Source organism: Ranitomeya variabilis, chromosome 2, assembly GCF_051348905.1.
Source record: "Ranitomeya variabilis isolate aRanVar5 chromosome 2, aRanVar5.hap1, whole genome shotgun sequence".
In the NCBI taxonomy this organism is placed as follows: Eukaryota; Metazoa; Chordata; class Amphibia; order Anura; family Dendrobatidae; genus Ranitomeya; species Ranitomeya variabilis.
Window position 1 is genome coordinate 470,753,524 of NC_135233.1, and position 144,179 is coordinate 470,897,702.

General features: G+C 45.3%; 2 protein-coding genes and 2 long non-coding RNA genes across 7 annotated transcripts; 2 read left to right on the forward strand and 2 right to left on the reverse strand.

The window, feature by feature from the left end:
- Positions 1-10,757: 10,757 nt before the first annotated feature.
- Positions 10,758-26,692, reverse strand: VPS51 (VPS51 subunit of GARP complex). Of its 3 annotated transcripts, none has more exons than XM_077287721.1 (10): positions 25,764-26,692; positions 24,559-24,688; positions 24,303-24,449; positions 22,836-23,055; positions 18,141-18,849; positions 17,071-17,286; positions 16,720-16,938; positions 12,375-12,496; positions 12,174-12,261; positions 10,758-11,293 (listed from the first exon to the last, which is right to left on the reverse strand). In XM_077287721.1, exons 1-10 carry the CDS (start codon positions 25,929-25,931, stop codon positions 11,033-11,035), a joined length of 2,280 nt encoding a protein of 759 aa, XP_077143836.1. In that variant the 5' UTR covers positions 25,932-26,692; the 3' UTR covers positions 10,758-11,032. The 3 variants fall into 3 exon arrangements, with proteins under 3 accessions (XP_077143836.1, XP_077143838.1, XP_077143837.1); XM_077287723.1 differs by having other exon boundaries at positions 25,717-25,964; XM_077287722.1 differs by having other exon boundaries at positions 25,729-25,957.
- Positions 26,693-26,753: 61 nt separating this feature from the next.
- Positions 26,754-78,802, forward strand: LOC143806803 (uncharacterized). 2 transcript variants are annotated; one of them, XR_013221561.1, is made up of 3 exons: positions 26,754-26,852; positions 45,682-45,770; positions 78,667-78,802. It is a non-coding gene; the product is annotated as an uncharacterized LOC143806803 (long non-coding RNA). The 2 variants fall into 2 exon arrangements; XR_013221560.1 differs by lacking the exon at positions 78,667-78,802 and adding an exon at positions 46,358-48,625.
- A 61-nt stretch (positions 78,803-78,863) lies between these two features.
- Positions 78,864-102,001, reverse strand: EHD1 (EH domain containing 1). Its single transcript, XM_077287729.1, has 5 exons — positions 101,504-102,001; positions 96,906-97,003; positions 82,724-83,136; positions 82,105-82,269; positions 78,864-80,756 (listed from the first exon to the last, which is right to left on the reverse strand). Exons 1-5 carry the CDS (start codon positions 101,905-101,907, stop codon positions 80,232-80,234), a joined length of 1,605 nt encoding a protein of 534 aa, XP_077143844.1. The 5' UTR covers positions 101,908-102,001; the 3' UTR covers positions 78,864-80,231.
- A 23-nt stretch (positions 102,002-102,024) lies between these two features.
- Positions 102,025-113,577, forward strand: LOC143806802 (uncharacterized). The gene is made up of 3 exons (XR_013221559.1): positions 102,025-102,213; positions 111,421-111,595; positions 112,050-113,577. It is a non-coding gene; the product is annotated as an uncharacterized LOC143806802 (long non-coding RNA).
- The last annotated feature ends 30,602 nt before the right edge of the window (positions 113,578-144,179 follow it).

The following is a 144,179-nucleotide window of genomic DNA, read 5'->3' on the forward strand; positions in this document are numbered from 1 at the left end:
GAGCCGGAACAACACAGGTCCGTACACGTAGTGGCCATTCTCGAATATTGTAGCTCAGCTCTTATTAAAGTGATTGGGAGCAGAGCTACAATAGCTGGTAAAGGTGAATACACAGTTACAAAGCATGTACATGAGTACTTCCGGTGGTAGTGGGGGCTGCTAACACCTGATCAGTGGGGTCCGCAGCCAGTCGGATATTGATCATCTATCCTTAAAGTGGATGAGCACTACTTGGATAACTCTTTCATAAATCATACACTGCTCAAAAAAATAAAGGGAACACTTAAACAACAGAATATAACTCCAAGTAACTTCCTAAGTAACTTCCAGTTAGGAAGCAACACTGTTTGACAATCAATTTCACATGCTGTTGTGCAAATGGAAAAGACAACAGATGGAAATTATTGGCAATTATCAAGACACACTCAATAAAGGAGTGGTTCTGCAGGTGGGGACCACAGACCACATCTCAGTACCAATGGTTTCTGGCTGATGTTTTGGTCACTTTTGAATGTTAGTTGTGCTTTCACACTCGTGGTAGCATGAGACGGACTCTACAACCCACACAAGTGGCTCAGGTAGTGCAGGTCATCCAGGATGGCTCATCAATGCGAGCTGTGGCAAGGTTTGCCGTGTCTGTCAGCGTAGTGTCCAGAGGCTGGAGGCAATACCAGGAGACAGGCCAGTACACCAGGAGACGTGGAGGGAGCCGTAGGAGGGCAAAAACCCAGTAGCAGGACCGCTACCTCCACCTTTGTGCAAGGAGGAACAGGAGCACTGCCAGAGGCCTGCAAAATGACCTCCAGCAGGCCACAAATGTGCATGTGCCTGCACCAACGGTTAGAAACCGACTCCATGAGGATGGTCTGAGTGCCTGACGTCCACAGATGGGGGTTGTGCTCACAGCCCAACACCGTGCAGGATGCTTGGCATTTGCCACAGAACACCAGGATTGGCAAATTTGCCAGTGGCGCCCTGTGCTCTTCACAAATGAAAGCAGGTTCATACTGAGCACATGTCACAGACGCGACAGAGTCTGGAGACGCCATGGAGAGCGATCTGCCTGCAACATCCTTCAGCACGACCGGTTTGGCAGTGGGTCAGTAATGGTGTGGGGTGGCATTTCTTTGGAGGGCCGCACAGCCCTCCATGTGCTTGCCAGAGGTAGCCTGACTGCCATTAGGTACCGAGATGAGATCCTCAGACCCCCTTGTGAGACCATATGCTGGTGAGGTTGGCCCTGGGTTCCTCCTAATGCAGGACAATGCCAGACCTCATGTGGCTGGAGTGTGTCAGCAGTTCCTGCAAGATGAAGGCATTGAAGCTATGGACTGGCCCATCCGTTCCCCAGACCTGAATCCGATTGAACACATCTGGGACATCATGTCTCGCTCCATCCACCGTCACGTTGCCCCACAGACTGTCCAGGAGTTGACTGATGCTTTAGTCCAGGTCTGGGAGGAGATCCCTCAGGAGACCATCTGCCGCCTCATCAGGAGCATGCCCAGGTGTTATAGGGAGATCATACAGGCACGTGGAGGCCACACACACTACCGAGCATCTTTTCCTTGTCTTGAGGCATTTCCACCAAAGTAAATCAGCCTGTAATTTGATTTTCCACTTTGATTTTGAGTATCATTCCAAATCCAGACCTCCATGGGATATTCATTTTGATTTACATTGATAATCGTTATGTTTTATTGTTCTGAACACATTCCTCTATGTAATGAATAAAGATTTGCAACTGGAATATTTCATTCAGAGATATCTAGGATGTGGTATTTTAGTGTTCCCTTTATTTTTTTGAGCAGTGCATATTGCCTAGTGTAAAATAAATATATATTCACCTTCCGCACTGGCAGCGTTCCAGTGATGTTGGGGCTGGATCTCGCAGTTCTTACGTGACATTGTTATGAGCAATGATGGGCGGCTTTGGTCATGGGCAATCCCATGGGCATTCCTCAACTGAGTGACACATAATTGTGATTATACAGCGTTTTACATGTTTGGAAAGGTTGTACTGTCAGAAGCTGTTTCCCTCAATGACTCCCCTTGTAATGTCACTCACCTGAAATATTACAGCATCTCCCCTGACCACAATGGGCTGTGATATCACAGCAGCTCCCATAACTGATGCCCTCATAAAACAACACATGTGATGAGAGTTATCTGCCGTGATGACCAGGTAGTGCCAGTCATAGATCCCTATGACATTTCTTGTATCCTTAACCATATAGGTATTTGGATCTAGCTGTAGAGTGGGCCCCTAGGGTCAATTCCTCCTGTAGGCCCCAGACACCCCAGGCCAACGCTGTCTGTAACCATACAGGTATACGGATGGTAGGAATGGGCCACCTTGCCTGCAGAAGAGCTGAGGACTGTGCAAATACAGGAAGGTATCGTAGAAGCTGCAGGGCAGAAGACACAGAAGTATTTTTGTTTGCTTTGTGATGGTTTTGAACAATAGAATTAATCTCAGATTCACAGTAGAACTTAATTTGTTTGCATAACTGAGCTGTGCTACAGGGAATCTGAGGACACGGCTTGGATCTCAGCTAGCTAGGTTCTCCAGGATTTTTAAAACATGGCAAAAAGTAGGGAATGTTGTAATATAAAGAAATGAGCATCAGCATCACTTACTCATTGAATCCCCCTCTGCTCCAGCACCATACCACTGGTGGTTTCCTTCAGTCCTGCAGTGATGATATGCGTTCTACGGTCATGTAACCACTGCAGCCAATCACTGTCCTCAGCGATCAGATGCTGTGCTCACTTCCAAGTCTGGACTTGCAGGGCAGATTCCCGGTGGGCTACCCATCTGGCCACTTTAAAATTCTCAAATTGATTTCAATTCTCTTACAATGTACTGGGTCTGGCAGCCGCAGCACATACAAAGTCCTCTTCTGGAGCCAAGACGAGGGCTGCACATGCAGAATTAATGCCCATATCTCATTTTTAGGCAATATGGACTTGACTGAACACACTCTAGGACTGTCTCCCACATACCCAAACTGGTCTCTCTCCAAGCAGCCAAAAACAATGCTCATGGGCAGACTTCAACCCTGGTGACTCAGTCCCACTGTGAAGTGACTGCAGTGTCAAGACCGAATTTGGACCCAGAGTAGGTGCTGCTGACATCCATCATTCACTAGGACTGAACCTAGGGTCCTGGAATGACCTGACCTGCTTTAGTCTATCCAGGATTGAGCCCGAGATCACCGATCCCTCCTGAAATGACCGATCCATTCCTTCATCCAGTCAGAAATGAGTGCTCTGTTCACACTTTGCTGAAAACATCCACTACAGATTTGGTTACAAATTACTTGTTTAATTCATTGCAGATTTCACCCTACTCCATTTACTAAGCATTGATTACGGTGAAAACTGCAATGAAAATCCATGTAATGATATACAGTTAGGTCCATATATATTTGGACAGACAACATTTTTCTAATTTTGGTTATAGACATTACCACAATTAATTTTTAACAAAACAATTCAGATGCAGTTGAAGTTCAGACTTTCAGCTTTCATTTGAGGGTATCCACATTAAAATTGGATGAAGGGTTTAGGAGTTTCAGCTCCTTAACATGTGCCACCCTGTTTTTAAAGGGACCAAAAGTAATTGGACAGATTCAATAATAAATATATTATATTAATAAATAATTATAAATTATAAATATAATAAAATGTTAATTTTCAAGCACTTGGTTGAAAACCCTTTGTTGGCAATGACTGCCTGAAGTCTTGAACTCATGGACATCACCAGACGCTGTTTCCTCCTTTTTGATGCTCTGCCAGGCCTTCACTGCGGTGGTTTTCAGTGGCTGTTTGTTTGTGGGCCTTTCTGTCTGACGTTTAGTCTTTAACAAGTGAAATGCATGCTCAATCGGGTTGAGATCAGGTGACTGACTTGGCCATTCAAGAATATTCCACTTCTTTGCTTTAATAAACTCCTGGGTTGCTTTGGCTTTATGTTTTGGCTCATTATCCATCTGTAGTATGAAACGACGACCAATCAGTTTGGCTGCATTTGGCTGGATCTGAGCACACAGTATGGCGGCTCTGAATACCTCAGAATTCATTCGGCTGCATCTGTCCTGTGTCACATCATCAATAAACACTAGTGACCCAGTGCCACTGGCAGCCATGCATGCCCAAGCCATCACACTGCCTCCGCCGTGTTTTACAGATGATGTGGGATGCTTTGGATCATGAGCTGTACCACGCCTTCACCATACTTTTCTCTTTCCATCATTCTGGTAGAGGTTGATCTTGGTTGATCATCTGTCCAAAGAATGTTCTTCCAGAACTGTGCTGGCTTTTTTAGATGTTTTATAGCAAATTCCAGTCTAGCCTTTTTCTTCTTGATGCTTATGAGTGGCTTGCACCGTGCAGTGAACCCTCTGTATTTACTTTCATGCAGTCTTCTCTTTATGGTAGATGTGGATATTGATACGCCGACCTCCTGGAGAGTGTTGTTCACTTGGTTGGCTGTTGTGAAGGGGTTTCTCTTCACCATGGAGATTATTCTGCGATCATCCACCACTGTTGTCTTCCGTGGGCGCCCAGGTCTTTTTGCATTGATGAGTTCACCAGTGCTTTCTTTCTTTCTCAGGATGTACCAAACTGTAGATGTTGCCACTCCTAATATTGTAGCAATTTCTCGGATGGGTTTTTTCTGTTTTTGCAGCTTAAGGATGGCTTGTTTCACCTGCATGGAGAGCTCCTTTGACCGCATGTTTACTTCACAGCAAAACCTTCCAAATGCAAGCACCACACCTCAATTCAACTCCAGGCCTTTTATCTGCTTAATTGAGAATGACATAATGAAGGGATTGCCCACACCTGTCCATGAAATAGCCTTGGAGTCAATTGTCCAATTACTTTTGGTCCCTTTAAAAACAGGGTGGCACATGTTAAGGAGCTGAAACTCCTAAACCCTTCATCCAATTTTAATGTGGATACCCTCAAATGAAAGCTGAAAGTCTGAACTTCAACTGCATCTGAATTGTTTTGCTTAAAATTCATTGTGGTAATGTCTATAACCAAAATTAGAAAAATGTTGCCTCTGTCCAAATATATATATGGACCTAACTGTATAAGTATGTTGTAGATTTGAAATCCGCACCACGGTTTAATTTTTTTTGCATATTTTTGTCCGCAATGTAGGACTGGGATCCATTTACTTGTATAGTGCCGTATATTGCTGCAAATGTGTGGCGTGGAGTGCACACAACCCGTGATGTGTGAACGTGGCCAGTACAAGTGCTTCCCTTCATTACTGAGCTAGTCCCATCAACAGGAGGTGTTGGTAAATGAGTAGTGTATGGCTGCAAATTCTGGAGATTAAAGAGATGGAAAAAGCCGCGTGACACCGTAAGGCTTTCATACATGCTCGTCATAATGCCCTACAAACTGTCAATCTACAGGAATGACCCATAAAGTTGTACTGTGAGCGGGGCGACTCATATCATAGCCTATATGCGACTGATGCGCTTTTTCCTTTTATCACTTTGCCTCTCTATATATCCCCATAGCACAGGCAGCCTGAAACATCTCATGTAGGAGGAAGAGGAGACAACTAGATTGGTAGTCTGGTCTCTGGGGACTGAATTTCATTGTGTTGCATTGGTCAGGAGAAGTCATCATGGCGGTCTGGGTCAGACAGAGAACATTATCATCTGAGCGGTCATCTGCGAGTCACTGGATAGATAGTGGAACTTTGATGACTTGTCTGTTACAATAAATATTCACATTACTTATAAAATATTAATTTTTAGAACTCAGTTTTGTTATTTTTTTTATAAAAAAAAAAAAAAAATGCCTGTCCTACATGGACATTTTTTCTAACTTTACGCTCTTGTTTTTACTATGGCCTTACAAATATAGTATGTGGGATTATGAGCCAGTCTTAATCGCAGCTGAGATCAGTGGTTGGTTGCAACATGGATGTCACTTAGAGGAGAGAAGGGTGTAAATTAAAGGGAATCTGTGAACAGGCTTTGGCTACCACACCTTAGAGCAGAGTGATGTAGGGGCAGAGACCCTGATTCCAGTGATGTTACTTTACTATTTGCTGCAGTTATTGTTAAAAACAGTTTTCTCTGCTAGAGATCTAGCAGTGCTCGGAATGCTGGGCGCTGTATAACCCGCCCACACCACTGATTGCCAGCTTTTGCTGTGTACACTGTGTGTAGGCAGAAAGTTGCAATCAGTAGTGGTGGTTGTGGACTGCTTGGCAGCAGGTTTTCTTGTTCACTGGTGATAATCTCCTGCTGATAAAACAATGTATTTATAAAATCTACAAGCAGCCCAGTAAGGGACACATGGACTCAAGATTCAGTGGCAAAAGCCTGATGACAGATTTTTTTTAAATGACAGCAGCTCGATTATTTAACAGAGACAACAAATTCGGAAATTAATAAGAAAAAGAAAAGTTGCTTGTCGCCATTTTCAGAAACCCGTAGAGTTTCCATTTTTAGGGATCAGGGGCTGAGCTGACATTTTTATTGATAACATTTTGGAGTAGATATGATGTTTTGATCGCCTCTTATTTGGCCACCTCAACATTGCAATAAGCATAATTCTGGTGTTTTGACTTTCTCATTAGGCCGTTTACCGATCCGATTAACTTATATTTTGATAGCTCGAACTTTCATGAACGAACTGATACCAAACGTGTATTTTTTTTGTTTTATTTTTTAATGGGGCAAAAGAGGGGCGATTCAAACGTTTGCGTTTTTCTTTCACATTTTTAAAAACTTTTATTTATTGTTTTACTTTTTACTTTATTTAATAGTCCCCATAGGGGAATTGAAGCTGTGATTGTCTGATCACTTGTGCTATACGACATAACAGAGCATCAGCACCGCTATGTATAGCAGGAATCACAATTCACAGGAGGATTGTGATGATAGGCAACGGGGGTCATCAGCAGACCCCCAAATGTCATAGCAATCCATCAGCACCCCACGATCACGTGACGGGCCACAATGGGAGCGATGATGCGCTTCAAGACGGCGCATTTTAAATCAGTGATTGACAGCAGGATTTCACTGGTTAACAGCTGTGGGTTGAGCACCGCTGTTGAAGGCACATAATGGCTGATTAAATCAGTCATCATGTGCTGGGAAAAATGTTCACTTAACGTGCAAGCTCACATTAAAAGGCAGGGACGTAAATATACGTCAAAGGTTGTGAAGGGATTAATTGAAGGAAAACAATAGGTTGCCTGGCCTTTTTACCAGGATGTATGATAGAGGGCGCTAATGAGACTGACAGGAACAAAGCTTATGTAAATAATAAATGAACATTGTGGATATTGCTACACAAAGCTTGGCGATGACTCTGCGCGTTTGTCAATCATGTACTATGGGGAGGTGTGGCAATACATTGCTGAAATGATGAAAATCCTGTTACAAATCAAAATGTTAAAATCCATCTAGGGGACAAACAAAAAAATAGCTAATAATGTCATATACATGCTGCATGAGAACGGATAATCCTACAGCCAGGAAGGTCCACAATACAGACAGTATTCTGCTACAACCACAATAACCAAAAAGTTGGGATACTGCGTTAAATGCAAAAGAAAAAAAACAAGAATGTAAGGATCTAGTAATCTTACAGCCATATACAACAAAACATAGGACACAGATCTGAAAGCTAATGTTGGACATTTTCCATTTTTTGATTTTTTTTATGAATTCATTTAGAAGTTAATGGCAGTTAACATCTCAAGAAAGGAAGCGCAGGGTTAACAAAATGCTAGAAAAATCAATGGTGCTAAAGAAAACAGGTGGAGGGTCAAATGACTGTATCCGAAGAACATGTTAGAGAGGCAGAGTCTCACAGAAGCAAACATGGTTGGAGGTCACCGATCTCTGAACCACTGCATATAAAAATTGTGCAACAATTTCAGAAAAATATTCCACAAAAAATTGCAAATCTTTCTATATCTTGAATAATTCAATATGCACAAGAGACTAGGTCGATGATCAGAGGTCGTGATCTATGGGCCAACAGGGGGCACTGCATTAAAGAAACACTTTCAGCCATGACTATGTTCTCAGACAGTGATTTCTGGAAGTGTTGGCGCCCTTGAAATTGTTCCAGAAAATGAGGTATTTCTCCTAGAAAGTTATTGCAATTACACGTTTTGTTATACACCTTTATTTCCTTTGTGTATTTAGTGCAGGTAACAGTGCGGCCTTCCTTCCTTTGAGCTGAACACTACATTTAAATAGCTTCCCATTTGCTGTGTGTCCATGTTTGGGCCCCTGTCCTGCTCGGCCCTTATTCACACAGGACATCACTATGATGCACGGTAACATTTTAACTCTAGAGGTTAGGACCATCATGAATTTGAGTACACCTTGACGCTGATGGAATGGCTTTTTTTTTTTTTTATAAAAAACAGTGTTTACTAAGTACCGTATGTTATTTATATGCACTATTGCTTTACTTGCTTACTGACAGCAGGGTATTTTTTCATTTTGTTTGTGTCATGGGTTTTTTGCTTTGTGTGTATTGGAACAACAGAAAAAAAAACAAAAGAAAAAAGCAAATTGGCCATAATTTCATACAAAAAAATATGGGCTGGACAAAATTGTTGTCTATAAACAAGTTTATATAAATGATCACTGCGTAACCTCACGTACCACGGTACGGTCAGCACACGTCCATACAACCTCACGTACCACGGTACGGTCAGCAGGGCTGTGGAATTGCTTCATCACCCATTTACAGTGACTAAAAAGTTACAAGAGGATTTAACTCCTGGCATTTTTATAAAGGAGTGGAAGAACTTGTTGTTTTGCCTGTCCCAAATAGGAGGTTTAATCACAGATGGCATTGCTGCTTCAATGAAACGGAGAGAGACACTGCTATTAGAAAATAAAATTCTTCTGGCAGCTGTTTATGTGGACCTGAGTCATTATATATTGCTGGATGATCAACATCTTACTAAAGAAAAAAGCTCTGATTGAGGTAGCAGTTAGGATGAGTGGCTACAGGACAGCCAAGAGCAAGAGGACCCGGGTCCTGCCAGTGCTGCTGCTGCCGTTCCTTCAACCTCATCAGATGAGGAGTTTGATTTCGACAAGTATTTGGATGACAAGAAGCAGACAAAGCGTTACTGCCGGGGAAAAGATTCCACTCCCATAGAAAACAGACTGACCATATTTCAGCAAAATTTTCACTTGCTCTCCAAGAAGTAGAAGAGTTCAATCGTTCATCAAAACTGACTGTGCACGAGGCAATTCCTTTACACCCTGAAATTGTTAGAGATGTTGCCCATGTGGTTACTGCTTTGCCACCAACCCAAGTTAGTGTAGAGAGGTTGTTCTCTAGCCTTAAAATAATTAGGTCAGAATTGAGATTATCTGTAAAAAGGAGAATCTGATGGAGGCGATATTATTTCTCAAAACAAATTCATAGACTGCACAAATGCTGTTCAGAACGTTTTTGTTGAAAACTGTTTTTTTCCCCACTTACTGCAGAGTGTATAATAAATTGTAAATATGCAGCTTTTTTGTTCTAAAGTTGTATTCCAATAAATATATTTTATGTTCTATCTAAATGGCTTGATTATTGTATCATAATGATTAAAAGCCTGATGTTACCATTTTACCACAGTAAATTTATCACTTAAACATGAGCCGCCATGTATGAGGGAGTCTTAGTCGGTGTCATGGGAATTGAGGAGTCGGAGGTTTGGCTTACCGACTCCACAGTCCTGACAGCCAGCATACGTCTATACAACCTCACGTACCACGGTACAGACAGCACGACCATATAGCCTCACCATATAGCCTCAAGTACCACGGTACGGCCAGCGCACGACCATATAGCCTCACGTACCACGGTACGGTCAGCGCACGACCATATAACCTCACGTACCATGGTAAGGCCAGCACACTTCCATACAACCTCACGTACCATTGTACGGCCAGCGCACATCCATATAACCTCACATACCACGGTGCTGACAGCGCGTCATATAACCTCACGTACCACGGTACGGCCAGCGCACGTCCATATAACCTCACGTACCACGGTGCTGACAGCGCGTCATATAACCTCACGTACCACGGTACGGCCAGCGCACGTCCATATAACCTCACGTACCATGGTACGGACAGCACATCCATATAACCTCACGTACTACGGTACAGACAGCGCGTCCATATAATCTCACATACCACGGTATGCTCAGCACACTTCTATATAACCTCACGTTCCACGGTACGGCCGCACACGTCCATATAACCTCACGTACCACGGCACGGACAACGCGTCCATATAACCTTACGTACCACGGTACGGATAGCGCGACCATATAACCTCACGTACCAAGGTACGGCCAGCACACTTCTATATAACCTCACGTACCACGGTACGGCCAGCACACGTCCATATAACCTCATGTACCATGGTACGGGCAGCGCCCCCATATGACCTCACGTACCACGGTATGGACAGCGCGACCATATAATCTAACGTACCAAGGGACGGACAGCGCGACCATATAACCTCACGTACCAAGGTACGGCCAGCACACTTCTATATAACCTTATGTACCACGGTACGGCCAGCACACATCTATATAACCTCACGTACCATGGTACAGGCAGCGCGTCCATATAACCTCACGTACCACAGTACGGACAGCGCGACCATATAACCTCACGTACCAAGGTACGGACAGCGCACGTACATACAACCTCACGTACTATGGTACGGCCAAGCACATTATGCATTTGTGACATTTCTTTAGTATTGTGCCTTTAATATCGCAGCAAGTTTTCATGCAACATTCTGCCTTCTAGTATTTGGCCATACAAACACTTTATTTGCAATGTACATATAGCTCCCACAAATGTGCGTTTCAGATATATACAGCCCCCCAGTGGTGCTCCTTGTTGGGTGCTCTTCCTGCTTTTACACCATGCCACAGGTCGAGTTATTATTAATTTATTGTTATATACGGTACGTTCTTGTTATATACAGATCTCGATGTGTCCGGTATTCAGCCCCTCTCGCAGATCACCTCTATCACACTCTGCTCCATGGGCGACGGATCCAAACACCGGTGAGCAGCGCTGCCGACAACCTCATCCAAAAGGCAATGGACTAGATTCTCGTCACTGACAAAGCGCCACAGGTAGAGCTGCAGGTAGTGACAATCTACCTGGATCTGTTGGAGACCGAAGCGGCCAAATGTCCTCAGGCGGACACACTCCAGGAACGTCTTAAGGCTGATCTTTATAATTCCTGTAAGAATAGACACCTGAAACGCGAGAAACAGATCCAGTGTTACGAAGACAATAATAAGAAAGAAAAAAGTGAAAAACGAAAAATTAAAAAAACTAGCAGTATACAATTAAATATGAACATCTTAAGAACAGATCATAATATCTGACATACTGTATATGATCTATATTCTCACATTTGCACATAAAGCAACAGCTGGACCTGTAAATAATCTATGGAGCATTCATCAGTAACTTATAATAATAGACTGGATCAATTAGTATTTGGGGGGGGGGGGTGTGTGTCTATAAAAAGGCCACTTGGCTTGCTAATTTTGCCGAGTCCTACAATTATTATCTATCATCAGGAGTGCACCGCTCCCAAGCCTTTTGCTTGCAGCTGGTGGTTGAAGCAGCTTTTGCTTGATTGACAGTTTATCGGTGGATACGCTGACCAGAGGTGTGTGCTTTCTGATTCTGCTATAAGAGGCGGCTTGCTTCTGCAGCATTAAAGGAGCGCAGGGGCCTTGAAGCTGGTCAGATTCAGAAATTTATGCCAACTTTAGATCAGCACTTACAAGCGCTATAGTAAAGAGCTTGTAAGCACTGGACTCCATGCTTACGAAGCCAGCCACCACTCAGTGGTTGCAGCGTTGGCTGGCAAAGTAAGCGATAACCACAAAAATAAAATAAAAAAATCCCTGCACTCTTGAGAACTGAGAGTATTTTTAATATCAAGTAAATTGTAACGTCTGTTGTGTTTTTACTATTTTAACCATTTAATGTGGGAATAGCCCTTAAGAATAAGTTCTGATGAGGTTGAATTCCCACCAATCGTATTCTGATGGTCTATCCTAAAAAGTCCTGGCAAACCCCTTTAATATGTAGGTATTGGTAAAAGCGATACAATAATTTTACCTTGTTAAACTGGACGGTGCTGAAGATATCGATTCTCTCTGAGAACAACTTCTGGATGTTGCTGAGAAGGTTTGTATCTAGAGGAGCACTTGTAGTAGAAACGGAAGAGCATTAATAGCCCACTAGTAGAAGTGCGGACCCAAATGTAAGCCTCATGTGTCTTAAGAATCTGTAAGAGACTTGTACTGACGATATACATACCTTGGAGTGTAGCTCTGAGCGTATCGCCCCTGCAGCCGAGAGCTGCTATACACAGAGAAGGTGCGTTTACTAGAATCGCTGCTGTGAGCTTTCCGGACCCCTTCCTCATATAAAAGCCCCACCTGAGAAAATAAACAGATAGATGGCTTGTACTTTGGGAGTACTATAAGACTGCGTTCACACGTAGCAATCATGATGCGACTGAAAAAGAGTGTTCAATGCCTTTCGGTCCCTGATATTACTAAATACTATTGGGCAGCTCACTTTCGTAGAATCCCTTCATGGGCTTCCTTTAGGGCATATAGTAAGTGGGCAGAAATAGAGAAATTGTGGTTGGCGCCAGTTCATCCAAACTCGCTGCTATGGCTAAAGAGGACCGGTGTGGTCCCGGAGCCCCTACTAAGCCCCGTTCGTTTCACAAGAGAAATTTGGCTCTCCTGTATGAGAAAGTTTGGTCTGGCCTCTCCCAACTCGCCTATGGTTTCATTTATATGTCAACCTCTGCTGCCAAGTAGTCTTAAATATGTGATGTCCTCTGCGGGCTTGTTTAGATTTGCAGATGTAGTAGACGGGGACACGTTGGAGCTGCTTTCATTTGATGACGTCAAATCCAAGTTCTCTATTACCAATAAAGATCAGGCATTTTGCCCTTTCCCTTTTCAGCTCGTCGGGAGTTTCCCTGCTGACTGACTTTGAAAGGATTTACAGAAGAGGGACATCGACCAAGGATTTGATCTCGGAGATTTATATAATTTTGAGCTCTCCCCAAGATGGTTGTCAACCAAAACACCCCTACATATGCAAATGGGAATCTATTCTCAACTGCCCAGCCCTCCACCTCCAAACCAACCTCTTCACCATTACAGAAGTTCGATTCTCCAGTCTACTCTAAAGATCGCATCTCACCACCTGTGCACTTGACCCGATCCCTTCCCACCTGATCCCAAACCTCGTCACAGTCTTCATCCCAACCCTATCCCATCTCTTCAACCTATCACTAACAACTGGTGTTTTCCCCTCAAGTTTTAAACATGCCTCAATCACACCTATCCTCAAAAAGCCCTCTCTTGACCCATCCTCTGTATCTAGCTATCGCCCTATATCACTTCTCCCCTGTGCCTCAAAACTACTAGAACAACACGTCTATCTTGAACTGTCTTCCCATCTCTCTTCCTGCTCCCTCTTCGACCGCTTACAATCTGGCTTCCGGTCACACCACTCCACTGAAACTGCCCTAACTAAGGTCACCAATGACCTATTAACCGCCAAGAGCAAGCGACACTACTCTGTCCTCCTCCTCCTGGACCTGTCCTCTGCCTTTGACACAGTGGACAAACCCTATTACCACAGACCCTCTCATCCCTTGGCATCACAGACTTGGCCCTATCCTGGATCTCGTCATACTTAACACACTGGACATTCAGCGTCTCCCACTCATGCACCACCTCCTCACCTCGCCCCCTATCTGTCGGAGTCCCACAAGGTTCAGTCCTAGGGCCTCTGCTCTTCTCCATTTACACCTTTGGCCTGGGACAGCTCATAGAGTCCCATGGCTTTCAGTATCATCTCTAAGCTGATGACCCACAGATCTACCTCCCTGGACCAGATATCACCACCCTACTAACCCGAATCCCCCAATATCTGTCTGCCATTTCATCCTTCTCCTCCGCTAGATTTCTAAAACTTAATATGGACAAAACAGAATTCATCATCTTTCCCCCATCTCACGTGACCACCCCAACGAACTTGTCCATTACAGTAAACGGCTGCCCACTCTCCCCAGTGCCACAAGCTCGCTGCCTCGGGGTAATCCTTGACACTGATCTCTCCTTCAAACCACATATCCAAGCCCTTTCCACTTCCTGCCGCCTTCAACTCAAAAATATTTCATGGATCTGTACATTTCTAAACCAAGAATCTGCAAAAACCCTAGTCCATGCCCTCACCATCTCCCGCCTCGACTACTGCAACCTCCTGCTCTGTGGCCTCCCCTCGAACACTCTCGAACCCCTCCAATCTATTCTAAACACTGCTGCCCAACTAATCCACCTGTCCCTCCGCTATTCCCAAGCCTCTCCCCTCTGTCAATCCCTTCACTGGCTCCCCATTGCCCAGAGACTTCAGTACAAAACCCTAACTATGACATACAAAGCCATCCACAACCTGTCTCATCCTAACATCTGTGATCTCGTCTCCCGGTACTTTCCTGCACGCAGCCTCCGATCCTCACAAGATCTCCTTCTCTACTCCCCCCCCCCCCCATCTCCTCTTCCCACAATCGTATATGAGATTTCTCTCGCGCATCCCCCCCTACTCTGGAACTCTCTACCACAACATATCAGACTCTCGCCTACCATCGAAACCTTCAAAAAGAACCTGAAGACCCACCTCTTCCGACAAGCCTACAACTTGCCGTAACCACCGATCGACCAAACCACTGCACAACCAGTTCTGCCCTCACCTATTGTATCCTCACCCATCCCTTGTAGATTGTGAGCCCTCGCGGGCAGGGTCCTCTCTCCTCCTGTACCAGTCATGACTTGTATTGTTTAAGATTATTGTACTTGTTTTTATTATGTATACCCCTCCTCACATGTAAAGCGCCATGGAATAAATGGCGCTATAATAATAAATAATAATAACAATAATTCTGGGAAGGGAACTCTCGCCCCAAAATTGGCATATCATCTGGGAAAGGGCGGCCAAGTCTTCCATCTGCACCCGTTACAAGGAAAATCAGTGTAAGGCTACATTCACATTTGCGTTGTGCGCCGCAGCGTCGGCGCCGCAACGCACAACGCTAACAAAAACGCAGCAAAACGCATGCACAACGCTGCGTTTTGCGCCGCATGCGTTTTTTGATTGATTTTGGACGCAGCAAAAATGCAACTTGCTGCGTCCTCTGCGCCCGGACGCGGGCGCCGCAGGGACGCATGCGGCGCAAAACGCAAGTGCGACGCAGGTCCATGCGCCCCCATGTTAAATATAGGGGCGCATGACGCATGCGGCGACGCTGCGGCGCAGACCGCAAATGTGAACGTAGACTAAGATACTTTTGTTCTGGTATCACACTCCTGACCTACTTCACAGACTGAACCCCTCAATTCCAGATGTGTGTTGGCGGCTTGGATGTGGGCTCACTGTATCATTTTCTGGTTGTGTCCGGGGATTGGAAATTTTTGGAGGGAGGTGGGTTCGCTGATCTTCAGGGTTCTCTTTACTGATGTGGATCTGGACCCATCTATATATCTAGTAGGTCTCACTCCTAAGGGGATGGGAAAAAAGTCAGCTAAACTGCCATTACATATTCTTACCGCGGCTACATGTTTGATCGCACTCAACTGGAGACAAGTTTCTCCGCTGTCACACCTTCATTTGCTTTATAGAATCAATGACATCCGAAGGATGGAACATATGACGGCGATTTTGAACGCGAGTGTGGAGAGTTTTGACTCGGTATGGGCCCCATGGGATTACTTTTGGGCACAAAGAAGTGACTAACTTGTTACGGGATTGCTGGATCCTCCTTTTCTCTGACACTTACTCTCTCCCCTTCCCCCTCTCTCCATACGTTGTATATCCTGCCTTATTGTCTGTTTAAAATTGGGTTAATTGTTTGATAATCTGTTTAGGTTGTACTTTGTAGTCTGATTGGGGAGTTATTGACATTATCCTTATTTTCTCTGCTTTTTTCTGTAAAGGCTTGACTCTCCTTTCTTCTTTGTGTCAAAATTGTTAAAACTTCAATAAAAATTTACAGTTAAAAAAAAAAAAGAAAAAAAAAAAGAATGTTCGACACAAAAATAAGCAATAACGAACTAAGATATGCCATCACATGGGGTCAATGGTGAGGGTGCAAACGCCATGTTCACACCAATCCTCAGAAGGGTGCAAACGTGACGTTCACACCAATCTTCAGAATAAAGGAGCAGTAATCCTAATGCTCCTTCACAGTATCTTCCTCCACAGCAACACTCCTGTCCACCCAGTGTGCAGGAACCTACACCACAGACCTGGGCCCTTAAATGGGGGGGGTGAGCAATCATCTGCACAGTGGAGTCTGGGAGTCCCGCTATGCTGGGAATGAGCTGAAGGGACCGTCCTCCTGTTCTTTGAGTGTATTATATCACATGGACTAGTACAATACCCAGGCGTGCCCAGCGCCCATCATCCAAAACCCCCCACCCTTCTTTCCATTAATCAATAACTTGCCATATTTTTTGATTTTGCAAAGTGAGTGAATTATATATGAAGAGACCTGGCAGCAGAGATTTGGCATTTTGGTAAGGAGAAAAATAAGAATGGTTCAGAAGTAGGCAAAAAAAAATAAAAAGCCGAAATGCACCTGCACATCTACGCCAGTGATGTCCTCCACTACTCGCTTCATGACAGCTCGGACATTTCGGGGTTCAATGGTGGTCACCCAGTCCCTGGTCTCGACACTCTTGCGTAACATCTGAGAAATGACCAGCCCTTGAGACTTTACATATTGATTGAGGAGGGTCTGGGCTGTGGATCGAGCTAAGGAACAGAGAGTGCTGACGGGTGTAACCGGAGAGCGGTCCTAAACAAATGAGAAATGAACAAAGTTGATTTCTACTAAAAGAAAAAAAAAAAAAAAGGAATACTGAAAAGCTGAGGCTTATTCACACGAGCATATACGCTGGAAATTCAGAGTCTATCCATATTTTTTTACCTGTCCCAGAAACTGTTCATCTGTTAGAGTCAGTATGTAGCTGATTGTTGAGGTCTCATAGTCCAGGCAGAGGCGAGAAAGAAGCAACAGGAGCAGTGGGGGAGTATTAGCTCCCTTCTCCCCTGGGGAATCACAAAACTGTCGAGCTGTCTGGCACAAGGACTTGATAAAAGCTACGATCAATCCTTCTCGGACACCCTGACTGCAGAACTCACCCTGGGAGGAAAATATAAATGAAAGGTCTATTAGAGTAAGGGTACCGTCACACTCAGCAACTTTCCAACGATCACGACCAGCGATACGACCTGGCCGTGATCGTTGGAAAGTCCTTGTGTGGTCGCTGGGCAGCTGTCACACAGCTCTCCCGCGACCAACGATGCCGAAGTCCCCGGGTAACCAGGGTAAACATCGGGTTACTAAGCGCAGGGCCGCGCTTAGTAACCCGATGTTTACCCTGGTTACCATCGTAAATGTAAAAAAAAAAAAACACATACTCACATTCCGGTGCCTGTCACGTCCCCGGGCGTCCGCTTCCCTGCACTCCTCCTGCATCCTGTGTAAGCGCCGGCCGTAAAGCAGAGCGGTGACGTCACTGCTGTGCTCTGATGTACGGCCGGCGCTGACACAGGATACAGGAGGAGTGCAGGGAAGCGGACGCCGGGGGACGTGACAGGCACTGGAATGTAAGTATGTAGTGTTTTTTTTTTTTTACATTTACAATGGTAACCAGGGTAAACATCGGGTTACTAAGAGCGGCCCTGCACTTAGTAACCCGATATTTACCCTGGTTACCAGTGAAGACATCGCTGCATCGGCGTCACACACGCCGATGCAGCGATGTCAGCGGGTGGTCCAGCGACGAAATAAAGTTTCAAACGATCTGCTATGACGTACGATTCTCAGCAGGGTCCCTGATCGCAGTAGCGTGTCAGACACAGCGATATCGTATGGATATCGCTGGAACGTCACGGATCGTGCCGTCGTAGCGACCAAAGTGCCACTGTGAGACGGTACCTTAAGAGTTGAGAAACAGGACAACCATCCACCCCTAGATTTCATCTTCTGCTCACCTTGAAGTATTGCTTGTCTGAGAAAGCCACATCTTTAGCTGTGAAGAGATGTACAGAAGCCAAAACCGATTTAATTTGGTTGAGAACGGATCCGGAAAGCACCGACAATAAATCACCCAGTGCTGGCGACTCTTTCCCAGGAATCCTTGGAGCAGCAAGGGCTTGTCTAACATCAGTAATGCAACCTTGGAAGAAGTCTTTCAAGGCTTGCAGGTATTGAGATAAGCGCTCCTGTGCTGCCCTTACTACAATCTCAGTGCCCCTTCTATTAAAGCTGCATCCTGGAACTAACTTAGACGGTGCCTGAAGACGTCGGTGGAATCGGTCCAAGGCTCTTACTAGGAGAGAGTTGTCCCCAGGATTCTTCTCTTCTCGCAGGCGTTTCTCCACCAATTCAAAGTAACCCTCGCTCAGTTCATCTAAGAACCGGGTCAGCTTTTCCTCAGCCATTTGAGCGGTGCCTCCTGGCTCCTTGCAGAAAAGGCTTTGGTAAGAAGCTGCCAGGAGACAGGCGTCGCTTATAAATCCACCGCAGCCCCGGTCAACAAACTCCAGAATATCACTAGCCTCTTGTAACTCGGAGAGGTGGGAGGCCAACCGTCCACGTCCGTGGGCAAGAAATTCGTCACATAGGAGATGAGCTGGTTCCTCCAAGCTCAAGAGGAGCTCCACACATTCAGAAAGGTCCTGGGAGGAAGATGAGGGATCCCTACAGAATACAAAACAAAAAGTTAGATCACCGATCACATACTACAGAATTAAACCAAAAAAGTAATGTACCATGCACAGGTATGAAGATGATCCAACCACACAAGTAGTCCTACACATCACAGGTGGCTCTGTCACAAGATTTCACAATCAAAGCTGCACACATTATTAAATAGATCTCTTAAACCCAAGGACACTGGTGTATTTACATTGCAAACCATAACAATGGCTGCATAATCTAGATATTAGAGTGATTTTAGGAGTGCAACTGAAAAAGTGAGAATTCAAGAGTCCAAGTGTATTCAGCCTGACTGTCCGCTGCAGCTTGTAGTGAGCAGTGAGAGATCTCAGCAGGGAGGAGGGTCAATCAGAATAAGTGGGCAACACAGAGGTAAACTTTTATAAAGGCTTATACAGCTATTCTGACAATCATTTTCCCAGTAAATGCAGCAACCTTAGCAGGTTTAGGAGACCATTTAGTAATACATGCAGTATGTATTGTGAAATATGGTGACAGATCTGCTTTAACAGACTAAAGCGTCGTCCAGACATCTGTGAAACAAGGTCCGATTAGCAAGTTGCTCATATGTTTGCAGAGCAGGCTGTCAATCAACGTGTCGGGGAGTAATTACAGCCACACTCAATGTGTAGTGATCAGTGACTGTAACCTCTCCCAGCACCGCCCCAACAATTGGAAGCGAGTGGCTGCAGGGAAAATATAAGTTCATTTTCTACCTGTAGCAGCTACCCCAGTAAGGTGGTCTAACAAGATTCTAATGCCATTTACCTGCAGATTAATCCCATATCTAAAGGTCAATAGGTTCAGTTTATATTCACATATTTCTATTATTTCACGTGAGGAAAGAAAACTTAATCAAGGCCTGGTGCAAACTGCGTTAGGGGCCACTGTCAGGCACATACGCCTAGGACCTATATGCTTCATAGTGGCCACACTCTGGATATTTAGGCCAATATAGAAAACCACTGGAAAAAAAAATAGGAGTATACTGTAAGGAAAACTTTTTTTTTTTTGTGCGATGGCACTCCATATAGGAGAATGCAGTCTGTTGTGCTCACTTATACAGTTAAGTAAAGGGTATGCAACAGGAGACTGACCAGGCAGAGGCCAAAAGAACTAAACTTTTGGTCTCTGTCTAGCAGATTGTTCAGGATTTTTCACGTTTTTTTTTCAGCCGTTTTCCGCTAAAAAAAAAAAATGCATACATAAGCATCCCATCATTTTTAATGGATTCCGCAATTTTTGTGCACATGCTGCGGTTTTTTTCGGCGAAAAAAACGCATTGCGGTAAAAAGCACCATGTTCATTAATTTTGCGGATTTTTCACATTTTTGCCGCTATTTATTGCATTGGGAAGCTCCTGAAAAAACACGAAAAATTCGCAAAAAAAAGTCCAAAAAATGCAATAAAAATGCGGAAAAAAAACGCATGTGGATTTTCTGCAGAAAAAGTCCGGTTTTGTTCAGGAAAATTCTGCACACTTTCCTGAACGTGTGCACATAGCCTAAAATATATTCTGGGAAAAGCCAGATATATACAGTACTTTCTGATAAGGGCATGTAAGTCAGGAATCACTGATTCAATGGTTTCCTCACATATTACATACGTCGGTTGTTCATTAGCAACAAACCCTTCGCTTCTTTATTAATTACATGGTCCATTTGCACCATTTTTTCACCCTTCTGCCTTGATGAGAGTGACGTTATTCTTAGTGCAGAACGATTGAATATAAATATAAGGATTGACAATAAGACCTACTATATAATAATATCTACTATATAATTGTCTAAGGGTTACTTCCGTCCGTCTGTCTGTCTGTCTGTCCTTCTGTCTGTCTGTCACGGATATTCATTGGTCGCGGCCTCTGTCATGGAATCCAAGTCGCTGATTGGTCTCGGCAGCTGCCTGTCATGGCTGCTGCGACCAATCAGCGAAGGCCACAGTCCGATTAGTCCCTCCCTACTCCCCTGCAGTCACTGCCCGGCGCCTGTTCCATACTCCCCGCAGTCAGCGCTCACACAGGGTTAATGCCGGCGGTAACGGACCGCGTTATGCCGCGGGTAACTCACACCGTTACCGCCGCTATTAACCCTGTGTGACCAAGTTTTTACTATTGATTCTGCCTATGCAGCGTCAATTGTAAAAACATCTAATGGTAAAAATAATAATAAAAAAAAAAATCATTACTCACCTTTCCCGCTCCTCGCGACGCTCCAGGCAGGTTCCGGTGGAAGGATGGTCTGTGAAAAGGACCTGCCATGATCATGTGACCGCGACGTCATGGCAGGTCTTGCGCTCCTGCGAGAGAAGCAGGCAACAGAACTACAAGGGTACCATCGGAAGGTGAGTATATGTTTATTTTTTAACCTGTCACATACGTGGCTGGGCAATATACTACATGACTGGGCAATATACTACGTCGTAGTATATAGCACAGGCCACTATATATGTGTGTGTGTGTGTGTGTGTGTGTGTGTGTGTGTGTGTGTGTGTGTGTGTGTGTGTGTGTGTGTGTGTGTGTGTGTGTGTAATATATATATATATATATATATATATTTATTTATTTATATTACACACACACACACACAGGGGTTGGACAAAATAATGGAAACACCTAACGTTTTGGCATCATAATCTTCGAACATGTGATAAACATGAAAACCGTGACATATGGTAATCTTTTGTAGTTGATTATTTGTGATATGTGTATGTAAATTAACTGTTTGTTTTGCATAATTGTAAGAACATTGATGAGAACCTCATACCAATGGCAGACCTCTCGGATTTTCAAAGAGGCCAAATTGTTGGTGCTCGTATGGCAGGCGATAGTGTAACAAAGTGCCCAAATGCTTGGCGTTGTCGAGAGGTACTGTCTCCAAAGTAATGACTGTGTTTGAAAGAGAAGGAAAAATGTCCGCAGCAAAGCACAGGTCTGGCCGAAAGTCAAAGTTGACTGAGAGAGACCGTCGGACTCTAAAGCGAATTGTGAGAGAGGATCGCAAGACCACGGCTCCGAAACTCACTGCTGAGCTCAATGAACACCTACAGAACCCAGTTTCCACGAAAACTGTTCCTCGGGAGCTGCACAAATCTGGATTCCACGGAAGAGCTGCAATTAGAAAACCGCTGCTCTCAATGACAAATGTTTCCAACCGTTTAGAGTGGTGTAGAATCCTCCAGAATTGGTCCCTCGAGCAGTGGAAACGTGATATTCTCAGACGAATAATTGTTTACCCTTTTTCCGACCTCCAGCCGAGTGTACGTTTGGAGACAGCCGAAAGAAGCATTCCATCCAGACTGACTTCTCCCAACCGTAAAACATGGCGGAGGTTCTGTGATGATCTGGGGTGCTATTTAATGGAGATCCGCTGGGCCAATGATATCCCTTCATGGAAGAATTAACAGCCGAGATTATTGAGGCATTTTGGGTGACCAAGTGCATCCAATGGTTCAAGCACTGTTCCCGGAGAGGGAACGCCATCTTTCAGGATGATAATGCACCAATTCATACAGCTAGAATCGTTAAAGCACGGCACGAGGAACATTCTAATGAAGTTGAACATCTCATCTGGCCCCCACAATCCCCAGACCTCAACATTATTGAGCATTTATGGTCCATTTTAGAGATTCAAGTTAGACGTCGAATTCCACCACCATCATCGCTCAAAGAACTGGAGGGTGTTCGCACCTTGTATGAATCCATACCTCGGAGAATTGAGGCTGTAATCGCCACAAAAGGTGGACCTACACCATATTAAACTAACTTTTGTTGATGTTTCCAGGTGTTTCCATTATTTTGTCCAATAAATATATATATATATATATATATATATATATATATCTATATATATATATCTATATATATATATATCTATCTATATCTATATATCTATCTATCTATATATATATATATATATTTATATATTTTGTGTCTGGCTTAGGCAAAATCCTCAACCTCATGCAAATACCTGAATCTTTGGCGAAGTGTTTCTGCTAAGCCTGCCATGATGGCTTGGCAGTCAGTCTGGATTCCATGGAAGGAGGGCATGTGCTGGTACTGATGGAGCACACTGCGGGCTTTAGCATGATAGGACACCGCCTGGACATAAGCCCCGAGCTCGATGCATTTTTTCAGACGAGCTGGAAGTTCGAACAAGAACTGCAACTTTCGAAGCAAAGTGTGCACACCTGGATGATACACAAAGTGGCGGCAGAGGAGACTCTTTATATTTAATGTTCCACTCAACAGTTACCCCATCCTTTATTATAACCACATCTGCATTATTATATGCATCCTCCATGAGGCTACGTGCACATGTTGCGGAATGGGTGCAGAATTTTCTGCACAAAATCCGCATCTCCTGGCAGAAACCGCAGATGCAGATTTGCCGCGGATTTTGTGAGGTTTTTATGCGGAATTGATGCGGATTTTATGCGTTTTTTTACCACTGCAGATTTCTATAATGGAAGGGTGCAGAAACGCTGCAGATCCGCACAAAAGAAGTAACACGCACTTCTTTTAAATCCGCAGCATTTCCGCGCTGATTTTTTCGCACCATCTGCACAGCTTTTTTTTTTCCCCAATGATTTACATTGTACTGTAAATCACAGTGCGGATCTGCAGCGTTTCAGCGCGGAAAAATCCGCATAGTGTGCACATAGCCTAAAACAGGGCAGGATTCTGCTATATGTTGCGGCTTTGCGTCTTAGCCATGTAAGATGTCCAGCAAATATTATAAAAGTTTTCTTCTGCTAGAGATCCATGATAGCGATTAGTGATGAGCAAATAAGCTCGAAAAAAGAGTCATCAGATCATGCTTGGGGGCTAACCGAGTGTCTCTGGAGTGCTCAAAAAATATGTTTGAGTTCCCTCGGCTGTTAGACAATCCCTGCAAGTATTGTGGCTGTCGAATATGCCGCGACACATGCAGCCGCGGGGACTTCAACATATTTCTTGAGCACGCCAAACATGCTACATTAGCACACGAGCATGCTCAGATGCAGGCTATTCAAGACGACACTTTCCAAATTTATGAAATGCATCTTCAGTAGAAATTAGCAAATGAATTAGCAGGACCCTGATGCAGTATTCTAGTCAGCAGTTTTGGATCACCAGGAAGGAGCCCTGCAAGCCACCCTGGAATCCCCAGTGCCACGTCGCTGTTGTGGCATGACACAAGCATGGTATCCACCTACTAATCAGAGGAGGCTCCGTGGATGGTGACAGGTAAAAGGAGGCTCGCAGGGCGCTCTCATTCCAGCCACGGACTACTGAGGAGGCCCCTTGAAGACCTGTCCGTCCTTTAGAGCATATTCTCAATAGTAGTTTTTGCAATATTACAATCTAGAATCCCTAACAAAATTACAAACAGATATAAATCATGTGTTAAAGCTGGATTGTAGGAAACATGTCCCATAAAAATGCCGCCACTCACCACTGAGCTTTGTGATGTGCTGATGTCTCTCCTGCAGGGTGCTACTGATAGAGGCACTAAAATCCGTGATCACTGTCATGTTGGTGGCCAGTGCATCCATTTCATCTTCCATCTTTTTGAAGTCATTTTTCATTTTCCGGATGGTGTCTGAGGATTTAGAAATTGACGGTTAGCGATTTATCACGTGGGTGCTGTTCCATCAGGTCTATACGCCTACAGCAGCGCAGGGGCCGCGTATCTGCTACGGGGGACCTACCTGTAGCCGAGATGAACTTGTTATAGTTCTCATACACCAGAGTCTGCATGTCACTGTCCAAAGCTCGGATCTGATGGACCATGTCAGCCTCGATGTCCATCAGCTCCGTCAGAGATTTTTCTTTCCTCAGCTGCAAAAAAAAAAAAAAAAAAATGATGAAAATACCATAAAAAATTGTATATATAGATATATATAATTAGTATAAAGGTACGAGAATTGGAATCAATACAGCCTAAATGATAGACTTAGTGAAAACTTAAAGGGAATCCGTCACCAGCTTTTTTGGCACCTAATAGGGGCAGAGACCCTGATTCCAGCAATGTGTCACTTACTGGCCTGCTTGCTGCAGTCTAGATAAAATCCAGTTTTCTCTGCTGCAGATCTAGCAATTCTTTGAAAGCTGAGCTCTGTATAACCCCGCCCACAGCCGATTGGCAGCTTTCTGTGTACACTGTGCATAGGCAGAAAGCTGCTAATCAGTGGTGGGAAGAGCGTTATACATAGCTCACGAATACAGAGGACTGCAAGCAGCAGGTTTACTAGTCCTCTAGTGATAATCTACTGCTGATAAAACAATATCATACCTACAGCAAGCAGCCCGGTAAGTGACAACACTGGAATCAGGGTCTCTGTCCCTACATCATGCTACTCTCAAACTATGGGGCACAAACCCGATGACAGATTCCCTTTAAGGAGGTTGTCCGACTTTTCAAGAGGCAGCTCTAGTGCGGCCCACTCTGGTGGTCTCCAGCAGGACATCAAGCAACAGCAACAACACAACAGCGGAGACAGCTGATATCTGCGCGTGCGCAGTGCAAGCGGAGCGCCCTGCTAGTGGGCGAGCTGCGCACGCGCGGCTGAGTTTCCTGCGTTTACAGGCTCTTTGTTTCCTGAGGACGTGGTGGTCTGTGGTGATACAGAAGCCAAAAAAACAGGAGTAAGAAAACTCTCCAAACAGATCAACAGAATGAACTCACTGATCACTTCTCAGTTAACTCTTTCTGCAGCAGACATTAGACAGAGGCTATAGAAGGGAATCGATGCAACAGTTTTTATGAAACCCAATTACAAATACATTTTGTAGCCCAAAATACATATATCTGAGTAAATAAGTGTCCCCGAAAGTGGACAACCCCTTTAAGTTGCATAAGAGGCCACCTGTATAACAACCTGACGTCACATCCGCAGAGCTCAGGTGACGTCACCTTGGTGAGGTACAGCTCCGGCTGGAAATGCACGCCATCGATATCAGTGGGGTCCAGGGACTTCTCGCTGCTTTTCCCTTCGTCGTTTATGCCATAGTACAGCTTCAGCATCCCGTGAGCCTTCCGTCTCTTCCCCTCCTCTTCCTCCATCGCAGCGGAAGTCGCCATATTCGCCGACTCTCTCACAGCAAAGCAAAACTGGAATTACGCAAGCGCGGAAACAGCTGATGTGTGCGCGTGCGCAGTACAAGCGGAGCGCCCTGCTAGTGGGTGAGGTGCGCACGCGCGACTGAGTTTCCTGAGAAGCGGCACACACAACGCCGTGCAGTGCTGCCGCTCATCCTGCTCTGCTGCACTGTGAGGGAATGTACTAATACAGATACCGACACATGTCACGAGTACAGGCACCTTTAGCACGAATAAGCTCACATAACACTTGTTGGCTGATGGCCCGAAATTATTACAGCCACTTTTGGAGATCGTGTTAATATGAGAATTTTTTTTTCCCCAAAACAGCGCCACTGTTGTCTATGGGCAGCATCAGGTATTGCAGCTAACCTGTAGCGTAACTGGAGTCGTATGGAGCCTCTCCCATGTTGGTCAGCTATATGGGCCCTTGCAGCGTTATAAATCCTATAAAGACATGCCCCCTTCATTATATAGTAATGTCCCCCTCCCCTTCATTATATAGTAATGTCCCCCTATCCTGGACCCTGTTCTGGTATACACGTGCCCCTTTCTGGAATACATTTTTCCAGTAGCGTAGCTACCGGGGGCAGAGGGGGCCATCGGCCCGGTGCTCGGAGGGGGCCCACCCGGAGCTACGCTACTGTAACTATCGGCTCGCACAGCGCACAGATACAGTTACCTTCTGCGGCAGAGCAGGGAGAATCGATCTCCCGAGTCCCTACTCTGCCACCCGCTATGGGGCCCCTGAGCAGGTGGGGGGGGGGGGGCCCGGTGCCAGTACTGGGCCCCCCGCCCGTCACCGCACTGATGAGGGACGGAGCGCTGCGCTGCTCTCTTCCCATCATCCCCCTGTCAGATGAGCAGGAGGTCGGAGCACCGCTGGAACAAGGAGGAGGTGAGGTGAGTATTGTTTTTTATGGGGTCTGCCTTTTACTTCAGGATCTGCCTATAGGGGGGGCTGCCTTTTACTTCAGGATCTGCCTATAGGGGGGCTGCCTTTTACTTCAGGATCTGCCTATAGGGGGGGCTGCCTTTTACTTCAGCATCTGCCTATAGGGGGGCTGCCTTTTACTTCAGGATCTGCCTAGGGGGGGGGGGGGGGGGCTGCCTTTTACTTCAGGATCTGCCTATCGGGGGGGCTGCCTTTTACTTCAGGATCTGCCTATAGGGGGGCTGCCTTTTACTTCAGGATCTGCCTATAGGGGGGCTGCCTTTTACTTCAGGATCTGCCTATAGGGGGGGCTGCTTTTTACTTCAGCATCTGCCTATAGGGGGGCTGCCTTTTACTTCAGGATCTGCCTATAGGGGGGGGGGGCTGCCTTTTACTTCAGGATCTGCCTATAGGGGGGGCTGCCTTTTACTACAGGGTCTGCCTATGGGGTGCTGCCTTTTACTAGAGTCTGCCTATGGGGGCTGCCTTTTACTAGAGTCTGCCTATGGGGGGCTGCCTTTTACTAGAGTCTGCCTATGGGGGGCTGCCTTTTACTAGAGTCTGCCTATGGGGGGGCTGCCTTTTACTAGAGTCTGCCTATGGGGGGGCTGCCTTTTACTAGAGTCTGCCTATGGGGGGGCTGCCTTTTACTAGAGTCTGCCTATGGGGGGGCTGCCTTTTACTAGAGTCTGCCTATGGGGGGGCTGCCTTTTACTAGAGTCTGCCTATGGGGGGGCTGCCTTTTACTAGAGTCTGCCTATGGGGGGGCTGCCTTTTACTAGAGTCTACCTATGGGGGGGCTGCCTTATACTACAGGGTATACCTATATGGGTGCTGCCTTATACTTCAGTATTTGCCTATGGGGTGCTGCCTTATACTACAGGATCTGCCTATAGGGTGCTGCCTTATACTACAGGATCTGCCTATAGGGTGCTGCCTTATACTACAGGATCTGCCTATAGGGTGCTGCCTTATACTACAGGATCTGCCTATAGGGGGGCTGCCTTTTACTACAGGGTCTGCCTATGGGGTGCTGCCTTTTACTAGAGTCTGCCTATGGGGGGGGCTGCCTTTTACTAGAGTCTGCCTATGGGGGGGCTGCCTTTTACTAGAGTCTGCCTATGGGTGGCTGCCTTTTACTAGAGTCTACCTATGGGGGGGCTGCCTTATACTACAGGGTATACCTATATGGGTGCTGCCTTATACTTCAGTATCTGCCTATGGGGTGCTGCCTTATACTACAGGATCTGCCTATAGGGTGCTGCCTTATACTACAGGATCTGCCTATAGGGTGCTGCCTTATACTACAGGATCTGCCTATAGGGTGCTGCCTTATACTACAGGATCTGCCTATAGGGGGGCTGCCTTTTACTACAGGGTCTGCCTATGGGGTGCTGCCTTTTACTAGAGTCTGCCTATGGGGGCTGCCTTTTACTAGAGTCTGCCTATGGGGGGCTGCCTTTTACTAGAGTCTGCCTATGGGGGGGCTGCCTTTTACTAGAGTCTGCCTATGGGGGGCTGCCTTTTACTAGAGTCTGCCTATGGGGGGGCTGCCTTTTACTAGAGTCTGCCTATGGGGGGGCTGCCTTTTACTAGAGTCTGCCTATGGGGGGGCTGCCTTTTACTAGAGTCTGCCTATGGGGGGGCTGCCTTTTACTAGAGTCTGCCTATGGGGGGGCTGCCTTTTACTAGAGTCTGCCTATGGGGGGGCTGCCTTTTACTAGAGTCTGCCTATGGGGGGCTGCCTTTTACTAGAGTCTACCTATGGGGGGGCTGCCTTATACTACAGGGTATACCTATATGGGTGCTGCCTTATACTTCAGTATCTGCCTATGGGGTGCTGCCTTATACTACAGGATCTGCCTATAGGGTGCTGCCTTATACTACAGGATCTGCCTATAGGGTGCTGCCTTATACTACAGGATCTGCCTATAGGGTGCTGCCTTATACTACAGGATCTGCCTATAGGGGGGCTGCCTTTTACTACAGGGTCTGCCTATGGGGTGCTGCCTTTTACTAGAGTCTGCCTATGGGGTGCTGCCTTTTACTACAGGGTCTGCCTATGGGGTGCTGTCTTTTACTAGAGTCTGCCTATGGGGGCTGCCTTTTACTAGAGTCTTCCTATGGGGTGCTGCCTTTTACTAGAGTCTGCCTATGGGGGGCTGCCTTTTACTAGAGTCTGCCTATGGGGGGCTGCCTTTTACTAGAGTCTGCCTATGGGGGGGCTGCCTTTTACTAGAGTCTGCCTATGGGTGGCTGCCTTTTACTAGAGTCTGCCTATGGGGGGCTGCCTTATACTACAGGATCTGCCTATAGGGTGCTGCCTTACACTACAGGATCTGCCTATAGGGTGCTGCCTTACGCTACAGGGTCTACCTATGGGGTGCGGTCTTATTCTGCAGGGTCTGCATATGGGGATGCTGTCTTGTGCTATAGAGCAGGCCTATGGGGAATGCATTATACTATATGGAGTCCTTTGGGGAGTGCATTATACTATATGGAGTCCCATGGGGAGCGCATTATACTATATGGAGGCTTATGGGGAGTGCATTATACTATATGGAGACCTATGGGGAGAGCATTATACTATATTTAGGATGATCTGGTGCATTATACTATATGGAGGCCATCATACAGTGTGGAGATTACAGTGAAGGGGCCATCATACAGTGTTGGAGCCATCAGTTTGGGGGCTACTAAGGGGTCAGTATACTGTGTGGATGGTACTATATAGTGAGTGGGCATTATACTGTATAGGGGAGCTGTACAGGGGGCAGACTCAGGACATTATTAAATGTAAAGTGGGCACTTCTTGTTACAGGGGATCTCAGGTTACTGTGACTATCAAAGGGGCACACAGAGGACAATATTACTTTCTAGGGTGCAAAATATGGACACTGTTTTCTAGGGCACTTGCACCCGTTATTACTATATTATAGAGGGTTGCTTTAGAATTTAGAAGGCACAGAGAATCACACAGCAGGTGCAGTAATAGGGACACATACGGCATTAGCTGCTCAGTATTGGGGTATCAGGGGCAGTAATAGGGTCACATACGCCAGTGGCGGCTCAGTATCGGGGTATCAGGTGCAGTAATAGGGACACACGGCAGCGGCGGCTCAGTATCGGGGTATCAGGTGCAGTAATAGGGACACATACGGCAGTGGCAGCTTAGTATCAGGGTATCAGGGGCAGTAATAGGGACACATACGGCAGTGGCGACTCAGTATCGGTATCGGGCAGTAATAGGGAAACAATTTGTCACAAAGAAAAAAGGAGAGGAAGGCACTCACCGAACTGGAACTTAACTTGTCTTTATTAAATGTCCATTAAAACATCATGGCCGGGAGAATGAACAAGGAGCTCTAGTGAGAAGTGTACGGACGACGGCCGTTTCGCGCTGTCTCTGCGCTTCCACGGGTCTATACAGACCCGTGGAAGCGCAGAGACAGCGCGAAACGGCCGTCGTCCATACACTGCTCACAAGAGCTCCTTGTTCATTCTCCCGGCCATGATGTTTTAATGGACATTTAATAAAGACAAGTCAAGTTCCAGTTCGGTGAGTGCCTTCCTCTCCTTTTTTCTTTGCAACAAATTGTACTGTCTGAAGTTTTCTGGAGGAGCACCCAGTAACTGGAGGTGGATTATAAGTTGTTTCCCTTAATGAATGCACCTGAATTTTGCATAGCTGAAGGTCTACATGTGGAAGGCAGTGGCGCCCGTGTTCTTTGCTTCTTGTTTAAGAGTAATAGGGACACATACGGCAGCGGCGGCTCAGTATTGGGCAGTAATAGGGACACACTGCAGCAGCGGCTCAGTATCGGGCAGTAAGAGACACATACGGCAGCAGCGGCTCAGTATCGGGCAGTAATAGGGACACATACGGCAGCGGCGGCTCAGTATCGGAGTATCAGGTGCAGTAGAAACATACGGCAGCGGCGGCTCAGTATCGGGGTATCAGGTGCAGTAATAGGAACACATACTGCAGCAGTGGCTCAGTATCGGGCAGTAATAGGGACACATACGGCAGCGGCGGCTCAGTATCAGGGTATCAGGTGCAGTAATAGGGACACATACGGCAGCGGCGGCTCAGTATCAGGTGCAGTAATAGGGACACATACGGCAGCGGTGGCTCAGTATCAGGGTATCAGGGGCAGTAATAGGGATGCATACGGCAGCAGCGGCTCAGTATTCGGGTATCAGGTGCAGTAATAGGGACACATACGACAGCGGCGGCTCGGTATCGGGGTATCAGGTGCAGTAATAGGGACATATATGGCAGCAGCAGCTCAGTATTGGGCAGTAATAGGGACACATACGGCAGTGGCGGCTCAGTATCGGGGTATCAGGTGCAGTAATAGGGACTCATGCGGCAGCTCAGTATCGGGGTATAAGGGGCAGTAATAGGGACACATATGGCAGCAGCAGCTCAGTATTGGGATATCGGGCAGTAATAGGGACACATACAGCAGCAGCGGCTCAGTATCGGGCAGGAAAAGGGACACATATGGCAGCGGTGGCTCAGTATCGGGGTATCAGGTGCAGTAATAGGGACATATACAGCAGCAGCGGCTCGGTATTGGGGTATCAGGGGCAGTAATAGGGACACATACAGCAGCAGCGGCTCAGTATCGGGTAGTAATGGACACATATGGCAGCAGCGGCTCGGTATCGGAGTATCAGGGGCATTTATAAGGACACATACGGCAGCAGCGGCTCACTATTGGGCAGTAATAGGGACACATATGGCAGCGGCGGCTCAGTATCGGGGTATCAGGTGCAGTAATAGGGACACATACAGCAGCAGCGGCTCAGTATTGGGGTATCAGGGGCATTAATAGGGACACATACGGCAGCAGCGGCTCAGTATCGGGCAGTAATAGGGACACATACGGCAGTGGCGGCTCGGTATCGGGGTATCAGTTGCAGTAATAGGGACAAATGCGGCAGCAGCTCAGTATTGGGGTATCAGGGGCAGTAATAGGGACACATATGGCAGCAGCGGCTCAGTATCGGGCAGTAATAAGGACACATACGGCAGCAGCGGCTCAGTATTGGGGTATCGGGGGCAGTTATAGGGACACATGGCAGCAGCGGCTCAGTATCGGGGTATCAGGGGCAGTAATAGGGACACATACGGCAGCAGCGGCTCAGTAGTAGGGTATCAGGTGCAGTAATAGGGACACATACGGCAGCAGCAGCTCAGTATTGGGGTATCAGGGGCAGTAATAGGGACACATACGGCAGCAGCGGCTCAGTATCAGGTGCAGTAATAGGGACACATACCCCAATACTGAGCCGCTGCTGCTGTATGTGTCCCTATTACTGCACCTGATACCCCGATACTGAGCCGCTGCTGCCGTATGTGTCCCTATTACTGCACCTGATACCCCAATACTGAGCCGCTGCTGCTGTATCAGGGGCATTAATAGGGACACATACGGCAGCAGCGGCTCAGTATCGGGCAGTAATAGGGACACATACGGCAGTGGTGGCTCGGTATCGGCGTATCAGGGGCAGTAATAGGTTCACATACGGCAGCAGCAGCTCAGTATTGGGCAGTAATAGGTTCACATACGGCAGCGGCGGCTCAGTATCGGGGTATCAGGTGCAGTAATAGGGACACATACGGCAGTGGCGGCTAGGTATCGGGGTATCAGTTGCAGTAATAGGGACAAATACGGCAGCAGCTCAGTATTGGGGTATCAGGGGCAGTAATAGGGACACATACGGCAGCAGCGGCTCAGTATCGGGCAGTAATAGGGACACATACGGCAGCAGCGGCTCAGTATTGGGGTATCGGGGGCAGTTAGAGGGACACATACGCCAGCAGCAGCTCAGTATTGGGGTATCAGGGGCAGTAATAGGGACACATACGGCAGCATCGGCTCAGTATTGGGGTATCAGGTGCAGTAATAGGGACACATACGGCAGCGGCGGCTCGGTATCGGGGTATCAGGTGCAGTAATAGGGACACAAGGCAGCGGCGGCTCAGTATCGGGGTATCAGGTGCAGTAATAGGGACACAAGGCAGCGGCGGCTCAATATCGGGGTATCAGGTGCAGTAATAGGGACACATACGGCAGCAGCAGCTCAGTATCGGGGTATCAGGTGCAGTAATAAAGACATACGGCAGCTCGGTATCGGGGTATCAGGTGCAGTAGACATACGGCAGCAGCGGCTCAGTATCGGGGTATCAGGGGCAGTAATAGGGAAACATACGGCAGCGGTGGCTCAGTATCGGGGTATCAGGGGCAGTAATAGGGACGCATACGGCAGCAGCGGCTCAGTATTGGGGTATCAGGTGCAGTAATAGGGACACATACGGCAGCAGCGGCTCGGTATCGGGGTATCAGGTGCAGTAGACATACGGCAGCAGCGGCTCAGTATCGGGGTATCAGGGGAAGTAATAGGGAAACATACGGCAGCGGTGGCTCAGTATCGGGGTATCAGGGGCAGTAATAGGGACGCATACGGCAGCAGCGGCTCAGTATTGGGGTATCAGGTGCAGTAATAGGGACACATACGGCAGCAGCGGCTCGGTATCGGGGTATCAGGTGCAGTAGACACATACGGCAGCAGCGGCTCAGTATCAGGGTATCAGGTGCAGTAATAGGGACATACGGCAGCAGCGGCTCAGTATTGGGCAGTAATAGGGATACATACGGCAGCGGCGGCTCAGTATTGGGTTATCAGGTGCAGTAATAGGGACACATGGCAGCGGCGGCTCAGTATCGGGGTATCAGGTGAAGTAATAGGGACACATACGTCAGCAGCGGCTCAGTATCGGGCAGTAATAGGGACACATACGGCAGCGGCGGCTCAGTATTGGGTTATCAGGTGCAGTAATAGGGACACATACGGCAGCGGCGGCTCGGTATCGGGGTATCAGGTGCAGTAATAGGGACACAAGGCAGCGGCGGCTCAGTATCGGGGTAACAGGTGCAGTAATAGGGACACATACGGCAGCAGCGGCTCAGTATTGGGGTATCAGGTGCAGTAATAGGGACACATACGGCAGCGGCGGCTCGGTATCGGGGTATCAGGTGCAGTAATAGGGACACAAGGCAGCGGCGGCTCAGTATCGGGGTATCAGGTGCAGTAATAGGGACACAAGGCAGCGGCGGCTCAATATCGGGGTATCAGGTGCAGTAATAGGGACACATACGGCAGCAGCAGCTCAGTATCGGGGTATCAGGTGCAGTAATAAAGACACATACGGCAGCGGCTGCTCGGTATCGGGGTATCAGGTGCAGTAGACATACGGCAGCAGCGGCTCAGTATCGGGGTATCAGGGGCAGTAATAGGGAAACATACGGCAGCGGTGGCTCAGTATCGGGGTATCAGGGGCAGTAATAGGGACGCATACGGCAGCAGCGGCTCAGTATTGGGGTATCAGGTGCAGTAATAGGGACACATACGGCAGCAGCGGCTCGGTATCGGGGTATCAGGTGCAGTAGACATACCCCGATACTGAGCCGCTGCTGCCGTATGTCTACTGCACCTGATACCCCGATACCGAGCCGCTGCTGCCGTATGTGTCCCTATTACTGCACCTGATACCCCAATACTGAGCCGCTGCTGCCGTATGCGTCCCTATTACTGCCCCTGATACCCCGATACTGAGCCACCGCTGCCGTATGTTTCCCTATTACTGCCCCTGATACCCCGATACTGAGCCGCTGCTGCCGTATCAGGGGCAGTAATAGGGAAACATACGGCAGCGGTGGCTCAGTATCGGGGTATCAGGGGCAGTAATAGGGACGCATACGGCAGCAGCGGCTCAGTATTGGGGTATCAGGTGCAGTAATAGGGACACATACGGCAGCAGCGGCTCGGTATCGGGGTATCAGGTGCAGTAGACACATACGGCAGCAGCGGCTCAGTATCAGGGTATCAGGTGCAGTAATAGGGACATACGGCAGCAGCGGCTCAGTATTGGGCAGTAATAGGGATACATACGGCAGCGGCGGCTCAGTATTGGGTTATCAGGTGCAGTAATAGGGACACATGGCAGCGGCGGCTCAGTATCGGGGTATCAGGTGAAGTAATAGGGACACATACGTCAGCAGCGGCTCAGTATCGGGCAGTAATAGGGACACATACGGCAGCGGCGGCTCAGTATTGGGTTATCAGGTGCAGTAATAGGGACACATACGTCAGCAGCGGCTCAGTATCGGGCAGTAATAGGGACACATACGGCAGCGGCGGCTCAGTATTGGGTTATCAGGTGCAGTAATAGGGACACATACGGCAGCGGCGGCTCGGTATCGGGGTATCAGGTGCAGTAATAGGGACACAAGGCAGCGGCGGCTCAGTATCGGGGTATCAGGTGCAGTAATAGGGACACATACGGCAGCAGCGGCTCAGTATTGGGGTATCAGGTGCAGTAATAGGGACACATACGGCAGCGGCGGCTCGGTATCGGGGTATCAGGTGCAGTAATAGGGACACAAGGCAGCGGCGGCTCAGTATCGGGGTATCAGGTGCAGTAATAGGGACACATACGGCAGCGGCGGCTCAGTATCGGGGTATCAGGTGCAGTAATAGGGACACAAGGCAGCGGCGGCTCAATATCGGGGTATCAGGTGCAGTAATAGGGACACATACGGCAGCAGCGGCTCAGTATCGGGGTATCAGGTGCAGTAATAAAGACACATACGGCAGCGGCTGCTCGGTATCGGGGTATCAGGTGCAGTAGACATACGGCAGCAGCGGCTCAGTATCGGGGCATCAGGGGCAGTAATAGGGAAACATACGGCAGCGGTGGCTCAGTATCGGGGTATCAGGGGCAGTAATAGGGACGCATACGGCAGCAGCGGCTCAGTATTGGGGTATCAGGTGCAGTAATAGGGACACATACGGCAGCAGCGGCTCGGTATCGGGGTATCAGGTGCAGTAGACACATACGGCAGCAGCGGCTCAGTATTGGGCAGTAATAGGGACACATACGGCAGCGGCGGCTCAGTATCGGGGTATCAGGTGCAGTAATAGGGACACATATGGCAGCGGCGGCTCAGTATCGGGGTATCAGGTGCAGTAATAGGGACACATACGGCAGCGGCAGCTCAGTATCGGGCAGTAATAGGGACACATACGGCAGTGGCGAATCAGTGTCGGGGTATCAGGGGCAGTAATAGGGACACATACGGCAGCAGCGGCTCAGTATTGGGGTATCAGGTGCAGTAATAGGGACACATACAGCAGCGGCGGCTCGGTATCGGGGTATCAGGCGCAGTAGACACATACGGCAGCGGCGGCTCAGTATCAGGTTATCAGGTGCAGTAATAGGGACACATATGGCAGCGGCGGCTCAGTATCGGGGTATCAGGTGAAGTAATAGGGACACATACGTCAGCAGCGGCTCAGTATCGGGCAGTAATAGGGACACATACGGCAGCGGCGGCTCAGTATTGGGCAGTAATAGGGACACAAACTGCAGCAGCGGCTCAGTATCGGGGTATCGGGCAGTAACAGAGACACATACGGCAGCAGCGGCTCAGTATCGGGCAGTAATAGGGACACATACGGCAGCGGCGGCTCAGTATCGGGGTATCAGGTGCAGTAATAGGAACACATACTGCAGCAGTGGCTCAGTATCGGGCAGTAATAGGGACACATATGGCAGCGGCGGCTCAGTATCGGGGTATCAGGTGCAGTAATAGGGACACATACGGCAGCAGCGGCTCAGTATCGGGGTATCAGGGGCAGTAATAGGGACACATACGGCAGCAGCGGCTCAGTAGTAGGGTATCAGGTGCAGTAATAGGGACACATACGGCAGCAGCAGCTCAGTATTGGGGTATCAGGGGCAGTAATAGGGACACATACGGCAGCAGCGGCTCAGTATTGGGGTATCAGGTGCAGTAATAGGGTCACATACGGCAGCAGCGGCTCAGTATCGGGGTATCAGGTGCAGTAATAGGGACACATACGGCAGCAGCGGCTCAGTATTGGAGTATCAGGTGCAGTAATAGGGACACACACGGCAGCAGTGGCTCAGCATTGGGGTATCAGGTGCAGTAATAGGGACACATACGGCAGCGGCGGCTCAGTATTGGGCAGTAATAGGGACACAAACTGCAGCAGCGGCTCAGTATCGGGGTATCGGGCAGTAATAGAGACACATACGGCAGCAGCGGCTCAGTATCGGGCAGTAATAGGGACACATACGGCAGCGGCGGCTCAGTATCGGGGTATCAGGTGCAGTAATAGGAACACATACTGCAGCAGTGGCTCAGTATCGGGCAGTAATAGGGACACATATGGCAGCGGCGGCTCAGTATCGGGGTATCAGGTGCAGTAATAGGGACACATACGGCAGCAGCGGCTCAGTATCGGGGTATCAGGGGCAGTAATAGGGACACATACGGCAGCAGCGGCTCAGTAGTAGGGTATCAGGTGCAGTAATAGGGACACATACGGCAGCAGCAGCTCAGTATTGGGGTATCAGGGGCAGTAATAGGGACACATACGGCAGCAGCGGCTCAGTATTGGGGTATCAGGTGCAGTAATAGGGTCACATACGGCAGCAGCGGCTCAGTATCGGGGTATCAGGTGCAGTAATAGGGACACATACGGCAGCAGCGGCTCAGTATTGGAGTATCAGGTGCAGTAATAGGGACACACACGGCAGCAGTGGCTCAGCATTGGGGTATCAGGTGCAGTAATAGGGACACATACGGCAGCAGCGGCTCAGTATTGGGGTATCAGGGGCAGTAATAGGGACACATACGTCAGCAGCGGCTCAGTATTGGGGTATCAGGTGCAGTAATAGGGACACATACGGCAGCGGCGGCTTAGTATCGGGGTATCAGGTGCAGTAATAGGGACACATACGGCAGCAGCGGCTCAGTATTGGGGTATCAGGTGCAGTAATAGGGACACATACGGCAGCAGCGGCTCAGTATTGGGGTATCAGGTGCAGTAATAGGGACACATACAGCAGCGGCGGCTTAGTATCGGGGTATCAGGTGCAGTAATAGGGACACATACGGCAGCGGCAGCTCAGTATTGGGCAGTAATAGGGACACAAACTGCAGCAGCGGCTCAGTATCGGGGTATCGGGCAGTAATAGAGACACATACGGCAGCAGCGGCTCAGTATCGGGCAGTAATAGGGACACATACGGCAGTGGCGGCTCAGTATCGGAGTATCAGGTGCAGTAGAAACATACGGCAGCGGCGGCTCAGTATCGGGGTATCAGGTGCAGTAATAGGAACACATACTGCAGCAGTGGCTCAGTATCGGGCAGTAATAGGGACACATATGGCAGCGGCGGCTCAGTATTGGGGTATCAGGTGCAGTAATAGGGACACATACGGCAGCAGCGGCTCAGTATCGGGGTATCAGGTGCAGTAATAGGGACACATACAGCAGCAGCGGCTCAGTATTGGGGTATCAGGGGCATTAATAGGGACACATACGGCAGCAGCGGCTCAGTATCGGGCAGTAATAGGTTCACATACGGCAGCAGCGGCTCAGTATTGGGCAGTAATAGGTTCACATACGGCAGCAGCGGCTCAGTATCGGGGTATCAGGTGCAGTAATAGGGACACATACGGCAGCGGCGGCTAGGTATCAGTTGCAGTAATAGGGACAAATATGGCAGCAGCTCAGTATTGGGGTATCAGGGGCAGTAATAGGGACACATACGGCAGCAGCGGCTCAGTATTGGGCAGTAATAGGGACACATACGGCAGCAGCGGCTCAGTATTGGGGTATCGGGGGCAGTTATAAGGACACATATGGCAGCAGCGGCTCAGTATCGGGGTATCAGGGGCAGTAATAGGGACACATACGGCAGCAGCGGCTCAGTAGTAGGGTATCAGGTGCAGTAATAGGGACACATACGGCAGCAGCAGCTCAGTATTGGGGTATCAGGGGCAGTAATAGGGACACATATGGAAGCAGCGGCTCAGTATTGGGGTATCAGGGCAGTAATAGGGACACATACAGCAGCAGCGGCTCAGTATTGCGGTATCAGGTGCAGTAATAGGGACACATACGGCAGCAGCGGCTCAGTTTTGGGGTATCAGGGGCAGTAATAGGGACACATTCGGCAGCAGCGGCTCAGTATTGGGGTATCAGGTGCAGTAGACACGGCAGCGGCGGCTCAGTATTGGGGTATCAGGTGCAGTAGACACAAACGGCAGCGGCGGCTCAGTATCGGGGTATCAGGTGCAGTAATAGGGACACATACGGCAGCAGCGGCTCAGTATTGGGGTATCAGGTGCAGTAGACACGGCAGCGGCGGCTCAGTATTGGGGTATCAGGTGCAGTAATAGGGACATACACGGTGTTCCAAATTATTATGCAAATTGGATTTAAGTGTCATAAAGATTTAATTGTTTTGTTTTTCAAATAAACTCGTGGATGGTATTGTGTCTCAGGGCTCAATGGATCACTGAAATCAATCTTAAACACATGTGATAATTGGTTTTCCAGGTGATTCTAATTAAAGGAAAACTACTTAAAAATGATGTTCCACATTATTAAGCAGGTCACAGTTTTCAAGTAACATGGGAAAGAAAAAGGATCTCTCTGCTGCTGAAAAGCATCAAATAGCGCAATGTCTTGGTGAAGGGATGAAAACATTAGAAATCATCGTACTGTTAAGAGATTTGTGGCTGTATCTGAGCACACATGTGTTTGTGCTGATAAAGGCATAATGAGGAAGATTTCAGTCAGGCAAGTTCATCGGCTTAAGAGAGCAGCTGCTAAAAAGCCATTACAAAGCAGCAAACAGATATTTGAAGCTGCTGGTGCCTCTGGAGTCCCTCGAACCTCAAGGTGTAGGCTCCTTCAAAGGCTTGCTGTGGTGCATAAACCTACTATTCGGCCACCCTTAAACAGTGTTCACAAGCAGAAATGGTTGTATTGGGCCCACACATACATGAAGACTAATTTCCAAACAGTCTTGTTTACTGATAAGTGTTGAGCAACCCTGGATGGTCCAGATGGATGGAGTAGTGGATGGTTGGTGGATGGTCACCATGTCCCAACAAGGCTGCAACGTCAGCGAGGAGGTGGAGGAGTCATGTTTCGGGCCAGAATCAAGGGAAACAGCTGGTAAGGCCCTTTAAGGTTCCTGAAGGTGTGAAAATGACCTCTGCAAAGTATATAGAGTTTCTGACTGACAACTTTCTTCTATGGTCTAAAAAGCAGAAAGGTGCCTTCAGGAGCAAAATCATCTTCATGCATGACAATGCCCCATCTCATGCTGCAAAGAATACCTCTGAGTCATTGGCTGCTATGGGCATAAAAGGAGATAAACTCATGGTGTGGCCACCATCTTCCCCTGACCTCAACCCTATAGAGAACCTTTAGAGGATCATCAAGCAAAAGATCTATGAGGGTGGGAGGCAGTTCACATCAAAACAGCAGCTCTGGGAGGCTATTCCAACTTCATGCAAAGAAATACAAGCAGAAACTCTCCAAAAACTCACAAGTTCAATGGATGCAAGAAATGTGAAGGTGACATCAAAGAAGGGTCCGATGTTAACATGTAACTTGGCCTGTTGGGATGTTTTGGCGTTAAATAGCTTTTTTGTTCAGTGAATGTGACCTCCTAAAGCTGCAAATTTCACAAATGAGCATTTTCAGTTCTTTAAAACATATCAAATGTTTAGAAATTCTACTGTACCTAATAATTTGGAACAGTGCATTTTGAGTTTTTATTCATTTTGGAGATTATACTGTTATCATTGGGAGGTTTCTTCAATAAAATTTGATGTATAAGCTAACGGGTGATGACTTAATAGACTGACTGTCATTTGCACTGACCATTTAGGAAAATCTGATAAAAATGTAATTTGCATAATAATTTGGAACATAGTGTATACGGCAGCAGCGGCTCAGTATTGGGCAGTAATAGGGAAACATACGGCAGCGGCGGCTCAGTATCGGGGTATCAGGTGCAGTAATAGGGACTCATGCGGCAGCTCAATATCGGGGTATCCGGGGCAGTAATAGGGACACATGGCAGCAACAGCTCAGTATTGGGATGTCAGGGGCAGTAATAGGGACACATACAGCAGCAGCGGCTCAGTATTGGGCAGTAATAGGGAAACATATGGCAGCAGCGGCTCAGTATTGGGATATCAGGGGCAGTAATAGGGACACATATGGCAGCAGCAGCTCAGTATTGGGATATCAGGGGCAGTAATAGGGACAGATACAGCAGCAGCAGCTCAGTATCGGGCAGTAATAGGGACACATATGGCAGCGGCGGCTCATTATCGGGGTATCAGGTGCAGTAATAGGGACACATACGGCAGCAGCGGCTCAGTATCGGGCAGTAATAGGGACATATACGGCAGCAGCGGCTCGGTATCGGAGTATCAGGGGCATTTTTAGGGACACATACGGGAGCAGCGGCTCAGTATTGGCAGTAATAGGGACACATGGCAGAAGCGGCTCAGTATCGGGGTATCAGAGGCAGTAATAGGGACACATACGGCAGCGGCGGCTCAGTATCGGGCAGTAATAGGGACACATATGGCAGCAGCGGCTCAGTAGTGGGGTATCAGCGGCAGTAATAGGGACACATACGGCAGCAGCGGCTCAGTATCGGGCAGTAATAGGGACACATATGGCAGCAGCGGCTCAGTATCGGGGTATCAGTTGCAGTAATAGGGACACATATGGCAGCAGCAGCTCAGTATTGGGGTATCAGCGGCAGTAATAGGGACACATACGGCAGCAGCGGCTCAGTATCGGGCAGTAATAGGGACACATACGGCAGCAGCGGCTCAGTAGTGGGGTATCAGGTGCAGTAATAGGGACACATACGGCAGCAGCGGCTCAGTATTGGGGTATCAGGGGGCAGTAATGGACACATACGGCAGCGGCGGCTCAGTATCAGGGTATCAGTTGCAGTAATAGGGACACATATGGCAGCAGCAGCTCAGTATTGGGGTATCAGCGGCAGTAATAGGGACACATACGGCAGCAGCGGCTCAGTATCGGGCAGTAATAGGGACACATACGGCAGCAGCGGCTCAGTATCGGGGTATCAGGGGCAGTAATAGGGACACATACGGCAGCAGTGGCTCAGTATCGGGGTATCAGGGGCAGTAATAGGGACACATACGGCAGCAGCGGCTCAGTATCGGGGTATCGGGCAGTAATAGGGACACATACGGCAGCAGCGGCTCAGTAGTGGGGTATCAGGTGCAGTAATAGGGACACATACGGCAGTAGCGGCTCAGTATTGGGGTATCAGGTGCAGTAATAGGGACACATACGGCAGCAGCGGCTCAGTATTGGGCAGTAATAGGGACACATACGGCAGCAGCGGCTCAGTATCGGGGTATCAGGGGCAGTAATAGGGACACATATGGCAGCAGCAGCTCAGTATTGGGATATCAGGGGCAGTAATAGGGACACATACAGCAGCAGCGGCTCAGTATCGGGCAGTAATAGGGACACATATGGCAGCAGCGGCTCGGTATCGGAGTATTAGGGTATGTGTCCACGTTCAGGATTGCATCAGGATTTGGTCAGGATTTTTCATCAGTATTTGTAAGCCAAAACCAGGAGTGGAACAATTAGAGGAAAAGTATAATAGAAACATATGCACCACTTCTGCATTTATCACCCACTCCTGGTTTTGGCTTACAAATACTGATGAAAAATCCTGACCAAATCCTGATGCAATCCTGAACGTGGACACATACCCTAAGGGGCAGTAATAGGGACACATATGGCAGCGGCGGCTCAGTATCGGGGTATCAGTTGCAGTAATAGGGACACATACGGCAGCAGCAGCTCAGTATTGGGGTATCAGGGGCAGTAATAGGGACACATACGACAGCAGCGGCTCAGTATCGGGCAGTAATAGGGATACATAAGGCAGCAGCGGCTCAGTATCGGGCAGTAATAGGGACACATACGGCAGCAGCGGCTCAGTAGTGGGGTATCCGGTGCAGTAATAGGGACACATACGGCAGCAGCGGCAGCTCAGTATCGGAGTATCAGGGGCAGTAATAGGGACACATACGGCAGCAGCGGCTCAGTATTGGGGTATCAGGGGCAGTAATAGGGACACATACAGCAGCAGCGGCTCAGTATCGGGCAGTAATAGGGACACATACAGCAGCAGCAGCTCAGTATCGGAGTATCAGGGGCAGTAATAGGGACACATACAGCAGCAGCTCAGTATCGGAGTATCAGGGGCAGTAATAGGGACACATACAGCAGCAGCGGCTCAGTATCGGGCAGTAATAGGGACATATACGGCAGCAGCGGCTCGGTATCAGAGTATCAGGGGCATTTTTAGGGACACATACGGGAGCAGCGGCTCAGTATTGGGCAGTAATAGGGACACATGGCAGAAGAGTCTCAGTATTGGGGTATCAGTTGCAGTAATAGGGACACATACGGCAGCAGCGGCTCAGTATCGGGCAGTAATAGGGACACATACGGCAGCAGCGGCTCAGTATCGGGGTATCAGGGGCAGTAATAGGGACACATACGGCAGCAGCGGCTCAGTATTGGGATATCAGGGGCAGTAATAGGGACACATACAGCAGCAGCAGCAACTCAGTATCGGAGTATCAGGGGCAGTAATAGGGACACATACAGCAGCAGCGGCTCAGTATTGGGCAGTAATAGGGACACATACAGCAGCAGCGGCTCAGTAACGGGCAGTAATAGGGACATATACGGCAGCAGCGGCTCGGTATCAGAGTATCAGGGGCATTTTTAGGGACACATACGGGAGCAGCGGCTCAGTATTGGGCAGTAATAGGGACACATGGCAGAAGAGTCTCAGTATTGGGGTATCAGTTGCAGTAATAGGGACACATACGGCAGCAGCGGCTCAGTATCGGGGTATCAGGGGCAGTAATAGGGACACATACGGCAGCAGCGGCTCAGTATTGGGATATCAGGGGCAGTAATAGGGACACATATGGCAGCAGCAGCTCAGTATTGGGATATCAGGGGCAGTAATAGGGACACATACGGCAGCAGCGGCTCAGTATTGGGCAGTAATAGGGACACATATGGCAGCGGCGGCTCAGTATCGGGGTATCAGGTGCAGTAATAGGGACACATACAGCAGCAGCGGCTCAGTATTGGGGTATCAGGGGCAGTAATAGAGACACATACGACAGCAGCGGCTCAGTATCGGGCAGTAATAGGGACACATACGGCAGCAGCGGCTCAGTATCGGGGTATCAGGGGCAGTAATAGGGAAACATACGGCAGCAGCAGCTCAGTATCGGGGTATCGGGCAGTAATAGGGACACATACGGTAGCAGCGGCTCAGTATTGGGGTATCAGGGGCAGTAATAAGGACACATACGGTAGCAGCGGCTCAGTATTGGGGTATCAGGGGCAGTTATACGGACACATACGGCAGCAGCGGCTCAGTATTGGGGTATAGGGTGCAGTAATAGGGACACATACGGCAGCAGCGGCTTAGTATTGGGCAGTAATAGGGACACATATGGCAGCGGCGGCTCAGTATCGCAGTATCAGGGGCAGTAATAGGGACACATACGGCAGCGGCGGCTCAGTATCAGAGTATCAGGTGCAGTAGAAACATACGGCAGCGGCGGCTCAGTATCGGGGTATCAGGTGCAGCAATAGGTACACATACGGCAGCAGCAGCTCAGTATTGGGAGCACAGGGGCAGTAATAGGGACACATACAGCAGCAGCGGCTCAGTATCGGGCAGTAATAGGGACACATATGGCAGCAGCGGCTCAGTATCGGGGTATCAGGGGCAGTAATAGGGACACATACGGCAGCAGCGGCTCAGTAGTGGGGTATCAGGTGCAGTAATAGGAACACATACGGCAGCATCGGCTCAGTATTGGGCAGTAATAGGGACACATGGCAGCGGCGGCTCGGTATCGGAGTATCAGGGGCAGTAATAGGGACACATACGGCAGCAGCGGCTCAGTAGTGGGGTATCAGGTGCAGTAATAGGGATACATACGGCAGCAGCGGCTCAGTATTGGGCAGTAATAGGGACACATCGCAGCAGCGGCTCAGTATTGGAGTATCAGGGGCAGTAATAGGGACACAGACGGCAGCAGCGGCTCAGTATCGGGGTATCAGGGGCAGTAATAGGGACACATACGGCAGCAGCGGCTCAGTAGTGGGGTATCAGGTGCAGTAATAGGGACTCATGCGGCAGCTCAGTATCGGGGTATCAGGGCAGGAATAGGAACACATATGGCAGCAGCAGTTTAGTATTGGGATATCAGGGGCAGTAATAGGGACACACAGCAGCAGTGGCTCAGTATCGGGCAGTAATAGGGACACATACGGCAGCAGCGGCTCAGTATTGGGCAGTAATAGGGACACTTATGGCAGCAGCGGCTCAGTATCGGGGTATCAGGTGCAGTAATAGGGACACATACAGCAGCAGCAGCTCAGTATCGGGCAGTAATAGGGACACATACGGCAGCAGCGGCTCAGTATCGGGGTATCAGGTGCAGCAATAGGGACACATACGGCAGCAGCGGCTCAGTATTGGGGTATCAGGGGCAGTAATAGGGTCACATACGGCAGCAGCGGCTCAGTATTGGGGTATCAGGTGCAGTAATAGGGTCACATACGGCAGCAGCGGCTCAGTATTGGGGTATCAGGTGCAGTAATAGGGACACATACGGCAGCAGCGGCTCAGTATTGGGGTATCAGGTGCAGTAATAGGGACACATACGGCAGCAGCGGCTCAGTATTGGGGTATCAGCAGGATGAGGAGTTTGTGCAGGTTGGGAATAGATGGTGATGGGGCTGTGATACGAGAAGTGAAACGTGTCTTTGTTGTATTCTCTGCAGCAGAGTCCTGGCTGGAAGATGTCATGTCAGTCTGGGCCAGATGGAAAAGACCGGAAAAGTGAACGATTCCATCAGAAAGGATGTCAGCGGTAAGTCATTATCTGTAACTGTGCAGTGATCTGTTATATGTTCTGTAGGGCTGGTATCTGCCACTGACCATATGGCGGTAATATCCATGTTGGTCGTTATATAGAGATTTTCAGTAACAGGGCGGTCATCTGCTGAGGTTCTCCTACACTATTAGGGTGTGTCACCCAGTTGTAATCAAGGTTACCTGGTTAGGGGCCCATTCAGCTTTGCCCCCCCCTGAACCAAAACCCTAGCTACGCCTCTGCATTTCTCCCATCCTGGGTCCCTTTCTGGTATTTATGTTCCCTATCCTGGGCCCACTTTTGCTTTGCATGTCCACCATTCTGGTATTTATGTCTCCCATCGTGAGTCCCTTTCTGGTATACATGTCCCCCATCCTGGGCCCCTTTCTGGTATACATGCCCCCTATCCTGGGCACCCTTCTGGTATACATGTCCCCCCCATCATGGGCCCCTTTCTGGTAGATATGCCCCCCATCCTGGGTCCCTTTTTATTATATATGTCCCCTATAATAGGTCCCTTTCTGTTATGCAAGTCCTCCGTTCTGCATCTGCATGCACAAAAACATTTTTCTCACCTTCCTCAGATCCCACGATGAGCGGCGTCCTCTTCTGCAGCGGGGGCAGAGGCCGGCAGCTAACACTGGCATTCCTGCTATGGCGACACGATGTCACTGCCACGTGACGCTAACACCTGGCACACCGAGATCAACTGTGGCCTCTTATTGGCTGGCAGCGGGTATTGCAGCGTAGAGCACCAGAGGGTCTCTGTACTGCAATACATTTCAGCTGGATGTGCGTTTTTGGACACACATCCAGCTAAAGTACAGTAGGTGCTGGGGTCGGCGGACCAAGTTGCTCCCTGAGCAACTGCGATGGTTACACCTCTGCAGCTGAACCTCATCCACTTGAATATGTTAGACGATACCAGAAAAACCTCTGTCCTAGAGTAGTGCGGTTTCTGGGGGGGAAAAAAAAAAACTTTAAACATTGACATGCAGCTGAATTCACACATTGCAGAATTGTTGTGTATTTTTCTTTTGCAGCACTCCTACAGTAAAGCAGCTAGTAGTACAAGCAGATTTTACTCTTTCCATTTTGAGGCTGGGTTAACATGTTACGTATTTAATCCAGATCTTAATTTGAATCATCACAATAAAAAAAAAATTGTCTCTAATTGCGGTTTTCCATTTTTAAATCCTGTGCGTGTCCATTTCTGCTGCTGAAATGCATCTTTTTGGTGCTGATTTTCCCATGCATTTCAATACCTAAACCCTCAGGATATATTCTTTCTACCATTTTTTTTATCTGTCGCATTTCAACAATAATAATAAAAAAAAAAAAAACACAGACATTTGTAAATAAGCGTAGAAAACATGCACAGATTTTACATACAGAAACTTTCAGTTGTGAACTCAGCCCAAGAAGCAAAATCCGCTCAGAGAATTGAAGAATTGGCGTGTTATGGCACGTTGCAGATTTTGATGCGGATCCGCAGCAATTTTGGACGCGCGGAATTGCATCAAATCCCCAGTGTAGTGCACAAGCAGTGTTAGTCAATGTGAAATTGCTGTGGAAAAAACGCGCAGAATCACAGTTTTTTTTTTCACAGCATGTCAATTCTTTTTGCGGATCTGCAGCATTTCTGCACCCATTGACTTCCATTGTGTCAGGCAAATCCACAGCAAAACCGCAGGTTTAAAAAAAGATCTGTGGATCTGCTGCAGATGTGCCTGCATGAAACGTTGTGTGTGGGCCTCGTCCAATGCGACTATTAGTCCCATCCGGCTATGAGTGCTACAGTGACAGCTAGCCGGATGATGGGACAGTAGTAGTCCCATCATCTGGCTGCTGTGTTCAACTGTAAAAAAAAAACAAAAACACACACATACAGTACATACAACATACAGTACATCCTCACCAATCACCTAAGCCCTCGATCACCTGTTAAAAAAAAAAAAAAAAAAAAGCCGGATTACTTACCGGTAATGCTCTTTTAACCCCTTCATGACCCAGCCTATTTTGGCCTTAATGACCTTGCCGTTTTTTGCAATTCTGACCAGTGTCCCTTTATGAGTTAATAACTCAGGAACGCTTCAACGGATCCTAGCGATTCTGAGATTGTTTTTTCGTGACATATTGGGCTTCATGTTAGTGGTAAATTTAGGTTGATAATTTTTGAGTTTATTTGTGAAAAAAACGGAAATTTGGCAAAAAATTTGAAAATTTCGCAATTTTCACATTTTGAATTTTTATTCTGTTAAACCAGAGTTATGTGACACAAAATAGTTAATAAATAACGTTTCCCACATGTCTACTTTACATCAGCACAATTTTGGAAACAATTTTTTTTTTTGCTAGGAAGTTATAAGGGTTAAAATTTGACCAGTGATTTCTAATTTTTACAACAAAATTTACAAAACCATTTTTTTTAGGGACCACCTCACATTTGAAGTCATTTTGAGGGTTCTATATGGCTGAAAATACCCAAAAGTGACACCATTCTAAACTGCACCCCTCAAGGTGCTCAAAACCACATTCAAGAAGTTTATTAACCCTTCAGGTGTTTCACAGCAGCAGAAGCAACATGGAAGTAAAAAATGAACATTTAACTTTTTAGTCACAAAAATGATCTTTTAGCAACAATTTTTTTAATTTCCCAAGGGTAAAAGGAGAAACTGGACCAGGGACGTTGTTGTCCAATTTGTCCTGAGTACGCTGATACCTCATATGTGGGGGTAAACCACTGTTTGGGCGCACGGCAGGGCTCGGAAGGGAAGGAGCGCCATTTGACTTTTTGAATGAAAAATTGGCTCCAATCTTTAGCGGACACCATGTCGTGTTTGGAGAGCCCCCGTGTGCCTAAACATTGGAGCTCCCCCACAAGTGACCACATTTTGGAAACTAGACCCCCCAAGGAACTTATCTAGAAGCATAGTGAGCACTTTAAACCCCCAGGTGCTTCACAAATTGATCCGTAAAAATGAAAAAGTACTTTTTTTTCACAAAAAAATTATTTTAGCCTCAATTTTTTCATTTTCACATGGGCAACAGGATAAAATGGATCCTAAATTTTGTTGGGCAATTTCTCCTGAGTACACCAATACCTCACATGTGGGGGTAAACCACTGTTTGGGCACATGGTAAGGCTCGGAAGGGAAGGAGCGCCATTTGACTTTTTGAATGGAAAATTATCTCCATCGTTAGCGGACACCATGTCGCGTTTGGAAAGCCCCTGTGTGCCTAAACATTGGAGCTCCTCCACAAGTGACCCCATTTTGGAAACTAGACCCCCCAAGGAACTCATCCAGAGGCATAGTGAGCACTTTAAACCCCCAGGTGCTTCACAAATTGATCCGCAAAAATGAAAAAGTACTTTTTTTTCACACAAAATTTCTTTTAGCCTCAATTCTTTCATTTTCACATGGGCAACAGGATAAAATGGATCCTAAAACTTGTTGGGCAATTTCTCCTGAGTATGCCGATACCTCATATGTGGGGGTAAACCACTGTTTGGGTGCACGGCCAGGCTCGGAAGGGGAGGCGTGCCATTTGACTTTTTGAATGGAAAATTAGCTCCAATCTTTAGCGGACACCATGTCGCGTTTGGAGAGCCCCTGTGTGCCTAACCATTGGAGCTCCCCTACAAGTGACCCCATTTTGGAAACTAGACCCCCCAAGAAACTTATCTAGATGCATAGTGAGCACTTATAACCCCCAGGTGCTTCACAGAAGTTTATAACGCAGAGCCGTGAAAATAAAAAATAATTTTTCTTTCCTCAAAAATGATTTTTAGCCCAGAATTTTTTATTTTCCCAAGGGTAATAGGAGAAATTGGACCCCAAATGTTGTTGTCCAGTTTGTTCTGAGTACGATGATACCCCATATGTGGGGGTAAACCACTGTTTGGGCGCACGGCAGGGCTCGGAAGGGAAGGCACGCCATTTGACTTTTTGAATGGAAAATTAGCTCCAATCATTAGCGGACACCATGTCGCGTTTGGAGAGCCCCTGTGTGCCTAAACATTGGAGCTCCCACACAAGTGACCCCATTTTGGAAACTAGACCTCCCAAGGAACTAATCTAGATGTGTGGTGAGCACTTTGAACCCCCAAGTGCTTCACAGAAGTTTATAACGCAGAGCCATGAAAATAAAAAATAATTTTTCTTTTCTCAAAAATGATTTTTTAGCCCACAATTTTTTATTTTCCCAAGGGTAACAGGAGAAATTGGACCCCAAAAGTTGTTGTCCAGTTTCTCCTGAGTACGCCGATACCCCATATGTGGGGGTAAACCACTGTTTTGGCACACGTCGGGGTTCAGAAGGGAAGTAGTGACGTTTTGAAATGCAGACTTTGATGGAATGCTCTGCGGGCGTCAGGTTGCGTTTGCAGAGCCCCTGATGTGCCTAAACAGTAGGAACTCCCCACAATTGACTCCATTTTGGAAACTAGACCCCCAAGGGAACTTATCTAGATGTGTAGTGAGCACTTTGAACCCCCAAGTGCTTCACAGAAGTTTATAACGCAGAGCCGTGAAAATAATAAATGTGTTTCCTTTCCTCAAAAATATTTTTTTAGCCCAGAATTTTTTATTTTTGCAAGAGGAACAGGAGAAATTGGACCCCAAAAGTTGTTGTCCAGTTTCTCCTGAGTACGCTGATACCCCATATGTGGGGGTAAACCACTGTTTGGGCACATGCCGGGGCTCGGAAGGGAAGTAGTGACGTTTTGGAATGCAGACTTTGATGGAATGGTCTGCGGGCATCATGTTACGTTTGCAGAGCCCCTGATATGCCTAAACAGTAGAAACCCCCCACAAGTGACCCCATTTTGGAAACTAGACCCCCCAAGGAACTTATCTAGATGTGTGGTGAGCACGTTCAACCCCCAAGTGCTTCACAAAAGTTTACAACGCAGAGCCGTGAAAATAAAAAATAATTGTTCTTTCCTCAAAAATTATGTTTTAGCAAGTAATTTTTTATTTTTGCAAGGGTAACAGGAGAAATTGGACCCCAACAGTTGTTGCCCAGTTTGTCCTGAGTACGCTGGTACCCCAAATGTGGGGGTAAACCACTGTTTGGGCGCACGTCGGGGCTTGGAAGGGCGGGAGCACCATTTGACTTTTTGAACGCAAGATTGGCTGGAATCAATGGTGGCGCCATGTTGCGTTTGGAGACCCCTGATGTGCCTAAACAGTGGAAACCCCTCAATTCTAACTTCAACACTAACCCCAACACACCCCTAATCCTAATCCCAACTGTAGCCATAACCCTAATCACAACCTTAACCCCAACACACCCCTAACCACAACCCTAACCGCAACACACCCGTAACCCTAATTCCAACCCTAATCCTAACCCTAATCCTAACCCTAATCCCAACCGTAACCCTAATCCCAACCCTAACCACAACTGTAACCCCAACACACCCCTAAACCTATCCGTAACCCTAACCACAAGCCTAATCTTAACCCTATTTCAAACCCTAGCCCTAATTCCAACCCTAACCCTAAGGCTATGTGCCCACGTTGCGGATTCGTGTGAGATTTTTCCGCACGAATTTTGAAAAATCTGCAGGTAAAAGGCACTGCGTTTTACCTGCGGATTTACAGCAGATTTCCAGTGTTTTTTTGTGCAGATTTCACCTGCGGATTCCTATTGAGGAACAGGTGTAAAACGCTGCGGAATCCGCACAAAGAATTGACATGCTGCGGAAAATACAACGCAGCGTTTCTGCACAGAATTTTCCGCACCATGGGCACAGCGGATTTGGTTTTCCTTAGGTGTACATGGTACTGTAAACCTGATGGAAAACTGCTTCGAATTCGCAGCGGCCAATCCGCTGCGGATCCGCGGCCAATCCGCTGCCAATCCGCGGCCAATCCGCTGCGGATCCGCGGCCAATCCGCTGCCGATCCGCTGCGGATCCGCGGCCAATCCGCTGCGGATCCGCTGCGGATCCGCGTCCGATCCGCTGCGGATCCGCGGCCGATCCGCTGCCGATCGGCGGCCGATCCGCTGCCGATCGGCTGCGGATCCGCGGCCGATCGGCTGCGGATCCGCGTCCGATCCGCTGCGGATCCGCGGCCGATCCGCTGCGGATCCGCGGCCGATCCGCTCTGTGTGCACATGCCATAACCCTACCCCTAACCCTAACCGTAACCCTAACCCTACCCCTAACCCTACCCCTAGCTCTAACCCTAGTTCTAACCCTAACCCTAGTGGAAAAAGAAAAAAAAATATTTTCTTTATTTTATTATTGTCCCTACCTATGGGGGTGATAAAGGGGGGGGGGGGTTTATTTATTTTTTTTTATTTTGATCGCTGTGATAGAACCTATCACAGCGATCAAAATGTACCTCTAATGAATCTGCCGGCCGGCAGATTCTGCGGGCGCACTGAGCATGCGCCCGCCATTTTGGAAGATGGCGGCGCCCATGATGGAGGCGGACGGGGACCGGGAGCCTCGGTAAGTATAAGGGGGGGGGAGATCGGGGCACGGGGGGGGGGGGCGTCGGAGCACGGGGGGGTGACATAGGAGCAGGGGGGGAGCGGGCAGGAGGACGGGGGAGCGGAGCACGGGACGGAGGGGACCGGACCCCATAACGGAGCACTGGGGGGGGGGCGATCGGTGGGGTGGGGGGGGGTCACTTCAGGTTTTCCAGCCATGGCCGATGATATTGCAGCATCGGCCATGGCTGGATTGTAATATTTCACCAGTTTTTTAGGTGAAATATTACAAATCGCTCTGATTGGCAGTTTCACTTTCAACAGCCAATCAGAGCGATCGTAGCCACGGGGGGGGTGAAGCCACCCCCCCTGGGCTGAAGTACCACTCCCCCTCTCCCTGCAGATCGGGTAAAATAGGAGTTAACCCCTTCACCCGATCTGCAGGGACGCGATCATTCCATGACGCCACATAGGCGTCATGGGTCGGATTGGCACGGGTTTTCATGACGCCTACGTGGCGTCATGGGTCGGGAAGGGGTTAATGAGTCCACAACAGCACCCCACATGAGAGAGAGGGATCTGCCCATAGGAACAGGAAACCTACAGAATAAAAGTAGGCAGTCCCCTCTCCTCCTTAGTTTAGTTTTCAGAGTATAAAGTGAACCGCAAAGTTTTAGTATTAACTCATAATCAGCAATTAAAAATGTCTTAAACTCTATACAACCATAATTTGTGAGCTTAAAAGAAGGAATTTGTGCATAATTAGGGAGGGTAGTAAATGGGTGCTGTCGTGGACTCATTAAATGAGCATTACCGGTAAGTAATCCGGCTTTTTACCCTTCGCCACGACAGCACCCCACATGAGAGACTTTCAGAGAGCCATTATCTGGGTGGGATTACTGTACTAAGGACAGCTCTACCAAAGGTCAGGTCAGAAGATATAGATAGATCAAGTCTATAATGGTTGTAAAAAGTAGAAGGTGTTGACCAGGTTGCAGCTTTACATATTAAATGGATTGGTACATCTGCTCGTTCCGCCCAGGAGGAAGCCATGGCTCGTGTTGAATGTGCTTTTATACCCACTGGAAGAATCTCGCCTTTTGATGTATAGGCCAAGCAGACAGCTTCTCTGATCCACCGAGATGCGGTAGCTTTTGTGACCCCATGTCCTTTCCTATGGCCCTGAAAGGAGACAAACGGAGCCCTACTCTGCCTCCATGTCTGAGACCTTTCTATATAGGTCAGGATGGCTCTTCTGACATCTAAGGTGTGGAACTTATGTTGTTCTGGAGTTACAGGGGAATCAAAAAAGGAAGGGAGAAAAGTTTCCTGTGATCTGTGGTAGATGGATGCCACCTTAGGGAGATATGAGGGGGTCTGGTTTTAGGACTACCCGATCTTCGAATATTAGTAAGAAAGGTGGGTCTACTGATAGGGCCTGGATGTCACTAACCCTTCTGGGTGAGGTTAGAGCTACCAATAAGGCTACTTTATATGTTAGGACATTTAAAGGCATGGAATCTAGTGGCTCAAATGGGGAGCTGGTTAAGGCCTCCAGTACTAGATTTAAATCCCACGAAGGTAGACAGGGAATATGGACCGGGTTACTACGTTTACAAGACTTTATAAATCTGGAGATCCACCTATTAGCTGCTATATTGCATCCGTATAGGGCTCCCAATGCTGAGACCTGTACTCTTAAGGTATTTACCGATAACCCTATTTCTCGGACCTTTTGTAAGAATTCTAGAATAGGTGTCACCGGAACTTGCGTAGTGAACGGTACTATATAAAAATTTAAGAATTCATTCCATACCCTACTATATATTAGGGTGGTAGATTTTTTTCTACTTAGTAAAAGGGTGTTTAGTAGTTCTACTGAAAACCCTCTTGAGCTTAATAGCTGCCTCTCAAATTCCACGCCGTCAAGTGAAGACCTTTCACTTGCGGGTGGAAAAAGGGGCCCTGGAACAGCAGCTCCTTGTTTGATGGAAGAACCCACGGGTCGCATAGACACATGGTCTGGAGACAAGAAAACCATGGTCTTCTTGGCCAAAAGGGTGCAATGAGGATTACTCTTGCTTGTTCCCTCCTGATTTTTCTGATCACTAGTGGAATCAGAGACATCGGAGGAAAGGCATATGCTAGTTTGAACTTCCAAGGGTGGTGAAGAGAGTCCAACATGTCTGGATGATCCATGAAGTTCAGGAAAGCAAACCTTTTTACTTGTCTGTTGTCCCTGGTGGCAAACAGATCTATTTGTGGCATACCCCATGATTTTGTTATTTTGAATATGGTTCTGTTGAGGGTCCATTCCCCTTGGCGTAACACGTTTCGGCTGAGGTAGTCTGCTTTGATGTTTTCTACACCTCTGATGTGTAGGGCTGCGAGATAAGTTTCTGCTAACTGGAAGATATCTGCTGCTATGGTCATCAGACTTCCTGACCGTGTACCACCTTGACGGTTCACATATGCAACGTGGTGGAATTGTCCGAGAAAACCCTTACATGTGCTCCTCGGATCTGTGGAAGGAAATGATTTAAGGCATATTCTACCGCTCTTAATTCTTTCCAATTGGAAGAACATGTCAATTCTGTCTGATCCCAGATATCTTGGGCTAGACTATCCTCCATATGGGCACCCCACCCCGTAGGGCTGGCGTCGGTGGTAATAATCCTAGAAGGGTCTATTATCCATGGTACACCCTTTGAAAGGTGCTCCATATCTAGCCATCAGGATAGGGATTCTATAACATCCCTGGAAAGAGTTAGTTTCCTTTCCAGATGTCCCTCTTTTCCCTGAACCGATAATACTTCATACTGTAATGAACAGGTATGAAATTGAGCCCACGGTACGGCTGGAATACATGAGGATAATGATCCCAGTAAAGACATAGCTTTTCTTAGTGTCATGTGTGGGTTTTCCATTGCCCATGACACCTTTGATTGTATAGTCAATCTTTTTGACTGTGGGAGGAAGCATTTCTGACTTACGGAGTCTAGCTGGATTCCTAGAAATGTTTGAACGGTTTCTGGATTCAGCCTGGACTTTTCGAAGTTGACGATCCAACCTAACTCCTATAGGGACGAGTGTTATGACCTGGTGGTTAGGAGCACCTGGAATGACCTGATGGTTAAACTAGAAGACAGGACAACTCTGGGGAGTGGGATCTCTGCTGACCGCAAACTCTAATCCTATCGCACACACTAGAAATAGCCGTGGAGCGTACCTAACTCTCCCTAGACGCCTCTTCACAGCCTAAGAGCTAACTACCCCTAAAGATAGAAAATAAAGCCTTACCTTGCCTCAGAGAAATTCCCCAAAGGAAAAGGCAGCCCCCCACAAATATTGACTGTGAGTTAAGAGGAAAGTCACAAACACAGGAATGAAACAGGTTTTCAGCAAAGGAGGCCAGACTTACTAAATAGACTGAGGATAGGAAAGGAATCTATGCGGTCAGCACAAAAACTACAAAAAGCCATGCAGAGTGTGCAAAAAGACCCCCGCACCGACTCACGGTGCGGAGGTGCCACTCTGCACCCCAGAGCTTCCAGCTAGCAAGGCAATATCATGTTAGCAAGCTGGACTAGAACTTAGCAAGTACTAATAAATATATTCAGTACACAATGAACAACAAATGAACTAGCAGGGACTTCGCTTCTGCTGGAGTAGACAGGTCATCAGAAAGATCCGAGAGAGATCTGAACCAGTACCGATACATTGACAGCTGGCATGAAGTAACGATATGAGTGGAATTAAATAGAAAAGCCAGCCTAGCCGCAAACGAGGGCAGCTGAGGAAACAACCTCAGAACCAGCAGTTCCACTCACAGCCACCAGAGGGAGTCCACGAACAGAACTCGCCGAAGTACCATTCATGACCACAGGAGGGAGTTCGAGAACGGAATTCACAACAGACGAGATCGTATTAGATAATCGAATCTTACATCGAGGTATAGAATTTACTACTACTAGAAAATCATCTAGGTAGGGTATTATTAAAGTGTCCTGTTGGCGTAGATGAACCATCACTTCTAATATCACTTTTGTGAAGATGCGGGGAGCCATTGAAAGCCCAAAGGGCATTGCTACGTATTGAAAGTGACGAACCTGTCCCGCCAGGATGACCGCTACCCTTAGGTACCGCTGGTGTTCGGCATGTATGGGAAGATGATAGTAGGCATCTTTTAGGTCTATCCCCGCGCCGACACATCTAGGGAACAAGAGTTTGATGGTAGAACCAATGGATTCCATTTTAAAAGTATGATTATGCAAAAAAGAATTTAATTTTTTGAGATTTATGATGGTTCTGAATGAACCATCTAGTTTATTGATCAAAAATAAAGGGGAATAGAACCCCTTCCCTTCTTGATCCTGGGTAACTTCTATCAAGACTCTTTTAGATAGTAGAGATAGGATCTCTGATTCCAGAGCCTTTTGTTGTTTACGTCCTTTTGGTGATGTTACTACAAAAGAATCCCAAGGGATTCGATCAAACTCCAATCTTAAACCGTAATGTATAATGTCCAGAATCCATTGGCTAGATGTTATTTGTTTCCATTTAGGAAATAAAAATTTTAATCTGCCGCTCACTTCATGGTCAGCGGTACTTGTTAAGCTTCGTATTATAGGAGAGCACCTTTTTGTTTTGGATCCTTTGTCTCCCAGCGCTCCCTTTGAGTCTCAAACGGTTTGTTTCTGGTAAAGGGGCGTCTTCTAAAGGCTCTCCTGTAAGATGGAAGAGATTGATTAGGGAAGCCTTTCTTTCTCTCTCCCACTTTATTTAGGAGATCATCCAATGTTTTCCCAAAAAGGAACTCACCCTGGCAAGGGATCGCACAAAGTTTTGCTTTTGCCTGTGCGTCCCCCTTCCAGTTTTTCAACCAGAGTGCTCGCCGGGCTGTGTTCACTAGGCCGGCTGATCTGGCTGCTAGGCGTAGCGAATCCACAGAAGCATCTGCCAGGAATGCTATCGCTTCTTTTATTAGAGGGATTTTCGCAAGATTGATTCTCTCGAAGTTCTACCTCTAATTTGTTCCTCCAGCTGTTCCATCCACACTAGTAGTGACCTTGCAGTGCAGGTACTAGATATAGCTGGCCTGAATGCCCCTGTGTTAGCTTCCCATGAACTTTTTAGTAAGGCTTCAGCTTTACGGTCTAAAGGGTCAGTCAGGACCCCCGAAACCTCAACTGGTAAGACCGATTGTTTAGAAGTAGAAGTGACTGCGGCATCAACTTTTGGCACCTTTGACCAGGAATTTAGTTCCTCATCGCTGAAGGGATAGCGTCTCTTAGAGGATGATGGTAGAAAACCTCTTGTATTCTGCTTATCCCATTCTTTTTTTAATTAGGTCTTTAATAGTGGGTATGACGGGGAAGGATCTACGTTTTTCTGTCCTAACTTCGCAAACATGATGTCTTGAGACGATTTTTTCCCTTTTTCGTCTGGGCACCCCATTGTGCTTCTGACGGATTTTACTAAATTGTCTATACTGCTGTTAGATAGAGAAAGCCCCCCTTCATTCTCGGATGAACTCGGCTGGGATATAGATTCGTCCGAGGATCTATGTACATCCTCTGATTCTGAGCTCACTGGAGACAGGGACCTGCTTGGTTGGCGGGTACTGGTGCTACTTGTATGCGCCAAACCCTGCATCTCTTCACGAATTATGGCTCTAACATGAGATGGAGTCATTATATTTTCTTGCCGTAAGGTTAGCATGATACATTCTGAGCACAACCTTTCAGCATAAGAATCCGGAAGGGGCAGCGTACATAAGGCGCATTCTTTGTGTTTGGACTTGTGCGTCCGTTTCTTAGTCTAGAGGAAGAGGGATACAGGAGGAACATATATCAGCATATAGGAAAAGGATTTTTTTAAATATCACCCAGTGAAGCTGACAGGTACCGGTTCTGGAGGCGGATTTTTTGGCAAGTGTTCCTTGGTAATGTTTGGTGGTGGATCGCTTCTCTGGGGGGCGACCACCACTCTTAGTGCTGCTCCTAGCGCTTCTCTCTTTACTGGGAGAACGTTGCTCTGCTGCAGGCAGGTTGCGCTTCATCGGCCGGTGAAGCCATACTCACACACCGGTCCGACATCAGCGCCGCTTTTGAATCTGGCGCCGAATCTCCTGCCTCCCCGGACCCAACCCGGAAGTGCTCCTGCGACTTCCGGGGTAGACGCGTCGCTCTTTCTCACCATGCAGCGGCTGGAGATATCAAAGCCGGCTGCTGCAGCGCGCACGCGCGCGTCCTCATGGAGCCGGGCGGACCAGCGGTGACCAGACCCGGACCACGGATGGCTGATCAGACGAGGGGGGAGGCTGCAAGCAGGGGCTCCCCCGCCGCTGCTTCTGGAACCGCAGCCCCTGCCGTTCCCCCAGAACCGACACAGGCGGAAGCATGGCCCAGGAATCCTCTTCATCTGTAGGTAAGCAGGGATTCCTATAGGAACAGGAAACCTAAACTGAGGAGGAGAGGGGACTGCCTTCTTTTATTCTGTAGGTTTCCTGTTCCTATGGGCGGATCCCTCTCTCATGTGGGGTTCTGTCGTGGCGAAGGGTAAAAAAAATTAAATAAACCAACAGTATACTCCCTGATCCGATGTAATTCATTTAATAACAAGTGTCCTACGACGATCTCCCGTGGAGAGCTGCCACATCTGCAGATGTGACCGCTCTTCAGGGGCTCTGGTGATACAATGACAGGAGATAAACCTCCGCATTGTATCCCTCCGCCGTGAGTACAATATAGTTCATACTGTCACTTGAGGCACCGCTGCGTGGGAAAATTCTCACGCAGCGTTGCCATAAAGTGTGAGCCTGAACTCAGGTAACCTCTTCAGTGTTGCACTGCAGGAGCCACTGTCTCCTGTCAGTGTGTCACTGGAGGCCCTGTAGAGAGGTCACATCTCCTGATGTGACTGCTCTATAGGGGAGATCATCGTGGGACACTCGTTATTAAATGGACTGCGTCGGACCAGGGAGAATTTGTGTTGGTTGTTTATTTATTTTTTCCAGGAGATAGAGGGCATCGCATGGATTGGCAGAAATAATATTTAATCTTTATTTTTAATCTTTATTAATATATAATCTTTATTTAACTCTTTATGTACTATTTTATTATATTTATTACTAAACATCGGGCTTGGTATTATCTGTCTATTATCAATCTATCATCTTTTTATCTATTATCTGTGTGTGTAAACATTCTTCACTTGAGTGTGTAAATTAAGAGGTTGGACAAGAATGACATCACAATTCTTTTTTTTTTTGTTCAATAATAGATCTTTATTTAGCTTTCAAAAACGCATAGAAATCCGCATGGAAAAAACGCATGAAAATCCGGGCGGATTTTTACCTGTGTTTTCTGCCAAGGGATGCAGAATCTGCGCAGAAAATTCCACATGTAAATCTGCAACGTGTGCACATACTCTTACAGATTTAAAAATCAGCACCGCAGGTCAATGTCTGCACAGAAAGTGTCCGCCATGTGCAGATGGGATTTGTTGAAATGTCATCAACTTAGCTGGTACTCTATCATGCTGCGGATTTTCTGCACACATCTGCAAGAAAATCTGCAACATGTGAAACTTACCTAAAGATCAGTACCATCTGATTGAGGTTGGTTACAGATAAATTGGACAGTTACAAAACTGTCTGCAACCAAAATCTGTAGTGCGTACTACAAGGGGGGTTATTTCCACCCTCTATAAAGATTTACTGCATACATACCTTTTGGAATTTCCAATAAATGCGAGAGCTAAGTGGGAGAGGGACCTGGGCCCACTGGAGAATGAAACTTGGGAATCGGTGTTGGAGTGGGTTCCACGGCTGTCACTAAGCGAACCATATAGGCTGTCACAGCTCTATATAATACACAGAGTTTACAAATCTCCGGAAGTATTGTATAAAGCAGGTCTGCGTGCTGATTCCGAGTGCCCGAGGTGTAAGTCTACAGGTGCTGGTATATTTCATATGACGTGGACGTGTCAAAAACTGGCTGCTTTTTGGTTGGTAGTTTTGAGTCGTGTGGTAGGAGCGTATAGATGTACTGTGCCAAGGGATCCGATTGTGTGTTTGCTGGGATATGTAGATGAGATTGGAGTGGATAACACCCTGAAGATAGCAATTGCCAGATTGTTGTATATGGCCCAAAAGGTAATAGCACGAAACTGGATAAAGGAAGAACCGCCTACAAGAAGAGAATTCCTCCAATATGTGAAACAGGGTCTGACATTGGAAAACACGTACGCTACTTACCTGGTAGCAGTGTTTTTCAGGAGCCCATGACAGCACAACGAGAGAGGGGATCCACCCTTCAGGGACAGGAAACCTACAGACATAAAAGGGGGGCACCTCTCTCCCGCATCAGTTGGTTTCTGAGCATGAGAGGACCACCTTGGTTAGTAACACAGATGCAGCATACAATTATGTACATTTTATTATGTAAGTGAACATGGAGATTTAAAGGAAAAAAACGAAAAGGTGTTGAATCATCCAAGAAAAAGAATAGGGTAGGGAATATAAGGGTGCTGTCATGGGCTCCTGAAAAAACACTGCTACCAGGTAAGTAGCGTACGTATTTATTCAGTCGCCATGACAGCACAACGAGAGACTTTCAGAGAAGTAAGGAAGAATTAGGGAGGGATAACAGCCTCAAGTACCATTCTCCCAAACGTGAGGTCTGAGGAACTACCCAGATCTAATCTGTAGTGCCTAAGAAAGGTAGATGGAGAAGACCATGTGGCCGCCTTACATATGTCTTCGATCGACACATCTGATCTCTCTGCCCAGGAAGATGCTACGGCCCGCATGGAGTGTGCCTTTATACCTTCTGGAACCTCCATGCCACCTGCTGTATAAGCGAGAGAGATCGCCTCCCTGATCCATCTAGCTAGTGTGTTTTTAGATACTCTTAAGACCCTTCCTCACTCCTTCATAAGCTATAAAAAGAGAGTTCTCTTTTTTCCACGTGTCTGAAACTGAAATATATTTAAGGAGGCATCTTCTTACATCTAAGGAATGAAACTTACGTTCCATATCATTAGTGGGATTAGAACAAAATGAAGATAGGACAACCTCTTGTAACCTATGGAATTTTTAAGCAACTTTTGGAAGATGAAGGGGATCAGGTTTCATGATTACTCTATCCTCCCTAAATTGCATGTATGGTGGATGTCTAGAAAGTGCCTGCAGATCACTAACCCTTCTTGCGGATGTGAGCGCAACTAAAGGTACCGTCACACAGTGCCATTTTCATCGCTACGACGGTACGATTCGTGACATTGCAGCGTCGTATAAGTATCGCTCCAGCGTCGTATACTGCGGTCACACGTTGCAATACACAGCGCTGGAGCGATAATTTCATGACGTATTTGCGATGTAGAAGCCGTTGGTTACTGTGCGCACATCGTATACAACCTGTGTCACACAATGCAATCATGCCGCCACAGCGGGACACTAGACGACGAAAGAAAGTTTCAAACGATTTGCTACGACGTACGATTCTCAGCGGGGATCCGGATCGCAGTAGCGTGTCAGACACAGCGATATCGTAAATGCATCGCTGGAACGTCACGAATCGTGCCGTTGTAGCGATCAAAATTGCACTGTGTGACGGTACCCTTAGAGTGCTGTTTTAATTGATAGGAACTTAATTGGGATATTATCAATAGGTTCGAATGGGGCTTGCGTTAAAGCTGAGAGTACAAGATTTAGATCCCATGGAACTAACCTTTGTCTAAAGATTGGTCTGGATCTAGTGACTGCCTTAAAAAACCTGGATATCCAGTGATTGCTGGCTAAGTTAAGATTGTATAGCGCCCCCAGAGCCGACACTTGAACTCTGAAAGTACTTGTGGCCAAGCCCATCTCTAGACCCTTTTGTAAAAATTCTAAAATCTGATTTATACATGGTATCTGGTCAATTTGAGCCCCTGAACTTGATAAAAAAAAATTTCCAAACCCTAAGGGTACTGTCACACAGTACCATTTACATCGCTACGACGGCACGATTCGTGACGTCGTAGCATCGTATGATTATCGCTCCAGCGTCGTAGACTGCGGTCACACGTTGCAATCACGGCGCTGGAGCGATGCCGAAGTCCCCGGGTAACCAGGGTAAACATCGGGTTACTAAGCGCAGGGCCGCGCTTAGTAACCCGATGTTTACCCTGGTTACCAGCGTAAACGTAAAAAAAACAAAACAGTACATACTTACATTCCGGTGTTTGTCCTCCGGCGTCTCAGCTTCTCTGCACTGTGTAAGCACAGCGGCCGGAAAGCAGAGCGGTGACGTCAGACGTCACCGCTGTGCTCGCTTTCTGGCTGGCCGGCGCTCACAGTGCAGAGAAGCTGAGACGCCGGAGGACAGACACCGGAATGTGAGTATGTACTGTTTGTTTTTTTTACGTTTACGCTGGTAACCACGGTAAACATCGGGTTACTAAGCGCGGCCCTGCGCTTAGTTACCCGATGTTTACCCTGGTTACAAGCGAACACATCGCTGGATCGCTGTCACACACAACGATCCAGCGATGTCAGCGGGTGATCAAGCGACGAAAGAAAGTTCCATACGATCTGGTACGACGTACGCTTCTCAGCAGGGTCCCTGATCGCTGCTGCGTGTCAGACACTGCGATATCGTATGGATATCGCTAGAACGTCACGAATCGTACCGTCGTAGCGATCAAAATGGCACTGTGTGACAGTACCCTTACATAGATGTTTGTTGTAGAGGGTTTTCTGCTTTTTAGGAGTGTATTTATTAAATCCCAAGAGAATCCCTTCCCCCTTAGTAAAGATCTCTCAAATTCCACGCCGCTAGGTGTAAGTTGGCTACTCGTGGATGGAAGATTGGGCCTTGAGAGAGCAGATCTGGTACTTCTGGAAGAATCCATGGTTGGCTGATAGACATCTTTCTCAGCCAAGGGAACCATGATCTCTTGGGCCAGAATGGGGCTATCAAGATCACCCGGGCCCTGTCCTCCCGAATTTTCCTCAGAACTATTGGAATTAGGTTTAGAGGGGGAAAGGCATATGCGAGACTGAAGTGCCATGAAATCAGAAAAGTGTCCACTGCATATGGGTTGTCTCTTGGATTTAGGGAACAGAACTGGTGTAATTTTTTGTTCCCTCGGCTGGCAAAAATGTCTATTACTGGACAACCCCATAATTGCACGATCTGATTGAAGATGTCCGGATTTAGCGACCAATCCCCTTGTTTGAGCTTGTTGCGGCTTAAATAGTCTGCCATGGTGTTGAGCTTTCCCTTTATATGAAGAGCCGTAAGAGAGAGATGATTCTCGGCCACCTGAAAAATGCGATCCGCGACATTCATTAACGAATTGGACCGTGTACCTCCTTGACGATTAATGTAGGCCACAGCTACCTGGTTGTCTGATAACAGCCCGACGTGACGACCCTGTAGGGGTATAAGAAAACTATTCAAGGCACGTTTCTACGGCTAATAGTTCCTTTAGATTGGAGGATAAGTCCAGCTCAGACTGAGACCATAGCCCCTGGACCCAATCATCTCCTAAGTGAGCCCCCCATCCCTTAGGGCTAGCATCCGTAGTTACTACTCTAGTCACATGATTTGTCCAAGGGACCCCCCTACGTAGATTTGGGATGTGTGTCCACCAAATAAGTGAATGAGTAGATTCAGCAGAAAGAGAAAATTTACTGTCGAGACGAGCTCCTAGACGACAAGAATCATGAAGGACGTCCCATTGTAGAGTTCTGGTGTGGTATTGAGCCCAGAGAACCGCCGGAATACAAGATGTAAGGGAACCTAAGAGAGACATTGCACTACTTACCGAGACTAAGGGCTTGTTGATTGCCCTGGTGACTAGCCGCTGAATATTAGTTACTTTCGAATCTGGCAGGCGACATTCCTGCTGACTAGAGTCTATGATGAAACCGAGAAATTCCTGTGTTTTCAGGGGCTGTAGGCGAGATTTTTTAAGATTGATAATCCAGCCTAACCTGTGCAATGCTCCCATCACCTTGTCTAGTTGGTCCCTGCAATGTGATTCCGAATGACCCACAATTAGTAAATCATCCAGGTATGGAATTATTAGTATGTTCTGTTCATGCAGGTGTGCCATAACCTCTACTATGATTTTTGTAAACACCCGGGGTGCGACCGCGACTCCGAAGGGAAGTGCCCGATACTGAAAATGCTCTACCGTGCCCTCAAGTGAAACCGCCACCCTAAGAAATTTTTGATGGTCTACGTGTATTGGAACATGGTAGTAGGCATCCTTGAGGTCTAAAACAACCATGAAACAATTGTTAAAGAGCAACTTTATTGCCGTCTTTATAGATTCCATTTTGAAGGAAGGAATCAACAAAAAATTGTTCAGGCCTTTCAAGTTAATAATAGTACGGTATGACCCATCAGGCTTTTTGATCAGAAACAGAGGGGAGTAAAACCCCCTACCTTTTTCCTCTGTAGGGACTTTGATCAGAACTTTTTTCTGTATAAGTTCCCGGACTTCAGTCTCTAACGTCAATTGTTCTGCAGGGGAAGAACGAATGGGCGTTAGAATAAATTTGTCTTGAGGAATACGTTGGAAATCGAACCTTAGGCCTCTTTCTACAATGCTTAGGATCCACAGGCTATTCGTGATCTGTATCCAGGCCGGGTAGAAGGCCAAATGCCTACCCACCTGCTCTGCCAGTCATTGAGGTTTCTTAAAGTCCCGTGAAGGATTAAACATGAATCCTTTACCTCTTCTCCTGCTGCTGTCGTATCTGGTAGTTTCTCTGTTTGAGTCTCTGTATGGCCTTCTGCGGTTAGACCATTCTCTATTGTAAACTCGTCTGTAAAAGGGTTTTCCTAAGAAAGGGAAGCGTTTTTTATTATCCCCCGCCTTTTCCAATAGCTCATCTAGGACAGGTCCGAATAAATGAGCCCCTTCGCAGGGAATGCTACAAAGTTTTGTTCTGGCCTGTAAGTCTCCCGGCCAACATTTTATCCACAGCGCTCTCCGGGCTGTGTTAGATAACGCTGAAGACCTGGCGGCCAATCTGACAGAGTCTGCTGATGCGTCTGAACGGAAGGCTGCTGCATCCTGGATGATGAGTAAAGAGGATAAAATCTCATTCCTAGGGACTTTATCCCTGAGCTGATCTTCTAGGTGACCTAACCACACCATCAAGGACCGAGCTGTGCAGGTGGCTGCTATTGCTGGTCTCAGGGATCCCGCTGAAGTCTCCCAGGCCCCTTTTAGGAAGATATCAGCTTTCCTATCTAACGGGTCCTTCAGGTTCCCTAAATCCTCAAAGGGAAGAGACGTTCTTTTGCATGCTTTTGCCACTGCCGCATCCAGTTTCGGGACCTTATCCCATGAGGATGATGCCTCCTCCTCAAAGGGATACCTTCTTTTAAATGCAGGCGGAAGTGACCCCTTCCTCTCGGGTTTCTTCCACTCCTTAGAAATAAGTGATTTTATTTTGTCTACTACTAGAAAGACCCTTCGGGATTTCCGATCAATACCTTTGAACATGATGTCCTGAATGGAGCATTCTGATTGGTTCTCTTCTATCCCCATTGTATTGTTAACCGCTTTGACTAGATGGTTAATTTTATCCAGTGACAAACAGGCCCGACTAGACTCCATGTCCTCAGCGGAGGAAGTAGACGGGAGGGATCCTGATCTCCGTTCACCCGAGTCTGAAACCACATCTGATACAGGGGATGCAATATCAACCCTCTTCTTAGCTTCTGTTTTATGAGACCTTGACCTCATGGAACCTCTGACTTCTTGCCTAACCATCTCTCTTAACGTAGAGGTCAGGTCGGGAGCCTCTTCCTCTAATAAGCGCTGTACGCAGGCTTTACACAATTTCCTTATGTGCCCATCTGGAAGTGGCTCTGCACATTCGGCACACTGCCTATGTTTGGCTTTAGACAAACACTTCCTCCCCTAGTAAGGAGAGAGGGAATATAAGGGGAACAATAATCAATAAGTGAACTTTCACGTAGATCACTTACCCAGCCAACAATGAGTGGTACCGTAGATGGGGGGGTTCTTCATAGCCGGCAATTCTTTACGGCCTGAGGACTTTCCTTTTTGGGCCCCTCTTGCTCCACCAGCGCGGCTACTGCCACTAGACCGACGCTGGGAGCTTCTCTGAGGCTTTTCAGACTGCTGAAGCGGCTGCTGCTGGCTGCTCTGCTGCAGAGTTCCTTCCGGCGACTCCATTATGGAATGGACAGGAACACTCTGCAGCCCATGCGTACCGCTTAAATAGGTCCCCCAAGGTACCGCCCCCAGATGGGGGTCAGCAGGGAACTCCAGGTGCCGATCTTTCCCGGTAAGAATACTGATGGGGTCCCGTTCTCCACTCTGTCCCGCGCCCCCGTTGCCCGCCATGAAAGCGCCGGACCCCCCCCCCCCCCCAGAAGCCCGGTCCGCCCCAGACGCCGCCATCGGCCGGAAAGGAGCGCTACTGCGCATGCCCGGCCGCGTCATCAGCCCGCGCCGCTCGCCGCGTCATTCAGACACGCCCCTTCCGGACGCGACAGCGGCCTGCGAGCCAACACGCAGACCAGGACGGCAGCAGCCTCCCAGACCAATGCGGACACCCACCGCAAGGCACAGACCGACCGCAGAGGCCCCGGCGGATGCGGCACCAAGCAGACACAGACCCATACTTACAAGGTACGGCTGCGGACACCATAAAAGCCGGCCTGTCTCAAGGCCGCTTCCTCCTGCTGTCACCTACACAAGCAGTCCCCCTGCCGTGTGGTGCTTCCAGCCCTCTGATCAGGCCGAGGTAGGGGACCCCCGCTACCTGCATCGACCTGTCAGGAGTGGGACGACTTTTTATCTTCGACCTTCTTCACAAGGCCCGTCTGAAGAGGTTCCGCTGTCAGGGACAGGAAACCAACTGATGCAGGAGAGAGGTACCGCCCTTTTATGACTGTAGGTTTCCTGTCCCTGAAGGGCGGATCCCCTCTCTCGTTGTGCTGTCATGGCGACTGAATAAAAGGGATTTATAAGAAAAGAGGGAAAATAGAAATGTTCGATAAACTGTGGTCTTCGTGGCTTGAAATGGGATAGAGGTTAGATATAGGGGACGGGAGAGTCAAGGGCCTGACTCGATGAAAATAAAATATGGGGTATGCGGTCCTAAGGGGGATAATATCCGTTCAGTATTATTGATGGTCATGTTATTAAAAGAGGTGAGCTGTTTTATTGGGATGAGGAGGGATAAGTTGGGAATGCTGGGGTTTGGTTAAGGGGAAAATTTTGTATTGAAAACAATACTTTAATATGTAAAATGCAATGGTATTTTTAATAAAAATCTATTTGAGTTAAAAAAAAAAAAAAAATCTGTAGTGCGTGAATTCAGCATAAAGTAGTCGTCCCATGATGCCCGTCCTTCCTGGTGAGATGCAAGCTCGTCTTGACATCTATGTGTAAGAAAAAAAAAATATTTACAAAATATAAAAAAAATAAGTTCTTAAGTTACTTAAGAAATGAATCCTCACAGAAGATGGACTTTATATGTATTATGGGTGTACGAGTATACAATATATCAAATATAACAAATATAATAATATATACTAGGTACTATATCAAATATACGGTATTAATGGGTACTATAATCAAATATACAGTATTAATAAATACAACATATAATTTAAAAAAAAAATAAATATATATATTTATTATCGTGGACCGATTCTAACGCATCGGGTATTCTAGAATAATGCAATGAATACACAGGATTCGGCAGGCCGAGCACGACCAATTAGCAAAGCGTGGTTCAAATTCTGCGCCAATTCACCTGATTCACCAATCAGTGAAGCCAGGGCCAGCTGGAGGTTTTTGAGGGCCCCGGGAGAAAGTCTCACAGCCCACGCAGTATATAGCACAGCCCATGCAGTATATAGCAATGTGGGCACCATATCCCTCTTTAAAAAAAAAGAATTAAAATAAAAAATAGTTATATACTCACCTTCCGGTGGCCCCTGGTTCCTGCCCAGGCTTTTAGCAATGCCCTTGAGAACGCTCCGTTCCCAGTAATGCCTTGTGGCAATCACCCGTGATGATGTAGCGGTCTCGCGAGACCGCTATATCACAGGTCGTTGCCGCAATGCATTCTTGTGATTGGAGCGTCGCGAGGAGTGGGAAAGGCTGCCGCGGACGCCAGAAGGGGAGAATATAATGATTTTTTTATTATTATTATTTTTAACATTTTATGTTTTTACTATTGATGCTGCATAGGCAGCATCAATAGTAAAAAGTTGGTCACACTTACAGGATTAATGGCAGCGTTAACGGACTGCGTTACGGTGTAACGCAGTCCATTTAATGGACTGCTAAATAAAACACTATGTGGGCGCTAACTGGAGGGGAGTAGGGAGGGGCCAATTTACGGCCAAACTGTGCCTGTTGCCGATTTGGTCGCGCCCAGCCGGCCACGACCAATCAGCGATGCGGGATTTCTGTGAGACAGACAGACGGAAGTGGTCCTTAGAAGATATACACTGTGTTCCAAATTATTGTGCAAATAATATTTCCTCATATTTTCTCTAAATTACCTATCTGAATTGCAGTCATTGTTATTTTCCAGTCATCTACTATTCTAGTATAATTGCAATGTTTTGGAACAAATTGCCTATGAAAACAGTATCTTTAAAAAAAAAAAAAACACTCAAAATGCATGTTCCAAATTATTATGCACAGCAGAGTTTTCAACCTTTTTTTTTTATTTTGATCAAAAAATGGTCAGTTGTGAAGTTATAAGCATTATCAGCTTATTACAAAATGAAATCAAACAGTTTTCAAGTGAAAACTTTATTCTAGGTGATGTTACATTTGCACATAGGACCCCTTGTTGGAAAGAGCTTCTGAACTCTCTCGTCCATTGAATTTGTCAGTTTTTGGATAGTTTCTGCTTCAATTGTTTTGCATGTGGACAGAATACCCTCCCAGAGCTGTTGCTTAGATGTGAACTGCCTCCCGCCATCATAGACACTCCTTTTGATGATGCTCCAGAGGTTCTCAATGGGGTTGAGGTCAGGGGAAGATGGCGGCCACACCATGTTTGTCCTCTTTTATGCCCATAGCAGCCAGAGATGCAGATGTGTTTTTTGCAGCATGAGACGGTGCATTATCATGCATGAAAATGATCTTGCTGCGGAAAGCACGGTTCTTCCTCTTGAACCATGGCAGGAAGTGTTGTTTTAGAAACTCCACATAGATTATGGAGTTCATCTTTACCCCTTCAGGGATCAAAAAGGGGCCGACAATCTCTCTCCCCATGATTCCAGCCCAAAACATTACTCCACCTCCTCCTTGTTGGCGCCTTAGCCGTGTTCTCATGGGGTGTCCATCAACCAGCCATCCTCCACTCCATCCATCTGGACCATCGAGCGTTGCACGGCACTCATCGGTGAACAAAACAGTTTGGAAGTCAGTCTTCATGTATCGTTTGGCCCACTGGAGCCATTTCTGCTTGTGTGCAGTGGATAGAGGTGGTCGACAGGATGGCTTACGCACCTCTGAAGGACCCTGCATCTTGTTGTTCTGGGGACGTTGGAGGCACCAGCAGCTTCAAAAGCTTGTCTGCTGCTATGACAAGGCATTTTTGCAGCTGCTCTTTTAACCTTACACAATTGCCTGTTGGAAAGAGTCCTCAATTTTTCCTTATCAGCACGCACACGTGTGTGCTGGGAATCGGCTACATACTTCTTGATTGTGCGATGATCACGATGAAGTGTCTTGGCAATGTTGATTGTAGTCATGCCTTGACCTAAATATTCCACAATTTGTTGCTTCTCAGCAGCCGACACATCCTTTGTCTTTCCCATTTTGGCAAAAAATGTAGGCTGCTTAATAATGTGGAACAGCCGTCTTAAGTAGTCTTACCTTTATTTGGACACACCTGCCAAACTAATTTGCACAGGTATCTGCAATTGCTTTCAGTGATATAAAGAGCCCTGACACACATCACCATCAATGACTTTAAATGACAAACAAAAAAATTCTAACCTTATCACTCCTAAACTCTTTGTGCATAATAATTTGGAACACAATGTTGAGAATATATATATATATATACACACTCACCGGCCACTTTATTAGGTACACCTGTCCAACTTCTTGTTAACACTTAATTTCTAATCAGCCAATCACATGGCGGCAACTCAGTGCATTTAAGCATGTAGACATGGTCAAGACAATCTCCTGCAGTTCAAACCGAGCATCAGTATGGGGAAGAAAGGTGATTTGAGTGCCTTTGAACGTGGCATGGTTGTTGGTGCCAGAAGGGCTGGTCTGAGTATTTCAGAAACTGCTGATCTACTGGGATTTTCACGCACAACCATCTCTAGGGTTTACAGAGAATGGTCCGAAAAAGAAAAAAAATCCAGTGAGCGGCAGTTCTGTGGGCGGAAATGCCTTGTTGATGCCAGAGGTCAGAGGAGAATGGGCAGACTGGTTCGAGCTGATAGAAAGGCAACAGTGACTCAAATCGCCACCCGTTACAACCAAGGTAGGCCTAAGAGCATCTCTGAACGCACAGTGCGTCGAACTTTGAGGCAGATGGGCTACAGCAGCAGAAGACCACACCGGGTACCACTCCTTTCAGCTAAGAACAGGAAACTGAGGCTACAATTTGTACAAGCTCATCGAAATTGGACAGTAGAAGATTGGAAAAACGTTGCTTGGTCTGATGAGTCTCGATTTCTGCTGCGACATTCGGATGGTAGGGTCAGAATTTGGCATAAACAACATGAAAGCATGGATCCATCCTGCCTTGTATGGAGCATCTTTGGGATGTGCAGCCGACAAATCTGCGGCAACTGTGTGATGCCATCATGTCAATATGGACCAAAATCTCTGAGGAATGCTTCCAGCACCTTGTTGAATCTATGCCACGAAGAATTGAGGCAGTTCTGAAGGCAAAAGGGGGTCCAACCCGTTACTAGCATGGTGTACCTAATAAAGTGGCCGGTGAGTGTATATATACATACATACATACATACACACATACACACACACAGTGGGGCAAAAAAGTATTTAGTCAGTCAGCAATAGTGCAAGTTCCACCACTTAAAAAGATGAGAGGCATCTGTAATTTACATCATGGGTAGACCTCAACTATGGGAGACGAACTGAGAAGAAAAATTCCAGAAAATCACATTGTCTGTTTTTTTATAATTTTATTTGCATATTATGGTGGAAAATAAGTATTTGGTCAGAAACAAAATTTCATCTCAATACTTTGTAATACATCCTTTGTTGGCAATGACAGAGGTCAAACGTTTTCTGTAAGTCTTCACAAGGTTGCCACACACTGTTGTTGGTATGTTGGCCCATTCCTCCATGCAGATCTCCTCTAGAGCAGTGATGTTTTTGGCTTTTCGCTTGGCAACACGGACTTTCAACTCCCTCCAAAGGTTTTCTATAGGGTTGAGATCTGGAGACTGGCTAGGCCACTCCAGGACCTTGAAATGCTTCTTACGAAGCCACTCCTTCGTTGCCCTGGCGGTGTGCTTTGGATCATTGTCATGTTGAAAGACCCAGCCACGTTTCATCTTCAATGCCCTTGCTGATGGAAGGAGGTTTGCACTCAAAATCTCACGATACATGGCCCCATTCATTCTTTCATGTACCCGGATCAGTCATCCTGGCCCCTTTGCAGAGAAACAGCCCCAAAGCATGATGTTTCCACCACCATGCTTTACAGTAGGTATGGTGTTTGATGGATGCAACTCAGTATTCTTTTTCCTCCAAACACGATAAGTTGTGTTTCTACCAAACAGTTCCAGTTTGGTTTCATCAGACCATAGGACATTCTCCCAAAACTCCTCTGGATCATCCAAATGCTCTCTAGCAAACTTCAGACGGGCCCGGACATGTACTGGCTTAAGCAGTGGGACACGTCTGGCACTGCAGGATCTGAGTCCATGGTGGCGTAGTGTGTTACTTATGGTAGGCCTTGTTACATTGGTCCCAGCTCTCTGCAGTTCATTCACTAGGTCCCCCCGCGTGGTTCTGGGATTTTTGCTCACCGTTCTTGTGATCATTCTGACCCCACGGGGTGGGATTTTGCGTGGAGCCCCAGATCGAGGGAGATTATCAGTGGTCTTGAATGTCTTCCATTTTCTAATTATTGCTCCCACTGTTGATTTCTTCACTCCAAGCTGGTTGGCTATTGCAGATTCAGTCTTCCCAGCCTGGTGCAGGGCTACAATTTTGTTTCTGGTGTCCTTTGACAGCTCTTTGGTCTTCACCATAGTGGAGTTTGGAGTCAGACTGTTTGAGGGTGTGCACAGGTGTCTTTTTATACTGATAACAAGTTTAAACAGGTGCCATTACTACAGGTAATGAGTGGGGGAAAGAGGAGACTCTTAAAGAAGAAGTTACAGGTCTGTGAGAGCCAGAAATCTTGATTGTTTGTTTCTGACCAAATACTTATTTTCCACCATAATATGCAAATAAAATGATAAAAAAACAAAAAAAGTGATTTTCTGGATTTTTTTTTCTCAGTTTGTCTCCCATAGTTGAGGTCTACCTATGATGTAAATTACAGACGCCTCTCATCTTTTTAAGTGGTGGAACTTGCACTATTGCTGACTGACTAAATACTTTTTTGCCCCACTGTGTGTGTGTATGTGTGTATGTATGTATGTATGTATATATACACTCACCGGCCACTTTATTAGGTACACCATGCTAGTAACGGGTTGGACCCCCTTTTGACTGACTGACTAAATACTTTTTTGCCCCACTGTGTGTGTGTGTGTGTATATATATATATATATATATATATACATATATATACATATACACACATATATACACATATATATACACACACACACACATATATATATATATATATATATATATACATACATATACAGGTCCTTCTCAAAAAATTAGCATATAGTGTTAAATTTCATTATTTACCATAATGTAATGATTACAATTAAACTTTCATATATTATAGATTCATTATCCACCAACTGAAATTTGTCAGGTCTTTTATTGTTTTAATACTGATGATTTTGGCCTACAACTCCTGATAACCCAAAAAACCTGTCTCAATAAATTAGCATATTTCAACCGTCCAATCAAATAAAAGTGTTTTTTAATAACAAACAAAAAAACCATCAAATAATAATGTTCAGTTATGCACTCAATACTTGGTCGGGAATCCTTTGGCAGAAATGACTGCTTCAATGCGGCATGGCATGGAGGCAATCAGCCTGTGACACTGCTGAGATGTTATGGAGGCCCAGGATGCTTCAATAGCGGCCTTAAGCTCATCCAGAGTGTTGGGTCTTGCGTCTCTCAACTTTCTCTTCACAATATCCCACAGATTCTCTATGGGGTTCAGGTCAGGAGAGTTGGCAGGCCAATTGAGCACAGTAATACCATGGTCAGTAAACCATTTACCAGTGGTTTTGGCACTGTGAGCAGGTGCCAGGAAGCATGAAGTGCTCCAAAATCTCCTGATAGCTAGCTGCATTGACCCTGCCCTTGATGAAACACAGTGGACCAACACCAGCAGCTGACATGGCACCCCACACCATCACTGACTGGGTACTTGACACTGGACTTCAGGCATTTTGGCATTTCCTTCTCCCCAGTCTTCCTCCAGACTCTGGCACCTTGATTTCCGAATGACATGCAAAATTTGCTTTCATCAGAAAAAAGTACTTGGGACCACTTAGCAACAGTCCAGTGCTGCTTCTCTGTAGCCCAGGTCAGGCGCTTCTGCCGCTGTTTATGGTTCAAAAGTGGCTTTACCTGGGGAATGCGGCACCTGTAGCCCATTTCCTGCACACGCCTGTGCACGGTGGCTGTGGATGTTTCCACACCAGATTCAGTCCACTGCTTCCTCAGGTTCCCCAAGGTCTGGAATCGGTCCTTCTCCACAATCTTCCTCAGGGTCCGGTCACCTCTTCTCGTTGTACAGCGTTTTCTGCCACATTGTTTCCTTCCAACAGACTTACCATTGAGGTGCCTTGATACAGCACTCTGGGAACAGCCTATTTGTTGAGAAATTTCTTTCTGGGTCTTACCCTCTTGCTTGAGGGTGTCAATGATGGCCTTCTTGACATCTGTCAGGTCGCTAGTCTTACCCATGATGGGGGTTTTGAGTAATGAACCAGGCAGGGAGTTTTTAAAAGCCTCAGGTATCTTTTGCATGTGTTTAGAGTTAATTAGTTGATTCAGAAGATTAGGGTAATAGGTCGTTTAGAGAACCTTTTCTTGATATGCTAATTTATTGAGACAGGTTTTTTGGGTTATCAGGAGTTGTAGGCCAAAATCATCAGTATTAAAACAATAAAAGACCTGACAAATTTCAGTTGGTGGATAATGAATCTATAATATATGAAAGTTTAATTGTAATCATTACATTATGGTAAATAATGAAATTTAACACTATATGCTAATTTTTTGAGAAGGACCTGTATACATACACACACACACACACACACATACATACACACACACACACCCAAAGTTTGGACACACTTCATTTAAAGATTTTTCTGTATTTTCATGACTATGAAAATTGTAAATTCACACTGAAGGCATCACAACTATGAATTAACACATGTGGAATTATATACTTAAAAAAAAATGTGAAACAACTGAAAATATGTTTTATTATATGAGCTTCAAGAGGTAGTCACCGGGAATGGTTTTCACTTCACAGGTGTGCCCTGTCAGGTTTAATAAGTGGGATTTCTTGCCTTATAAATGGGGATGGGACCATCAGTTGTGTTGAGCAGAAGTCTGGTGGACACACAGCTGATTGTCCTACTCAATAGACTGCTAGAATTTGTATTATGGCAAGAAAAAAGCAGCTAAGTAAAGAAAAACGAGTGGCCATCATTACTTTAAGAAATTAAAGTCAATCACTTCGAAAAATTGGGCAAACTTTGAAAGTCTCCCCAAGTGCAGTGGCAAAAAACCATAAAGCGCTACAAAGAAACTGGCTCACATGAGGACTGCCCCAGGAAAGGAAGACCAAGAGTCACCTCTGCTTCTGAGGATAAGTTTATCCGAGTCACCAGCCTCAGAAATTGCAGGTTAACAGCAGCTCAGATTAGAGACCAGGTCAATGCCACACAGAGTTCTAGCAGCAGACACATCTCTACAACAACTGTAAAGAGGAGACTTTGTGCAGCAGGCCTTTATGGTCAAATAGCTGCTAGGAAACCACTGCTAAGGACAGGCAACAAGCAGAAGAAACTTGTTTGGGCTAAAGAACACAAGGAATGGACACTAGACCAGTGGAAATCTGTGCTTTGGTCTGATGAGTCCAAATTTGAGATCTTTGGTTCCAACCACCATTTCTTTGTGCGACGCAGAAAGGGTGAACGGATGGACTCTACATGCCTGGTTCCCACTGTGAAGCATGGAGGAGGAGGTGTGATGGTGTGGGGGTGCTTTGCTGGTGACACTGTTGGGGATTTATTCAAAATTGAAGGCATACTGAACCAGCATGGCTACCACAGCATCTTGCAGCGGCATGCTATTCCATCCTGTTTGAGTTAAGTTGGACCATTATTTATTTTTCAACAGGACAATGACCCCAAACACACCTCCAGGCTGTGTAAGGGCTATTTGACCAAGAAGGAGAGTGATGGGGTGCTACGCCAGATGACCTGGCCTCCAGAGTCACCAATCGAGATGGTTTGGGGTGAGCTGGACCGCAGAGTGAAGGCAAAAGGGCCAACAAGTGCTAAGCATCTCTGGGAACTCCTTCAAGATTGTTGGAAGACCATTCCCGGTGACTACCTCTTGAAACTCATCAAGAGAATGCCAAGAGTGTGCAAAGCAGTCATCAAAGCAAAAGGTGGCTACTTTGAAGAACCTAGAATATAAGACATAATTTCAGTTGTTTCACACTTTTTTGTTAAGTATATAATTCCACATGTGTTAATTCATAGTTTTGATGCCTTCAGTGTGAATTTACAAATTTCATAGTCATTAAAATACAGAAAAATCTTCAAATGAGAAGGTGTGTATATACATATACATACATCTCTCTATAATATATAAAGCCGAATGAGAGTGAGTGAGTGTCCGGGATTGGCATCTGCACCGTCGCAGCTACAGCTACAGCTACAAAATTTTGCACAGTCACACGTCTGGACCCCGAGAGCGTCATAGGCTATGTTGTGAGGCGAAATTTTAACCCCGCGCGTTCCAATTCACCAAACAATTTTGCCCCTATCTACATAATGGGGAAAAAGTGAAAGGAAAAATGTTGGAGGCAAAGATGCTAAGGTGGGGCCCCGACATGGGATACTCACCACACACGGGGATATGAACACACACACACACAAAATGCGCCAAACACTACCACGTGCTTGAACACACATCACCCTCAGCACACATTTCACCACACATACACCAACCTCGCCACATAAAAGTCGAAACACAAAAGTCGCCGCTCAAAACTCGCCACGCGCAAAACTAGGCTCACGCAAAACTCACCTCATGGAAAACTCGCCACATGAAAACTTGCACATGCGGAAAAATTGCCACATGCACAACACATGCAAAAGTTGCCTCACACAAAACTTGCACATACTCAAAACGCACCACACATAAAACTCGCCACGCGCAAAACTCGCCATGCACAAAACTTGCTGCACACAACTTGCTACACTAACCTGTCACATGCAACTCGACACAAAAAGTTGCTACACGCATGTTGCCACACGCCAACTCAACACACACAACTTGACACATGAAACTCGCCCTAAAACACACACAAATCTGGTATTATCCTTCAAAAATAAAAATCTGATTAATAAGCAGACAAACTACAAGAGCAACAACTGTACCATATAGGAAATACGGCAGCTGTCAGTCACATGACCTGTATATTATGTGTATGTGTGAGCTAATATATACTGCCAGGGGGGAGGGCTTCCTGTTGGCTGGGGATTTATCAGGCTGCCAATTTAGCTTTCAAATACTGAGGTAAAAATACTGAGCAAATAACGTGTGAACGAGGTCTAATACAGGAGATGACGACACAGGTATATACTATATGCAGGAGATGACATACAGGTATATACTATAAACAGGAGGAGATGTCACATAGGTATATACAATATACAGGAGATGACATACAGCAGGTATATACTATTTACAGGGGAGATGACATACAGGTATAAACTATATACAGGAGAGGACACAGGTGTATACTATATAGAAGGGAGATGACACATGTATATACTGAGGGGAAAATGAGAGGTGTGAGGTGAAAATGAAAAGGTGAGAGTGCAAAATGAGAGGAGTGAGGGAAAATAGTGGAGTGATCGGAAAATTACAGATGTGAGGTCGAAATGACAAGTGTTAGGGGGGAATGAGAGGCGTGATGGGAAAATAAGAGAAGTAAGGTGCTATAACTAACCACAGATATTTACTATGCCCAGGCAACGCCGGGCTCTTCAGCTAGTGTATGTGGAGATAGAGAAAAGGTACCTTCACACTAAGCGACGCTGCAGCGATACAGACAATGATGCCGATCGCTGCAGCGTCGCTGTGTGGTCGCTGGAGAGCTGTCACACAGACCGCTCTCCAGCGACCAACGATGCCGAAGTCCCCGGGTAACCAGGGTAAACATCGGGTTGCTAAGCGCAGGGCCACGCTTAGTAACCCGATGTTTACCCTGGTTACCATTGTAAAATGTAAAATAACAAACAGTACATACTCACATTCGCGTCCCCCGGCGTCCGCTTCCCTGCACTGACTGAGTGCCGGCCCTAACAGCAGAGCGGTGACGTCACTGCTGTGCTGTGCTTTTACTTTACGGCCGGCGCTCAGTCAGTGCAGGAAGCGGACGGCGAGGGACGTGTGACAGACATCAGAGGGTGAGTATGTACTGTCTTTTTTTTACTTTTACGATGGTAACCAGGGTAAACATCGGGTTACTAAGCGCGGCCCTGCACTTAGTAACCCGATATTTACCCTGGTTACCATTGTAAAACATCGCTGGCATCGTTGCTTTTGCTGTCAAAAACGATACACGGCGATCTGACGACCAAATAAAGTTCTGTACTTTCCTAAACGACCAGCGATATCACAGCAGGATCCTGATCGCTGCTGCCTGTCAAACTCAACGATATCGCTAGCCAGGATGCTGCAACGTCACGGATCGCTAGCGATATCGTTTAGTGTGAAGATAGAGATAGAGATATGTGCATTGGGTAACAGGTTTGATGTATGGCTGAACATGCCAGCTTTCTTCTCACATGTTCCATAGATGGACTACAGAGAGTCTGTATATAAAGACGTGGCAGAAACAAAGCAGATACCCACCTTATGTAATGGTGAAGGCTGTGGTATGTATTACCACGCACGTACAACACTCATATACCCTGACGACACGGTATAGAATATAAACCTACGTGAATTTAGAAGACAACTTTCTCATTCCATTTAGGGTGATGATGACTGAACTGTACACCAGGGACTACAACGCACCCACCCTAATAGTGACAGCCGGCATAAAGAAGAAGAATGATGTTGCGCTGCATTAAAAGAAAGGTACAAATCCAGCTAAAATAAGCATGTTGCTTCCGTGCACATACAGTATAGTCTCAGTGGATCAGGACACAAGTAGGTCAACTCTATAGAAGCTTGGATAAAAGCTTTTATATTTTATAACAGAAATCACAGAGAATGAGAACTCCTACAGAAGGAAAGGCACAGGTTGGTGTTCTGCATTATATATTTGAAGTATGTGCATTGTAGAAAGGGTAACCTGTATCACAAAAAATGAAATAAAACAGTAACGCCGGCAATCAATGGCCATGAAAAACGACAATGGCATGAAACCTTGAGTAGTCCTCCCCAATCCAGCATCCTCATGACCATCCGTCCTGTCCATGGGCAGTGCCATCATGGGGATGAGGCATGGATCTTAATCACCGTCCACAAGTTGGAAAGAAGTTGCAGCTTTAGATGTGGACGTTTGGCTGCACAATGTCTCACTCTAACAATAAGTAGGAGGAGAGCTAATAAAAACGTTCTTGTCCACTAACGAATTCTTTTAAGTGGCACCACTATCGTAGATCGTTATGAACCACAGAATAGTCTGTATTGGACAGATGCAGGCACAAGATCTGGGACCCCACCTATGTCTAGAGCTGGGATCCCCCAGTACCAGTAACAATCCCAGTGTGAAAGGAGGTGGCAGCGCATTCCCATAGAAATGAATAGAGATCTCCACATGCCCAGCCACAAGACAGAGGTCAGGGACCACCAGCCTCGAGATAGCTGTGGAACCTGCATGTGCAGAAGATCTTGTGTATATCCCATTTCTATCTGAAATGAAGATACCCCTTAAATAACACTTCAGATGTAATTTCAGCTTATAACTAAGGCAATGATCAGCAAAAAACCTAAAAGATAAAACTCTAAACTTAATACTGAAGAAGGCTGGAGTGTAGATTTGCATCAGGTCAAACTAATAACCATCATTTTCATCGCTTAGGACAGTTCTTCGAGCTGCTGAAAGTGATGCACGATGCTGGAAAAAATAACACTGGAGGGGAAGGCAATGTTCCCAAATCGTAGCAGCTTCACGGTTTTGCAAGGCAAAAAAAATGGAGGATTATTAGACACTCCGCATGAGGACCACCTTGAAATCGGATGAGTCTCCCTTTCCGTACTTAGATGGTGCCAGGACCCACAGAACAGAATAGCTTTATATAACAAGATACGAGAAGGGCAATGCCCCCCCAAGTCCTCAGCTGCAGAACAGACGTAACACTTGCACGGATACATCACCTTGGCTCCATCAGTAAATCAGTCTTTTTTTTTTAGAGTGCTTTTGTAAGAATATATTTTAAACATTTTATTTTAAAAAGTTATGAACGTACTGAATCTCTGCTTTACTGCTGTAGTTCTTTCCAATTAGGAATTTAAATCTAGAAAACAAAAAAAACCAAAAAAAATAATGGAAGACTCTGAAGAGGTACAGATGGGGTGGGTGAGAAGCTGGTGTCACTCTCCTCGCCGTTTTGAGGGAGGGATTAGGTGGGAAGGAAGATCTGCCGGCAGCTCGTGCCCTTCTAACTTCACTTTTATTAAGTGATTGGCTAAAGCAAATTCTTCATCATCAAGAAAGCCGTCTCGGTCCACATCTGCTAACTTCCAGATTTTGCCCAAAACTGTGTTGGGCAGCTTGGACTTCACCATCTCCTTTTTGGCACTGGCACCGGTGATTTTTCCATTGACTGGAGAAAGTGTGTAAAATATCTCATCGTAGGTTGGTTTATCTTTACCTACTACCCATTCTACGTCATCAATTCCCTCTCCGGCTCCCTCCCCGTATCCATGGCCAAATGGACCATTCATGGTTCCTTCAAATGCTCCACCTTTGACTATTTGATTTGTCATTTGCGATTCCTCCTTTCTGACCAGGACCATAAGCCTAGCGATGTCATTAGCCAGCATGTCTTCGACTGCATCCAGCAACTTTGGCTTTATAGACTGGAACTTCGCAAAGTCCTGAGTCATTAAAATTTCCTTAAAAAAAAAAAAAAAAAAAAAGGGAAAAACAAGACACACTCAGTCTTTTACACGGTGAATACACAGATGTATATTTCATGTACACTGATAGCCTAAACTACTTAAGGCTACGTTCACATTTGCGTTGTGCGCCGCAGCGTCGGCGCCGCAGCGCACAACGCAAACAAAAACGCAGCAAAACGCATGCACAACGCTGCGTTTTGCGCCGCATGCGTCCTTTTTTTAAATGGATTTTGGACGCAGCAAAAATGCAAAGAACACTCTATGGTTAATAAATACAGGAGTATAGATAATCAACTCATAATAGAGTGTTCTTTGGTTACAATATTCCAGACATTGCACTTTAAATTCATTCAGTTGGAGAGGGCAGGGATGTGGTTTGTCATTTTCCCTATATTAGGAAATGACTGTTGTGCAGTTTTGTGCTGCATATTGCACTTTTAAATGTTTTTAATCTTGTTTTCTGTGTGAATTGTTAATTGCTGTGCTATTTATCAATAAAAGCCTTTTTTTGAATATTTTGAGATTTGTTTGAGGTGCTCCCAGTTGTATGGACATGATCTCTTCCCTCTTTGGTCATTATCTGTTGTTTCCCTGTCCATGGTGAGCCCCAACACCTTTATATTTAGTGGTGCCCTCCGCATTCTTGTAACTTAGGTATCCATAGTTACGACCACTCAGTGACAGTTGCAAGTTGTTGGAACCATGGATAACTAAGCTACTGCAATGCCCTGCACAAAGGGTGTGTGACATAGCTAATCAGAAGAATAAAACATTTCTAATTGGAGACATTTGCTAATAATATTATTATTACACCTGCTACAGATTGGGATAGGAAATGGAGATGGGCATACCCCTTTAATGGCCTAACTACAGTGTGCTCTTCTCATACACCAGAGACCATGAACAGCAAAAACAGAGGACATTACTGTGTTGCTGTATGAAATTTTCTGGCCATCTGGTAACACTACGAGGATGGCTGAATATCTGGTAAATCTGAACACATTATCACTAGTGATGAGCGATGATGCTGGGATAAGGTGTTATCTGAGCATGCTCGGGAGCTAACCGAGTCTCTTCAGCGTGCTCAAAAAATATGTTTGAGTCCCCTCACCTTCATGTCTTGTGGCTATCCGACAGCTGCAACACATGCAGGGATTACCTGTTTGTTTGTTAGGCTATCCCCTGCATGTGATACAGCTGTCGAACAGCCGCGGGGACTCGATCATATTTTTCGAGCTCGCCGGAGACACTCTGTTAGCATATGAGCATGCTTGGATAACACCTTATCCTGAACTCCTTCGCTCATCACTAAATTTTCTTCCAATTTTTATAAATCTTATACCTGCATTTTCTTCAGGCTGGGGAAGTCTCCAGGTGAGATCTGCTGCTCTTTTTCTATTTTTATGTAAATCTCGGCCAGGTTGCTGATCAGCTCTTTCTTCTTGTTGTCCTTACCAAAGACATTTGGCATTTCCTTTTTAATAGCACTAATGATGTAAGCGTGGACCTGAAAGGGAAACAGGGGCAGATTACAAAAAGGGTTTGTTCTTTATTGACTCCCTAAAACTGTATGGAGTTTATTATTAAAGGGTGTTTTCAGGACTACGATATTGAGGACATATCCCTTAGAGATAGATCATCCAATTAGTGAGGGCTTGAAATCCATTTTTACCGTGTTTTCAAAACCAACGGCGATCACTTCAAGCATTGTAAGTATTATCAAGGCCATTATGGCGTAAGGACTGAAATGCCGCCTGGCCTGGCTTACTATTACATGTATGTACGGTTTCAAGAAGGTGAGCGAGGTGGCTTCTAGGACTACGCATCTCCTGAGTAGACCACTTTCATTTCATGCAGAGAACACCCTCAGTCGCCATTAAGGGGTTGGATGACGCAGAAGAGTCCTCCACTTAGGACCGTTTTCGAGCCAGAATGAATGGCAATCAATCCCTTCTCCTTACCTTAGCCAGTCTGGCCCTTTTAATGAGGTCATTTAGCTTGCGGAGGGCAGCGTTCCTGGGTAAGGACTGAATGTCCTTAAATAAGTCTTGCTCCTCGGCTTCAAACAATTTGCGGTTGTCCGGGATGAGCAGAGGATGGGACCAGAATGAGCCGATGTACACACGCACCACCTCTGGAGTGTTAATGATCTTCCCCAGTGACCACATAAGGGCCCCGTAGACTCTCATCAGCTGTTGGGTTTCAATCTGATCAGCCTTATTTAAGACAACTCGGATTTTATCCTCGTGGTTTTTGAGAGCTTTGATGACCTCAGAAAATTCATCGGATATGTCCAACTTGTGAGCGTCAAAAAGCAGAATGATGCGATCCACACGTTCAGCGAACCACTCCAAGACTGCTGCAAAGTCATAGCCTGCGGCAAAGAAGCAAAGAGGGTTAGATACTTCATAAGAGATACAGGGGTACGTAGTATCTAACTTAGATGCAGAGATACCTGCCGACATGTAGAGAACGTAGCAAGAAAGAAAAAGGCCGCTTGGTACAACACCACATACGAGAGATCGCCTAATATAGGGAAGCTTTGTCTGCCTAAACTCACCCAGGTCCAGGGTCAGCTTCGGCCCGGACTTCCTCTTCGGGATAGATTAGTCCGAAGGTAGGGACAGCGATTGGGCACCGGGGGTCACAACAACCGCACTAAAGCCCCGGGACCGCGAGTGCAGACACTGTGGGAACTGACCGGCAAGGGAAGCGAGTATAGGCTTTATCATTTTATCAGGTCCAAACATTTTGATCAAGAAGAGATTGTCCTAGTAGTGGACAACCCATTTAAAGTCCTGGACAACCCCTTTAAGCTCGCCCATACACCTTAGATGGCTGACAGAACAGGTCGCCCGGCAGCTATCTTGTCCGGCTCTCCCATACTCCGGAGAGCTCCGAGGTCCCTCTATAAGAATCATCACTGGTGGCAAATTCTCTCTGGAGGATGTCGATATCTAATGCGCACGGTACCTTGTGTGTCACATCCATAGTAAAACATTAGTGTCAAGCCTTGCAATTGTGGCACCTCACTGGTATCCTTACATTGTTCTGCTGGTTCTGACACATATACTATCTGGATACAAGAGTTTGGACACCTCCATAAGGTTGTGTAAGATCCCATAGGAATTAATATGGAGTTGGTGCTTTGCAGATAAAGTGACTCCAGCTCTTCAGGGAAGACTTTGAACAAGATTTTGGAGGCCTCTGTTGGAATTTTTGGCTTTTCATCCAGAAGACTGTGAGGTCAGATACTAATGTTGGTGGAGAGGACAGGGCTCACACGCTCCATTCATTCGGAACAGAAAAAGGGCCTTCCCCAAAATGTTCTTACATAGATAAAGGTTACAATTGACCAAAATGTCTTGTATACTGAGCATAAGGAAACTCCTTCACAAGAACCAAGTACTGATTGCTGAAAACACCTCCATAGTATTATCCTTCCTGCATCAAACTACAGCCGACTCCATGCAGTCAGGCAGGTAGCGATCTGATATTCTCTCCAGACTCGTCCAGCAGATGCCAGATAGAGGAAAACATTTCCATTTCTCCAGAGTCCAGTGGTGGTGACTTTATACTACTGCATCTGACCCTTGGCATTGTGCTTGGTGATGTAAGGCTGCATGCAGCTGCTCAGCCATGAAGCTCCTGGCGGGGTATCAGAGTTTGTGCTGATGTTAACATCAGAGGTCAGTTATGGAGTCAGCAGAGCATTAGTGACTTTTCTGCCCTCTGCTCCTCAGCATTCAGCCCCCCCAATCTGTTACGTTACGGGGTCTCCACATTATGGCGGACTTGCTGCGGTTTCAGAAATCTCATGTACAGACTTTTTTTTCTTGGAAAACTGTACCATGTCACTTTCAGCATTTTTTTTTCACCCATAGAAAGCAATGAATATGTGCAAAAATGCAGCAAAACCCCCCCAAAAAAACGCAGATATCAGGTTTTTCCGCATTTTTTGTGCAAAAACCTAAGGAAGTTGCATCATGATTTTTTTTTGAGGGGCACTAAACTTTATCAGCATGCAGGAGAGACAATAAAAACTGCTGCAAAAACCCAACAAATACTGAGCACAACTTTGCTTTTTGTAAGCAGCTTCTTTACTGCCAAGAGAGCAGGTTTTGCCTGCTGGGGAAAACAAAAAACGCAATTCTGTGAACATAGCCCAAGATGTGAGTTCCAATACCTTTATCCATATAGTGTGCGCCATTGTTGCATTGCCAGCTCATGTTTTTTTGCCTTTTGGGCTTACAGTTCTCTATACATACAGTACAGACCAAAAGTTTGGACACATCTTCTCATTTAAAGATTTTTCTTTATTTTCAGGACTTTGAAAATTGTACATTCACACTGAATGCATCAAAACTATGAATTAACACATGTGGAATTATATACTTTACAAAAAAGTGTGAAACAACTGAAATTATGTCTTATATTCTAGGTTCTTCAAAGTAGCCACCTTTTGCTTTGACGACTGCTTTGCCCACTCTTGGCATTCTCTTGATGAGCTTCAAGAGGTAGTCACCGGGAATGGTTTTCACTTCACAGGTGTGCCCTGTCAGGTTTAATAAGTGGGATTTCTTGCCTTCTAAATGGGGTTGGGACCATCAGCTGTGTTGAACAGAAGTCTGGTGGATACACAGCGGATAGTCCTACTGAATAGACTGTTAGGGTATGTGCACACGATGCAGATTTAGTGCAGAATTGGTGCAGATTTGCAGCAGATTTTTCTGCAGCAGAAACGCTGCAGAACTGCACTGTGATTTACAGTACAATGTAAATCAATGTGAAAAAAAAAAAAAGCTCTGCACATGGTGCAGAAAAATCTGCGCAGAAACGCTGCAGATTTCAAAGAAGTGCATGTCACTTTTGTGCAGTTCTGCAGCGTTTCTGCACCCCTCCATTATAGAAATAAAATCAACACACTAAAAACGCAGCTGCGGATTCTGCCAGGAGATGCAGATTTTGTGCAGAAAATTCTGCACCTCTTTTCTTACGTGTGCACATAGCCATAGAATTGGTCTGATGAGTCCAAATTTGAGATCTTTGGTTCCAACCACCGGGTCTTTGTGTGACACAGAAAAGATGAATAGATGGACTCTACATGCCTGGTTCCCACCGTGAAGCATGGAGGAGGAGGTGTGATGGTGTGGGGGTGCTTTGCTGGTGACACTGTTGGGGATTTATTCAAAATTGAAGGCATACTGAACCAGCATGGCTACCACAGCATCTTGCAGCGGCATGCTATTCCATCCGGATTGCGTTTAGTTGGACCATCATTTATTTTTCAACAGGACAATGACCCCAAACACAACTCCAGGCTGTGTCAGGGCTATTTGACCAAGGAGGAGAGTGATGGGGTGCTACGCCAGATGACCTGGCCTCCACAGTCACCAATCGAGATGGTTTGGGGTGAGCTGGACCGCAGAGTGAAGGCAAAAGGGCCAACAAGTGCTAAGCATCTCTGGGAACTCCTTCAAGATTGTTGGAAGACCATTCCCGGTGACTACCTCTTGAAACTCATCAAGAGAATGCCAAGAGTGTGCAAACCAGTCATCAAAGCAAAAGGTGGCTACTTTGAAGAACCTAGAATATAAGACATAATTTCAGTTGTTTCACACTTTTTTGTTAAGTATATAATTCCACATGTGTTAATTCATAGTTTTGATGCCTTCAGTGTGAATGTACAATTTTCATAGTCATGAAAATACAGAAAAATCTTTAAATGAGAAGGTGTGTCCAAACTTTTGGTCTGTACTGTATATCATATAGAACAGCAGTGATGACTTGGTTTATTTCGGGGGGGGGGGGGGGGGTTGTGTGTGTGCACCTCAGTATTTGTAAGCCAAAACCAGGAGAGGAAGAATCAGAGGAAAACTATAATAGAAACACGTCACCACTATTTATCACCCACTTGTGATTTTGGCTTGCAAATCCTGAGGTAAAATACTGACCGAATACTTATATAGTGTGAACATGGCCTTATGACACCCAAGCCCAGGATGGGAAGGACCAAGGTGCTGTCCCCTTAGGATCGAGATGAGTAAATACACACACGGTTAAGGTGGAAGTTTCAGGTCTGTAACACGGCATTAATGAGCAATGCAGCAGTGACTCAGAACTCCGGCAACTAACGTGTTTTTTCCTGGAAAATATGACGTGTATGTGAATAATGCACATAAAGAATCGGCCAGCCTTGGTGTTTGAGCTCTATGCAGTAAAAGCATTAATAGGTTGATGTTCGGGTTTGCGGCCATACTGGGTGATGGATCAACCAGATACTGGAAAAATGCAGGAAGAGTGGACTGTGTGAATAACACACGATGCCAGCGGTCGGTGGCTATTTTTACACATGAAGATCGCTTCTCCAGATAAGTCAGTGACTCGCAGCCTCAAGTATGAAACTTTCACTTTCTCTACTGACGAGGGGGTTTCTTGCGGTGGGCCGGGGAACAGCTGTCAGACATTACTGCTGCATCTCTGGAGAACACGGCCTGTCACCAATGACAACCAGCAATAAAAATGTATTTTGTACATTCCGCCTGAGAGTTCCACAGTAGATTTTCCTATTTTTTCCCCTCCATTTTCTCAGCGTTTCCATGACGATGGGCCTACAAAACTAAGAAACATGGTTCTGTACGTCTGAAGAAGCTTCTAAGAGGCTCCAAGTTTTCCCTGGTTCAGTCTTTACTCTTGTGGGATTTGGAAAGTCAAGGGTCAAATGTGAGACCCCCTTATAAGGCCCGAGATGAGATTTCCCCCAAATATACTGTAACTACGGTAGAAACGTCTGTTCCAACACATAGAGGATGTTTCCTGGGAGAATTACACGGACCGTCCAGGATGGTGGACGACACTCTATGGAGAATCAGGAGCCACAGCGTAGTGGGCAAAAACAACAAAAAATAGGAGTAACAATTCACACTGCTTAGGAATTTTTTTCTATTTGTATTACTGTAATAGTAAAAAAAAAAAAAAAAAAAGTATTTAAACTACAAAAAAACCACACAGAAGTTAATATGGCTTACAATGTGTTTTATCAGCAGGATATTATCACTACAAGACTAGGTGGTCAGCGCTCATAGCAAGTGACGCATTGTGCTACATACAGGTCCGATCTGATCATCTCCTGTACGTAGCAGGGTTATGGCAGCTTCTAGTCTTCCACGGAGACTATTGAAGCATGTCTAAAGTAAAAAAAATATATAAAAAGAGATTTTATATATATATATATATATATATATATATATATATATATATATATATATATATATATATATATATATATATATATATATATATATATATATATATATACACATACATATACACACACTAGATGGTGGCCCGATTCTAACGCATCGGGTATTCTAGACTATGTATGTATGTATATAGCAGCCTCCTAGTATATAGCACAGGCCACGTAGTATATAGGAGCCATGTAGTATATAGCAGACAAATACTACGTGGCCTGTGCTATATGCTATGTGGCTGCTATATACATACATACATACATACATACATATTCTAGAATACCCGATGTGTTAATACAGGTCATGCAATATATAACAGTGGCCAACGCAGTATATAGCAGCCACACAGTATATAACACAGGCCATGCAGTACATAACAGTGGCCACGTAATATATAGCACAGGCCACGCGGTATATAACGCAGCCCACGCGGTATACAACACTGCCCACGTAGTATATAGCAGTGTGGGCACATATCAGTGTTAAAAAAAGATAATTAAAACAAAAAATAGTTATATACTCACCCCCTGGGATCCAGCGAAGCTGTCCCTATGCGCGCGGCTGCCACCATCTTCCGTTCCCAGGATGCATTGCAAAATTACCCAGATGACTTCGCGGTCTCGCGAGAGATATATATATTTTTTTATTTTTTTTAAGTATTAAAAAGTTTAAATCACCCCCCTTTTGCCCCATTCAAAATAAAATAAAATAAAAAAAAATAAAAATCAAGCACACATATTTGGTATCGCTGCATTAAGAATTGCTCCAATCAATATAAAAAAAATAAATTAATCCGATTACTAAATGGTGTAAGAAGAATTTTTTTTAAAAAGCCAGCATTACATTTTTTGGGTCGCCGTGACATAGCATTAAAATGCAATAATGGGCGATCAAAAGATCGTATTACACTAAAATGGTATAATTTTTATGACCTGGATAACCATAATGGCAGTTCAGTTTTAGCATTTAGTGAACATGATAAAAAACAAATCCAAAGAAAAGTTGTGGAATTGCACTTTTTTTTGTAATTTCACTGCACTTGGAATTTTTTCCCTGTTTATGAGTACTCGATATGGTAAAACCAACAGTGTAGTTAAAAAGTACAACTTGTCCCGCAAAAAAATAAGCACTCACATGGCCATTTTGACGGAAAAATAAAAAAGTTATGGCTCTGGGAAGAAGGGGAGCGAAAAACAAACGCAAAAAAGAAAAAGGGCTCCATCTTGAAGTGGTTAACATTACATTTTTTGTCAAAATGCAGCGTTTACAGTGGCAACAAAACACTGATAACATCCCTGTAAGACACGGATGACTAGAGCCCACTCGTGCAGACTCGTCTTCTTTCCAGCACTTTGCAATTTTAAACAACGTAAGAACTTGAGACTACCCATTTACATCTAGGGCATTCTCCTGCTCCTCACACCTCGCTGTTGGAAGTCAGACTGTTATTTCTAACCTGGACTTTGCTATAAACTAAGGATAAAGTGCACTCCTGCTTGCTCTCATACCTCTGACATTGCATAAACCTCCTCCCTGTCACTTACTCCTCCGTTTACTCAAGTGGAACAAGTTAAGGCTGAGTCACACATAACGATATCGTTAACGATATCGTTGCAACGTCACGCTTTTGGTGACGTAGCAACGATCCCGCTAACGATCTCGTTATGTGTGACAGCGACCAACGATCAGGCCCCTGCTGGGAGATCGTTGGTCGATGGGAATGATCAGGACCTTTTTTGGTCGCTGATCACCCGCTGTCATCGCTGGACCGGCGTGTGTGACGCCGATCCAGCGATGTGTTCACTTGTAACCAGGGTAAATATCGGGTTACTAATCGCAGGGCCGCGCTTAGTAACCCGATGTTTACCCTGGTTACCATTGTAAAAGTTAAAAAAAAAAAAAAACACTACATACTCACATTCTGATGTCTGTCACGTCCCCCGGCGTCCACAGGGTTAAAACTGCTTTCGGCAAGAGCGCTGCTAATATGCACGCTCTGCTGCCGAGAGCTTCCCTGCACTGAGTGTGTCAGCGCCAGCCGTAAAGCAGAGCACAGCGGTGACGTCACCGCTGTTACTGCCGGCGCTAACACATTCAGTGCAGGGAAGCTCTCGGCAGCAGCGCGTGCATATTAGCAGCGCTCTTGCCGAAAGCAGTTTTAACCCTGTGGACGCCGGCGGGGGACGTGACAGACATCAGAATGTGAGTATGTAGTGTTTTGTTTTTTTTAACTTTTACAATGGTAACCAGGGTAAACATCGGGTTACTAAGCGCGGCCCTGGACTTAGTAACCCGATGTTTACCCTGGTTACCCGGGTGCTGCAGGGGGACTTCAGCATCGTTGAAGACAGTTTCAACTATGCCGAAGTCGTTCCCCTGATCGTTGGTCGCTGGAGAGAGCTGTCTGTGTGACAGCTCCCCAGCGACCACACAACGACTTACCAACGATCACGGCCAGGTCGTATCACTGGTCGTGATCGTTGGTAAGTCGTTTAGTGTAACGGTGCCTTTAGTATTTGGAGTGGGGGGTCCCAGGGTGCAAACAACACAATGGGCTTGAGTGGCCCTGCTGACTTCAGCTTCCTGCACATAGAATAAAGCTATGAATTACGGCAATAAAACTGTTATCAAACGTCTCGCTCACTCCTAGGAGCCGTGCTGAGATTTTTATTGCCTGAACTGGACAAAGATATCATTTTATCAAAATAATCACAGTCCCGGACAATGCGGGAGATTAGTTTATTCATCATAGTTACTGTAACCTGGTGCCAAACACAGGGTGGTCCGATGCCCGCTACGCACGGCATTATCTGGTAAAATAATCTGCAAAGATTTCATTTGGCCTCATGAATAGCTCCTCACTCACATCTATGTATTCTGTATATCTGAACTTCCCCGTGTTGAGGAGTCCGTGCAGAGGGTTAATTTCCTGGCACTAGGAGCAGGTCTAAGATCGATTTCATACTATATGCAGTTTATATTGTGCAATTGGACAGATCAGCATTAAAACGCCACAATCAATACTTTGTCTAAAAGGCCTGATGTTTAGGCAGTTTTTATTTTAGGTCAAAAGTTATGGTTAAAGACGTTGTTCCATCAGCAGTTATGACCGTGGGAAACTGGATGTCCATACGCAATTCCTGAAGAGTGTACATCGCCTCTGGAGTCTTAATGGGACAAACCCCTTTACAAATGTTATACATGCTTACAAAACCTGGAGTTGTAGGATGCACTCCAAAACCTGAATGGAGATGAAAGAAGCCGCCATAACCTCCATACTTGCCCTCTCCTAGTGTATCCTCACCCATCCCCTGAAGACTGAGCCCTCGTGGGCAGGGTCCTCCCTCCTTCTGTACCTGTTAGTTCCTTGTTTTTTGCTGATGTTTGTTGTATTTATCTATTTGCCCCCTTTTTCACATGTAAAGTGCCATGGAATAAATGGCGCTATAAAAATGTATAATAATCCTACTATATAATTGTCTAAGGGTCACTTCCGTCTGTCTCGGATATTCATTGGTCGCGGCCTCTGTCTGTCATGGAATCCAAGTTGCTGATTGGTCGTGGGCGTTTTGCCACGACCAATCAGCGACGGCCACAGTCCGGCGGCAATATGGCCTCTCTTTCCTCCCCGCAGTCAGTGCCCGCTCCATACTCCCCTCCAGTCATCCAGTCAGCCCTCACACAGGGTTAATGCCAGCGTTACCGGAGCGCGGTGTAACGCACTCCGGTTACGCAGCTATTAGCCCTGTGTGACCAAGTTTTTACTATTGATGCCGCGTATGCTGCATCAATAGTAAAACGATCTAATGTTACAAATAATAATAATATAAAAAAAAACCCCTTATTCTCACCCTCCGACATCGCGTCCTGTCCGCCGGCAGGTTCCGGTGCTAAGGGAGAAGGACCTGCCATGACGTGACGGTCATGTGACCACGACGTCATCACAGGTCCTGCGCTCATAGTCATACCAACCCTGGGACTGGAAGCTGCCACGTGCACCGTACACAGGAGCCAGGACTAAGGTGAGTATATGACTATTTTTTAATTTTATGTCACTGGCCAATATACTACGTGGGCTGGGCAATATACTACGTGGGCTGGGCAATATACTACGTGGGCTGGGCAATATACTACGTGGGCTGGGCAATATACTACGTGGGCTGGGCAATATACTACGTGGGCTGGGCAATATACTACGTGGGCTGGGCAATATACTACGTGGGCTGGGCAATATACTACGTGGGCTGGGCAATATACTACGTGGGCTGGGCAATATACTACGTGGGCTGGGCAATATACTACGTGGAATGTGCAATATACTACAAGGGCATGCATATTCTAGAATACCCGATGCGTTAGAATCGGGCCACCATCTAGTAATAATAATAATAATAATAAATCTCCTGATATCTTCCCTCACGTAACCTCCGGTCCTCCCAAGACCTCCTTCTCTCCTCCACACTTATCTGCTCCTCACCCAACCGCCACCAAGACTTCTCCCGAATATCCCCCATCCTCTGGAATTCTTTGCCCCAACACGTGCGACTATCAACCACATTCGGATCCTTCAGACGGAACCTGAAAACCCATCTCTTCAGGAAAGCCTACAGCCTGCACTGACCCCACTGCCTCCTCACCACCGCAGGCGCTGCTGCAATCCCCCAAACCAATTGTCTCCTTCCCCATAATCCTGTAGAATGTAAGCCCGCAAGGGCAGGGTCCTCTCCCCTCTATCAGTCTGTCATTGTTAGTTTGCTTACTGTAAGTGATATCTGTAGTTTGTATGTAACCCCTTCTCATGTACAGCACCATGGAATTAATGGTGCTATATAAATAAATAATAATTCTTAATTCCTCTGAGATTAACCCTTGTTTGAAAGGCACTTCCTAGCTCCGGCTCTTTGGACTTTTTACTGGGGGTCTTATCTCACACTGCACAATTTTTCCTGCTGCAGAATGAAGGAACTGCTGACCAGGCAGGGAAGAGTAGAACAAATACAGGAACAATTGAGCTAGCACTGGTTAGTCAGCTGGAAATAAAGTGTAACTAGTATATAAGCAAGCAGCAGTTGCCAAAGTCATCACTGTGCTTGTGTGCATGCTGGGAGGGGCGCCACTCATTATTTTCCTCACTTTCTGCTGTGCTGTATCCATGTGGGAAAAACGTTTATAACAATGATGGATTAGAAGATAATGGTGATTGGATATCATTATTTGACACAATCTCTCGTGTACCCTTTTTCTTAAAGGACTTTTCATTTAATTTTTTTTTTTTTAATTAAGGAGTACCTTCTCCACTTTCCCCTACTCCACAGATTCTGGAACAGTTTTTCTTTTTCTTCTATGTCCCTCTATTCCAAAGTTATGTCCCCCGGTAATAATGATGCAAATTTTCCCTTCAACCAAGAAGAGAACTAATTCGGGCGTTTGTCTTTCTCACCTGAGGTCAGCCAATCAAAACAGCCACGCCCACAAAGAAACTCAGTGATATACGCCCAGCTGGTTGAATGTAACTTTTTCCTGGGGACATAACTTTGGAATGGAAGGGCACAGAAGAAAAAGAAAAACTGTTCCAGAATCAGAAGAGAAGCGCCAAATGGAGGAGGTACTACATTTAATTAAAAAAAAAATAAAAAATCCAAATGAAAGATCCTCTTTGAAACTAGTAGTGGAGGGCAGCCGCGACCCATTGGCTGCTTGATGTAGGAATTTGTTATATTCTTACACAAATTATACAGCAGAGGTCACAGTGCTGTCTGTGTCAGATAGTTTGCTGTTGACTACAAGTAACTGAAATAGGAAGACAGAAAACAGAAACACAAGCAGCCATATGGTCCCATAAAATACATGCTTTATTAAATACAAAAGATATAAAATCACCAAGCAAGAACAGGTGGACAGAGGGGAAAACACAGTACGCACCAATGTTAATGACAAAAAACAGGCCTGAGGACGGTCCATGAACCACAATGCTGAACTAGCAATATGCTAGAAGGAAGCTTTCCAATATGGGAGATAGCAATATATTCAATATATATAGGGCAAGTGCCCTCACGTAGGAAACACTAACATCTAAGCACAGTGCAGCGATGTACTTACAGCAAACAAAGGTGGTCCAGGGAACGAACCGACAGGCCTGACCCCAACGCGCGTTTCGGAGCTCACCGCTCCTTCGTCAGGGGGAAGGAGCGGTGCGCTCCGAAACGCGCGTTGGGGTCAGGCCTGTCGGTTCGTTCCCTGGACCACCTTTGTTTGCTGTAAGTACATCGCTGCACTGTGCTTAGATGTTAGTGTTTCCTACGTGAGGGCACTTGCCCTATATATATTGAATATATTGCTATCTCCCATATTGGAAAGCTTCCTTCTAGCATATTGCTAGTTCAGCATTGTGGTTCATGGACCGTCCTCAGGCCTGTTTTTTGTCATTAACATTGGTGCGTACTGTGTTTTCCCCTCTGTCCACCTGTTCTTGCTTGGTGATTTTATATCTTTTGTATTTAATAAAGCATGTATTTTATGGGACCATATGGCTGCTTGTGTTTCTGTTTTCTGTCTTCCCATTGATTGGCAGCTGGTCCCCATTATCCATATAAAGCATATATTAATTTATAGAATGTGTTGTGATATTGTAAGACTTTTCTAAATATGCTGGCTTTAATATTTTTAAGTAACTGAAATAGGCAGATACTGCCTTAAATTAGCTGCGTGGGATCCAGGGTGTTTGGATTGAAAACACTTCTATTTTTGGTAAAGTAGAAGGTTAAAACCAAGCAGAAATTTCTTATCGTTCAGAAGAGGCCGTCAATCTAATATGAGAAAATATATATATATATATATATATATACACACACATACTTTTTTTTTGCAGATCACTGTCAAAAAAGAAAAAAGTTATCAAAAGGGTTTCAAAAAAATTACATGTAACATAAAAATCAGATTTCAGCAACAGGTTATTTCTGATGATGCATTCCCTTTAAGATGCAGATTTCCCATTAGTAATGTAATGATGTAAGTTATAACTTGTTTTATGGCCAAGAGATTATTATAGCTCAGAAAGCTATTTTACAATGTGGGTGAATCTTCGCTCGTTTTCACCTTTCACCTCGGGCGGATGGCCATTATATAGCAAACAGCATAAAGTTACAAATATGTTACAAATTCATTCTAGGGGGGAGTTGATGTAAACGACTGGCAGCAGCAAGTTCTGTAAACCATATTCCATGCGGTACGTACAGGCGCTGATGTAAAGCATCGAGCTTCACCGGGATACAATCAATATTCACTATAACAAGTGGGTATGTGACCACTGCAGCTAATCCGGTGCCATGCTGCTGCCATCATTGCTCAGCTGTGAAAGCCACGAAGATAGCAGTATGGCATAGTTTTTTTAATCCTTCCCTCAAAAATGGTCATAACATTATAATACGCCATTACCCCAGCAATGAATTTGAGATTCTGTAAACTGCACATCAGATTGATCATGTGTGAACATGCGGCGTACGTAAAAACACAGTATGATATGGCAGTGCCTGGTACAGTTATCTAGGTAACGTCAGGGTGGGGAATTCTCACACGGAAAGAAATCCCCAGTGATTGCATAGCTGTTCTTCTATCCTGGCGGTGGTCCCACAACGCCCCGCCGGCCGGCATTCCTCCTCTCCCTCTACATACTGAGGAATGTGCTACACCCTCTGGGTTATTTCACATTCTAGTACCATCTAAAAGGGGCGACAGCAGCACAAGAGGCTTTCACTCTGCTAAATGGTCAACTAGGAATATCTACAAACCTAAATGGAAGAAGACTTTCTCACGGCCCCAAAATCTGATTATTCTTACTTTCATGTGAATGGAGGACAGTTACTAGTATTCAAAGACCTAGTATTCAAGGACAAAGCATAAAAAGGGGTAATCCGGGGTCTACAGATATATGGAAATCTTGTACCTATCCCATACTAGTGAACAGAACAAGTGGGTAATAGCTCCTACACACGTGGCTGGACCAGGCCGCACCAGACAACTAGTCCTAGGCCGGGATCAGACTTGCGAGTGCAATGCGAGTCTCTCGCATCAATACCCGGCACTTGGGACCGGAACGTGCGGCTGCATGTATTTCTTACGAGTGCCGGCAGCATTGCCGGGTATTGATGCGAGTTTCTCGCATTGCACTCGCAAGTGTGACAACGTCCCTATAGTGATAAACTCCTGCTGATAAAACACTGATTTTATTGAAACAGGAAAACACAACCTAGTAAGTGGCATCACTGGGATCAGGGTCTCAGCCCCTACATCATGCTGCTCTCAGATTATAGAGCAAAATAATTACGGACATATTCCCTTTAATACTGCTATGTATATAAAAAGGATGATGAACCTGTAGGTGAAATTGCTTTGGTTAATGTGAGCTTAAAGTGGTTGCCCAGAATAAAATAAAATTAAATATTAGCACTTTCGTCTATGGTTCGTGTCCAAATTGCCATCGAGTCACGCTCACTAGTGCATTCCCAATCTGTATAGACAGGGAAATAACGGTAAAGTGCCAAAATCTTCAGAGACTTCTACTATCGTTACATAAGCCGAGCCGGAAGATGTGGTCTCATCATGGAAACACATGACTGCAATGTGCACACTCTGAAGACCCATGCTTATCATTAAAGGGACATGAACCCTTCAGTCTATTGTGCCAGTGAGCAGACGCCTCAGCTTCAATTTGGTCCCTCCGAGAACATCAGAAATACAGAAGAGAATAGCGCATGCAGCGATTTTTTCATAGGGACAGTCAGCCGATGAGTTAAATAAAATCTGAACAGCCCTATGGAATAACACTGGTGGGAGTGTTCTGCGCATATACTGCGGTGTTGTAACCCGCTATATAGGGTGTGTTCACACTTACCTCTACTGATACGTTGTTTCTCCCCAGACAAGATCCCAGGGGTGTCTATGATGCTGATGCTCTCCAGGACGGGGTTAGGTAACTGAGCACACATGAACCTAAAGGCAAGGACATAATCGGTTAGAGTTTTACACTAACAGATTGCTCTATGGCAGGCGTCTGGAGCAGTTATGTGCCATGGTCACCTGGACATGTCTCATCAGACAGATGAGTATTTGTAGTCTTGGCGCAGGTGCCAATGTGGTACCTTCAGTGGCGCGGCAGTGAGCACAATCATGGCTGTCAGCAGTTAGGAGCCAATAGAAAATACGTGTTTTTTTTATTGAAAAATGACAGCTATTCATCCCCGGGTAGCACAATGTCCCCTTATACCCCTTATGCCCAGTGCTGCTACAATGTCTATTCCATATGTATAACTGCGTCCTAGTGTTCCTGTGCTGCAGAGACCCTGGCACAGCTCCGCCGCTGGTGAATCACACATACTTCTCCAGGGTGGGAGCGGCTAATGCACAAAATCCATTTAGGGGTGAAGTTAAGTGCAGCAGCGTCTGAAGCAAGAAAAAGGGTATTCGTTTTCTAAAATCTATGTGAAAACGAGCAACTGTCCGTTAAAAGGCACGGGGGCACTCATATCATGAGAACACAGCGTTAGTGCTGGACCCCCACCATCTGCTACTGAGCAGGACAGGGGCCTCGGCATTCCGGAGGTCCAAAAATGCATTATAAGTATGTGCACTTGGTGGAGAACATATTTTTATGAGGTGACAGCTGTTATCTGACTATGGCCAAGAGGATTATACATCAGTGATCACTGACAGCCCAGTCTGCACGCTATATCTGTAGATCCATCGTGAATGGTGCTATATACATATATGTAGTGAAATACATTAGATATATTAGGCTATGTTACATTAGCCAATCTGCGGCGTTAAATGACCACTAATCGGCTCTATATTTGGTCTGCGGTAGTTTAATAGCCTTTTAACACAGGCTGACCGCACCTAAAATGATCAGTAAACAATCATTCAGGGAATCTTCATTGTTATTGTTCTCGGCAGCACAGGTCCTCTATGTGCTGCCGAGAATAATGATGTTTTAAGCAAGCCAAAAGATCATTTCACCTGGAGAATCAGTGTTTTGCTCAGTCTTCAGTAGACTGTTTACAGTGCCCGAGTGTTGCTAGGAATGGTCACTCACGATAAATCGAGTAGTACAAGTGCACCTTTGGTGACATGACCCATTCCTGGAAATCAACCTTATACAAGTGGAAACATTGGTAGACCCATTGTGCAAATAATCTAAAACCGGGTAAAGCGGCTGTGCACCTTAGATTTAAAGGGAACCTGTCACCCCCAAAATCGATGGTGAGGTAAGCTCACCGTCATCAGGGGCTTATGTACAGCATTCTGTAATGCTGAAGATAAGGCGCCGATGTTACCTGAAAGAGGAGAAAAAGACGTTAGATTATACTCATCCAGGGGCGGTCCCAGTCCTCCCATCTTCATTCCATGACGTCCTCTTCTGGTCTTCACGCCACGGCTCCAGCATACTTTGTCTGCCCTGTTGAGGGCAGAGCAAAGTACTGCAGTGCGAGGCCGCCGGAAAGGTCAGAGAGACCCAGTGCCTGCGCACTACAGTACTTTGCTCTGCCCTCGACAGGGTGAAGACCAGAAGAGGATGTCATGGAATGTAGATAGGAGGCGCCGGTGCGGACCTGAGACACCCATCGGACCCGGACCGCAGCGGGACCGACCCTGGGCGAGTATAATATAACCTCTTTTTCTCCTCTTTCAAGTAACATCGGGGGCTTATCTACAGCATTACAGAATGCTGTAGATAAGCCCCTGATGATGGTGGGCTTACCTCACCATCGATTTTGGGGGTGACAGGTTCCCTTTAACTGACCATTCATTTGGAGTTCAGCCATCTCTTTCAGCTCCTCGATACACATGCATACTCACCTCCATCGAGAATGCATGTATAAGAGAGAGTAGCAAAAGTCAGTGCCCAACACCTCTGAAGGAGGCTCATCTCCCACATAAGCTGATCACATGGTGTGTTGCCAACTGTACAAAGAGTCACCTCTACCAAGGGCCACAAAAAGGAAAAAAAAACACTTTGTATTTGGGTAAAGGATAGCCAAAGTCAGGGTAAGGCAGGATTTCCTTCCCGTATCTAGAAGACAGGCCTCAGAGAGATACAAGACCATCTGTCTGTGGGGAAACAAAGAATGTAAAAGAGAAAAAGTTAGAACTAAGAAGAAAACACTTTCTGCCAGTCACAGCAGCAGACGCCGCTCACTCCAGGATTAGATTGTGTCCCCTCAGTCATGGTGGAGTCACACGGGATATTAAAGCGCAAATGGCAAGTCACGGTGCCACAACACAAGGTGCCATCAGTTGGCGATTTTCCATGATGACAGTGAGTTCATCTATTGAAATTTCCATGATGGAGCGCCATTAATTCCCATTGTTAGAAGTTATCACGTGTCCCCAGAATAGGTGGAGGTCATCACCAGTCCTGAGAAGAAGCTCATCTGAATGGGGCATCAAACAGTCACCACCGCGCCATCTATTTTGTGGGACTGCCGGAGATAGTCGAGTACAGCGCTCTACCCCTCCCGACAGTCCCATAGAGAATGAATAAAGCCGAGTTCAAGCAACACACTTCCACCCCATTCTATGGATAGGGGATAACTCACTTCTGGGAATATCTGAAGTTTTAGCCCCCCACGATCAGTATGTTATTTCCCATTCTGTGATATCTGTGAAGTGATATCTTCTAAAGGTGGGAATAACCCAGGGCATAGTGGCCTGCAGTGATGGGGCTCTCCTAGCTGTAAGAAGCGCGGTCTCTTTATTTGGGGAATTCATTGGTCATTGTCTGACCATTGATTGCAATCCCATCTCATGTCAGTGGAATTCTTTCAGTTAAAGGGAACCGGTCATCTGACTCATCCAGCCCAAACCACAGGTAGCATGTAGCAAAGATATAATATAGTTAGAAGATCCGGCCGGGGACCATGGTCAGGAGACTAATCTGGCTTCTCACAACGCTGCTGGAGGTGATCGACAGGTCTCACTAGTGTATGTAATCAGTTAGAGACCTGTCGATCCCCTACAGCAGAGCCAGACTAATCTCATTTCCGGCCGCATCTTCAAAGTACGTCTTCCTCGAAACCTGGGAGCGTTCAGAAAAATATATGGCTTGGGCAACATGAATAAGGTGACAGGTTCCCTTTAAAAATAAGGAGCATCATTGACTCCATTCAAGTCACCCGAGCTTTTCTATCAATTGGGGCTGATGACCACAAGCCATTCGTCACTCTGCAATGGAACGTCTGACATAGCAGAATTATTTCTTTAGAGGATAATGACTAGTCTGGATTTCAAGGGAAAAGACACAATTATGCTTAGGAGCTGGAAAAAATGAGGAAGATGATGACATGGACGGGGTCACAGAAGACAGCGCTTGTATGGGTAACTGTGCGAAAAAGGGACTTCTGGCCCATTAAGAAAGACTGATCCATCCAGAGTGCTCAGGACGATCACTGACACTATCGTTCTGCATAGAACATCAAGCTTGAAAACTCTTACACCCCATGAATGAGAGATTTAATGTCCGTCGGGAATTTACAGCCTATTTAGAGAGGCCTAGTCGGGAATCCGTGTTCCTCCTCTAAATGGGTCTTTAAGGGAACCTGTCAGCAGGTTTAATCACTCCTTAAAATGCTAAATGCTCATAACCTTGCTGTCCGTCATGCTATGTTAGAGAAATCTAAGATGATCACATCGCCTGTATGTAGCAGAATTGCTGATTTGCTATGAGCGCCAACCACCAGGCGGCGCTCATAGCAATCTAGCAGTGACAACCATAAAGGTTTGCAGGAGATCTCTGGTTGTCACGCCGACCCATCGGTGACCCGTGATCACATGACAGGTCACCGATGGGCGGGATTTACGACACGATTGCCGGAAGCGTGTGTTAAATGCTGATGTCAGCGTTTGACAGCGGCATTTAACAGGTTAACAGCTGCGGGTGGATCACGACATGCACAGTACTATTATGGCACATGTCGTGAAGGGGTTAAGCAGAAGCCGTATAACTAGAGTCTCCCTTGTCACACACTGGCCGGCGGACGGACACTCGATGACTGGCACAGAAGGAGTTGTCCCCTTTCACAAAATCAGTCCCCGGGCACAGTTTGTAATAACCCCCCAAAAAAAGAAGGAGCTTTCCTCACCCTCCCCGGGTCCACTGCTGGGTCTCCACCGATGACTGTCATTGTCTGCAGCGCTGATGGCACGTTGACAGGGCTGCAGCCAATCTGCCACTAAGAGTGCTCGGTCTCCATGAGCTCACTGATTGGCTGCAGCTCTGTCATCGTGACATCAGCGCTGCACACAATGCTGGACCTGGGAAGGGTGAGTGCAGGATTTTTAAATGGGAATGGAGACGACCCCTTTAAGGCCACTACTTTCAAAGTTATGCGAAGTTTCACTTTTCTCCTCTCTTCTATAGGCAGTATTGGCAGCCAGGGGAGGCTGGGACTTGTAGTTCTCCAGCAGGTCCATACCTATGCCCTCAGGGTCACTGACCTGTTGAGGAAGGCGTTCCCGAAGGCGCTGAGTTTCCTGAACGGTTTCTTGGGGTCCACGACGAGCGCGTTCCCGGGCAGGACCCCCTCCACCGGGCCATGCATGACCGCGATGAAGGAGTCGGTGGTGGGCTCCGGGCCGATCCTCATGCCGGGGAAGTCCTGCTCCATCAGGTGCCGGATGAAGGTGGTCTTGCCCGTGCTGTACTGCCCCACCAGCAGCACCATGGGCTTGTTGTGGAAGTCCGCATCCTCCAGCGCCGGGGAGTGGAAGTCGTGGAAGCGGTAGGTCTCCTCCAGCGGCAGCAGCTTCTGGGTGTACAGTTTGCGGAGTCCGTCCGCCACCGTCTGGAAGAGCTCGGGCTCGTTCTTCCTACGCCCGTCTTTGCTGGCCCAGCTGAACATGGCGGAGACCGGAGAGGCTGTAACGGACCGGAGCGCGCTCAGCTCCTGGGGGGGGACCGACTGACTGGAAGGAACGGAGTGGAGTGCTGGAGGTAATGACGTCACCGGCAGGGGCGGGGCCTCCTTCAGGCTGAGTCCAGTCAGCTGCCTGTGCGCACTGCCTGCCGGGAATGAAAGGAGCCGGCTCTGCAGCACTGTGAGGGAGCCGAGGGTCTCTCTCCTTTCTTGGCCGGTGCCTGCAGCTTATCAGGGCCAGGGTACTGATGCCTGACTGTGACTGGTCTGGGAGGAGCAGTGAGGAGAGAGGTACATGTGGAGTGGACTGTTGGTAAATGCCTGAGAGTGCTGGAGAAATGGTGCGGACAAGCACAGGACAGGGTGGGGGTTAACCCTTAAAGGGAACCTGTCACCAGTTTTTTTGCCAATCAGCTAAAAATATAATCTAATAGAGTGTGAGCTATACATTCCCCAACTACTTGTGAAACCCCCGACTCCCCATGAATCCCCCATAAGAACCTTTTATATTGCTCCCGCGCTGTATGGAAATATCCTCGGTCCGGTCCGATGGGCGTTGGTTCCGGCCCCTCTCCCCACCCCAAATCTGCGTCAGGGAGTCAGGGGGTTTCACAAGTAGTTGGGGAATGTATAGCTCACACTCTATTAGATGATTTTTTTAGTTGATAGGCAATAAAACTGGTGACAGGTTCCCTTTAAGGGCCCCCAGACTGCAAGCATTAGTGTTACACCATCCTTCAGTGCTGGAGTCAGGATCAGAATTACCTTAGTCCCAAATAAAGCTATACTGGCCTCATCCATGGCATATCCGTGTATAGTGGGTATAGGAGGAGCGACTCTGAGCAGATTTGTATCATAGTGTTAGTCAGGACTGAGGAGGATTCAGGACAGGAGCACTACAGGGAGGAGGATGGATCAGTTGTTGCTGCTGAGGGTAATATAAAGTAATTTTAGGCAGAACCTGTGGAGAGATCTAGTAGAGCTCCAATCATATAGAGTTACGCTGGTTTCACACTTGCATATTTTGCAGTCTGTGCGACAATGGCTGCACACAGATCCGTTTTTGTCTCTATTGACTTTCAGTGGTGACAGATGGGACTTGCGTGTGCATCCAGTTGTCACCATTTTCCCTCGGATCCGTGTGCCTGCATATTTTACCAGACGCACAAAAACGCAACTTGTTGCAGTTTTGTGTCGTCTGAAAAACACACAGGGACACAGACGGACCCGTGGCTACACGTCTGGAATTACCATGGAGCACGGATCTAGGACAACCTGGAACCGTCTGCTTCCATGTGCAGGGATCCGTTATGTGGGACTGAGCATGCTGGGAAGCAAGGGATGTGCTGTATGGGAAAGTGATGAAACTGTATGGGAACAGGATGCAGACATAATGTAGACTCTGCATGCTGTGCTGTCATACAGTGAGCGGCCGCACTAGAAGGGTTTGTGCCTCATGTTATAGTGTGCTAATGGTAATACAATGTATTGGGAGCATGTATATAACACTAGATGGTGGCCCGATTCGAACATATCGGGTATTCTAGAATACGTAGGTAGTATATAGCACAGGCCACGTACTATATTGCACAGTCACGTAGTATATAATACAACCGACGTAGTATATAACATAGCTACGTAGTATATAACAGAGCCACGTAGTATATAACACAGCACACGTAGTGTATAGCACAGCCACGTAATATATAGCACAGCCACGTAATATATAGCACAGCCACGTAGTATATAACACAGCCATGTAGTGTATTGCACAGCCATGTAGTATATTGCACAGCCATGTAGTATATTGCACAGCCACGTAGTATATTGCACAGCCACGTAGTATATTGCACAGCCACGTAGTATATAACACAGAGCACGTAGTATATTGCACAGCCACGTAGTATATTGCACAGCCACGTAGTATATGGCACAGCCACGTAGTATATTGCACAGCCACGTAGTATATGGCACAGCCACGTAGTATATTGCACAGAGCACGTAGTATATAGCACAGCAACGTAGTATATGGCACAGCCACGTAGTATATGGCACAGCCACGTAGTATATGGCACAGCCACGTAGTATATGGCACAGCCACGTAGTATATGGCACAGCCACGTAGTATATTGCACAGCCACGTAGTATATTGCACAGCCACGTAGTATATTGCACAGCCACGTAGTATATTGCACAGCTACGTAGTATATTGCACAGCCACGTAGTATATAACACATAGACGTATATAACACTGCGCATGGAGTATATAACACAGGTTACATAGTATAAAGCACAGCGATTTAGTATATTGCCCAGCTACATAGTGTATAGCACAGAGATGTAGTATATAACAGAGCCCACGCAGTATGTAACACAGCCCACGAAGTATATAGCAATGTGGGCACTATATGCGTTGTAAAAAAAGAATTAAAATAAAAAATAAACATATACTCACCTTCCGAAGGCCCCTTGAAGTCCTGGAGCCTGTGTGCGGTGCACACGGCAGCTCCCCGTCCCAGGGTTGCTATGCGCTTAGGACCTGTGATGACGTCACGGTCACATGACCGTGACGTCATGGCAGGTCCTTCTCGCATAGCATCCTTGGCACCGGAACCTGCCGCTTGCACTGCCGAGGACAGCGGGCCACGTCAGAAGGTGAGAATAACCTTTTTTATTATTATTATTATTATTATTATTTTTAACATTAGATCTTTTTACTATTGATGCTACATAGGCAGCATCAATAGTAAAAAGTTGGTCACACAGGGTTAATAGCAGCGTTAACGGAGTGTGTTACCCACGGCATAACGCGGTCCGTTAACGCTGCCATTAACCCTGTGTGAGCGCTGACTGGAGGGGAGTATGGATGAGACACTGAGTGCAGGGCAGTAAGCAGCGGCCATTTCGCTGCTGGACTGTGCCCGGCGCTGATTGGTCGTGGCAAAACACCCACGACCAATCAGCGACTTAGATTTCCGTGACAGACAGAGGCCGCGACCAATGAATATCCATGACAGACAGACAGACGGAAGTGACCCTTAGACAATTATATATATATATATAGATGGGGCACCTGCAAGAGTGGGGCTGCTTTCACACCAGCACTTTGGTACGGTGCATTGTCATATGTAGCAATCCTGATGCATCCCTATACTTTACATAGGGACACATGGACCCGCGTTTGCATCAGGATCAGGATGCATCAGGATTTTTCATGTGCTCCCAAAACGCAGCTTGTTGCAAATTTTGGGTGTTAAAAAAATCTGCAGACATCCTGGTACGTGGCAGCGCATCCAAAAAACATATGATTGTCAATGTAGACGCACCCGAATCAGGATGCCTGCTTCCAATCTACATGTGGATGTGATACTGCGCAGGCTCGGAGCCCCATTTTTTTTTTTTCCTTTCACTTTCACCAGTCTCTCTCCCCTCTCCTCTCTCCTCTTTCCCCTCTGCCCCAGAAGTCAGAATTTCACATTTCCAACCAAATCCTGATCAGGATGCAGTTCCGTGCATTTGCATCCATTTGCAGAAAAAATACGGATGCAGATAAATCGTGTCCAAGAGGGAATGACTACAGCAATGTACAAAAAGCGTCACATATTAGAAAGTAATACGTTAACTACAACCGAGTAGCAGAGGGGCCCTGTTCACAAGAGCTAACAATCTGAGGAAACAGCAAAGCTAAAAAATAGTCTTTACTGCTTCACTAGATACTTATACAGGTGTATAATGAGGCTGTCACTTTACAGGCAAAGACCTGGAACGATGACAGTGTAAAACGTATTTCTATTTAAAAAAGAGCCTGTTCGTGAGCCGAAAGAGCCGGCTCTTCATGGTGAGCGGAGCCGAATGAACCGGATCACCAAAAAGAGCCAGACTGCCCATCACTACATGAGAGGTGGGAAGTGAGGGGCTGCACCATGGAGCGTGTGAGGAGAGGACGGAGGGGCTGCACCATGTGAGGACGGAGGGGCTGCACCATGGAGCGTGTGAGGAGAGGACCGAGGGGCCGCACCATGGAGCCATGTGAGGACGGAGGGGCTGCACCATGGAGCGTGTGAGGAGAGGACCGAGGGGCCGCACAATGGAGCCATGTGAGGACGGAGGGGCTGCACCATGGAGCGTGTGAGGAGAGGACCGAGGGGCCGCACCACGGACCCTTGTACAAATGGGAATGAGGACACAGGACTCAGTGTGAGTGGTCTGAGGATGAAGAAACTTTTGCAGATAATTTTGACTAATTTTTATCATTTTACAGTGAATGCAGCTATTGTCTTAATATCAGAATTATGGATTGTAGATAAGTACCATTTACAGCCATAATGATTTTTCAATGCGTTCATACATTTTTATTTTTTTTTGCCTGTCTGATTTTTTTAATTAGCTGTCCAGAAGAAAATAAAAAGTCAAGTTGGTAACTTTACCGGTGTCCCAATATATAGGAGAGGAGGCAACCCTACCGGTGACTAGAGATGAGCGAATTTGATCGGGTCAGGGCTTATTCGGCAAGCTATAATGCTTACTGAATAAGCTGCAATAAACAGGCTCTCCATACATGTGTTGTGACTGTCACACGGCCACGACACATGCAGCTGCGGAGCCGAACAGCTGATCAGCCGGAGCGATCCAGTAACCCAGGTTCCAGATGCAGCTTACTTGGTAAGTGCTATAGCTTGCCGAATAAGCCTTGACCCAACCAAATTCGCTCATCTCTACCAGCGACCCGATATATGGTGGAGGAGGCAACCCTACCGGCGTCCCAATATATGGTAGAGGAGGCAACCCTACCGGCGTCCCAATATATACTGGAGGAGGCAACCCTACCGGCGTCCCAATATATGGTGGAGGAGGCAACCCTACCGGCGTCCCAATATATGTTGAAGGAGGCAACCCTACCGGCGTCCCAATATATGTTGAAGGAGGCAACCCTACCGGCGTCCCAATATATGGTGGAGGAGGCAACCCTACCGGCGTCCCAATATATGTTGAAGGAGGCAACCCTTCCGTCGTCCCAATATATGTTGAAGGAGGCAACCCTACCGGCGTCCCAATATATGTTGAAGGAGGCAACCCTACCGGCGTCCCAGTATATGTTGAAGGAGGCAACCCTACCGGCGTCCCAATATATGTTGAAGGAGGCAACCCTACCGGCGTCCCAATATATGTTGAAGGAGGCAACCCTACCTGTGTCCCAATATATGTTGAAGGAGGCAACCCTTCCGTCGTCCCAATATATGTTGAAGGAGGCAACCCTACCGGCGTCCCAATATATGTTGAAGGAGGCAACCCTACCGGCGTCCCAATATATGTTGAAGGAGGCAACCCTACCGGCGTCCCAATATATGTTGAAGGAGGCAACCCTACCGGCGTCCCAATATATGTTGAAGGAGGCAACCCTACCGGTGTCCCAATATATGTTTGAGGAGGCAACCCAAGCAACTGACAGCAGACGCGATGATGTCACTACATTGTGTCTGCTGTGCAGAATGTGCATGCACACAGGAAAGATGAGTGCAGAGCAGCAGGAGAACGGTAACAAGGTAATTTTTTTTTATGTGTGGGGTCTCATTGGTATATAGAGGGGGCTGTGAGTGTATATAAGTGGTTATGTGTGTGAAAACTCATACTGTATAGGGGGGCTGTGGTGATCATAATACTTTTTGGGGTGTTGTGGGGGATTTTATTGTGTATAGGGGCCCATGAGAACCATTGTGCCATGTGTGGGGCGCTGTGAGGACAGTCATTCAGTGTGCGTCTGCCTGTGAAGACCATCATTACTGTCTGGTCTGTGAAGCTATATGAGTGCCATTACTATGTGTGGGGGGCTGTGATGACCATCAAACCACGTGTGGGGGTGCTGTGAGATTCATCATGCTGTGGGGGCATCATACTGTGTGTAGCTGGGGCTGTTGGGTCATCGTACATTGTGGGGGCATTGTACTGTGTGGCTCTTGCTGTGGGGACATTGTATGTTGTGGTGGCATGTGCTGTGTGTGGCTGGGGCTATAGAGCATCGTACGTTGTGGGGGCATCGTGCATTGTACTGTCCGTGGCTGGTGTTGTGGGGGCATTTTATGTTGGGGTGGCATGTACTGTGTGTGGGGTATTGTACTGTGTAGGAGGGCTGTGGAGACTTCTTGCAGTGTTTAACTATTTTTCAAGGTACAATGGTGAATAATGGGAGCAAATGATTTATACATTTTATAAAAAGTAGTGAATTTTATGGAACTGATTCTCTGCTACAAGTAAGGCTACTTTCACACATCAGGTTTTTGCCGTCAGGCACAATCCGTCGAATGTTGAAAAAAACGGGTCCTTCGCAGATTGTGAAAAACTGAAGCGACGGATTCGTTTTTTTCGACGAATCAGACTAGTATATCCAGATAATTGGATTAAAAATAAATTGGAGCATGCTCAGTTTACAAAAACGGAATCCGGCGCCGGAATCTGTAATTTCCCGATCCGGCTCCCATAGGCTTCCTTTCTAGCAAAAAGCCGGAAGCGCCGGATTTTTCGCCAGAGACAAAAAAAACATTGGTGTGTAAGTTTTTTCCAGACGCCAGAAACGACATTTTTGCCGGATCCTGCAAAAAAACGGACGAAACGTAAGGTCATCCGGCGCTAATACAACTCTATGGGGAAAAAGCCGGATCCAGTTTTTTCAAAATTTGCCGGATCCAGCCTGACGGAAAAAACCTGATGTGTGAAAGTAGCCTAAGGACACAAGTGACAATAAGCAGTGAGTCAGCGGAATTATTTCTGCTCAGGGACTATTACTCCCTTCAGCCTACACCTGTTGCCGCAAATAAGGCCGGCGTCACACTGGCGTTTTAAATGGCCGAGAGCAATGAGATAAAAAATCGCATTGCACTCGGACCAATGTTCAGCTATGGGGCAGCTCCCACCAGCCGACTTTGTCGGCCGTTTTCCTCGGTCCGAGACAATCGCAGCATGCTGTGATTGTCTCGGACTGAGGAAAACTCTAGGCTCACTTGCACCCATATAAGCCTATGAGTGCGAGTGAGACAACGCACATCACTTGGATATCATCGAGTGATGTGTGTTATAAGCGGACCCCAGCAATGGAGGAGATGGAGAAATTCATTTCTCCGCCTCCTCCGCAGCTGTGCTCCGATCCTCCCTGTGCGAGAGAATCGGAGCACAGACGCATGACACTCGGCTCCTGCTCTGCTGCGAGCAGGAGCCAAGTGTCATTAGCATATCGCATCCGATGATCTCGCATCCGATGCAATATGCCAGTGTGACGCCGGCCTAACAGCGAGAGCAGGCGGCGGCTGGTGGGAGTATTCATCAGGGTTCTCCTGTGTTTTTGATAACCAGCCGTGCAAATCTGACAGCTGCAGTCTGCAACCCTCAGCTGTCAGCTTCAGCAAGACCAGTTATCAAGAATAGAGGGGTCTCCATGCTGTTTTTTTTTTTTTCATAATTTAAAAAATTACATGGGGTCCCCCATTTATGTTAACCAGGCAAGCTAAATCAGACAGCTAAGGGCTGGTATACTCGGGCTCGTAGAGGCCATGGATATTGACCACTCTTCAGCCTAAAAATAGCAGCCTGCAGCCACCCAAAAAAGGCACATCTATAAGATGTGCCAATTCTGGCGCTTTACCCGGCTCTTCCCACTTGCCCTGTAGTGGTGGCATGTGGGGTTCATATTTGTGGGGTTGATGTCACCTTTGTTTTGTCTGGTGACATCAAGCCCACGGGTTAGTAATGGAGAGGAGTCTATAAGACGTCTATCCATTACTAATCCTATAGTTATATTGTAAATGTTATGGTGCCTGTCGGTTGTGCCCTTTTAAGATGACTGTCAGTGGTGCTCTATGATTACTGTTGGTTACGCTGTTTTACACCTCTCCCCACCAAGCTCTGCCTACTTCTCATAGTGTCACAGCTGCAGACAGGACTGGTGACAGACGAGAAAAGTCACATTCTGGTAAAACTGAACAATCAGCGCTGAGGGTAATTATTTATATTACAAAAAGTGACAAATATGTAAGATTTCTAAATCAGGAAAAAAAAATTGCCCAAATACATAAAATATACTTGCGTTGTAAAGTGACCCCTGATGCGCTCCATGAAACACTGGAGCTGCCGGCAGGTCACTTTTCTCCGTAGACCGACGGGAGCGACGCTGGAAAAGGATGGAGGAAGCGGCAGATGAGTATAAGATGGGGCAGGGGAATTTCATTTAACGCACCACTCCAGCGGTGCAATAAAATAATAGCTAGAGTGCTTTAAGTAATAGTGCATTGAAAGGACACTTCTAAAACAGAAACACAGTGAGTGCCCCCTAATTATAGAAGTACTCCCATCAATCTTTTTATTGCTTAAATCTGTGTAAATGTATATGTAATGTAGTGTAAGTGTGGTAATAGACTAACTGATCGCCATCTTTCCCGTTTCCAACGCAGCCCAGCCCCTTTTCTGGATCACTTGACTCTGTATCACGCTGGGGTCTATGTATGAGCTAGAAGTCACTATTACAATGTAAGGGTGCAGTCAGACAGCTGTATAAATAGGAGCGAGATCGCAACACAATGCACGGACTGGCCGGCGGCTCTACCAACCCAATCATGATAGCTCCATGTATTTCTATGCAGCTGTCACGCTCTGGTCGGGAGAGCCGCCCACCAGTCCAAACATTGTGTTCCCATCTTGCTCTGATTCATATGGCTGTCTGACTGCACCCTAAGTCTGTGGACCCTTGTTCTGATGCTCCACAGACTTACAATGTAAAAGCCAATTACAGCTCAATCATGGAGCCCAGTGTAATCCGGTAGAATGGGAGAGCCATCACATGACCAAGAAGAGCAGCGGAGCTGCGCTGGAAACGGGGGAAGACGGCGATTGGGGAGTCTGTTACCGCACTTACACTACATTACATATACAGGTTTAGGCAATAAAAAGTTTGGTGGGAGTGTTCCTCTAAGTCAGGGGTCCCCAACCTGTAGCTTGAGAGCCACATATAGCTCGCAGACCCATGATGTGTGGCTCACAGCTGTCTACCAGCTTGGTGCATTAGTACCAGGTGTAGCAAACAGATATTAAGAGTATATGATGAGATTATTTCCAAGATAGGGTGTCGGATGATGGTATCATTGAGTTACAAAGCCAAGATGACTTCTTGTGCCAGCATACAGGCTGCATGCGTACGACTGTGTGCATGATGCCTGGATATTTTCCAGAATGATAGCGGAGCTCGGACTGGAGTTCAACTCCAAACCTAGAAAAGTTCAATCTGCCATTGGCAGCGCTCGTCATCCTCCCCCCGACAATTCGCCCTAACAGTTATCAGGGTCTATCACGTGACGGCCACTTACACATATAGGAAGACGTATCTGCCGTTTCCCGCTAGAGACAATAGTTTCACATCCTTCCTAAATGCAGCAGACCAGGCAGGTGCTCGGCAAAGAGTGATTTAACCCTTTCCTGGCACTACCAACTTTTTTTTTGCGACTTGTTTTCTTGCAGGTCAAGTTCTAGTTTTGAGTGACACCATTTATCTTCCCACATAATGTGCTGAAAAGCAGAAGAAAGGTTCTAAGAGCAGTGACATAGTGAAAAACCACAATTCCACTATTGTTTTATTTTTTCTTTTACAACATTGAGTGTGCGATAAAAGCGACCTGGCAACATGATTCTCCAGGTCAGTAGGAAAAAAGTGATACCAAACTTATGTACCATAGTTTAATATATATTTTATTGGTTAAAAAAATTCAGAACTTTGTAAAAAAAAAATAAAAAAATTTGTATTGCCATTTTCTGAAAATGTTAACTTTTATTATTTTTCCATTGATGGAGCTGTGAAAGGGCTTGTTTTATGCTTGACAAGATGTTATTTTTATTGATACCATTTTGGGGTACATACACTATTTTGATTGCCTTTTTATTGCGCTATTGGGGCAATTGAAAAACAGCAATTCTTACAATTTTTTTCTTTCAAAGCGTTTTACATAAATGTTAAATCATGTTATATTTCAATGCATTGGACATTTGCAGACATAATGATATCAAATTTTTTTTAATTTCCCCTTTTTTGTATTGTGAAAAAAGGTTTCTGTTTGTTTGTTTTTTAACATTTGTTTAAACTTTTTTTTCAGTCACATCCTCCCCCCAGGGGACCTGATGCTTCCACTTGAGACTGAAATGCAATCCATAGTGAATTTAACAATCTCTCATGAAGCCCAGGCACTGGAGCACAAAGATTTCAACAACGGGGGTCTTCAGTAGGCTCTCGGCTGCTACATCAATAAGTCGACGCCCAACAACCGAGTCACAGGGGAGGCAAGGGGTGCTCGAATTGGTGCACCGCTTAAATACTGCTGTTTATGATTGACCACTGCATTTGAGGGGGTTAGACAGCTGCGTTTTCAGCAATTAGAGGCGGGTGCTGGCTGTGCAATACAACCGAAACCAACATCTGCAGTGTGTGGAGCAGGCTCAGCTCCTGAGCCCACTCCATACACCCACACCCGACATTCATCGTACATTTACAACGAATGTTGGGAAGAAACCTTTTGTGTCACATCCTGGAGATCTGGGGTTGGGCGATCATTACGTATTGGTAATCGCAGGTCTTCCATTTAGCATGTATGTTTTGTTCATCTTATTAAATGGACCCCCTTTTGCGCTGAAGAGATTAACTATTCTTTGTATGCTGGTTAGAGACCTGTTGTGAATTCCGTTCTTGAACTCCCTCCTGTGGTCATGAATGATACTTCGGCGAGTTCTGTCCGTGGACTCCCTCTGGTGGCTGTGAGTGGAACTGCTGGTTCTGAGGTTGCTCCCTCAGCTGCCCTCGTTTGCGGCTAGGCTGGCTTCTCTATTTAACTCCACTCAGATCGTTACTCCATGCCAGCTGTCAATGTATTAGCACTGGTTCAGATCTCTCTCGGATCTTTCTGATGACCTGTCTACTCCAGCGAAGCTAAGTCCCTGCTAGTTCATTTTGTTGTTCATTTTGTATTGAATATATTTCTTAGTACTTGCTAAGTTCTAGTCCAGCTTGCTAACATGATATTGCCTTGCTAGCTGGAAGCTCTGGGTTGCAGAGTGGCATCTCCGCACCGTGAGTCGGTGCGGGGGTCTTTTTGCACACTCTGCGTGGCTTTTTGTAGTTTTTTGTGCTGACCGCATAGATCCCTTTCCTATCCTCAGTCTATCTAGTAAGTCTGGCCTCCTTTGCTGAAACCTGTTTCATCCCTGTGTTTGTGACTTTCCTCTTAACTCACAGTTAATATATGTGGGGGGCTGCCTTTACCTTTGGGGAATTTCTCTGAGGCAAGGTAAGGCTTATTTTCCTATCTTTAGGGGTAGTTAGCTCTTTGGCTGTGAAGAGGCGTCTAGGGAGAGTTAGGGTACTGTCACACAGTGCAACTTTCCAACGATCACGACCAGCGATACGACCTGGCCATGATCGTTGGAAAGTCGTTGTGTGGTCGCTGGGGAGCTGTCACACAGACCGCTCTCCAGCGACCAACGATGCCGAAGGCCCCGGGTAACCAAGGTAAACATCGGGTTACTAAGCGCAGGGCCGCGCTTAGTAACCCGATGTTTACCCTGGTTACCAGCGTAAAAGTAAAAAAAAAAAAACAGTACATACTCACATTCCGGTGTCCTTCAGGTCCCTTGCCGTCTGCTTCCGCTCTGACTGAGTGCCGCCGTAAAGTGAAAGCAGATCACAGCGGTGACGTCACCGCTGTGCTCTGCTCCGGCCGGCAGTCAGTCAGAGCGGGAAGCAGACGGCAAGGGACCTGAAGGACACCGGAATGTGAGTATGTACGGTTTTTTTTTTTTTACTTTTACGCTGGTAACCACGGTAAATATCGGGTTAGTAAGCGCGGCCCTGCGCTTAGTAACCCGATGTTTACCCTGGTTACAAGCGAACGCATCGCTGGATCGCTGTCACACACAACGATCCAGCGATGACAGCGGGAGATCCAGCGACGAAAGAAAGTCCTAAACGATCTGCTAAGACGTACGATTCTCAGCAGGGTCCCTGATCGCTGCTGCGTGTCAGACACAGCGATATCGTATGGATATCGCTGGAACGTCACGGATCGTACCGTCGTAGCGATCAAAGTGCCACTGTGTGACAGTACCCTTAGGTACGCTCCACAGCTATTTCTAGTGTGTGTGTTATAGGATTAGGATTTGCGGTCAGCAGAGTTCCCACTTCCCAGAGCTCGTCCTGTCTTCTAGTTTAACCATCAGGTCATTCCAGGTGCACCTAACCACCAGGTCCATAACAGAGACCTACAGCTCCATCTGACAGCTGCTCCTGACCTGCTCATTTCCTCTCTCTATAAAACCTGGCCAGGCCTTCTCATACTCGCCAGTGAAAATTTACTTCCTGGCTTGTTGGAGTTGGTGTACTGAAGTTGGAGTTCGTAGTTGCTGCTGGAGATTACTGTCTGCTATTTTTGGGTGTATGCTTTCTCCATTATCCTAGTCCCATTTGGTTTGTATCTTCCTATCCTTTCCTATATTCCCCTCTACCTTTAGTGGGTGTTTTGTATGCAAGTTACTTTTTTTTTTTATCCCTGTTTGTCTTACGTGTTTATACACTAACATATCTGTCCTAGGCCCCCTTGGGAAGTGGAAGGGACAGCTTAGGGTATTACAGGAGAACAGTAAGGCTGGTGGCCTAAACCTCCTCACCTTTAGAGGTACCTTTGGGAACAGAGATAGTTAGGGCCCGAGCTCTAGTGATGGTGCAGGACCCCTTTCCCTAATCACGTACAGTCACAGCATGACTTATCAATCCATGCAAAGTTTTTATCAAGTGAACTTCATATTAAGACTTCTGTGAGGGTCTATATGTGTTCTCTATATCAATAATTATAGACCTGTAGTTTTTTTTTTTTGAGTTTGGTCCAAACCTGAAACGCGTCAATTAAAACTATTTGAACTAGGGTTGAGCGACTTTTCCTTTTCCTTTCTCAAAAGTCGAGTCGAGTGAAATTCAATTGCCGGCTTTTCATTTCTCCTGCCTAAACCCGACATGATATGAGACATGGTTTACATACAGTAAACCATGTCATATCCCCCTTTTTTTTTGCATATTCCACACTACTAATGTTAGTAGTGTGTATGTGCAAAATTTCGGCGCTGTAGCTATTAAATTAAAGTCAAGTGACTCCTTGAAAAAGCCACGATAGGCGAAACGTGCGTTGGAGCTGGAGTCTTGGGGTAATACGGATCATCCTCTTACTGGTATTTATGCTGAAGGACACTTATTTATGCACTTTGCTTATATATGTGGGTATTTATTTGGTCCTCTGAGGTTCACTTCTCAGTAATCTTGATCTGTATCCTATTATTCTTAAATTTGTTGCACTATGCACTTACCTTGTCAGTTTCTCCAATTTTAATTGTTGTTATACTCAATAAAATTACAATAGTTGTTTATACGGTGGTATTATGTCCTTTTTTTGAGATTTTATTAAATTTAAGGGTTAAATCACGGAAAAAATTGGCGTGGGCTCCCGCGCAATTTTCTCCGCCAGAGTGGTAAAGCCAGTGACTGAGGGCAGATATTAATAGCCTAGAGAGGGTCCATAGTTATTGGCCCCCCCCTGGCTAAAAACATCTGCCCCCAGCCACCCCAGAAAAGGCACATCTGGAAGATGCGCCTATTCTGACACTTGGCCACTCTCTTCCCACTCCCGTGTAGCGGTGGGATATGGGGTAATGAAGGGTTAATGCCACCTTGCTATTGTAAGGTGACATTAAGCCAGATTAATAATGGAGAGGCGTCAATTATGACACCTATCCATTATTAATCCAATAGTATGAAATGGTTAAAAAAAAAACACACACACACAATATTGCAAAGTATTTTAATGAAATAAACACACAGGTTGTTGTAATATTTTATTGCTCTCTCAATCCACCTGAAGACCATCGTTCTGTAACAAATTAAAAATAATAAACCAACAATATACATACCCTCCGTAGATCTGTAACGTCCCACGATGTAAATCCATCTGAAGGGGTTAAAATATTTTACAGGCAGGAGCTCTGCTCTAATGCAGCTGTGCTCGTGCCTGTAAACCCCGGCGAATGAATGAAATGCAGGGTGACCTGTAGTAACTTTCATTCGCGGTGATGCGCCCTCTGCTGGATGTCCTCATATGACCTCGAGCGTGGGAACTTTTACCAGGCTCCAGTTCACGAGGGCATCCAGCAGAGGGCGCATCACCGCGACTGAAAGTAACTACAGGTCACCCTGCATTTCATTCATTCGCCGGGGTTTACAGGCACGAGCACAGCTGCATTAAAAAAAAAACGGAAATTTGGCGAAAATTTTGAAAATTTCGCAATTTTCACATTTTGAATTTTTATTCTGTTAAACCAGAGAGTTATGTGACACAAAATAGTTAATAAATAACGTTTCCCACATGTCTACTTTACATCAGCACAATTTTGGAAACAAATTTTTTTTTTGCTAGGAAGTTATAAGGGTTAAAATTTGACCAGTGATTTCTCATTTTTACAACAAAATTTACAAAACCATTTTTTTTTAGGGACCACCTCACATTTGAAGTCATTTTGAGGGTTCTATATGGCTGAAAATACCCAAAAGTGACACCATTCTAAAAACTGCACCCCTCAAGGTGCTCAAAACCACATTCAAGAAGTTTATTAACCCTTCAGGTGTTTCACAGCAGCAGAAGCAACATGGAAGTAAAAAATGAACATTTAACTTTTTAGTCACAAAAATGATCTTTTAGCCACAATTTTTTTATTTTCCCAAGGGTAAAAGGAGAAACTGAACCACGGACGTTGTTGTCCAATTTGTCCTGAGTACGCTGATAACTCATATGTGGGGGTAAACCACTGTTTGGGCGCACGGCAGGGCTCGGAAGGGAAGGAGCGCCATTTGATTTTTTGAATGAAAAATTGGCTCCAATCTTTAGCGGACACCATGTCGCGTTTGGAGAGCCCCCGTGTGCCTAAACATTGGAGCTCCCCCACAAGTGACCCCATTTTGGAAACTAGACCCCCCAAGGAACTTATCTAGATGCATAGTGAGCACTTATAACCCCCAGGTGCTTCACAGAAGTTTATAACGCAGAGCCGTGAAAATAAAAAATAATTTTTCTTTCCTCAAAAATGATTTTTAGCCCAGAATTTTTTATTTTCCCAAGGGTAATAGGAGAAATCGGACCCCAAATGTTGTTTTCCAGTTTGTCCTGAGTACGATGATACCCCATATGTGGGGGTAAACCACTGTTTGGGTGCACGGCAGGGCTCGGAAGGGAAGGCACGCCATTTGGTTTTTTGAATGGAAAATTAGCTCCAATTATTAGCGGACACCATGTCGCGTTTGGAGAGCCCCTGTGTGCCTAAACATTGGAGCTCCCGCACAAGTGACCCCATTTTGGAAACTAGACCTCCCAAGGAACTAACCTAGATGTGTGGTGAGCACTTTGAACCCCCAAGTGCTTCACAGAAGTTTATAACGCAGAGCCATGAAAATAAAAAATAATTTTTCTTTTCTCAAAAATGATTTTTTAGCCCACAATTTTTTATTTTCCCAAGGGTAACAGGAGAAATTGGACCCCAAAAGTTGTTGTACAGTTTCTCCTGAGTACGCTGATACCCCATATGTGGGGGTAAACCACTGTTTTGGCACACGTCGGGGTTCGGAAGGGAAGTAGTGACGTTTTGAAATGCAGACTTTGATGGAATGCTCTGCGGGCGTCAGGTTGCTTTTGCAGAGCCCCTGATGTGCCTAAACAGTAGGAACTCCCCACAAGTGACTCCATTTTGGAAACTAAACCCCCAAGGGAACTTATCTAGATGTGTGGTGAGCACTTTGAACCCCCAAGTGCTTCACAGAAGTTTATAACTCAGAGCCGTGAAAATAATAAATGTGTTTCCTTTCCTCAAAAATATTTTTTTAGCCCAGAATTTTTTATTTTTGCAAGAGTAACAGGAGAAATTGGACCCAAAAGTTGTTGTCCAGTTTCTCCTGAGTACGCTGATACCCCATATATGGGGGTAAACCACTGTTTGGGAACATGCCGGGGCTCGGAAGGGAAGTAGTGACGTTTTGGAATGCAGACTTTGATGGAATGGTCTGCGGGCATCATGTTACGTTTGCAGAGCCCCTGATATGCCTAAACAGTAGAAACCCCCACAAGTGACCCCATTTTGGAAACTAGACCCCCCAAGGAACTTATCTAGATGTGTGGTGAGCACGTTCAACCCCCAAGTGCTTCACAGAAGTTTACAACGCAGAGCCGTGAAAATAAAAAATCATTTTTCTTTCCTCAAAAAAGATGTTTTAGCAAGCAATTTTTTTATTTTCACAAGGGTAACAGGAGAAATTGGGCCCCAATATTTGTTGCCCAGTTTGTTGTGAGTGTGCTGGTACCCCATATGTGGGGGTAAACCACTGTTTGGGCACACGTCAGGGCTCGGAAGGGAAGTAGTGACATTTGAAATGCAGACTTTGATGGAATGGTCTGCGGGCATCACGTTGCATTTGCAGAGCCCCTGATGTGCCTAAACAGTAGAAACACCCCACAAGTGACCCCATTTTGGAAACTAGACCCCCGAAGGAACTTATCTAGATGTGTGGTGACCACTTTCAACCCCCAAGTGCTTCACAGAAGTTTATAACGCAGAGTCGTGAAAATAAAAAATAATTGTTCTTTCCTCAAAAATTATGTTTTAGCAAGTAATTTTTTATTTTTGCAAGGGTAACAGGAGAAATTGGACCCCAACAGTTGTTGCCCAGTTTGTCCTGAGTACGCTGGTACCCCAAATGTGGGGGTAAACCACTGTTTGGGCGCACGTCGGGGCTTGGAAGGGAGGGAGCACCATTTGACTTTTTGAACGCAAGATTGGCTGGAATCAATGGTGGCGCCATGTTGCGTTTGGAGACCCCTGATGTGCCTAAACAGTGGAAACCCCTCAATTCTAACTTCAACACTAACCCCATCACACCCCTAATCCTAATCCCAACTGTAGCCATAACCCTAATCACAACCCTAACCCCAACACACCCCTAACCACAACCCTAACCGCAACACACCCGTAACCCTAATTCCAACCCTAATCCCAACCCTAACCCTAATCCCAACCCTAACCACAACTGTAACCCCAACGCACCCCTAACCCTATCCGTAACCCTAACCACAAGCCTAATCTTAACCCTATTTCCAACCCTAGCCCTAATTCCAACCCTAACCCTAAGGCTATGTGCCCACGTTGCGGATTCGTGTGAGATTTTTCCGCACGATTTTTGAAAAATCTGCAGGTAAAAGGCACTGCGTTTTACCTGCGGATTTACAGCAGATTTCCAGTGTTTTTTTGTGCGGATTTCACCTGCGGATTCCTATTGAGGAACAGGTGTAAAACGCTGCGGAATCCGCACAAAGAATTGACATGCTGCGGAAAATACAACGCAGCGTTTCTGCACGGAATTTTCCGCACCATGGGCACAGCGGATTTGGTTTTCCATAGGTGTACATGGTACTGTAAACCTGATGGAAAACTGCTACGAATTCGCAGCGGCCAATCCGCTGCGGATCCACGGCCAATCCGCTGCGGATCCACGGCCAATCCGCTGCGGATCCGTGGCCAATCCGCTGCGGATCCGCAGCCAAATCCGCACTGTGTGCACATGCCATAACCCTAACCCTATCCCTACCCGTAACCCTAACCCTACCCCTAACCCTACCCCTAGTTCTAACCCTAGTTCTAACCCTAACCCTAGTGGAAAAAGAAAAAAAAATATTTTCCTTATTTTATTATTGTCCCTACCTATGGGGGTGATAAAGGGGGGGGGTTTATTTATTATTTTTTTTATTTTGATCGCTGTGATAGAACCTACCACAGCGATTAAAATGTACTTTGTAATGAATCTGCCGGCCGGCAGATTCGGCGGGCGCACTGAGCATGCGCCCGCCATTTTGGAAGATGGCGGCGCCCATGGAGGAGGCGGACGGGCACCGGGAGCCTCGGTAAGTATAAGGGGGGGAGATCGGGGCACGGGGGGGGCGTCGGAGCACAGGGGGGTGACATAGCAGCAGGGGGGAGCGGGCAGGAGGACGGGGGAGCAGAGCACAGGACGGAGGGGACCGGACCCCATAACGGAGCACTGGGGGGGGCGATCGGTGGGGTGTGGGGGGGTCACTTCAGGTTTTCCAGCCATGGCCGATGATATTGCAGCATCGGCCATGGCTGGATTGTAATATTTCACCAGTTTTTTAGGTGAAATATTACAAATCGCTGATTGGCAGTTTCACTTTCAACAGCCAATCAGAGCGATCGTAGCCACGGGGGGGTGAAGCCACCCCCCCTGGGCTGAAGTACCACTCCCCCTGTCTCTGCAGAACGGGTGAAATCGGAGTTAACCCTTTCACCCGCTCTGCAGCGACGCGATCATTCCATGACGCCACATAGGCGTCATGGGTCGGATTGGCACGGGTTTTCATGACGCCTACGTGGCGTCATGGGTCGGGAAGGGGTTAAACACTCCTCCAACCTTCTAGCCATTTTCTCCCCCAGCACAGCTGCACCTTCCCCATTGAGGTACAGCCCGTCCCTAGCGTAGAGCCTGTAGCCCACTGAGAAGTCGGCCCAGTTCTGCAGGAACCCAAACCCCTCCTTCCTACACCAATTCTTGAGCCAAGACTAAAATTTCTAAAAATGGATCATTTAATTTCACCCAATGATAATTTACATTGGACGATTCTATGAGCCGACCAATGATACATCATCATCATCAGGAATAAAGTTGTTCCATAGTTAGGTAAAAGATTTTTCTTTGAAAATATGTCCCCAGAAACATTTCATCCTTCACCGGGGGTCATATTTGACCAGTTTAAATGACTGTTACAATCAATATAGACTACGGCGGCAAAACAGTGGTTCTGGTTGAGCAGCTGTAGCCCATGTGTGTAGAGGCCTGTGACCTCTGTGACAGCTGGTGTGTACAGCGACGTAGCAGGAGAGAACACACCAGGGTTAGCTTGCATCCAGTCTGTGCCGTCAAACTCAAATTTTTTTGTTGTTGTTGACATCAGTTGGAAAAAAAACAAAAATGTCAGAACTGAGACACAATGTACAATAGGTTTCTTTTAGGGGGAATTCCCACATTGCAGGAACTTCTGCAACTGAGTGACAGTCTGCAGCATGCCCATGGTTTTCTGCCTCCCCCATTCAGATAAGTAGAACAATCACATTTCTGCTGCAAATCTGCCACATGTGAATCCTTTGTGCTTGGCAAAAATCTCTTTATCATACTGTTCATAGGATAAAAAAGTCTAACTTCTGTGCATCACAAATTCAACCATCTGCCACATAAGAAGACTTTGCTGTTATAAATGGAGCACGGTAGGTCAGAGACCCTACTACAATTTTTGCATTGGTGCCCAGGAGCCTCAACTTACATCTCGGCACCCATACATTTGCAGGAAGCTTTACCGTACCGTCTCATACTTCCGATTTTATACGTGACATGTTCCACCACATTCTCTATATGGAAGCTATTCTGTCCTAAGTTTACGTTCCCATGATGAGCTTTGGGTGAGTTTTTGACTTTGTAGATTTTCTGCTCCATTTTTGCACCCATTAAGTAAAATAGGTTAGTTGCATTTAAAAAAAAAAATGAACAGCTTAAAAACCTCACCAAAGACTCATCGTGGGAACATAGTCTTTAGGGTTCACACTCATCAGTGGCAATAAAAATCAGTACGGTGTGGTTCCTGAAAAGTAGGACAAGTGTCAAGCAAATACAATGCAATTTTTAGCAAATAGCATCCATCTGACAGCTGTATGCAACGCGTTAACATCAGCTTTTACATCCTGTAATTCTGTCATTTCAAGCTAGTTTACTAACAAAACATACACTGATACAGATAGATGCAGTATATATAACTAGTGCAGTGTATGTGTAGCTTACTGTACATGTATTTAGCTAATAAAAGAATAATGGCGTAGGGGTCCCCGTTAATTTTCTTAACCAGCTGAGGGAAGGCTGACAGCTGGGGGCTGATATTTATTGTCTAGGAAGCGGGTAATAAACATGTAGCTCCCCAGTCTATTAATATCAGCCCATAGCTGTCTACTTAGCCTTTCCTGGTTATTACAAGGAAGGCATCCCCCAAAAACTGACATAGGGTCCCCCCCTATTATTAACCAGCAAAGGCTAGGCAGACAGCTGTGGGCTGATATTAATAGCCTTGGAAGGGGCCATGGATAGTGAAATGTACGGTAATAAAGACAGAATAAAGTCCTTTATTTTAAATAAAAACTCCCCGACCCTCTTTTACCCATTTATTAATATTCAAAGAAAAAAAAAACTAAGAAATCCTCTTTTACCTGCCAATAATCCATTTGTGCCACGACGAGCCCATCTCGGTGACATCTGGATGTTTTGCTGGGAGGTCACATAAAATGCTACCACTCAGGCCGGTATCCAGGAGACATTGAGCTGTGCGTGAAGAACGCAGCTTCAGTGCCGAGCGCTGATGTCAGTAAGGTGACTGGAGTTCATAGCCGATTCTCTCCGGTCACCTCACTGCTCGCTGCATGAGAAATTTCCTTGGACATAAAACTGGATCATTTTTGTGCAAATACAGCTTGTGCCAAATATCACTAAGTTTTTATTTCAGAAAATTGGCATAGAGGGCATGATGAATTCCCCTCATCCTTGTTTTTTTTTTTTTTTTTTTTTTTTTTATATGGCATTTTTATTTTTTTATTTTAATCTTTTTTATGTGCATTACTTTTGTGCATTTTCTTTTTCCAGATGAACATTTTAATGGACTTTGTAACCTCAGTGGATGCAACGATTTTGTGCTTATACAATACGGCTTAGGGTAGAGTTACATTTATACAACGCATTCAGCTGGATGTATATGCCTAAATTGAAAAAAAAATTATTCAGTCGTATATGACACAGTTGAGATTTAGATTAAAAAAAATGTTCTTTTGTCTATGTTTTGTCAGGTTTACATCATAAATCCTACAAATGATGCACTACACTTCAGGATAGTAAAAATATTTTATTAGAACTATTTAAAAAAAACATATCATATCACACTCAAGTATATGTATGCTAGGAAACTGCAAATAATCTATAGGCAGACTAATAAGGGTGTAATAAATACCAGCTCATAATCAGTGATAAATGCCCTTGACAAAGCTGTCTGCGAAACGTCGTCGCATATGTCGTTTGGGTAAACCTCTGTTGCAATAATGATCATGCTTTGTTTCATTTAATATCATGTATAGTTGTGCATATTTGCACACATATTGTAAATGGATTAATTATGTATTATTCCTAATTAACGTTTATTATTCATCATTACTACTTTTGCACTACCCAGCATGATTTATTTATAACTAATTACCGTATATGAGCTGAAACTTTATTATACCCTTATTTGTACATGTACGGTATATCTATTGTCTGTATCAGTAAAAACTAGTAAAACAAATAAAAGGATACTTTAAAAAAAAAACCTAGATGTTGATGGATGCATATGTTGAAATTCAGATAGATGTAATTCACCATATTGCTAACTCTTGCATTCGTTTTCACATATACATCCGGCCATACATCAGACGTACAATTGTGATTTTAGCCTTAAAGATCTGATTGGATTTCTATGTGATAACTTATTGATTGGTGGGGGTCTGACCACTGAGATCTGCACCTATGGGCAATACAGGGAACTTTTAGAATCAGTCTGCCGAGCACTACCCTAAGATATTTCCAGCAGATGCGTAAAGAATGAATGGAGCGTTTTTTGGGCGTCCAACCTGTTGATCCATTTTTTTTTTTCACTCTGCTTATTAAATTCATAGTAGTACGTACAGGCAATGACAAGGACAGAGGAGGCGCCCATCGCAACGGATCGCTCCTTCTGTGAGTATAATAAAAGCTATTTTTTAGGATCTACAGATTGGATCGGGATTTTTTTTTTTAAATCATTCCTGTATGCTGCAAAAAGGACCCTAATGGTGGTGGCCGTACATTATATGGGGAAAACCTGGTGACAGGTTCCCTTTAAACAATACATATCTGATCTGCGGCTGTGTTTCCTGTCTACACATCATTTATGATTGAGAAACTCCAAGTATAGACACAGCCAGAGACACACTCCTGTAAAGGAGGGGATATAACAAACACTCAGTAATTGTCCTTCTGTGTGCGGACCCACAATGGGTTTCACATCAGCAGGTGTTTATGTAAATGTTTACAGAGATGTCTTTTAACCACTAAATCCGCCCTTCTTTTGTAACATTTTGCACGTTTTACCATCACTGAGGAAGTGGTGACAGTCAGAGGTTGAGGAAAGTGTGGGTATGAAAATCTGAGCTCCTGGACCTCGTCACATAAACATGCATAGGTTATGGAAAGCTAGCCGTGGTCCTGCTGACTGGCAGCTCATCGTATTTATGGCAGCACCGTGGAGCAGCAGTTACTACATAATAAAAACACAAACATTGAGCTTGGGTTAAGATGGTATACATGCAGCACATAAACGCAGGTTCACACTGGCCATAAAGCCACAAAACCTAGAAGAATACAAGAAACAAAATGAGCAAAAAACTCTGCTGCAAATAAACGATTAGCTAGTTAAATGCCACTGTCAAACGCTGACCGCGGCAATTACGCTGGAAATACGCACACCGGTGACCCCGTCACATGATCGCGGGTCACCGGTGTGTCAGCATGCCAACCCGAGGTCTCCTGGAGACCTCTATGGTTGTCACTGCCGGATTGCTGTGAGCGCCACCCTGTGGTCGGTGCTCATAGCAACTCAGCAATTCTACTACATAGAGGCGATCTGAGCATGCCTCTATGTAGCAGAGCCGATTGAGTTGTGCTAGCCTCTAGTCTCCTATGGAGACTATTGAAGCATGGCAAAAGTAAAAAAAAAAAATGTTTAAAAATATAAAAAAAGATATAAAAGTTCAAATCACACCCCCCATTCGCCCCATTAAAAATAAAACAAAAATAAAATCAAACCTACACATATTTGGTTCAGAATTGCCCGATCTATCAATAAAAAAAAGGATTTAACTGATCGTTAAAAGGCATAGTGAGAAAAAATCAAAGCGCCAGAATTACATTTTTTTGGTTGCCGCGACATTGCATTAAAATGCAATAACGGGCGATCAAAAGAACGTATCTGCACCAAAATGGTATCATTAAAAACATCAGCTTGGAGTGCAAAAAATAAGCCATCACCCGACCCGAGATCCCAAAAAATGGAAACTGGTGCATTTTTTTTTTTTATTTAGCAAAGTTTGGAATTTTTTTCACCACTTAGATAAAAAATAACCTAGACATGTTTGGTATCTATGAACTCGTATTGACCTGGAGAATCATAATGGCAGGTCAGTTTTAGCATTTAATGAACATGGTAAAAAACCCTAAAAGAAAACAAGTGTGGGATTGCACTTTTTTTGCAATTTCACCGCACTTGGAATTTTTTTCCTGGTTTCTAGTACACGACATGCAAAAACCAATGGTGTTGTTCAAAAGTACAACTTGTCCCGCAAAAAACAAGCCCACACATGGCCATATTGATGGAAAAATTAAAAAGTTATGGCTCTGAGAAGGAGGGGAGTGAAAAACGCAAAACCAAAAAAAGCTGGGGTCATGAAGGGGTTGAAAACCTTAGGCTATGTGCACACGATGTGGATTTAGTGCGGATCCGCAGCGGATTTTTCCGCGCAGAAATGCAGCAGATCCACACTGATTTACAGTACAATGTAAATCAATGTTAAAAAAAAAAAAAGCTGTGCGGAAAAATCCCAGGGGTCCTGTTTCCAACGCTGGCACCATGCCTCCCTCACACCATCACACATTAAACTGTATTGACAACCTGTATGATGAAAAGAGAGCATTAGGTGATGCTCTCTCAATCATTCTTCCTCGGCCTCTTACATCTCCGTTCAGAGGGTGCGATGACTTCACTTCATGGCGCCCACTGCACTTGAACGAGGAGCAGAGGTGAGTATTGTATATATTTTTTTTTAATCAGTAAGTACACTGTGGTGGCTATAATACTGTATGGGCTGGATGACTATGGGTGGGTACATTATACTTTATGGAGGACTATTGGGTGCATTATACTATACGGTAAACAATGGGGAGAGCATTATACAATATGGAGGACTATGAAGAGTGCATTATACTATATGGAGGACTATGGAGTGCATTATACTATATGGAGGACTATGGAGTGCATTATACTATATGGAGGACTATGGAGTGCATTATACTATATGGAGGACTATGGGGAGTGCATCATACTATATGGAGGACTATGGGGGATCATCAAACTACTGTATATGGCGCAGTATGTGGGATGCACTATACTATACGGAGGACTATGTGGTGTTCTTGGAGTTCTGCTCATCCTTCTTCCAAACACAGCCCCAGACCGAGGAAGATTGACAGTCATCTTGTGTTTCTTCCATTTTCTAATAATTTTGCCAACAGTTGTTGACTTCTCACCAAGCTGCTTGCTTATTGTTGTGTAGACCATTCCAGCCTTGTGCAGGTATTCAATTTTGTCCCTGGTGTCCTTAGACAGCTGTTTGGCCTTGGCCAAGGTGGCGAGGTTGAAGTGTGATTGACTGAGTGTGTGGGCAGGTGTCTTATTATATAGGTAACAAGTTTAATAAGGTGCGTGCAATTAATACAGGTAATGAGTACAGAGTAGGAGGCTTCTTAAAGAAAATCTAACAGGTCTGTGAGAGCCAGAATTCTTGCTGGTTGGTCGGTGATCAAATACTCATTTCATGCAATAAAATGCAATTTAATTTCTTAACAATCCTACAATGTGATTTTCTGGATTTTATTTTTAGATTCTGTCTCTCACAGTTGAAGTGTACCTACGATAAAAATTACAGACCTCTCCATTCTTTATAGGTGGGAAAACTTGTAAAATCAGCAGTGTATCAAATCCTTATTTTCCCCACTGTATATGGAGGACTATGGAGTGTGCATTTTACTATATGGAAGGCTATGTGGCGCACATTATATTATATGGAAGGCTATTGTGGGGGCTATTATAATATTTGGAGAACTTTGTGGGGGGCATTATAATATTTGAAGGGCTATATTGTAGCCTTTATACTTTATGGAGTGCTATATAGGGGTCACTATACTGTATGCAAGCAATTATACAGTGCGAAGGTTTGTGTAGGGTCCATCATACTTTCTGAAGGGCTGTGTGAGGGCGATTATACTGTTTGGAGGGCTAGTGCCTGCCATTGTACAGTGTGGGGCCATTATACTCTACGGAGGACTGTGTGGGGGTCATAGTTGGCAGACTAATATTTTGGGGGCATTATACTTTTATAGAGGAGTTGAGGTGGGGTACAGTAGGGTCATCATGCTGTACATGCGGAGGAATTCTCTGTGGGGGTATCACACAGTGTTTATAGGACACTTAGCATAATAGTTTACTTTAGTTTATAATTACTTTGGAAAGGCTGTAAAGATGTGAAATATGCTCTTCAGTGACCCAGGCAAATGTTAATTAATTTATTTTTGGGAGGAAGGGCAATTAGAACTTCTACTATGGGTCTCCATGATTTTTATGTACGCCCTTGCTTCATGGCATGGGTTTCCATCGCCGAGCAGCTGTATGCAGCCTTACATCACCAAGCACAATGCCAAGTGTCAGATGGAGTGATGTAAAGCCGCCTGGAATCTGGGAACTGTAAAGTTTGGTGGAGCAAGAATATTACTATTGTGATATTTTTAAGGTGTTTTCGTTCCAGATATGTGAAATCTTAATCCCTCAGCATACAATATATTTTGGACAATTGTATGCCCACAACTTTGTGGGAACAGTCCCTTTTCGGTTCTCCATGACAGTACCCGAGTGCAAAAATCAAGGTGAATAAAGACATGGTTGGAAGAGTTTGTTGTAGAAAAACATGACGGGCTGCACAGAGCCTGGACCTCAACGCCATGCAACACCCTTGGAATGAACTAGAACGTCAGCGTCTGACCTCACTAATGATCCTCCTCTTCTGCCAGCATTGTCCAGGTAGCTTCAGGTTATGCCCATCATTTTTTTTATTTTTTATAGTTTGAGTCTTCAGCTTACATGACTTTTCAAATGTCACATTTTTTTTTGCACATAACCAATCCATGTAATATGGGGTCCAACATTGACTACAAAATAGCTGCTGGTCAATCATACATTATAATTGTACCAAATTTTTCCCAGCGCTCTGCTATAAAGCCGCAGACATTCAGTATATCACACGATTGTGATTAACAAGCCCTGTCCGTACAGGTCTTGTTCCCAGGTGCAGAACTGCTTTTTTTTGCTGCATCAAAATAAACAAAAGCAAATCATCTTTGATGAATAGGATTTTGCACTTTTTTTTATGCATTTTGCCCTTTTTTATGCATTTGGGGCATCCTTTTTATACATTTTTCAGCACAGAAACGCTGGGACTTTGTACATAACAAAGAAAATGTTGGGGTTTTTTTAATCCAATTTTTCAGGTTTTCCATGGAATTTTCGAACTGTTAAAAGCAGAAGATTTTCTGCACAAACAAAAATAAGCAGCAAAGAAACAAACCACATGGTTTACGCTACACAGGAACCTAGCTTATTGGAAGGCCTGGGGATTTTTGCATTGAGTTCTTAGTATTTTGTAAAACTCCTGTTTTAGCTTCTTGGAAGCCACTTCCCATTCTGTAGGATTAGTGGTTCTGTAGCTGCAAAATCAGGCAAATATTCTTCAATGATGCTTTGTTGAAGACTTTTGCTTAGTCAAAAGTTGTTGTTTTTTTCTTCTCAGAATAGAAAACTTTTCATGACTTTCATGACTACTTTATTCCTTTTTTCTGCACCATCATTTTCCATTTTAGTCAGGGGATCACAATGCTTGCAGTTAATTGTGTTATAATGTCTGGTGCCCTTTGCTGATCAGACACTTATAAAATCAAATATATTCCATTGCAAAAACATTCAGTGGCATGTCAAAGTTTTGGCACCCCTGGTCAAAATTACTGTTATTGTGAACAGTTCATTTCATCATCATCTTAATAATCTCTAAAGGGCCTAAAGTTAAAGATGACACATTTCCTTTGTATTTTAGGAAAAAAAACCATGTATTGTCATTGTTTACACTTTAAAAATTACAAAAAGGAATATGGGCAGATGCAAAGGTTTAGACACCGTTGGAGATTTGTGTGCTCAGATAACTTTTTCCAAGGTTTCAGATCTTAATTAGCTGGTTAGGGTTATGGCTTGTTCACCGTCATCATTAGTAAAGGCCAGGTGATGCAGATTTCCCAGCTTTATAAAAACTCAACCTCCTCTAACTTTGTTCCAAAAAACAGCAGCCATGGGTTCTTCTAAGATGCTGCCTAGCACTCTAAAAATGAAAATGGCGCAGGCCCACAAAGCAGGAGAAGGCTATAAGAAGATAACAAAGTGTTTTCAAGTTGCCCTTTCCTCAGTTTGAAATGTAATTAAGAAATGTCAGTTATCGGGAACAGTGGAGGTCAAGATAAGGTCTGAAAGACCAAGCAACATTTCAATGAGAGCGGATCATAGGATTTCTAGATTGCTAAAGAGGCAAATCAGAACCCCCGCTTGACTTCAAAAGACATTCAGAAAGATTTAGCAGACTCTGGAGTTGTTTTACATTGTTGCGCTGTTCAGAGACACCTGCACAAATATGACCTTCATGGAAGAGTCCTCAGAAGAAAACCTCTCCTGCGTCTTAACCATAAAATTCAGCTTCAGAAGTATGCAAAAGAACATCTAAACAAGCCTGACGCATTTTGGAAACAAGTCCTGTGGACAGATGAGGTTACAATACAACTCGTTGGTCACAATGATCAAAGGTATGTGTGGAGAAAATAGGGGACAAAATTTCAGTAAAAGAACATCTCGCCAACCATTAAGCATAGGGGTGGATCAATCATGCTTTGGGGTTGTATTGCAGCCAATGGCACAGGGAACATTTCACGGGTAAAAGAAAAATTGGATTCAATGAAATTTCAACAAATTCTTGATGCAAACATAACACCATCTGTAAAAAAAGCTGAAGGTGAAAAGAGGATGGATTCTACACATGGATAATGATCCTAAACACACGTCAAAATCCACAATGGATGACCACAAAAGGCACAAGCTGAAGGTTTTACAATGGCCCTCACAGTCCCCTGATGTGAACATCATTGAAAATATGTGTCTAGACCTCAAAATAGAGCATGCAAGACGACCCAGGAATCTCACAGAACAGGAAGGTTGCATGGAAGAAGAGATGAAAATCCCTCAAACAAGAATTGAGACACTTGTCTGCGATTACAAGCTGTGATACTTTCAAAAGGGGGTGCTACTAGGTACAACCATGCAGGGTGCCCAAACTTTTGCATCAACCCATTTTCCATTTTGTAATTTTTAAAATGTAGAAGATGAAAAAAAAATAAATAAATAAATAAATATATAAATATATATATATATATATATATATATATATTATATATATATATAATATTTGCCTAAGATACAAAGGAAATGTGTCATCTGTAACTTTAGCCCTCTCTTAGAGATTATTTAATCTTCACTTTGCTCAACAGTTCACAATGACAGTAATTTTGACCAAGGGTACCCAAACTTTTACATGCCACCGTGTTTATCAGAATCAATCCTATTTCAATTGAAGAGTTCTGGTCCACAAGCAGTATGATAGGAGAACCCTGTGCGAAACTGTATGTAAATGTTCTTAAATGGAATGTGTCATCAAAAAATGGCCTATCGTGTAAATCAGTTTTTTGTAAAATATATATATATATATATCTCTAGCAGTCCCGTAGACAATACAAGGAGCAGTGGTGCACATACAGGACCAATGCTGCAGTCGCACATGGCGCCCGTTCTTGGGATCATTGGGCGGTGGGGATCGGTAATAACTTCCATTCTTGTTACAACCCATTTAATATAGCTCATAAATAGCACAATAACTAATGTAACTCATTAGTTTCCACGTGAAAAATAAAATCACAGTGTGCACCGTTCTCTTCCGAGTCTTGGGGTGAGTAAAAGAAAATCAGATCCGATGCAGAACATCCGATTTTTACTGATACTTTTCCATTATTAGCCCAGAAAACTATTTGATCGTGTACATTTTTGAATGTCGATGTTTGAAAATGGGTGTAAAAAATGAAAACCTGGATGAAGATACAGAGGAAAATCGGATGAAAAGTGTCCAAGTTTTCTGGATGATTTTTTGTGCGCTCGCTTACCCTGAACGCTCCCATTAGCAGAAGTAGTATTGTCTTACTCCCCGAGGGCCCCCATAGACCAGTGCTACAGCGTTGTTCTACCCATCCCACCTAGCTGTGAGTAGTATGATCCTATGGAAAATGCAGAGAACCGTGATGTGCCTCGCTTGTGCGGGGACAGGGCTAGGATGTTCTCACTGCTTTCCCCTTATTGTATAAATTCCCTGTGGTTGCTCATTTCTTGAAAACCACTTCCCATTTTGGTTTCAGGAATTGGTGCGGTTGTACCACTTGTTGTTTCCTCTTTTTCCTGCTCTGAGATATGACCTCTGGTATTGGGTATTTCCTAAATTTTTAAATAGATTGAATGGAGGTAAATGGCTCTTAGCATGAAAACAACACATCAGCAGGACGGAGAACAAAGGACACATTGAGGGCAAGTGTGAGAAGGACAAAGAGCGTCTACACACCAGCTGATAATCAGGGATTCCTTCTGCTTCTAATACAATCATATCACTTTATTTTCTGCACCTGACATTTTTGTGACATGCCCTTTTTACTGAATACTTGCATTCCCCATTAAATAACACAATCTTTTCTTGGAACGTTGCATCGTTCCGCTCCTCTATTATTCCTCTTCTTTGTATAAACGTTCATTTCTCTTTGTCAATGGGGTGCGTTGATCCAGTCTGATGCTCATCAGGGGAAACGCCCCATTTACAATAATAATAAGACCAAGTGGTCAATTTATTCATACTTTTATAGGAGCGTCATCAGAGGATTGGAAAAAAGATTAGTTTAAAGAAAAAAAAGCTCCATGATTCAAATATTGTAGATGCATGTCCCAGGTAATAAAGAGAATACCGTAGTCTTTGCTTTCCTCCGCCGTGTATAACCTCCTGTCTACTCTAATATTGAAAACCAAAAAAATTATATGGGCAAGGGTCTATCAAAGCAGAAAACCAAGGGAAATGGCCAATATCATCACATGTCACTATAGTCCAGATTGATTTCTATTGTGATTAGGCCATCTACATATAGACTATCATCATATAGCATGGTGATAAGGATGGAGAGGTAACAATACCTGTTTAAGAGATTTATGAGAATGCCGCTGGTCAGGCAAGTAAAAAAGGATAGATTTACATCCCCCCTCACCCCGACGCATGTTTCGCCATCAGCTTATTCTGGGGGTGTGACTGTTATTCACTGTAAGTGATGCTCTCCTGCAAATTCTGGGATTGGAGATGATTCCAATCCTGGCAGTTTAACTCCTGAGATTTTATGACATCCCATCACCTTCTCAACTGCCCACTTTTTTCTAATTTTTTTACCTCCTTAGGAGCACTGTAGGTTTAAAGGTGTTGTCTGGCCTTTGGCTACAAGTCTGCAGTCCTTCTATGTGATTACAGATTTGTGAATCCTCACAGTGCGCGCACTGCACACTGTTAGTATTCTCCAGCACCCGGAGCGGGCGCTCATGTGACTACAAGTATGCGATTTTCATACTCCCAGCCACATTCAGACTAGACGTGTCTGACCTCCCTTAAGTTAGGCCTCATACGTCTAGTCGGCACATGACCACATGTATGCCAATGGAATACTTGCAGTCATGCACCAGACGCTCCAGGAACCGGAGAATCCTCACAGTCGGTAGATGGCACACTGTGAAAATTCACAAATCTGCAGTCACATAAAATGACTGCAGACATGTAGCTTAAGGCCGGACAACCCTTCCCAGCTAAGCCTCGTTCCTTTGTGCAGCACAGCCTAAAAAGTGTCTAAAATACATAATGTGTGCGCTACGTGTAAGAACGATTTATGGTCAAATTTGAATAGTAAATCTGTTTTTAAAGAGTTGAAAAGTTTTTTATGGCATTGAAAAATAAACTCTTTCAAATGAGGGAAGGATGTTTTGTTTAATTCACTGATAAAACAATGGTGGAGGCGGAACAGGATCATTGTAGTTTACTTTGCACAATCTGAGCCCACTATGCAGGACTCCAGCTGACAGATGTAGTTTGTATATTTTAGATGCAAAAACTGATAGGAAGCTCAGAAGTAATGTCAGGAAGTACTAATGCCTCACTATTAGGCTGGATGCTTGAGATATTCTACCAATAGGTGGTGAGACTATGGTAGTCTGAATCTAGCTAAAATCTGACAACTGGCATAGAGTTTATTTTCTAGCACTCAAATAGCCCAGAGGCACACCACATTTATTAAGAGGTGTGTGCCTCTTGAAGTAAATGGGTGCTATGCCTGAAAAAGGCCATTGAACAGTATAGCACCATGGTGCTCCGACTGTGTACACTGTGTATACTCGGGTGGGGCAGAATCTGCTGATCGGTGGGGGTGGAACGTTTCAGATCCGCACCGATCAGATATTAGTGACCTATCTGAAAGAACAGAGATGAGCGAATCAATGAGATGCAAATTCAATTTGTGTCAAATTTTAGGAAATCGGCAAATTTCAAACAATTTATCATTCAATCTTTGTTTATTAAACGTAACAGAGAAAAAAAAGGGAACATTTATACAGTCATAAACCATAGAGAACATTGTAAGTTATAGGCATACCAACAGTTCAACTTTTCGATTTCCTTAGCTCCGTCAACGTAGTGAACACCTATAGAATTATAGAGTATATAATTAATACTGATAGAGTATTTTCATGATTTCACTCAATAGTCCACAACCTTCTGTATCAAAACCATCAGTAGCTGGATACAGGACTCCGTTATTATTCCAATTGCACTTAAGGTATTTAGGAAGTCCTCCGTGTCTGTTAAACTTATTAAATAAGGGATCAAACTAGTAGTCGTAGCGGAGCTGTAAATAAGCCTCTCAGCCAAGTCACTCCTGCAAACCTTAATATAAATCAGAAAAACAACTAAAACATCTTAGCAGCCATATTTACCTATGGAGAACCAGAGATTATGTACAGCATACCAGGAAACATGATAAAGAAGAGTAGAGAGAATAGAACAAGAAAAACGAGAGAGAGAGAAAGCAGGGGAAAACAAAAAAGCAGGGACCTAGGGACTAAGATAGGAGTGGATAGACATTTCAATAGGATAAAAAAGGAGGGACCTAGGGACTAAAATAGGAGTGGATGACGTTTCAATAGGCTAAAAAAGGAGGGACCTAGGGACTAAGACAGGAGTGGATAGACATTTCAATAGGCTAAAAAAGGAGGGATCTAGGGACTAAGATAGGAGTGGATAGACGTTTCAATAGGATAAAAAGGGGGGGAACCTAGGGACTAAGATAAGACTGGATAGACATTTCAATAGGATAAAGAAAGGGGGAAACCCCTCTATAGCATACTGAGCAGGATAATTTTTATGAAGTAGATCTATGTGAGATGAGCAAAATCAAAAGGGAGTGGATTTAAGTCCAGCACGGGTGAACTCGCACTATCCAGATACAGTTTGATCTAGGGGTGCCCCCAAATGCTTTGTTAAATCTCGGAGAATCAAGAAAAAAGGACCCATTGACCCCAGGTACGAAGGAATCCATCCCTGGCACCAGTCATCTCAGCAGTAAGGTCTTCCATCTTGTAAATCCGACCCATTTCTTCAAACAATTTATGATTTCAATTGACAAAAAAATGCCCACCATAATTTTACACAAAGCCAAAGATTGCATCAACCAGAAAAGGCTGACGTGACCTCTAGCATGGCCGTGCGGGTGTCCTTATAATGCCTTATTGATATCACATCACATCACATGCTATAGCATAGCCAGTCAGGAGGGACTAACCATAACCTGTATAAAAGCCAAGGCAGGGAATGCAGCAACCAGTTATAGCGCGAATCCCGATAGTGACTGTAATAGAAATAGGGAGAGAAAACCCTAAAATATTGGACAAATACTAAAGACAGTGTGTGCTGTACAACTGCAGCAGCAAAGAAGAGGAGAGTAGCGGTTGGATTAAGTCCTAGGAGACCTCAGAGCGAAGGCTTCGCAGTATTTTTTTAATTTTCAAGTGAATTCAAAATTTTTAAAGATTCGCTGTTCTCTAGTAATCAATGTATAAGACTTATATAAGTCATCAATGTATAACTCCTACTGACCCTGAGAATGGAGGGGTCTCAGCGCTCTGTTCCCTTTACAGTTTTTCCTTTGATCATGGATGTCCCCAGCTATTCTCTTTGATGTGTTTTATAGGTTTCAGGGCCAGGATGTATTTTAATCTGTTATTGTTATTTCTCTTTTATTCTACCTGGAAACTTCTGGAATAAAAATGTACAACCCTTCCTCTTTTCAATACGATGTGTCACTCTGCACACTGACACTGTAGGCCCTTATTGCACGGTGTCGGAGTGTATTGTAGCACACCTCTTTGGCAAGGGGAACGATAAAACCCAGCTGTCAATACATTTTGAGGAGGAATAGCCAGGGTATGAATTCATAATGAAAAGTTTTCGGAAAAGATGTTCCAGGGTTGATATCTCATGGGGAACGCTATTATTTACTGAAGCGAATACATCAGAAGAATGAACTGACCTTAAATACTAGAACTAAGTTTGGCCGAGTTGCGGAACCTAAAAGCGTTTCCACTCAAAATATTACGAGCATGAACAAATAATCATACTTTCCTGAACTATCTACAGGAAGCTTCACAACAAGGCAGCGGCGGCCAAGTGGCACTTGTGTCCGAGAGATAACATTTAGCTGGTGCGAAGCACTCCACACATTGGGAGTCAGAGACACAAAGGGGGAACACTGGCGAGAACTTGATAGCCTTCTGGTTTGTACGTGCAGTTATTTTTTCTATATTCTATATTTACCAGAATTTAATACTCAGTTTGTTGGGACATTTAAGCTTATTATCAGAGTCAACTGGGAAATCCCCCGAAATGTCAGTAATCCCCCCAAAATGACCAATTTTTAGCATATTTTTGATAAATCATTGCTCTTTGGCAGTCAGGTTTGTTTGACTCTCTGGGCAAAATTAAGACTTTTGGCAAATATATATAACCTTAGACCTCCGATAATTTTTTGGTTCATAATCTACATCTACTAATTATAAGCAATATGATACCTTCCTTACTTTGTTGGTTGTTTACAAAACAAACTTATCTTTAATTTCATGGGTTTTTTTTTATTTTATTTTTGTATTTTTCACTTGAGTACTTTATTCAACTTCATGCCGCACTAGAGGACCTTTTTTCTAGATGCAGTATATATAGCCTGTTCACATAACATACTCATCTGAAGCCAATTTTACAGATTGTTTTTTTTCTCATATGTTAAAAGCAATCTGTTTGGACCCATTTTTGGTTCATGTGTCAGTTTTTATTACCCTTGTTGAATCCATTTTTCATATGTATATATACCTATATCTATATACACTGCTCAAAAAAGTAAAGGGAACACTCAAATAACACATCCTAGATCTGAATTAATGAAATATTCTCATTGAATATTTTGTTCTGTGCAAAGTCGAATGTGCTGACAACAAAATTACACAAAAATCATCAATGGAAATCAAATTTATTCACCAATGGAGGCCTGGTTTTGGAACGATACTGAAAATCAAAGTGGAAAATCAAATATAAGGCTGGTCCAACTTCAGTGGAAATGCCTCAAAACAGGGAAATGATGCTCAGTAGTGTGTGTGTGACCTCCACGTTCCTGTATGACCTCCATAGAATGCATGGGCATGCTCCTGATGAGGCGGTGGATGGTCTCCTGAGGGAGGGCTGTGCGGCCCTCCAAAGAAATGCCACCCCACACCATTACTGACCCACTGCCAAACCGGTCATGCTGAAGGATGTTGCAGGCAGCAGATCGCTCTCCACGGCATCTCCATACTCAGGTGCTCGGTGTGAACCTGCTTTCATCTGTGAAGAGCACAGGGCACCATAACAAGTATGGTGTATATATAATAGGCACAGGCACTTTTAAATATATGTCTAAAAGAAAGATTTTCTTTATAAAAAAAAATGAAAGGTCAACATTTTTTTCATTACATCAGCCACTTGAACGTGAACTTAATCCTGACATATCATTGCAATTAATGAATATTTTCTCGTTATCGGTCAGTTCACCATGACATCACATGAATGATTCCAACCACATTTCCTACAGAGACCTAAGTGTATATCAAGTTACAAATGTATATACGGTCTTTAGAGACTTGGAATAAATGGCAATCCAATCTTGTGATCTGCTCGTATTACAACAGGCATTAAAATTCATCAAGCTGTAGATCTATAACGTCACCCAAAATCAACTCTTAATGGGGCGATGTAAATCCCTTGCGACCCTGAGTCATCTGAGTGCAAAGTGGAAAGTTTTTGCTCTTATTTTTTTCTCACTGCTCACCTGAGTGTTCCAGTTTTTCTTTCTTTTTTCATAGTTACAAACTTTTTATTTAGTGTTGAAGTTCATGGTCTTTTTAAGCGGGCAGCGCTCACAGAATAATAATGCAGAGCTACCTAAGGACACGCCCCCGAGGATCCTGTGTGCCACACCCCCTCACAAAGACCATAAAAATAACGCTAAAAAGGTGTATTTCTCTGGAATGGCGGATTTAACACAACAGCAACAAAAAATAAATCATCAGGGGAGCAGTGGGAATAAAATATAAGCAAAAACTTGGCGCTTTTGACCTAGTAATAGGTCCTCTTTAACAATTTATATTTATTGATATGTGTATTACAGGAAATTATTTTTTTTGTGCGGAATAATTGCAATACATACAGCAGGGCAGTGATATGTAATGGAAACATGTACAGGCTTAATGAGCAGGTGCGCTGGAGTCAGGTCAAGCCCCGGCATTTGGTGCTGGCTCCGTCGCTGAGCCCGCATCTTTACAAGCACATGATAGCTGATTTGATCCACTGTCATGTCCTCCAACAGCCGTGGGTGGAATCACATTCAACCCGCCGCTGTTAACATGTTAAATGTTGCTGTCAATCTCTGTCACCGCACAAACACTGCCGCAAAAAGCCGAAGACAGCCGAGTGCAGTGAATACCGCCAGAAGGTAATGAGCGGCCCCGGAAGCAGATCTGGCCGGGAGACAGCGGGGTGGGAGGACGTGTCGCTGGACAGGTAAGTATAATTCTAATGTTTACTATTAATTTTCTGCTTCTTTTACAGCCCCCCCGCCCCATTCCATATCTGTAAAGTCCAAGTTCGGGGTTCGGACGCAAGTCCGCATCATCTCCGGCCCCGAACTCGAACTTTATAGGAAAATTCAGGTAAACCCGCCGATCCCGATCAGCGGGGGGTTCGCCCATCACTTATCAGGACTGAATCCCTGCTATGTGTAGCACAAGTGTTCAGACGATCGCAGCTTCAAGTCACCTAAGGGAACTATTGAAGCAACTAATAAAAAACATTAAAAAAAATTAAAAAAATATAAAAGTTCAAATTACCCCCCTTTTGCCCCATTCAAAATAAAACCTTAATAAAATTAAAAAAAAATACACATATTTGGTATCGCCGCATTCACTAAGTTTCATCCGATAAGTACACGGTGCACCAAGAAAAAAAGTCGAAGCGACATTGCAAGAAAATGCAATAACGGGCAATCAAAAGAACGTATCTGCCCAAAAAATGGTATCAATAAAAACGTCAGCTCGGCACGCCACAAATAAGCTCACGCCCGACCCAAGGTCCTGAAAAATGCAGACACGACATGTCTCGGAAAATGGTTCCTTTTTTTTTTCACCACTTAAATAAAAAATAACCTATGCATGTTTGGTGTCTATGAGCTCGTAATGACCTGGAGAATCATAATGGCGGGTCAGTGTTAGCATTTAGTGAACATGGTAAATTAAAAAAAAAAAAAGCAAGGGGAATTGCATTTTTTTTTGCAATTTCATCGCACTTGTTATTGTTTTCCTGTTTTCAACTACATTATATGGCAAAATCAATGATGTCGTTCAAAAGTACAACTCGTCGTCTCTGATTTCTGATCCGGCTATGTTGGACTACTCTTCTGGATTAACACTATACCTCCTGCGCTGGTATTGAACTGCTATAGTATAAGTATTCTGTTTGTCTCTTCTGGATTCTGGCCTGACCCTGACTGTGCTTTTGGACTCAGGTTTTGCCATTATCCTGTTATTCTCTACTTCTGACCCTTGGCTCTGTTCTGTTCCTCTTTCAGCTTGCTCCAGCAGTCAGCGCATGCTGTGCAGGCTCCACCTGGGAATCCCTGCAGAGAACTGCAGATCCCTGTATAGGGGTTAAAGAGTAAAAAACAGCAATTGATTCTGCTAAATGGAGTGGCCCGCGCCAAGTCTAATTGTGGAAGCCCTTTGAGCTGACGGAAAGTGATACAAATCCAGGTCTCGAGTGTTTTTCGTGAGACCCCCAGGCACTTGTACAGGAAATCATTCTCTACACGTCATGTGAGCTCGCTGTTTGCTGAGCTCCCGCTCCCCCACTAGCTCAGCATTCTTCTGAAAACATCCATACATTTTTCAAATTGCTTATCCAGGAGGGTAACGGGTTCACAATGATGCTCTTCTACATTCCAGCAGATTATGAATAATGCAGAAAAACTATTTTAAATGCCGGACGGTGTCATGAAGGTGGAGCGGCTCCCATGAATAGTCTCGCTGGTCGGACCCCTCTTGGCTTGATTGACGTTTCTTAGGCAAGGCACATTAGTTATATACTTTGTTGACTGTTTTATTTCTCTGTCACAGAGCGCTAGAATCCCCAATTTATTATCATCTCTGCCTTCCTGATCGCTGTATGCATTAGGCTGAACAAGCTCTGTGTATAAAGTATAGGAAGCACTGACAGTTCTTCCTCCGCCAAACCCAGCGACGTTGCAATAATCAGGTTCCAAAAGGGATCAGGAGAAGATGCTAGGTCCTAGCAGGTCCACATTAGTTGTTTAGTAGAAAAAGGAGGCTGAATTTCCTCTGCAAATAGGGTTGATATGGCAGTCTGAGTTATCGGAGAATTTAGCAATAATAAAAATGTATTTAAATGTTGAAATGCCCCCAAAAGTCTTTTATGACCTTATGGAGGTACAATGTGAAAAGTAAATGAAAATTAATGAATAAATAAATAACAAGTGAGAAAAAAATAGAGAAAAAACAAAAACAAAACATAACCTAAAAAAAAGTAAAAAATTAATTGCTACAAAAACGGATTCTTTTAAAATGGGATAAAAATGGATCCATTCTGATGATTACTGGACATGTGAGCATAGACTAAGAGATCAGGAGCTGATCTGCCGTTCTCGGCAACACCTCGAGCAGAGTTGGCGCCGTTCAATACTGACATCCGGCTGCTGATCGGGGGGTGCTGGACCCCATCGATCTCATACTGATGACTTTTCCTCAGGATGATAATGTGCACATTTTCTTTGCTTATCTGCTTTAAAACCCAATTTCCCAGACATTTAGGCGCTACCCAATTTCTATCAAAAAGACCCTTAAAAAACAACATGTAAACTCCCATTTAATACAAATGTGCCTCACCCATTCTAATGGCAGCACATCAAAAGTTTTTTTATTCTGTGTAAGCAGGCAGTGATTGGCTTCATACTTATCCTGTACAGAAAGTCTCTTCTTCTCTTGTCATTTCAACACAGAAGCCCCTAAAACGATGTTCACAGATTACTAATGGCTGTGTATGCGCATTTCTGTTTTTACATAATTACCTTTATTTTATTTTTTTTTTAGTTTTCTTTCCAGGTAGAACAAGTGTATTACATTATATTACAAAGTACACAAGAATATGCAACTTTATCTCTCCCAATACATGCCAGATGGGAGTGCCCATGTTAGAACTGTCACTGATGGTTTGGAAGATGTTTGCTTCTAGCGCCATCAAGTGGCCAGACAAGGAGAAACAATACTCTGAATTACTTTTTTGCAGTAAGCCATCTATACTGTGAATTTCTTCATGTGCTGTGATCATTATTCATCTTTTCCATGCAGACTAGCAAGGTGGACGCACCTGTGGCCTACAGAATTGACAGGCAGACTTTGCATTTCCTGGCTGTCAAATCATAGGTCATAGACCCGTGCACTCTCATACTGTAACGCTCTGACGTTTTTACCAGCCATTATATATTCCTGTATAGTCTTAGTTATATTCTCTTTTTTTTTCTGCTGCAATAACAACGCTGGTGTTAATAATAATAATAATAATAATAATTATAAAAATATAACAATATTATGGTTATTATTAATAATAATTATAACAATAACAGTAATGATACAAAAAAATAATAATAATAATAATAACAGTAAATATAAAAATCTAGTAATATTAATAACAGTAATGATAAAATATAATAATAATAACAGTAATGATAAAAAATATAACATTATTATTAATAATCTACTATATAATTGTCTAAGGGTCACTTCCGTCTTTCTGTCTGTCCTTCTGTCTGTCATGGATATTCATTGGTCGCGGCCTCTGTCTGTCATGGAAATCCAAGTCGCTGATTGGTCGCGGCAAAACGGCCACGACCAATCAGCGACGGGCACTGTCCGGCGGCAAAATGGCCGCTCCTTCCTCCCCGCTGTCAGTGCCCGCTCCATATTCCCCTCCACTCAGCGCTCACACAGGGTTAATGGCAGCGGTAACGGACCACGTTATGCCGCGGTGTAATGCACTCCGTTACCGCTGCTATTAACCCTGTGTGACCAACTTTTTACTATTGATGCTGCCTATGTGGCATCAGTAGTTAAAAGATCTAATGTTAAAAATAATTAAAAAAATAAAAAATCGTTATATACTCACCATCCGTCGGCCCCCGGATCAGGAACAGGCCTTTCCCACTCCTCGCAACGCTCCGGTGACCGCTCCATGCATTGCGGTCTCGCTAGATGATGACGTAGCGGTCTCGCGAGACTGTTACGTCATCATCTCGTGAGACCGCAATGCACTCTGGGGACCGGAGCGTGTGAGGAGCGTCGGTAACCGCTTCGCCTGGATCCAGGGGCCAACGGAAGGTCAGTATATAACTATTTTTATTTTAATTCTTTTTTTTTTAACAGGGATATGATGCCCACATTGCTATATACTGCGTGGGCTGGGCAATATACTACGTGGGCTGTGCAATATACTACGTGGGCTGTGCAATGTACTGCGTGGCCTGCGCAATATACTACGTGGCTGTGCAATATACTACGTGGGTTGTGCAATATACTACATGGGCTGTGCAATATACTACGTGGGCTGTGCAATATACTGCTTGGGCTGTGCAATATACTGTGTGGGCTGTGCAATATACTACGTGGGCTGTGCAATATACTGCTTGGGCTGTGCAATATACTGTGTGGGCTGTGCTATAAACTGCGTGGGTGTGCTATAAACTGTGTGGGTGTGCTATATACTTCATGGGCTGTGCAATATAATACGTGGGCTGTGCAATATAATACGTGGGCTGTGCAATATAATACGTGGGCTGTGCAATATAATACGTGGGCTGTGCAATGTACTATGTGGGCTGTGCAATATAATACGTGGGCTGTGTAATATACTACGTGGGCTGTGCGATATACTACGTGGGCTGTGCGATATACTACGTGGGCTGTGCGATATACTACGTGGCTGTGCAATATACTACGTGGCTGTGCTATTTACTATGTGGGCTGTTATATACTACATGGCTGGCCGCGAACAATCAGCGACAGGCGCAGTCCGAATCCTGTGTATTCAATGTATTATTCTAAAATCTTCATAAATAAACTACATACATATTCTAGAATACCCGATGCATTAGAATCGGGCCACCATCTAGTAATATAATAATAACAGTAATGATAACAATCTAATACTATTACTAATAATAATAATAACAGTAATGATAGAAATAATAATAACAGTATTAATAATAGCAGTAATGATCAAAATAAAAATCTAATAATATTAATGATAGTAATACTATTAATAATATCAGTAATGATCAAATATAATAATAATTAATGATAATATGGAAATTATGGCAATGACTCCCCCAGGAACTGGATTAAGTCACATTGTGAAAGTAATATTTAAGGTTTTTTTCTATGAAGATACAAGAACAACTGGCATAATATTAAAATAAAGGAAAAACTGCACCACTTTAATTTTTTCTACTGTATATTTGGATAATTTCTCTGATTGTGACACCTAGTGACAGATGAATAGTGTGGCTACAATGGTATCCTTTCAGTGGCATCTGCAGATTAATTTGTGGCACGTACTGCTGCTCATAAGGATGCGATTCTATAAATAAGAGTATATTAGGGATCTGATGATTATACAGCTCTCTACCGCACTAGTGAAGGTTTCCCCGCAGCTCCTGAAATATATACTACACATTCATCTACACATATTATATAAGAATACTTCTTTGAGACAACTTGAAAGTAGCATTGGAAAGTGGTCTTATGATACGTGGTGATATGCGGAAATATCATCTGGATATGCAGAAATTCTTTTCAAAGAAGTGTTTTGTTTTTACACAGCAAATCTGCTATCAGAGGCGGCATCCAGCGATTTACCTACAAGCAAACAAAGCCGTCCTGCCTTTTCTTGCACAGGTGAAGAAGGTTAGCAGAAACCGTTCTCACTAAGTAAATATTGTAAATGATCCGGCACATGCAGCGCCTTTCTCTTTCTCTTTCGGCGACCATGTAATTCCCTCACCCATAGTAATCGGGACGATTATGCAAATGACACTGATCAGAGTATGATCCGATTCTCTTGGATGAGGAGAAGATGAAGAAAAAAATGTCTCCACCTTCCCCATTCTGTGAGTGCGTGGAAATCCGACTGCACTCAGATGTCATCTGAGTGCAGTCCGATGGTTTCAACGCGCTCATTGACTCGCATGGCCAAGTGCGATCCGAATATCGGATCGAGCGCAAGCATGCTGCGATTTTTTTTGTTTGTTTTTGGTCTGGGAAAAAAATCAATATCATTGGACGGAGTGCGATCGGATGTTTTGGAAGATCGGACTCAGACTGAAAATACGCTCTTGTTCATGCAATTTATTATGGTAA

Coding starts and splice junctions, on each gene's coding strand:
- VPS51 (XM_077287721.1), bottom strand. CDS start 25,931: ATGGCGACTTCCGCTGCGATGGAGGAAGAGGAGGGGAAGAGACGGAAG. Junction 23,056..24,302: donor GCACATCACAAAGCTCAGTG/GTGAGTGGCGGC, acceptor TGTATCATCCAG/GTGTGCACACTTTGCTTCGA. Junction 16,939..17,070: donor ATGAACAGTTTCTGGGACAG/GTAAAAAAATAT, acceptor TCATTTGTTTAG/GACCGCTCTCCGGTTACACC.
- EHD1 (XM_077287729.1), bottom strand. CDS start 101,907: ATGTTCAGCTGGGCCAGCAAAGACGGGCGTAGGAAGAACGAGCCCGAG. Junction 97,004..101,503: donor GGGAACGCCTTCCTCAACAG/GTCAGTGACCCT, acceptor CCTTGCCTTTAG/GTTCATGTGTGCTCAGTTAC. Junction 82,270..82,723: donor AAAGGGCCAGACTGGCTAAG/GTAAGGAGAAGG, acceptor TTTCCCTTTCAG/GTCCACGCTTACATCATTAG.